General features: G+C 43.7%; 1 protein-coding gene across 2 annotated transcripts; it reads right to left on the bottom strand.

Moving 5' to 3' along the window:
* Positions 1–29,584: 29,584 nt before the first annotated feature.
* Positions 29,585–87,618, bottom strand: KCNK1 (potassium two pore domain channel subfamily K member 1). Of its 2 annotated transcripts, XR_004302514.1 has the most exons (4): positions 87,202–87,618; positions 45,716–46,111; positions 40,236–42,550; positions 29,585–29,711 (listed from the first exon to the last, which is right to left on the bottom strand). XR_004302514.1 is itself a non-coding variant. In XM_032430309.1 (3 exons), the coding sequence occupies exons 1-3, from the start codon at positions 87,554–87,556 to the stop codon at positions 42,291–42,293; spliced, it is 1,011 nt and encodes a 336-aa protein (XP_032286200.1). In that variant the 5' UTR covers positions 87,557–87,618; the 3' UTR covers positions 38,821–42,290. The 2 variants fall into 2 exon arrangements, 1 of the variants encoding a protein (XP_032286200.1); XM_032430309.1 differs by lacking the exon at positions 29,585–29,711 and having other exon boundaries at positions 38,821–42,550.
* Between the last annotated feature and the right edge of the window lie 56,561 nt (positions 87,619–144,179).

Below are 144,179 nucleotides of genomic sequence, written 5' to 3'. Positions count from 1 at the left end.
TTATTTTATTTTATCTATTTTTGATTCAGAGTGGCTGGTTCATAGTGGTGTTCAAAATAGGTGTTCAAAAATATTTGTCCCATGACTGTTGAATCTCAGATCTGTACCTCTGAAACAAATAATGCAATATATGTTAAGAAAGAAAAAAAGAAGAAGAAGAATGTAGCAGGAGGGGAAGAATGAAGGGGGGGAAATCGGAGTGGGAGAAGAACCATGAGAGACGATGGACTCTGAAAAACAAACTGAGGGTTCTAGAGGGGAGGGGGGTGGGAGGATGGGTTAGCCTGGTGATGGGTATTGAGGAGGGCACGTTCTGCATGGAGCACCGGGTGTTATGCACAAACAATGAATCATGGAACACTATATCTAAAACTAATGATGTAATGTATGGGGATTAACATAACAATAAAAAAAAATTAAAAAAAAAAAATTAAAAAAAAAAATATTTGTCCCATGAATGAACAGATGGGTGAACGAAAGCAATACTCACCATTATGTCAACACATATCTAACACATTCACCCATTGGGGGCTTCTGGTGAGAGATGGAGAGATCTGGGGTCGGAGACGTCGGATCAGGATGGTCAGGTGCTCACTATGACACAGAGCCCATCTTTTTCCTTGGGAATGTATGTTGCTGTCCCCTTGGGGGACTTCTCCCTGGCAACACTTGGGCTAAGCTGCTGTGTATTTTCAGTCTGGCCCTGTTCCTGCTCAATTAGCACATGTCTTGTTAAAATAAAATGAGATAGATGGATGGTTCTGGAATACATGGAATAGTGGGATCAGCTTTTCAGTTGCAAGCAGCAAGAGGAAGGCATGTGGAGGAGAGATGTTCTCTTTGACAGATACTCAAAGTAATTCTGAGCAGGTGTAGGTGGAGAGGTGTCAATCAACCAAAATGTGTGTGATAAGCACACCCTTTTCCCAGGTGATTCTGAAGAGTTTTGCCCAAGCACAGGATTCGAAGAATATGGTGCATTTGTGTTAAAAATAGTTATAGGTTAAACCTTTCAACAACTAACAATAGCAGAAGTAATAGTTATCAATCTTCTGCAGAAAACGAACACAAGTGGATAATGGAAGCTTTACGAGATTAGTCAGGGATAGGAGTTGGGTTGGGGAGGGTCCATTCCTCGAATCGCTCAAGGGTACCTGCAGAAACTGTGTACAGGGATTAAATGAAGTATTATAAAAATGTCTCCATATCTGAGAGTCAGTGAGTGATATTCCAGATATAAAGCACATAAATAAAATTCTAATACCTGTGCAGACTCACAGAGCTTTTCCTCCCATCTCTACTATCATATCACTACCCATTTATGTCGAGGCCATTCCTGAGCAGAGCTGCAGCTGTACTGTCAGGGTGGTAACCTACTTTAAAATTCTTTAGAATCGGGGCGCCTGGGTGGCTCAGTCGTTAAGCGTCTGCCTTCGGCTCAGGTCATGATCCCGGGGCCCTGGGATCGAGCCCAGCATTGGGCTCCCTGCTCCACTGGAAGCCTGCTTCTCCCTCTCCCTCTCCCCCTCCTTGTGTTCCCTCTCTCGCTGTGTCTCTCTCTGTCAAATAAATAAATAAAATCTTTAAAAAAATAAAAAATAAAATAAAATTCTTTAGAATCAACATGTGATATGTATGCAAACTAGCTTTCCTCTGGACCTGAAGATTTAGCTTAGTTAGCATGCAAACCACCCTAACCATGATTAACAGTCATTCATTCATTCAAATATCAAATGTGGACTGAGTGCATAAAATCACTTAGACACTATTCTATGGACTGGGGATAGACCAATGCACAAAACAAGTTAAAACACCTGCCTTGAGAAAGCCCAATCTGGTCACAATGGATGGTGACTCTAGGTGCTAACTTGGGTACTTCCAATATGGCTACAGAAATCATATTCAAGGGTGCGTGGGTGGCTCAGTTGGTTAAACATCCAACTCTTGATTTCAGTTCAGGTCATGATCTCAGAGTCGTGAGATCTAGACCCTGTCAGGCTTCGCACAGAACATGGAGCCTGCTTAAGATTTTCTCTCTCCCTCTCCCTCTGCCCATTCCCCGCACTAATGCGCATGCTCTCTCTCTCAAAAAAAAAAAAAAAATCCTATTCAGGGATTTGATAATTTGAAGAAAGGATTTCAGAAATAATTTCTCTATTGATATATAGGTGGTGCTGAAAACATTTGGGGGTCTAAAAAGTTTCTCCAGGTCCTGCCTATACATGAAGAACAAGTCTAAACAGGTGGCAGGCCCTCCAGCCTGCTGTGTTCAGAGCAGGGATGGAAGTCTGAATTGCAGTTGGTCGGTGCTCCCCACTTCTCAAAGCATGCTTGCACCTGATCTGAGCATAAAGCTGGCTAATCCTACCTTCAGAGTATTGTTGCCTCTCCCTCAGAGAGAACAATTTATGCAAGATGCCTACAGAGTGCCTGGAAACCGAGTAGGGCTTCGCTGAACTTACAGGAAAGGTTGTCTGATGTTTCTGTGACTGCTTGCTAAAAAATGTTGGTACCTTTGGCATACTTTGGTTGAATATTTGCTGTCATTATAACCTACTGCCTGAAAACAACATTACCGGGGAAGGTATGTTTAAATACTACCTTTCTCCCATCGCTGGAGGATCCCCATCTTTACCAGAGGGCCCAGCTAACCCTTGACTGGCCAAATGAATTGGAGCCATTCCCCACAGCACCATGCTTTCTTCCTCTGCAGATCTTTGGTCTTCAACATGGTTCTGCCTGTGACCTCAAGCCCTTCCTCTGGTGGGCACCGCGGGATTAGTTAGATTGGCTGATGGCTATCCACTCTATGCAACCCCCACACTTTCACAGTTTGAGCAGCTGAGGCTGAGCTAAAACTGACTGGGCACCTGGGTTTTTCTTTTTTTGTATTTCTCTCAAAATATACAACCCAGGACCGTCTACTCTCTTAGGTCATCCTAAAACTATGCTCAGTGCTGTTTAGGGAAAGCCCACTTCTCCTCTGGCATGTCCTCTACACCCACACGACCACTACACTCCCAGCCCTTCCATCTGCCACACCAAGCAATCTGTGACACCAGCTGGGAGTCTCGCACTCTAACTCCATTCTGACGCCGTGTACCTGGGGATGGCGTCAGGTCCCACAGTGAAGGCTCAGTCTCCCAAGACTGCCCTCTGCCTTCCTTCCTCAGACACCGATTGCAAGTCTAGGTTGTCACCTGTGCTTCTGAACAATCAGCTGTCAATCTGAAGTTCCCACCACCCCCTTCTCAGGTTCCATTGATTTGCTAGAGCAGCTCACGTAACTCCAGAAAACCATTTACTTCAAGTTTACCAGTTTATTACAAAAGGATGTGATAAAGGCTGGAGATGAACGTCCAGATGGAAGAGATGCAGAAGGCAAGGTATGCGGGGAGCGGTGCAGGACACACCATTCTCCCCATATCCCCAAGGAGTCGCCTACCAGGAAGCTCTCCAAACTCCATACTCTTGGGATTTTGATGGAGGCTTCCTCAGATAGGCATCACAGATCATCAACTCCATTTCCAGCCCCTCTCCCCTCTCTGGAGGATGGAGGGTGTGGGAGTTGAAAATTCCAAGCTTCTCATCATAGCTTGGTCTTTCTGGTGACCAGCCCTATCCCAGAGCCCACCCAGAGTCGCCTCATTAGAACAAAGACACTGCTGTCACCCATGAAATCCCGATTTAGGAACTCTGTCAGGAACCTGGGTCAAAGACCAAAGATAAGAACAAAAGATGCTCCTGGTGCTCTTATCTCTTATGAAATTACAAGGGTCTTAGGAGCTCTATGCCAGGAACCGGAGGCAGAGACCAATATATATATTTTCTATTATTTTATAAGTGCCATGCTCTCACTTTATGGGAAATGGCTCTCTTTAACCCAACCATTTCCCACAAAACTGCCTAATTTCCTATTAGTAATTTTTACAGAGTGTTTTTTGTTGTTGTTGTTGTTGTTGTTTTGCATAGAATATCTTACTAAATGTTATAATAAATCATCATGAATGATGACAACTCATCATCAGTGACCATCTCATGGAGTCACCTGGTGGGGGTGTGAGTGCACAGCGGTGGATCCCCTGGATCGCAGTAGGGATTCACAGCTTCCTGGGAAAGAGACAGCACTCCGAGACCGGAGCCTAATTGGTGGGAACATGCACATCTTGACATAATCCTAGAGGGGTGGGTTGTGGTTCCGGAGATGGGAATCTTAATGACCCAGTGCTAAACAGGCTCACAAGACACATTTATTAATGTTGTGAATCCACAACATTTACAGCATTTCCTCACGTAGTCTATACAATGTAAATGCCATCGAAGGTTTACTGGCTGGTGTTCCTATCTCCTCTGCATTCTTTAGAATTGTTTTTGGGGCGCCTGGGTGGCTCAGTCAGTTAAGCGTCTGCCTTCGGCTCGGGTCGTGATCCTGGCGTCCTGGGATCAAGCCCCACGTTGGGCTCCCTGCTCAGCGGGGACTCTGCTTCTCCCTCTCTCTCCGCCCCTCCCCCTGCTCCTGCTCTCTCTCTCTCAAATAAATAAATAAAATCTTAAAAAAAAAAAAAAACTCTTTAGAATTGTTTTAGTATGAATCTCATTAGGCCTAGAGTGTGACCCGTATCCATATAGGTACTCACAGTGAGTGGGGGGGGCGGGGGGGCTTTGATGGGGGGAAGGGCAGGCAGTGGAAGAAGCCCTTGCTTTCAAGTGATGCCAACAGTTCTATCCTGAATCTTCCCAGAGAGGGTGAGCCTGTGTTAACAAGAAAGAATGGATGGGTCAGAAGGAGCTGGTTCGCAATGGAAGCTCATAAAAGGAGAACCTCAGAGTTGGCAGCGTTCATCATCAACATTTCATGCTGTTTGTAAGGAGATTCCCCTTCCTACAAAGAGCCCTGCTGTGAAGATGGACATAGTAGGCAGCCAGGGCCTGATGACACTGAATATTCATATCGTATAACTGACATCCTTGCTTTTATTCTTTTCTCTCCAGGTCATCTGCTTGATTCAGCTTCTATTGACCCGGAAACAAAGTTTGATATTCTTTAGGATGCTAGTGCTCTCTCCTGGCTGGAAATGAAGGATACTAAGGTCCTGGGAGAGCATGGAACCACAAAATAGAATGATTGAGCCCCATCTTTAGTCACTGCATCGAAAACCACCCAGCCCACCCACATTGGACTGTCACATCAGTAAAAATTAAATTCTGCTGTTGCAAACCTCTGGCATTTGGGGTCTCCTGGTTTGTAGAGAAACTTGAATTATCCGAGCCGATACAGGAAACTGACAAACCCCTTTTCTTCATAAGCTCAGAAACTTCCTACTCTTTTCCCATACCTGATAATTGGGGTGGGAAGGTTGGGGGACCAGGATTAAAGAAAGGATTCTATTATATTATTTCAAATGACACCGTTGCAGGATAACTCAAACATTATGTAGGTGACTGTGGATCTCCTCAGCACGCTGTGTGATCACCCAGCATATAGAAAATATAAGGCTCTCTTAAAATTGGTCTATTACAGTTGAAAGCACATTGACATACGAGCCAAAAAATATTTACGTCAAACAATTTCAGCCTACGTAATATCCTTTACAAATCAAGGGTAATTTCTAAGATAGCATAGTTATAGGATTCATAGATTGTATTTTGCTGCTAGCATATGAATTACTTCCTAAGCAGGTGATAGAATTTCTATTTGACACAGTCTACCACATGAAAATAACAAAATAACCTCTACAGAGGAATTTAGAAATGGGACCTAATTAACTATGATACAACCAATGCAATAAAATAATGAATGCAAGCATAATTTTGATATTTTGAAGAAAAGGCAATTGATAGCCAAAATGGTTAATAATGCTCCTTAAAGAAACGCTCCTTAAAAATAAGCATCCAAGTGCTTGAGCAAAACAGAGTAACGATGTTATTGAAAAGAATATACTATTGCTGGGGACAAATATGGAAAGTGAAGAACATAAGAATAGAATGACTGACAATCAGCCTGTTTTCCTTTCTTTCCTTGACTATGTTACAGGAACGGGGATCTGGGATGATGGAGTCTAATTTAGGAAGTGGGGAGGATGGTGGCCAAGGTCAAGTGTTCTGGAGGCAGACCGCCCTGGTTTCCATTAGTTACTAATTAGATAGTCTTGAGTAGCTTCATTCTCTCCTTACTAAGCTTCATTTTCCTCATCCATAAAATGAGAACCATCAGAGTATCTATCTCACAGGTCTGGTGTGAATATTGAATAAGATAAAATTTTAAAAGAAATTCCACAGCAAATTAGCAAAGAGTAAGCACTCCCTTACCTTAGCTATGTGTAAACTCAGAAAGAAATCAATGTAAATACAAATCCTAGAGACTTGTAGTGCCCTGGGATCCACTGCAATGAGTCAATGCTAGAATAATCTGAACACTGAAGATGAAGATTGTAGCGCTTAAGACTTCTGAACATTTCAAAGCACTTTCCCCACTTTGTCTTTTTCTTCAGTTTCACTGTGTTAACTCCCTTTATTATGAATGAGAAAACAAAGTCATAGGAAAGTTAAGTGACCCCACAGATCTCAAGTCTTCTTAATAGCACAGGATTAGAAACCAGCTCTGCCAGTTCCCATTATACTTAGCAACACTAACAGGAAGTATAATTCTGTGTGGTTAGTCACACAGAGATTGTGTCATTGCAGAAATTTAGTAAAGCACCCATATTACACACTCCAGGAATAAGGCAAAGCTTACATACACATGATTTGGGGAGCTGGTGCTTTGGAGAGAATGTGGGCACAGAGCCTCAGAGTCTAGAGTTTTTACTGGGATTTCATTACGTAGGCAAGATTGATGAAATCGTTGGTCATGTGATTGAGCTCAATCTCCTGGAGGACTTTCAACTTCTAATCACCTGCTTCATCTCTCCGGTGACCGAACTGCATCGTGATCTTATTTGGGGCCCATCTCCATCTCCAGTCAGGTCATGAGCATAACAAGGATACTCCTAGGACTCAGAAACTTCTAGAGTTTTTGAAGCTGTGTCGGCAACCAGGGACAAAGACCAGACACATCTGTTGTCACAGCACACTGGGTTTCTTTGACCAACTAATGATTGCTCCTCCACATACTTCCCTCTCCAGGGCCAACACCTCAAGTACCCTGAAGGAAATTAATTACTGATTAAGTCAAAGGAATGATTGCCCCTGATAAGCCTTTTTAAAAAACCTTTTGACGTTCATCACTTGTACAAGTCTGTAGTGACTTCAGAGGGGCAATGTCATTTCAGAGGCCCATCCGAACCCTTGAGAAGAGCTCTCAGTAAGAAATCTCTCTCCTCAGGCTGGACAGTTGGTCTCCTTGGAGACAGCTCTCCATGGGCAGCCCTGCCAGGTAGTCCCAAAGCACAGACCCACCATGGTAGACAGATTTCATTTCCTTCATTACTCTAGCCTGTATTTTCCAAATTTTCAGTAATGGACATAAATGATTTTATAAACAGGAAATAAACCAATAAATAAAAGAGTAGTAGCCCACACTAGGGTATGTGTATCCATATAATGATACTATGTAGCAATTATGAAGAAAGCAAAGAAGTCCAAAATATTGTTTCAGGTAAAAACACCAAGCCCATATACTAATAATTATTAGCTTTAAAATATGTATTTATCCTTACACACACATATGTAAATCTACATCTATATCTACATTTATCTATTTATATATACACACAAATGAAATCTATCCTTACAGATATACACACAAATATATATCTAACCTTTACATATATGTATACATATTTCTTTCTTACATATTTTATATATATATATGTATTAATATAAAGGTTAACAATGGTACTTTTGGCAGGTGATCTTGGGAGAGCTGGGAGCATGGAGAAAGATTTGGGCTTTTCACAGTACACCTCTCCATAGGTTTAGTTTTTAATATATATGCAAATATGCCTTTTCATAAAGTTTTCTGTGGATCAATGGCAGACAGTAGGCAAAATTATAAGGAGGACAGAATTAACTTGCTTAGTTTGAGGACTTCAAAGCGGCTTAGTAAAATCGTATTTTGCAATAAAAAGTAAGAGAGTAAGAAAAAGGAAGAACTCAGGGAAGGGCAGGAAGAAGGGAGAGGAATGGAGCGAGGGATGGAAGGAGGAGTAGTGGGCATTCCTTGACCAAGTGTGTAAAGTGCTCTGTGTATAACCTGACACTTAGCACTAGCATCTGCCTTCTAAAGACTTTATTTATTTTTATGAGAGAAAGAGAGAGAGAGCTCAAGCAGGGAGAGCAGCAGAGGGAGAGGGAGAAGCAGACTCCCCGCCCAGCAGGGAGCCCGATGCGGGGCTCGATCCCAGGACCCTGGCATCACGACCTGAGCCGAAGGCAGATGCTTCACCGACTGAGCCACCCAGGAGCCCAGCCCCAGCCCTGGCAAAGCCAGTCTACCTCCCTGGACATTATGCAGGTGTGTAATGATCATTTTTTGCAACAAGTATTCTTGTAGTCAGGGAATTAACACCACAAGTTGTATAGTCAGGGAGACCCAGAAGTTATTAATCATTTTATAACACTTTCTCCTGTTTTTCTCTCTTCTAAAATCTTTAAATCTATTAGCATAGTAACATGGATTGAATCACAGCGCAACAGAGAAATCTGGGATCACAGAATGAAAGGTGGTTTAATATCGCCTCCTGAGCAGAGAATTTTGTCTTGATTACAAGCTGGTGATTTAAGGTTAGTTTTAAAGTTAGAGGATTACCGTTACAGAGCTTTAGAACAGATAAAAGCTCTTCTTCAATATTAGATGTTTTAAAGTATTATACCCAACTGCCATATAGAATACTGACCTTTGTACCCATCATCAATAAAGTGAAAATCTTTAGAGGTCCCCCAAAACAACTCTTTCCCTCCAAGAAAATCAGAGGACAATTTCATTTGATAGTAACAATTCAGAGAAGATATCAGACTATTTCTTTAAAACCTACATCAGATGAAATTTTTTTACCATGTTTGTTAATCTGAGTTTAAGACGTTTTGGGGGGAGAAAGATTAACATTTGTTGCAACTGTTAAAAAAAATCTATTTTTTCCAAGAACTGAACAAAAGACACTTGAAAGAAGACAAAATGAATACACATAAAGAAATAAAGTAACTATAAGCCTCATTAATTGACAAATCTAAGGAAGTATAAGGAAGTTACATAGCGAGTGAATAACAGTTTGTTGGATATTTTTTTAACCTACAAGATGACAGACAGAATACAGACGGTGAATAATAAAGTGCTAAAGCAAACTAGGAACTGGAAACCCAGGGATCCAGGGCTGAATGAAGAATAAAAGGCTACGTTCCAGGCTCTGATACAAAGTTACTAGTTGACTCTGCTCCACATGTTTATGGTATGTCATTCATAGGAAGAGCTCTTTCTTATTCTTACTGGGTCCTGAGCTCCGTAGTCATTGCTGGGGCTATGGAAATGAAAGCATTGTGTGCTCTTCAAGGAACTCAAGAGTGAAATGAGACAGATAACTAAGCAATTTCACTTTCAATATGGGGCTGCTCTGGTCAGTGTTCAGCAGCAGACGACAGAATCCACTAGTGCTACCTTAAGCAGGAAGAGATCTATTTGGGGGCATTCACAGTTTACACAAACTCACCAGCAGAAGAGTAGAATCTAGTGGAGCTTCTATGAAGACTGTCCCCTGCCACATTAGGAAGCTGTAGAACGAGGAAGCCTTTTGAGGAATTGAGAGCTCCCTAAACACACAACCTCCACCTGCCCCGACCAAATGCATGTTCTGCATCTTGCCGTCCCACCCACATACGTTCTGGAGCTGGGGCTCACTGCTCTCCATGAAGGCTTAGTCAAACATTTGAGGTCTGAAACAGGATATAACAAGAGAGAGAAAACATGCTCTACTAGGTCTTGGGGAGATTGTAGACATTCAGGCATATGTGTCTTGATATTCTTCTCTCCAGGCTTTGGTCAGTAGTGTGTGTGTGGGGGGGGTGGGGCTAAGGGTGAGAGTTTTAGAATGGGACTATATGAATGATCAGTTCAGTCTAAATTTTAAAATAAAGTTAAAATTTTTTATTACTACTTGGTGGGTAAGGCTCAGTAGGAAGACCAAATTTTTATAGAGAGTTTACATATCTAAATTGCAACCTTGGTGTAATTATGACCTCATACAGATGTCAGAATATCTCCTCCCAGTGCCTGGCTCAGCATGAATGTTCAAGAAGGCATTTTAAGGTTCCTCCCACATGTATGGGCCATCAAAAACAGTTCATTTTAGAAATGAGTGAGTCCTTATTCCCTGGGCCCACGTGCAGAGAATGAGATAATTTTTTTTTTTTTTTGACTTAGTGAATGCATTAGTCCAGGTGCTGGGAGAAGTCAATGCCAAGATGGGATTAAACATTAAGGACTTTATTAGGGCTGCACCCATGAGAGGAAATGGGGAGGGAGCCCTAAAAGTCTGGGAAGGCTGTGTGACCATAGTGTGAATCCAACAGAGTGAAGCAGAGAGGAAGGGAAGGTTGGGGGGCATGCCCAGTGCCATCTAAGGAAGCTTCAGTGGGCTACTGTGGGTCCTCAAGCCAAATCAGATGTCTGGGATGTCTTGGGTCCCGGGAATGGGCTGCTCTATTTACTGGCCAAATTGGCGGCTTTAGGGCAAATGCAGTTGTAGATTTCCTGGCAAAAGCACCTGGAAGCTTTGATTGGTTAAACTCCCAGTGGTTGGAGATCTGTGAAATGCATTCTCATGACCCATAGTATATATAATCCCTCTGCCTCAACGGGTAGCACCAACAACTTCTATAGCATGGCTTTGCCAGGTATGACTATCTTATAAATATATTGTTCTGAAGGTTAATAAAGGAGACACATTTCTTAGGAAGATTGGTACTATTTAAATACACACCCTAATCCTGCAGTTTTAACTGCTCTATCTGAGCCCAGCTCCTAGAGTGCCTCGAATTTACCTTCTGTTGAGTAGTTTGACATTCTGATGCCAGTCCTTTTTCTAAGTCCAAGGCTGACTTCCTCAATTTATTTAATAAGCATCTCACATACTGTCTTACCCCTGATTAAGTACTTTTCATGCTTCTCACGTAAGCATGAAAAGCACACAATTTCTCTCATATCCATAAGTATTTTTCTATGAGGAGAGAGGGTAGGAGAAGCAGGAATAACTCTCTGAAATGAATCACCGGGACACCTCAAATTCCTCGTCTCTAAAATGGGGGACACAAAATCTGCTTTATCATATTATGGGAAGGATTCGTTTTGTATTAGTCAGGAGATACCAGAAACCACTCCAGGTATTTTCATGGAAAGGGGTTTAATACAGGGAACAAGGTACATACAGAATTGCTAGAAAGACCCTCCAGACAAAGAACTGCTAAGACTGCCCCTGGTAGTCCTCACTGGTAGCTTCAGGATGGTGCCACCTTGGCTGTAATCTGGGGACAGATCAGAAAGCCTGTGCCAGAGCTGTTGGCTCCAAGTGACACAGGACTCCCATGGTCGCAGTGGCATGACTGGGTTCCTTCTGCTGAACTGTGCTCCAAATTCATGTCTTGTACAGGAAATTATTAATGTTCATAAGGGAAGTATAATTTTTTGAGGCTTCATTTATTTTTTTTAAAGATTTTATTTATTTATTTGAGAGAGAGACAGCAGAGAGCACAGGGTGCGGGGGGGGCAGAGGGAAAGGGAGAAGCAGACTCACTGCTGAGCAGGGAGCCCAAAGCAGGACTCGATCCCAAGGCCCTGGGATCATGACCTGAGTTGAATGCGGACGCTTAACTAACTGAGCCACCCAGGTGCCCCTTGAGACTTCATTTAAATGTGTTTGCTTTTTCAGATCGTAGGTTCTAGGAAATTTCTAGATCCCAAATGAACTTTGAGATGCCGATGTTATAATATCAAGGCACATCCATTTTAGAGTTTTCAACTTCAGTGAATTATGTTTGAAGTGTTAATTCTGAAGTATTATAAAACTGGGAAAACTGGGAAGCACCAAACCACCCCCCCAATCAAAACACATTTGGGCTTTTTTTTTTTTTTTTGCAAAATGTTAGTTTTTTTTTAATTTTAATTATGGAATGTGGGAATATAAGTATATATTCTCAATTTGCTTGCATTTCATCAGGAAACTGTCAAGGACTCACAGGAGTAATAAAAATGGTTGCTTAAATAAAGAGAAGAGGGTGGAGGGAATACAGGGAGGACAGGAAAAAGAATCAGGGTGTGATTTCTAAATGAATACCTTTTCATATTGTTTTGTTTCTCAACCATGTGAATATATTACCTTTACAGAAAAAATACAATAAAATGTAATTTTTTGCAAATTTGTTAAGTGAGAAATTTTATCTCATTTTATCTTGCATTCTTGATTACTGTAGACACTGAATTCCTTAAAGTGTTCATTTGTTGTATTTTCACTCTTTGTACTTAGCTGTTCGAGTTTCTCATATTTAGAGATGTTTTTTCTTACCAAATTTTATAATCTTTTAATATATAAAGAACATTTAAAATTTTTAGTCCCACATTTTTAGTCTGTTTATCCTATTATTTTATTCATTATACATTAATTTATAGAACTTAATCATTTTTATTTTGTCAAATCTATCAATCTTATTTTGTTGAATTTTTTTAAAATTGCCTTAAGCCTATCCAGAAATCAGATGCTTACTTACATATTTTTTTCTAGATGTCTTTTTTAAAATTTTATTTTATTATGTTGTTAATCACCATACATTACATCATTAGTTTTTGACGTAGTGTTCCATGATTCATTGTTTGTGCATAACACCCAGTGCTCCATGCAGAACGTGCCCTCTTTAATACCCATCACCAGGCTAACCCATTCTCCCACCGCCCTCCCCTCTAGAACCCTCAGTTCGTTTTTCAGAGTCCATCATCTCTCATGGTTCGTCTCCCCCTCCGATTTCCCCCCCTTCATTCTTCCCCTCCTGCTATCTTCTTCTTCTTTTTTTTTTTTTTTAACATATAATGTATTATTTGTTTCAGAGGTACAGGTCTGTGATTCAACAGTCTTACACAATTCACAGTGCTCACCATAGCACATACCCTCCCCAATATCTCTCACCCAGCCACCCCATCCCTCCCACCCACCACCACTCCAGGAACCCTGTTTGTTTCCTGAGATTAAGAATTCCTCATATCAGTGAGGTCATATAATACATGTCTTTCTCTGATTGACTTATTTAGCTTAGCATAATACCCTCTAGTTCCATCCACGTTGTTGCAAATGGCAAGATTTCGTTTTTTTGGTTTTTTTGGTGGCTGCATAATATTCCATTGTATATATATACCACATCTTCTTTATCCATTCATCTGTTGATGGACATCTTGGCTCTTTCCATAGTTTGGTTACTGTGGACATTACTGCTATAAACATTGGGGAAAATCTAAATTTATTATTAAAACTAAAATTAAATTGGAATTGGAAATGTAAAATTTTGAAAATTGTAAAGAAAGAATTAGAATAAGGAAAGTTTCCCTACTTGGCAACTTGGTTGAAACCATTCTTATATTTTTTATTTAAAATTATATTACATTTCCTTATCAAACATTTTTTCTGTACTTATGGAATCAGTTTCAGGGAAGAATTTTCCATTGGAGCCAGGTTGGAGCAAGAATGCCATTGTTAAAGAAAACCGCTGTTTCCAAAAATAATATTGTTACATTGATACATCATTATTGGAAAACTTCCAGTGATTTGTTTCCAAGCAGCAGAAAGTAATTTCTTTAGGACTGAGAGAAGCAGTCACCTCATGTTGTATTTAATGTGAAAATCCCTGAAAGGATTTTTTTTCCCTTCTCTGGACGGCGGGGAAATAATTTTCAGGAACTCAGTGCTCAGAAGGGAGATTGGATTTGTTATGCAAGTGAAGCCTCCCACAACAGAGGCATGTGGAAAGGTTTCCTGTGTGTCCAGGAGGAAAAAAGATCGTTGGGCATCTTTTTTGGCACTTTGGGCGCCTGCTGGGCTCCCAGTCTGCCTGAACGTAGCCACAGATTCTGCCCCTGGCAGAGGTCTCTGCATCCGGCATGAGAGCCCCACGGGGAGGACAGGCCTGCCCTTGATGTGGCCACACGAGGTGTCCGTGGTCGTGCGGGGAGTGGGCAGTGGCACGGAGGGTCCTGGGAGAAAATCAGTGCAGTTGAGGCCAGGGAGATGGAGCCCTCAAAGCCTCCTGTGCCAGAGCAGGGAAGGGGGGTGGGCGGGAGGGGGGGCTGCAGATTTCATCAGACAGGCACTGCCCAGGCCCTGGGGTTTTCTAAGCTGAAGAGCAACACCTTAAAATGTGTATTTAGAAAGGTCAGCTGGTGGTCAGTGTGGAGAGGGTTGGGAGTGAGAGACTGGGCGCAGATGGAAGTCCAGTTAGGGACGCTCTGCCCCGTCTGAGGCTCGGGGGCCAAAGCAACTGGCGACTCACCGGCAGTTCCAAGGACAACGTGGGGTGTCCTCACCTGGGGTGAAGACGGGACCACTGCCAGAGGGGCATCTGGCCTGCAGGTGGATGTGGGGTTCCCCACTCAACAGGATGCCAGGTGGGCACAGCTGTGAGGGCGTGAGATCCGCTGTCTGGAGGGCAGGTGTGCCAGCCTCTGTGACCGGTCCCCTGACATCAGCTCTGCTCTCCCGGGGCAGGATGGCTGGGTGCTCCCTGCCTTGTCTCTGTCTGTCCTCGCCAGCTCTCTGCCCATCATCCTCTCCCCCCGCTCCGGCAGGGGCAAGACCGCCCCCCCCCCCCACCTTACAGTCCACCAACTTCTTTACTCCCCTGACCTCGGAGCCTATCTTAAAATGGAAAGCAAACAAGGAGGTGAAGTGGGCTGATTCATTTGCTCAGGGTTAGTACTTCCCTTTTCCCAATGACACAGGATGTCTAGTGTTGGTGCAGGTGACCTTGACCCACCGCAGCAGAGTGGTTGCCCCAAGGGCAGGGCACTCAGCAGGACATGCAATGAGCCGTGGGGACGTGCAGGGGCCTCGGTGACACAGCCAGGCCAGCAGAGCAGGCTGCTGTGGGCCTGGTTCTCACAGGTAGGCTCCCTTAATCATTAAACAAACAGCACTTTCCCAGGTAGCACCGTGCGCCCAGGTCCAGCCCCCACCCTCCGCCCTGGCTCTCTGCCTTGCAGACACAAGGGAGTGGTGAGTTCTGCAGGGAAGTGACTCATTCAGATATGACTTGATCTAAACCGGCCATGTATGATGTATTAAAGCGCCCCCAAGTCTTACACCGGCCAGAGCCCACTCCTGGGGGCCTGTCTTCGGGAACCCCTTTTCCCTGGGAGCAATGCCATGGGAGTGATTTATAACCATCTGCTCACTGGCCCCTGGGGGTCTGGGAGCACCGTGACAATGGAGTCTGGAAGAGGAGATTTTTCTATTTGATGTCCCCGAAAGATCTATCAGGGGCCACAGCAGTGCTGGCTCCTTCTGTGGGAATTCAGAGCCACCACAATCAGTGGAAGACTCAGCATGGGATGCATGCAGGTGGAGCCAAGGGCAAAGGGGCAAAGTGACATGGGAGCCAGTAGCCCTCCTAGCGCTGGGGAACTCTGAGCTCCTTCCATCAGCAGCACTGGGATTCAGCTGTAAGGAATGGGTCCGTCATTCAATTTCACAGAAAAAGCACAGCCTCAGGAGCCAGGACCCAGAGTAGCTGTCACATCCATCACTGCTAACCCTCAGGGGAAGCTGTGGGTCAAGGTGACCGCTTTAGTTTTCCATTCTGGGGCTCAGTTTGGTTTGACAGCAGGCTTAAATGTCAGAACAAAACAGGAGAGTGGGGGATTGAATCAGAATAGCTCATGGGGTGGGAGAAAATGTCTATCACCTAAAAACAAAATAATCCCAGACCTGAGCTGTCTCCCTCGACCCAGATAGAGCAGGGCTGGCATGCGGTTATCAGGAAATCCTCTGAGAGCTGGGAAGCCTGAAGCAGGAGGCTCCGGGGGTGAGAATCAGCACTTCTCAGCTCCAGGCCCCACTGGGTCAGGGACAAATGGACCAAATGGACGGCAGGCAAGCCTCCGAGCATCACCAGCATGCCAGACTCTCTGTCTTCCCAGGTTGCTCACCAGGCTGGGCACCATTCTCTTGTCCTTACCTGTCCTAAAGACTCTCAGTATTTTAGTTTGCAATGTGGCATATGTTCACATTTCATAGGACTCAAGAGTGACTCAGGGAAAAACAGGCCGTCCAGGGATGCAATGAAGCCAGCACACCAGAGGTGCATGAGGTGGGTGGCTCTGTGCGCGGAGCAGCCACGGCAGCCAGCCTGGGCGGCCTGGAATGTTCCAAGCTGTCCACAAGGCTCGCCGCAGACAGGCGGGAGCAGAAGGCTGAGGGCCAACTGCATACTAAACTGTAAGCGCACCGAGGAATGACAGGAATGCAATCTTGCCTCCACGGAGCACACACTGTAAGGAATTTGGAACCTGATTTTTCTTTTGAGGGAGACTTTCTTATGCATTCTTTTTTTTTAATTTGGTTTATTTTTTTTGAGAGAGAGAGAGAGAGAGCACGCACGAGCAAGGGGAGGGGCAGAGGGAGAGGGAGAAGCAGACTCCCCACTGATCAGGGAGCACCCTAAGATCATGACTTGAGCCGAAGGCAGACACTTAACCTACTGAGCCACCCAGGCGCCCCTCTTAGGCATCTTGAAGTAAGAACACTTGAACCATCTTATCTTCAACTTTTTGGTGCATAAGAAGCAAAGGAACAGTGGCAGCTTGCTGGTTTATAAAGAAGCCTAATTTCCACTTGTCTTGGCTTCCCTCCCTCCAGTAGAGATAGCAAGGATTATTGCTCTCCTTTCTGGTCTTCTGCCTGCAGCCCCAGTCCACTCACTGAATGGTGGTCCCACTTTCCAGTTTCCAGACATGACTTTGTATTGTACCAGGTGCCTGCAATGTCAGGAATTCTGGATGTGTTTGGCTGGGGTCAGCAGGTGAGGGGTGCCGGGGACACAAGTCCTGCCAACTGAATCTCAATCCTCGAGCACCCACTTGATTCTCTATCAGTCAGCCTCCAAGAAACAGAACTTTCTTAATTTGTACACTGTGGATATCTTTCTTACATCTGATTTATAAAACCAGCCAGCCTCAAGCTCACAGAATGCAAGGTTAGAGGAGGAGATTTCTTCTCACCCACTGCTACCCAGACCTCAGAATTAAGACTCCCTGACCCTTCATCCCAACAATGGATTTAAGGATAGAGCTTTCTCAAATAGTACATTTTTTGCCAAATGTCTTTCCCTATAGGAATTCTATTTGTGATATTATCCACTACACCAAAAATCCTGCTACTTTTTAGATGGTGGAGATTTTAAACAGCAGTTGCTTGTGGTGGAGGGATGGGAGGCAATGGGGAAGGGGTAGGAGTTGCTCATCTCAGATACTGAGATAGTGGGAAGGGGCCACATACTCTCAAGGAGACGCCCTTGCTTTGGGATTCCTTCAAGAAATATTCATTGATCACCCACTGGATCTGGGGAAGAAATGGAGAATAAGCCATAACCCCTGCTTTGTGCAGCTTACATGCTATAGAAAAGACAGACAACAAACACGTAAACAACTAGATGTGTTTTTAAATCGCAAAAAAGCAATGAAACGAAAGAAAATGAACAGTAAGATGAGATGGGAGTGGGAGGAGACCTTCAGGGAAGATGGTGCCAGAGCGCCTGGGCTAGAGCTGGGAGGCCAGGACCAAGCCAATCACACAAAGATCTGGGCAATGAAGAGGGCACTGCTGGTTTTGGTTTTGTCTTTATTTTTTTCCCACTGGATTGAAGACACCACTAAGAAAGTAAAAAAGCAATGTAATTATCATTGCAAATCACCATTGATTGCAAAACACATTTTGATTCCAGAGATATTAAAATGTGTTAAAATTTATGACTTCGCATCAATGTAATACACCAAAGCAAAAGCTTGGAAGTGAAAAAAAAGCTTGGCTGGTTTGAGCACTTGAAAATAATCTGATAGGTTTGTAGCTAGTGAATTGAAAGAGAAAAAAGGTATGAGGTTTCGGGAGGTAAAAGAACAAATCTTGGGTTTTTGTCTTAAAGCATAAAGGTATGATGCTGATGCCCTCTGCTGAGGTAGGAGAGACTTTGAACTTGCCAAGATGTACATTTTAGACTGATCTTATATATTTTAAGTGGCAATTAAGACACGGCGGGTTAAAAGGAGATTTAATACTCATTCAAAACTCAAGGCTTATAAAAAGCCTTTTGTTCCATGTCTATCGGGAAACCAGGGGTCCAAGAAATTGTTAGCTGAAGAAATTGAATAAGGTTAACGTTGCTTTTTTTTATACATATTTTTATGTCATCTGCATACCATGTCCCCTTAGTCAGTAAACTGGTAAAGTGCCAGAAAATGCTTCTACATTACTTTCCTTCTAATAGGAGGTAAGATGGAATTGGCGTGTCATCTAGAAAACCGAGTTCCTTCAAGATTTACAGTCCAGTTTCTCGGACAAACTATTTAAAGCGGTAAATTTTTCATGGAGGCCATTGGCCAGCACAATTATTGCGTCTATAGGGCTGTTTATAGCAAATGCCACAGCATCTCTTCTATCATTTTCATGCTCTGACCTTCCCAAAAGGCAGTTAGCGACTGGAACTATTCCCTACAGTTATATAGATGAGAAAACTGATGTCTGGCTCCTGACGACGACATGTGCAGGTACTGGAAGGGCTGGAAACTGAACCAGAGCTTTCTGATTGCTGCCCTGTTCTTTGGCCCCAGATGCTGAAGTCCTTGGTTCTTGATCGCCTGTTGGCATCATCCCACCCCCAGGCTCGTTTTGTGTTTCTACAGTGAAATCCAGGATAGGTCCCTCCCTATGCTGTACTTTACTTTTCTTCTTCTTCTTCTTCTTCTTCTTTTTTTTTTAAATTTTATTTATTTGACAGAGAGAGACACAGCGAGAGAGGGAACACAAGCAGGGGGAGTGGGAGAGGGAGAAGCAGGCTTCCCGTGGAGCAGGGAGCCCGATGCGGGGCTCGATCCCAGGACCCTGGGACCATGACCTGAGCCGAAGGCAGCCGCTTAACGACTGAGCCACTCAGGCGCCCCCATCTATACTTTCTTAAAAAGATTTTGCTAATCTCGTTTGCTCCCACCACCACAAAATGACAAAATGCAACCATGCTCAAGGTCGTTGGCGCCCGAAGGTAATGAAGGTTGCTACTATGTCTTAGAAATTGATCAGCCTTGCTCTTTGAACATTGTTTGAACAGAGGTTAACTGATCCGGCTCTCTGCTTCCAAGTACTCAGACCCAGAATGTATTGTTTTCTCCCCAAGGAAGTGTTAACAGTGTTAATTTTCTGGGAAATTTCTGGGAAAATTTTCATCAGTTAATGAACATTCAGCCAATAGTTTTGGAGCTTGGATAATTATCAGACTTCCTTGGAGAGTTTTAAAATAATATCTGTTACTGCCTTTTTATTATATTGAAATTTCCGTATTTATTAAATTAGATCCTGCAGGGGTGGGAAGAAGGGGAGACATTTGATTTTTTTCTAAGCTCCCTAGTAATTCTGATGATTATGCATTTGGGAAATGCAGCCCTGAAGAGCCCTCCTAAAATGATTACAGCTGTTCTCCGGATTAAGCCCCTTGTCCCTCCTCCATCTCTCACCCCCTCAGAGATTTCTAGAGAGCACATTATCCCATCCTTCTCATAAATTGTACCCTCTTCCCCTCGTCTGGTTCCTTCATAAGCATTTACCAGGTTCTAGTCTTCCATCTTTAAAAACAACAACAAAAAATCTTTCAACCCTATACTTTTCTCCAGCTAAGCTCTTGTTTTAACCAGACAAGGTTTGCTTTTCCACCCCTTCTTTCCACTCCTCTACCTCTGACGTTCTGCTCACTGCCCCTCTGAGCTCCACAAAGTCACAGTCACTACCCTTTGCTGGTAACTGGATGCACGCTTCTCAGTTTGTATCTTCCCTGGCATCTTGGCATCCATGACTGTTGGCCTCTGTTTCCATTCTGGAACACTATTTGTTTGGCTTTCATGACACCACATCCCTCTGTTTTGTTTTGTTTTTATAGTTGTTGTTCTGGACACCGCTTCTCAGAGAATTGAACATTCCCCTTCCATATGACCCTTAGAATTGTGTTCCTTTCTTTTTTTTTTTTTTAAGATTTTGTTTATTTATTTTAGAGAGATGGGGGGAAGGGCAGAGGGAGAGGGAGAGAGAATCTCAAGCAGACTCCGTGCTGAGCGCAAAGCCCGATACAGGGCTTGATCTCACGACCCTGAGATTATAACATGAGCTGAAATCAAGACTCTGACACTTAATCCACTGAACCACCCAGGCGCCCCTAAAATTGTGTTTCTTAAAGGAAGATCTTCGGCCTACCTGGATCAGAATCATCGTAGGTGCTAATGAAAAATTTGGAATCCTAGACTTAATAAAGCAGAATCACTGGGGACATGGCCTAAGAATCTGAATTGTTAGCATACATTTTAGGTCAGAACTTCCCAACCAGCCTACCACGAATGAATTAAACAAGATACAGATGCCCCCAGTCCCCCTGTCCCCCCAGTTTTCTAGTGGCTGGTGACAAAGGCCACAGGCCCTGGGCTGGTTTTTCTCCTATATCAACAGCTTCATTCATCCCAGGTCTCTTACCAATAGGATCATTGCTGTGGATGCCAAGAGGTAGAAAGTTTGGGAAGCACCATCCTGGGCAATTTTTATGCACAGTCAAGTTTGAGGACCACTGCCTTAAATGTTGGTGTCCCTTGGGTTCTCCTGTCTGGACCAGCTCCTTTCCCTACTGCTCTACACACTAGTCCAGGACAATTCCATCCACTCCACAGCTCCAACTCCCACGGCCACAGATTTGCTGGATCTCCTGTCTGAGACCCATATGCTTAATTGTCTTTTGGCTGATAACTGGGAAATGTCCCTCAAAACCAGTCTGTGTTGGGCCCGGGATGAAAACCAAACCTCCACACGTCCTAAATCAATACATCTGGACTCTTCTACCTTTCCAGAGCCTAATAAATTGCTTTAATTGTAACAGTTGGGATGAAACTTATCTCCCCCATGAGATCGTGAAGTTATTTATGGCAGAAACTTCATTTCTGCAGTTTTAATCTGTCTTGGTACTGTCATATTACTCTTCACATAAAAGATACTCAATAAACAATAACTTCCACCGGAACCATTTCTGAGTTAGCATAAGGAATCAGACAGGAGTTGGTTTGAGTTAATCTCTCCCACTTAGGAGCTATGTGACTTCAGGTAAGTTATCCTATTGTTCTGATAATTGAGTTTTTTAACCAGAAAATAGAGACAAGAGCTTACAAAGAACCCAGCAAAGATGCCAAGCATATAGTAGGTGTCCAATAATGATTAATGTCCTCTCCTAACATTTACCTTATGAGGCAGACCTTAACCACCTATCACAGAAGGGAGAAGGAAGACTCAGTCAAAAGAACATTCTCAACACCATCTGGGAATCAGATAACATATGTAAATTATCTAAGTGGGGCCTGGCACATGGTAAGTATCCTCCTAAATGTAAGTTCAAGACATATTTGTTGCTAAAATAAAGTTATTTTAAAGTTGCTAAAATAAAGTCACTATCCTCATTTCCACATTTTCACGCATGAAGACACCATTAAGAGGCTTCTGCTCCCCATGTAGCTTGCCTGTCTTGGGCATATATTCAGGCCACTTTTGCCAGACACAAGAAATAAGGCTGGATTAGACATGGCTCCTAGTCGATGGCCTGACAAAATCACTTAATAGCAAAATATAAAAATCCATCTGGGAGAAAGAGAAAAATATGGTGTGAGATGTAGCCACACCACATCAGGGAAGGGATTAGGAGAAAACATTGACATTGAACAGCATTACTCAAGGGAGCAGTTTTGAAACAACAACAGAAGAATCTAGAGATGAAGGTCACATTGGTAGCTAGCGGGTGGTGGGGTGGAAAGGAGGAGGGAGGAAGAGAAAATTGGAAGCAGCAGGGACAGAGCGATAACTGGCATCGGTAGAGACCCAAAGGTGAAAGCGGGCACCGGAGCCCAGTTAGGGTTATTAGAACCCCAGCTGATTGCAGTCGGGAGAAATGGGCACTGAGTTAGCGCCAACGATGACAGCACATAAAAGGAAGCAAGTGGAACCTGAAGTGGCAATAAAATTGAAGTTAGGCAGGTGAACATGTAGTCTAAGACCCATTCATTCATTCATGCACACGCCATTTCAATAGGAATACGGTTAGTCCTTACTGTGCTGTAGGTCCTGTGCTAAGCGTGACATCCGGGACTGTGTTGATAAGATGTACAGTTGAAGGGTTTACGTGGCATGTTCTTTCCCCCTCCACAGCAGGTTTGTATTTCCCCTAAATACCTAAAAGGAATAAGGGATGCCTGGGTGGCTCAGTTGGATGAGCGTCTGCCTTTGGCTCAGGTCATGATCCCAGGGTGCTGGGATCGAGTCCTGCGTGGGGCGCCTTGCTCAGCTGGGAGCCAGGTTCTCCCTCTGCTTGCTGCTCTCCCTGCTTGTGCTCTTGCCCTCTCTCTCTCTCCAAATAAATAAATTAAATATTAAAAAAAAATACCTAAAAGGAATAAACAAAAGAAGAAATTAGGACTATGGTTCGTCTGGGATGCCAAATGCAAAGCAGCTTCAAGGGGAACACCAATACCTCCTAAGAGGATGGTTCTGTAGCAACAATAGGGCTTTCTATAGGTCCCGATCTGTCCTGCAGCTGAATCACAGACGAGTGTATCAGTGCTCGGAAGAAACGAGAGGAAGGTAGAAGGAGATCTGCATGAGATCGTTAGTGTTCAGTCAGCGCATGGTAAGTGAGAATGTGCAACCTGCTAGAAGGTTTTATTACTAACCCGCAACTTTGAAAGAGAATATAAAAATGCAGTATCGCTCTCAGAAGGTAGGACTTGCTTTGCAAGAGAACCTGTCTGTTAAGTGTTTAAGTGTTATATCTATGTGTATTTATGTATTGAGACAGGAACCATGAGGTCTCTGGATCGCACATCAGACTGTTGCTCACAGAGCGTCTTAGTGATACCAGTTCCCATGGCCTGACATGACGAAGGTCTGATGTTCCTGCATAAGCAGGGTTGTACCATAAGAGAGGAACCTTGAAACTAAGAAACTCTGAGCTTACGCGTAGGTGGCTGGAGCATCTGTTCTTAGTTTCCTGTTCCGGCAGGGTGGGTGAGGGTAGGTAGTCAGGGCGAGATTGAGAGACAAAGTGAGAGAGAGAGAGAGAGACCTTTGCTCTGGAATGTATACAAATACGCTCTGGGAAGGGAGGGGAATGTTCCTACTTTATTAGCCACTTGAATGTAAGCAAATGGCTCCAAAGGAGAGAAGACTTTAAATTCTCCAGAGCAATACACGATCTCTAACTTCTGAGGCATGTTTGTCGTTCAATAATCCTTTAATCCAAGTTGCCAGTAATTTTTGCTCAGAAGACTGACTGTGGATAAATATGAAAATGTTCATGGAGAGTTATTTCTCAACACTAAGGAACTGATGTCTTAATGCTTGAATAAATTGTACTGATTCTCTAGGATCACACCTATTTTCCAAATATTTCCATTTCTAATATGTCCATACAATCCTGCTTGCATACCCTTTATTTACTTTGCTCCCTCCCCACACCGTGGTTCTCTACCTGTTCTTCTTAGAGCCCTAGTGTTTCTGCAATGGGCCCCACGGAACTCGAGGGAAGCTGGGATGTATAGTAAAGGAAGGGCCTCTTTCTTTGAATCCCACCCCATTTCATTACCCAAACATCTGGTTCAACCAAGGGGAAGGAGCCAAGGGCCTCAGACGACCAGGTGCTTTCAGACCCTGAGACCAAGACCATGGGAAAGGTTTCTCGATTCAGAATACACAGGACACCAACCCGTCCTCAGCTCAACCTTACTCCAATGGGGCTGCCTTGACCAATCAGGTTGAACAAGAAGGAGTTCAGCTTAGAAGAAATTTATACCAACAAGAATTATCAGTCGCCTACAACCAGCAGGACCTTTGAGACCATCTTTGAGGAACCCCAGGAGCGCAACGGGACTTTGATTTTCATCAGCTCTGAGAAGCTTCGGCGGGCTGTAGAATTTTGCGACAGCAGCCTTCCTCGATCCCGGTGGCCATCTCGTGGGGTCCGGGCTGCAGCTGGCAGGACCCTTACCCCCAGCCTGGCCCCCAGCCCAGATGTAGGACCTCTGCTGCAGCAGTGGCTGAAGGAGCTGTATGCCTCACCCCTGGAAGAGGAGGAAGTGGATAGGGAGCGGCCCCATTGGACCCAGGAGCTCCATCTCTTTGTCCATCTGTCCTGAAGCATCTGAGGCAGTTATATATTTTACTTGTTCTATTATATGGTGCTTCCAGATGTTAAAAACAGTTTTTATATAGGGCGCCTGGGTGGCTCAGTCGGTTAGGCATCTGCCTTCGGCTCAGGTCATGATCCCAGGGTCCTGGGATCGAGCCCCACGTTGGGCTCCCTGCTCAGTGTGGAGTCTGTTTCTCCCTCTGCCTCTGCCCCTCCCCCTCGCTCGTGCTCCATCTCTCTCTTGCTCTCTCTGGCTCTCAAATAAAATCTTAAAAAAAAACCCCAAAAAACAAGAATAGGTTTATATAAAGAAAGGGACTCCTCTTAGCAGAGTCTTTTAGAGGGCAAAATTTTAATTTTGATGAAATCCAATGTATCAGTATTTCCTCTTATGGATCATGCTTCAGATGTCAAGTTTAAAAACTTTTTGCCTAGCTCTAGATTCTCTGAGTATTTTCTTCTTTTTTTTCTAAGTGTCTCATAGTTTTGTGTTTTATCCTTAAGTCCATGGTCCATTTTGAGTTAATCTTTGTATAACTGTATTCTTATGAAACTAACCTCAAGATAGTTTTTTTGGCCTCTGGATATTAATTACCCCATTTGTATTTGTCGAAAAGCTGTATTTCCTCAACTAAATTGTTTCTATACCTTTGTCAAAAGTTAGTTTGTCATATTAGTGTTGGTTTATTTCTGGGTTCTCTACTCTGTTTCATTGATTGATATGTCTAGCCTTCTATCAGTACCACCCAATTTGACTGGCTATGTAATAAATCTTAAAGAATCAGGTAGATTGAGTCTTCCCATTTTATTATTTTTCAAAACTGGTTTAGCTCTTTAAGTTCCTTTTCATTTCCATATAAATTTTATTTTATTTTTTTAAGATTTTGTTTGTTTTAGAAAGAGAGAGCATGTGCAGGTGAGCAGGGGGAGAGTGGCAGAGGGGAAGGGACAAGCAGACTCTGAGTTCAGCATGGAGCCTGATGTAGGACTCCATCCCACCACCCTGAGATCATGACCTGAGCTGAAACCAAAGTCGGATGCTTAACTGACTGAGCCACCCAGGCACCCCTCCATATAAATTTTAGAATAATTTTATCTATATCTACAAAATATTATTCTGGAGTGTGATAAAAATTTGGATTAAACTTGGGTATCAGTTTGAGGAAAGTTGACATCTTTACTATGTTGATCTTCCAATCCATGAACGTGATATATCTCTACATCTAGTTATATCATCTTTAATATCTTTCATTAGCTTTTGTGGTTTTCAAAATACAAGTTCTGTACATGTTTTGTTAGATTTACATCTACATATTTCACTTTTATTTTGAGTCGATTATAAATGGAATTGTATTGGGGCGCCTGGGTGGCTCAGTTGGTTGGGCAACTGCCTTCGACTCAGGTCATGATCCTGGAGTCCTGGGATCAAGTCCCGGATCGGGCTCCCTGCTCGGCGGGGAGTCTGCTTCTCCCTCTGACCCTCCCCCCTCTCATGTGTTCTCTCTCTCTCTCTCAAATAAATAAATAAAATCTTAAAAAATAAAAAAAAAATAAAAAAAATAAATGGAATTGTATTTTAAATTTTGTTGTTTATGTGTTCATTGCTGGTATATAGAAATACAATTGATGTTTATCTTGTACCCTGTGCCTTTGCTGAGCTCATTAGTTCTAGATTTTTTTTATTGTGATAAAATATGCATAACATAAAATTTACCATTTTAACCATATTTACATGTATAGTTCAGTGGCATTAAGTACATTCACCATTACCACTATCCATCTCCAGAACTTTTTCATCACGCCAAACTGAAACTCTGTAGCAGTTAAATAGTAACTCCCCATTCTCTACCTCTCCCCTAGATGTGGGCAACCTCTATCTATCTCTATAAATTCAATCATTCTAGGTACATCCTAGAATGGAAGTAGAATCACACACTATTTGTCCTTTTGCATCTGACGTATTTCACTTAACATGTCTTCAAGTTTCATCCATGTTGTAGCATGTGTGTATGTGCTGCTGAAGCAAGCTCCATGTTGTAGCATGTGCTAGAATTTCTCTCCTGTTTCCTTCTTTAACCAATCTGGATGTCTATATTATTTTATTATACAAAGACAAGTCCTCTATAATACCCATGGACATTTTCATTCTGCCCTCAGATTGATCTACATCATTGCCCAGTATTTTGAAGGCAAACAACCCATTGGTTTGGCAAACACACCAATTTTCTTTTCTTTTTTAAAAGATTTTATTTATTTATTTATTATTTTAGAGAGAAAGAGAGAGCACATGAGCAGGGGGAGGGGTAGAGGGAGAGGAAGAAAGAGAATCTCAAGCTTACTCTGGACTGAGTGCAGAGCCCAATGCAGGCTTGATCTCACGACCCTGAGATCATGACCTGAGCCGAAATCAAGAGTCGGACACTCAACTGACTGAGACATTCAGGTGCCCCTTAAGTTCAATTTTCTTAAAGTAGAAAAGATACTGTATAGATGCAGCTGCCATCTTACTGGAATGAAGAATTTCTTTCCATTCAAAGACAAAATAATATTTTATTGTATGTGTATACCACATTTTGTTTATCCATTCATCCATCAAAAGCCATTTGGATTGTTTCCACTTTTGGCTATTGTGAACAATGCTGCTATCTACATGGGTGTACAAGTATCTCTTGAGACCCTACTTTCAATTCTTTCAGTATAAACTCAGAAGTGGAATCACTGGATCATATGGTAATTCCATGCATAAATTTTGAGGAACTACCATACTGTACTTTACATCAGCTGTGCCATTTTACAGTTTACAAGGGCTGCAATTTCTCCACATCCTCACCAACTCTATTGTTTCCTGTGAGGTTTTGCCTTTTTCAATAATTGCATCCTAATAGGTGAGAAGTGGTATCTCATTGTGATTCTGCCTGCATCTTTCTAATGCTTAGTTATCATCTTTGCATATGCTTGTTGTTCATTTGTATATCTTCTTGAAGAAATGTCTAGTCAAGTCCTTTACCCATTTTTTTTAAATTGGGTTGTTTGCTTTTTGTTGTTGAGTTGTAGTTCTTTGTATATTCCGGATATGAATCCCTTATCAGATATGTCTTAAGCAAATATTTTCTCCATTCTCTGTGTTGCCTTTTCACTTTCTTGATAGTATCTTTTTATGCACAAAGTCTTTAATTTGAAGAAGTCCAATTTACCTATTTTTTCTTTTGTTGCCTGTGTTTTTGGTGTCGTATCCAAGAAATAATTGTCAAGTCCAATGTCATGAAGCTTTTCCTCTATGTTTTCTTCTAAGAGTTTTATAATCTTAGCTCTTACATGTATGTCTTTGATCCATTTTGAGTTAATTTTAGTATATGGTGTTAAGGTAAAGGTCCAACTTCCTTCTTTTGCTTGTGAGGTCTAGAAAGTATTTGTAGATTCCTTAAGATTTTCTATATAGAATGACATGTCATCTTCAAATAGAGATTTCTTCATTTTAGATACTTATATTTCTTCATTTTAGATACTTATTTGTTTTATTTCCTTTTCTTGCCTTGTTGCACTGGGCACCATTACAGTGTCCAGAATTATGATGAATAAAAATGGTGATAGCAAACATCCTGGTGTTGTTCCCTATCTTAGGAGGGAAGTATTGGGGTGCCTGGGTGGCTCAGTCGTTAAGCGTCTGCCTTCGGCTCAGGTCATGATCCCAGGGTCCTGGGATCGAGCCCCACGTCGGGCTCCCTGCTCCGCAGGAAGCCTGCTTCTCCCTCTCCCACTCCTCCTGCTTGTGTTCCCTCTCTCGCTGTATCTCTGTCAAATAAATAAATAAAATCTTTAAAAAAAAAAAAAAAAAAAAAAAGGAGGGAAGTATTTAGTTTTTCATTATTAAGCATACTGTTAGCTGAAGGTTTTTTTGTTTTTGTTTTTGTATATGCTTTTTATCTAGTAGAGGGAATGCTCCTCTTGGCTGAGACTTTCTATTTTTTCATGTGTTTCCAGTGTGTTCATAACTGTGTTTTATGATGGCTACTGTAACATCTTTGTCAGATAAGTCTAACATCTGTGTCATGTTGTCATTGGCATCTGCTGAATCTTTTTTCATTCAGTTTGAGATCTTCTGAGTTTTCGGTATGAGTGTTTTTCAATTAAAACCTGAACATTTTTGTATTATATAATATGACTCTCTCTTATTTAAACTTTCTGTTTTAATTGGCTTTCTCTGATACAGCTTAGACAGGGGAAGGGGAGGGGCACGGCCCCATTACTAACAGGAGAAGGTGCAAGTCCAGATTTGCCATTTGGCTTCACTGACACCTGACAGGAAGGGAGCTCAATGTTACTTCTGGATGGGGGTAGGAATTCTAGCTTTCTATGTGGTCTCCACTGACACCATTGTGCGGATGGTCTGTTACCATGGGTGGTGATTAAAGTCCGCTAAGCCTCCTCTGACACCATCCCAGTAGTAGAGGGAGGGGCATCTGTCAGGTAGAAGTCAGGCTCTACTGAGACTGTTGGAAGGGAGGGAGGTGGGTGGGGGAGAAGGCTCACTGCCTGGTTTGCAGTCCCCAGCCCCTCCTCTTGCATTACCTGGGGTGCCTCACTATAGCCCGGTAAGGACTGAAGTCTAGGTTTCCCAATCTGCCTTTGCTGGCATGGATGAGGTGGGACCACAGTTTTTTTTTCTCTGTGATATTTGCTTGCCGTGTCTTCCTGGCTCCACTGTTCAGAGTCTTCTTGTGTTTATTTTATATATAATGTCCAGGGTTGTAATTAGTGAGAAGAAGAGGGGAAAATACCTCTATTCTATCTTCCTGGATACAGAATTCTTTTTTTTTTTTTTGAGATTTTATTTATTTATTTGAGAGAGAGAGAGAAAGTGAACACTAGTGGAGCAGGGAGGGACAGAGGGAGAAGGGCAAATATACTCCCCATTGAGCAGGGAGCCCGATGCGGTGCTCCATCCCAGGACCCCGGGATCATGACCTGAGCCGAAGGCAGACGCTTAACGACTGAGCCACCCAGGCGCCCTTCCCCCCACTTTAGAATTCTTTTAGCTGGAGTCAGACACTGAGTTAAGGCAAGTGGGTGTGACAGCCCCAACTCTACATCTCTGAGCTGTGGAGTGACCAGGCCGTGTTTGGAGTCTCTCCATGTGTCAATAAAGTGAGTTCACAGCTCCCAGGGCCTTCAGGTTCCCAGGATAACGAGGAGGAGAGGTTATAGCCGCTCACCTTATCAAACACCCTTCAACAGATGCCACAGCCATTCCAAATCTTGGCCTAGAATGGAAATGATGTGGTTTGAAGAGCTGACAGAAACTTAAGCCTTCCTTTCTGCCACACTGGAGTTCTCTTCTGAAATAAAGAACAGTGACAATTCTTTGAATGCCTCACAGGAGCGTGTCTCAGCATTCTGGGGGGACAGGCAGAGGGTGGTGTTGAGGGGGAACACTCCTCTGCCATGACAGGTAATTGGAATCACACAGAAGCTGCTGTGGTTGGGAAACCAATACACTGCTTCGTTGCAGCCACGAATCTTTAGACCCTGATAACATACTTTGAGCTTCAAGTTACACCAAAAAAAAAAAAAAAAGATACCTGTATTTTGTTTTACTGAAGGAAGGCTTACATTTATTTATTTTTTAAGATGTATTTATTTATTATTTTGGGGGGAGGGGCAGAGGGAGAGGAAGAGAGAAACCCAAGCTGACTCTGCACTGAGAGTGGAGCCCATCCCGGGGCTTGATCCCTTGACCCTGAGATCAGGACCTGAGCCAAAACCAACAGTCAGTCGCTTAACAGACTGTGCCACCCAGGCGCCCGAAGGCTTACATTTCAATAGGTAAATTAACATACTTTTATTGCCTTCTCTCGGAAAGAAACTTACTGTAAAGAGAAGTATGAATGGTACAGAAGTCAGAGAGTTTTTCAGAAACTTGAATAATGCCTCCCTTGAAGAGAAAAAGTTTCTTTCATTCAGTTTCCAGGAAGTAGTTGCGTTGGAAGATCTAATGATCAGATCTAAGGATGTAAGGTAAATTCCCGTTTCTTCAGCCTGGAGATGGCCCGTCATCATCAACACTAAAGGAAAGAAGCCTTTAGGCAAAACATCACTTACTCTAAATGTGTCAGCTCAACCAAGACCACACAAACATCTACTGCTAAGGATAAAATTATCTTGTGTTTTTTGGAACATCTTTACCTCCACCAAGATAGTGACACTGACCTATCTCAAGGAAATGCCATGGGCATTAATTATTATGCAGTGTATGTGAAGTGCTTACCACCCATAAAGAGACTTAGATCTTAAGTCATTTTTCATACAATGAACGCAGTGTTCTACTATGTAACATGATCTGACTCGACTTTCAGTTGTGATTTGGGCAACAAACAAACAATTCTTGGCCTACATGTGCTTTTTCATCAGCCAGGGGCCAGTCTAGTTCTATATGGAGGAAGACCTTTGATGTCAATCAGAAAACTTGACTCAGTTTCCTGATGTCATTAATTGTGCTGCTCACAACACAAACTAGAAAGAGAACAGCCTCCTGCATCTGCCATGCTTGCCTGCTCCCAGCCTGCTCCCAGCTCTCATCTAAGCGAATCCGATCTCCCACACTTGGACAGGATCCTGTTGCTCACCAGCCTAGAACCCTTCAGTGACCTCTCGCTGCTCTTAGGCCACAGACACTGCTCCTTCCCTTCCCCATGGGTCTGCCCCTCCAGCCTTAGCTCCCAGCAGACACCCCCCGTTTACTTTCTCTGCTGGGGCCACACTCATCCCCCAGGATCATCTTTATAGTCCCTTTCATGGCTGGACCGTCCTCCCCTCCTTGTTCACCTGGTCATTCTCAACCCCTGACTAGGCCAAATCTCTCTCACAGCTCCCGGAGCACTCTGCACCTTTGTTCCAGATCACCCTACACAGTTGCCACTTCGCTGGGAAACTGCCTTGGACACCCTGAAGTCCACTTGTGAGCCATATGTTGGCGAGTGCTTGCAGGGGGCATGCTGCAGCAAGGATGGCCTTTGGAATTTTTCCGCAATGGGGCCAGAGGGCTGGGCCTTTGAACCTGGCATTGACTGTCATTGGATAGAGTCCAGGGAGGAGATGTCACCTTGGGCTAGGCAGCGTTTTTCAGCAGAAGACAACAACTGGGGATTCAGCAGTGAGCCATTAGCTGGCGACACTGCGGGCACGGGGTAGGGGAGGAAGCACCTCAGTCCCAGAAGAGGTCTTGGGTGGCCCATGACAGCATCCACTACAGCCATTGTGTGTTTGGTCAATGCCTCTCTGGGCCCCCATAGTGCAAGCTTCTTGAGGATAGCGTCTTTCGGTTGTTCAAGTGTTTAGTATAGTACTTGTCACAGTCCAGGATCTCAGTAAGTGTTTGTGAAAGAACAAATGAATCCAGTCTGTATGACCAACCTTCCAGGTTTGCCCAGGACTGTCCTGGTTTTGGCAATGAAAGCCCTACGTCTCAGGGAAACCATCAGTCCCAGGAAAACTGGGGCAACTGGTCACCCAACCCCTAATATTCCTAAGTATTTTCATTGATCCTGTACAGAGTTTACCATAGTTTCTTTTCTTTTTTTTTTTAATGACTTTGACAGAGAGAGACACAGCAAGAGAGGGAACACAAGCAGAGGGAGTGAGAGAGGGAGAAGCAGGCTTCCCGCCGAGCAGGGAGCCCGATGCAGGGCTCGATCCCAGGACCCTGGGATCATGCCCTGAGCCGAAGGCAGCCGCTTAACGACTGAGCCACCCAGGCGCCCCCAGAGTTTACCATAGTTTCTGGCTCACTTTACCGACAGTCTGTTTGGCAGGGGCTGGCTGGAATTCTGTCACTACCCTGCTTGCTCTTAAATGAGGAGACAGACCTTGACTTTGCTTCAGGTTTTCTGCTCATAAGACTTAGGTCCTACCACTCCTTTTCGATATCAAGCCTCTGGTTTCTGACCTACTTCTGTACAGCATTGGCCATTCCTGTAACCCAGCAGGTCCGTCCAGATTCCTAATCTCAGGACACGCTGGTCTAGCTCATCCTGTTGTCACTTGGACATCTCTCATTCTCTTTCCGCTCTCTCTCCATTCATTTGAAAACTCAGGGATGGCATGATAGGTTGTCTCACGTTAGGTGCTGCTTCACAAAGGAACGACTGTGTCCTTTCAAAACTGTAGGCTCAGTGGGAATCACAGGCTGGCCTGGATCAGGGAAAGAATGATCCAGGCCAAGGCCACGGAGAAGTTGGTGTGGTCCATGTTGCCCTTTTGAGTCTGATCCACACGGAGAAGTGAAGGGACCAAAAAAAAAAAAAAAAAAAAAAAAAAAAAGCTTGGGAATTTTCTCAGAAAAAATTGCAAAGAACAGCATTGGGCTCTCTACTGTTTGGTCCCCCGTTAGAATATCTGATCTCTGTAATCATTTCCAATGCAGGCTCCTAGGATAAAATCTGAAATGCAGAGGTCTTGGGTTTCTCAGCAACTAGGATATTTGGCTCCATTGGTCCACTTCACTTTCACACGAAAGATCAAAACAATGAAAATAAGAATATCCCCTTCTCACTTCAGTGCTGGGCCTCTGACCTAAATGTCACAGCCTTTCAATAACCCTCTTATCTTTGCACTTCACCAAAGAAATAACTTATTTTTCAACCAATTCCCACTCCTTATGAATGTATCTAATGGGAATTTAATTAATTCTGACTGCTGATGCTCCTGATGAAGGTGGAGAGCAGTGGTACTTGTGCCATTCTAAGGGGGGTAAATTAAAGTGCTGAAGAGATAGATGAGCAGCCAGTCCGGCATCACACAACACGCAGACCTAGGATTTTGAGAGCGGCAATAAGAAGTGTCCTGACGTGCTGACATATCTACAGATGAAAATACCCTTTGTTTCAGGGATATTCATCTACAGACATCCACTAAGAGAAAGAAAATCAGAAACATTGCACAACTGACTAACTGTAAGGCATGTTCACCAGAATGCATATTTGTACTATTATTTTATGAAGATACAGTTGGGAAATGGTGTGTAAATTTAATGGATTAACTAAGCATCAGTGTGCAGGGAGGTTCATGCAAAACTACTTTAGTGGAGATGATTTCGTCTTTCTTTGATGATTCAGAAGGCATTAAAATCTTCTGCACAGTCCCGGGGTAACTGTTGTAAGCATTGATCATCATTGTAGAGTAAGAGCCAGTTAAAAAAAAATTCCTAGTTGCTAGCTTGTTTGTTATTACCTGGACATAGGAGGTCATAAACTGCCACATTTAAATAGGCACAAGAAAATGTTTCAGAATTATGTGGGAAACTCTCTCCCTCGTGGTAACTGATTTGAAAATGATCTTCACCGCAATCTGGTCTCATGCCCCCACTGAGGAGTCAGTGCTCATTGCCGGACCTGGGTTGGTGGGGGGCAACCTCTAAATCTGGGTTTTCCCAGGAGGTCACAGGACTAACATTTAGTCTGTGGAGTCTCTTGGACTAGAAATGATTTTGGAATTGGATACATTTGACAAATAACCTTCACCAGTTACATGGGGTGGAATAAAAACAAAATGTGTAGTATGACGTATTACTATAAAGCAGCTGTAGATGCAATCGGTTCTGTAATTAGCCATCGTTTTACCAAACTGGCTTCCTAAAATTAAGACTCTAGCCACATAAGAATAAAATAGATTGGCGTTCGATGTCACGTGTGTGTAAAACTTGAATTCTATGCAGGATACAAAAATATATTTAGATTATGGCTAAATATTTCAGAAGGTACAGGTAGGCATATGTCTTTTGTTTCTGATTATTTATGTATACTGTTTAAAATGTTTGGGGTGCCTGGGTGGCTCAGTCGGTTAAGCATCTGCCTTCGGCTCAGGTCATGATCTCGGGGTCCTGGGATCGAGCCCCGCATCGGCCTCCCTGCTCAGCAGGGAGTCTGCTTCTCCCTCTCCCTCTGCCCTGCCCCCCCGCTCATTCTCCTTCTCTCTCTCAGATAAATAAATAAAATCTTTAAAAAATAAAATAAAATGTTTATCAGACCCACCATGTAATAGGCATTAAGGCCAGCCCCCCGCAACTCCGGGTATCTATGCCGAGAGCCTCTCCTCGTCTCTTTATCCCACTTCTGCTTTCATAAAGCCAACATGTCCACCTTGTAGGTAAATCCAATGTCCTTTTCTTTAGCCCATTTGGAATTTTCTAGCAGTTGACTCTTGACCATTTTCTGTGTCTCGATACCTTCCCTCCAAATGTCAGGCGCCGTACTGGGTTTTTTGCACACATCATCTCATGGAATCTGTGTGAAGGTCTGCATTACACCAAACCCAACATTATCCCCAACCAAACTCATCCTCCCTCTTCAACCTGTACTTTTATTCTTATTATTCATTTGTTCGTTTGCTAAATTGGTATGAGATAAGCGCTTTTTATCAACCGCCTGTCATTTGGAGACCTCCATTGTAATAACCAATCATTGTCAAGGCTAAACAACTCCCTTCTTTTCACTTTTTTTTTTTTTTAAGATTTTTTTTATTTATTTGACAGAGAGAGAGACAGCGAGAGAGGGAACACAAGAAGGGGGAGTGGGAGAGGGAGAAGCAGGCTTTCCGCCAAGCAGGGAGCCCGATGGGGGGCTTGATCCCAGGACCCCGGGATCATGACCAGAGCTGAAGGCAGTCGCTTAACCAACTGAGCCACCCAGGCGCCCCTCCTTTTCACCTTCTAAGCCATTCTGTAACATCATGCCTCTGAGCTTCGTATCAGTTTTGGGTTTGAAAGCTCCCAGTTTGCGAACTGTTGTTATATGCACAATACACTCTTACTAAATACGATTTTACTTATCTAGTTTTCAATTTTCCCTATTTCTGGATTTTTGCCACCATCTACCCCAACTCCCAGGGACGACTTCCTCTGAATTCATGATCATTTTCCACCTGCAAGACACCACGTAGCACTGGAATTTCATGGCCCTGTATTGCTAATTGGTGTTTATTCTCCACTTAAAAAGCAGGTGAATTCCTTGAGAAGCTGCACCATGTATCACTTCTACAGCACTAGGTATCACCTTGGATATCTTTCCAAGAAGTGGGATTGTTGGCCCAAAGTGAGTATAACCTTGTCTTTTAGGAAAATGCCTAAAATTGTTTTTGTTTAAAGATTTATTTATTTTAGAGAGAGAGAGTGCACGTGAGTGGGGGGGAGGGGCAGAGGGAGAGGAAGAGAGACTCTTCATGCAGACTCCCCCCGCTGAGCATGGAGCCCCATGCAGTGCTCGATCTCCGGACCCTGAGATCATGACCTGAGCTGAAACCAAGAGTCAGACACTTAACTGACTGAGCCACCCAGGTGGCTCTAAAATTGGTTTTAATGGTAGCAGCTAACAGTCATGAAAGTGTTTGCTAAGTGCCAGGTGCTTGCTCCTTGCTTTGGATTCATCATCTTCCGCCCCAGGAAACACCCTCTTGTAAACCTTGAGCCGTAACACCTGCAGACAGCCCTTAGGTTCCTCTGTTTCCACAAGAACCAGGTCTTTTTAGAACCAGACTAGGAGAGAGCCCCCCCTTCACAGTCTCTTCACATGGACTGGGGGCCCCACGGGTGAACTGGGGGTGGGGGGGGCTTGGGGATGTTGAGCCACCTACAAACTGGTAGGGAGAGTCCAAAACTTAAGTGTGCAAATGATGTCAAATGATCTTGAATTTTTCACACACTCAGAGATCCCATCTATTTACCTATAAGGGTAATGATTCACTGTTATATTTAGTTATTTATAGTTTTGTCAATATACTATTTTTCAGTCACTGCTTATCATAAATTAAAAAAAAGAAACAAATCTAAGCTCTCAGATGATTTTGGTAACTTACATTGGATTTTTTTGTTATAAAAACAGTGTATAACTAAAAAAAACAAAACAAAACAAAACAGTGTATAACTTATTCAGCCAACTCTACATTCTTTCTCTACCCCCAGGATGGCATCTTTCTTTCTCCTTAGCTCACAGGCAAAACTGATGGGAGATGACACTTACATGTCCCTCTTGCCAGCAAGTCTGACACTCTGAGTGGGATATCCTGACATGGATTCTCACGTTACATACGCAGAGAAATAAACACACATGATTTTACCATTTTACAACCTGGGTAAAAAGCTATTTACGATCACTTGACCTGATACTCTGCCTAACATGCATAAAATGCCTCTTTTCTTTCTGCCTTCGATATAGCCATGAAAACTTGAGATTCACCCATCAGCCAGAAAGAAACCATTTCAAATATAGGTTACTTGATCTTTTTCTTTCCTTTTTTTTTTTTTAAAGATTTTATTTATTTGAGAGAGAGCAGGGGGGAGGGAGGAGGGGCAGTGGGAGAGGGAGAAGCAGGCTCCCAGCTGAGCAGGGGGCCCCCACTCTGGGCTCCATCCCCACTGAGCCACCCAAGTGCCCCTATTTGGTTCTTTTCTTAAAGTCCCTCCACAATGATCTGAAATATGTTCTCGGTGGCACAGCCAGGTTTCTGCAGACTGATGTATGGGGCTTGTCCTTCCCTGACAGTGCCCCTTCCTAGGAACACATCACCAACAGGGACATGTGGAGTCAGCACCTGGCATGGCCCCGGGCTCTGCTGCTCTCTGCCCCAAGATAGGGGTGCCTGGGGCAGCCTGATCTCTTTCTCAGCTCCCAAAATTCAGAGGGAGCTGCCCAGGAAAAATTATTAAAAAAAAAAAAGAGACATTCTACTATTTTACTTCGTTAGACTTCTAACCACTAGTTCAAGTGCCATAAATTATGCAGTGACCTTTAAAATCTGGCTCGGTCACTGCCCAATGGGTGGCAACAAGCTTAGTCCCAATGTTAAGGTCACATTGTTCGAAACTGCAATCACCACGTGGTGTACCAACTTGGTAACAAGGGCAAAGAGGAAGGCTTTCATTATTCAAGTGAGCCCATAAAAAAGGGCACTCTTCCCACATTAATGCAGCAATTTAAAGCAATAATGTTTACACAAAGCAAGAACAAAGTAATGCAAGAGTTTCAGGTAAATTATGCTGATGTCTCTGAGCACCTACGGACTCATTGGTAGGTTAAATATCTCACTGTCAATGGGCTCTGGGTTTCCCATTGCTTAGAAATGGAAATGAATCCCTGAGTTATATGCATGATCATATATATCATGCATATGGTCACAATTTATATATAAATAATGGAAGAGGATGAAAACAACCCCTCAAAACTCAACTTCTCCAACTAAAAATAAATATATGTCTAATTTACTTACAGACGATTTTAGCAGCCACTCAAATGAGAGCAAGGCTATACACTCAGGAACTTGCTACCTCATGTTGTAAAATGAGATATTGAGCCTAAGTGAATTTTTCGGACAATGGAACTTATATTTAAAAAGCAAGCCTCTGAATGGGACGCCTGGCTGGCTCAGTTGGTGGAGCATGTGACTACTCAACTCGGGGCTGTGAGTTCAAGCCCCCACATTGACTGTAGAGATTATTTAAAAATAAAATCTTTAAAAATACTCCCTAATTTTAATCATTTTGAATGGAAATACATCTTCATTTACTCGGTCTCCTTAAACAGTATATTAAGTGTTGTTTAACACTGTTATGAAAATCACAGTATTGAAATAACATTTTTTAAAAAGTGCTGGAGGCGTCTGGGTGGCTCAGTCAGTTAAGCATCTGCGTTCGGCTCAGGTCATGATCCCGGGGTCCTGGGATCGAGTCCCGCATTGGGCTCCCTGCTCAGCGGGGAGCCTGCTTGTCCCTCTCTCTCTGTGCCTCCCCCCACTCATGTGCTCAAGGTCTCTCTCATAAATAAAATCTTAAAGAAACAAAAAAATGTGTGTTGTCCTGGGGGCGGTTTGTCCCCACTGGGAGGGCTGTAGAAGGCAGTTCTTTTCTTCTGAGTCCGAGTCTGCTTTTCATGTTAGGCTCCCCTCAGTGCACTTGCTAGCAGTTAGCATGTGGTTCTCAAAGCGGGTGGCACAGGGCACTCGGACCCACAATCCACACACAGGCGGCTGGGCAAAGTTTTACCAATGTGGAAAACCCATTTTCCCAATTAAGTATTCATACTTTTACAATCGTGCTGGCCTGAGTGTGCCCTGCCGTTTTCACTCAGAATGGAAAAACTTGCCGTAAGAGAGTTGTTGTCATGTTTCTGGAGTGTTTGATCATTTTTTTAAGTATACAAAAGGGTGGTCAGGCAGCAAACTGTCCCCAGACTCTGAATGGCACCAGAGGCCGAGGTGGGTGGTGCAGGAACCGTGGACGCTTTTAGGGGAACGGAGATACGGTGCTGACTTGAGTCTGCCCAAATGATTACACAGAGGGTACTGCCAATTTGCACCAAGACTTAATATTCTGCCACCTAAAAATTATGAGGAGTGCGCTAACTCAAAATTTGAGAACTATTGGGTAGCACCGCTCCCCTTTATTGTCGGTGGGTTGGAAACCAGAGCAGTCATTTTATTAGAACCATGTGCAAATTTAAGTGAGGGAAGCAAGGAAGGGGCTTACTTCTTATTAAATGTGTTTCACTGCCAGGCTGCAAAAATACTTAAAAATGTCTTTACTTACTTCTGGGCTCCTTACTGTGGTTTTGAAAGTTGAGTTTGCCTGACAGCACCTATTAGATAAGTGAGATGTTTGGAAAATTGTCTTCAGCAAACCATCTCCTGTTTTGCCTTCACACAAAAGGCTTGGATGTACCAAATTTTCATCAAGTAGAACTCTCGGAAAATAATACACCACTACGGGGAAAACTTTAAATGTATTAAAGAGACAGACTGAAAATTGTACTGGGCAGATACATGGTAAGTTCTGTATGATTTCAGGTTCAGCATTGTAAGGCAGTTTTGTTTCTAAATTTGCTGAGGAATCATCTGGTTGAGCGTGTACACATTTCGGAAACTCTATCCCAGGACTGCCTTCCTGAATGGAGGCTATCAGTATTTATCGTAGCTCTCCTGGGCATGGAGGCTTTGACCACGAATCACAAAATGCGTGTATCATATGCCACACAGTCAGGAAGTTCTGCTTACTGCATTCTGAGTAAGAGACAGAGAATCTTACGGTCTCCTTCCAGTGCATGCTTGTGCCAACTTAAAATGAACTCTTAATTCAAGCGAATACCCGCTCCTTTTAGGGAGATGTACTACTGATAACTTTAAAGGATTAAAGAGGCTTTGCACTGAATATTTCAGTTATTTCGCCAGATTTGTAAATATCTCCCTGTTCATCTTCCGAAAAACACAGAAGGCTGGTTTGTAGAGCGTGGGCATGACTGTTTTTCAGGTAAGAAAAGCAACCCCCCGTCTTACTAATCAAATCATTCCCATTTTTGCCTTAAGTCACACCATATATATCTGTTCAGAAAACATCCCCTTTTCCCACCCTCTCATCTTCCTCTTCGACTTTTGAACAAAGCGCTTTTTAAATCTCTTGGGGGCGTGATCACTGCAGAGACTACTCTCATGAATGGAGCCATCTGGGCCCAACTTCATCTGTTCTATTTCCTGTTTTAGCTTCTTTTGCAGACTGCTCCTAGCCCTTGCTCTACAGTGCCTTGGACTGCTGGGAGGTCAAGAACTCTTCCTCCACCAACACTCTGTTCTCTGCTCACACTGAGTGTATCTGCTGCTCCAAAATCAACATACCTGCTGGACACACGTGACTTTAAATTCACACACCGGAGTCCTTTCCTTGAAAGACAAGGGTTTCTGCTGCTTCTCTATCCTGAGGGCATTCCGTAGGATTCTTAAGAACTCAATCTAGGACACTGTTGCCCACGAGTTGGATCTTAGGGCTTATACTCGACTCATCACTCCGAACAGTATTCACCCCCACCTCCAACTTCACCCTCGCTCACCTTCAACTAGAAGGTTCCTAGGTCATCTCCTTGCTGCCCTCGGCTTGTCCTGCCCCAGCAGGTCCTGCTTCTGTTCTCTGACAGTTGGCTCCTCCTTCAGGACCACAGGACAGCATCTGCCCATCGGCCGAGGACAAAGAACAAGCGCAGGGAAGATACTCTGCCTTACGTTTTGCATCCCACAGGGTGCGGGAGGCAAAACTTGCTCCCGTTTTTGAAGGGCATTAAGGGTTAGGGCCTTCTCTGTAGATTCGTAAAATTATGCTTTGAAAATTAACTGGACACTTGCACGACGTGATGACATCCTGATTCAGAATTTTCCCTTTCTGCTCTTTCTCCTTCTCGGTGTTTTGCACTCCTCTCAGAGGAGCCACCCACTGGTGGCACATCCGTCCTCTTTGCCCGCACGGGATATAGACACTCTCCCTGCGTAAAACCCACCGTTTCCGTGGTTTTTATCCTGCAACGCCCCTGGCACCGTCCCAAGGGCGTGGTCACTGCGAACTTTCCAGACCCAATCGTGTCCTTGATGCACGTCCCTATCTGCTAGAGTCTCTATTCCATTCTTTAACCGGTCACCAACCCCTGCCTACAGTCAGCGGGGGACGCACAGAGAAATGTGCTCGCAAGGCAATGTCACCCAGATCCAGAGGAACAGAACACGTCTGGAATCCAACACTGGGAAGGGGGGGGGTCTACTGATGGCATCATAGGAGCTCTGGAGTGGCTTGGAGGCTCCGGAGCTGAGGGACTTCCTTCTGATGGTTTTGTTGCTCTGAGGCCAGATGGGGTCTCCTCCAATAAAGAAGGGCCCTGCTTACAGAGGGCCAGCAGCCAGCAGGACAGAGCTGGGAGCGGTGTGCTCAGGGCGGCACGTCACGGAGATGTTTCTGAGCGAGCTCCCCAAGGCTCAGTGATCATGCAGGGTCTTTTTCATTTTCTCTTCTAAAACTCCCCAAATCGTGTCCTGTGTATACCATTTAAGTGCGGTTTCTATAAAGGAGTACATATACAGTGTCTACGTGGAGGAAGGCTTTCCTTGACATATAAAAGCATAGGATTGCAACCAGCTATGACTTTTATTGATTTCAGCTTGTAAATTTAAAAACTCTCCGATTAATTTGACAGAATCTGTTCATTCGGGGTTTCTCGGTTCACGTCCTGGGCTTTGCAGACCAGGTGACTACAAATCACAGTGCACTTGCAAAACAAAATAACTTCTTTTACAAATTGTATTCTCCATTAGCTGTTCCCTTCCAGAGCAAGGCTTACAAACATTTGCGACACCGGATATCATACTCTTACAAAAGGTAGAAACATTTACTGTAGCAGAATACCATAGTAACTCACTCTTAAGTGTATTATTTCCCTTATTTTATTGTAGCAACTCTTCGATTCTTTAGTACAAAGAGAAATCAAAAGGAAAAATATCTACAATCTTGGGTTAAGAAGGATGCTAAGATCTGGTGACTAAACCGTATGTACAAGATATAAACATATTTATACTTGTATGTACACAGTTAACGGTTGCCTATTCATTATAAATAGTAGGTTTAAGTTAGATTCTACAAAAATAATGATTTGGGATGGGCACATGCAAACAGGTACACATAAACTTATTTATAAAACACATCTCTATGCCTCTCTCTTTTACTTTTTTTGGCCCTTAAATATAATGTTGCTATTTAGCCATCAGCTAAAATGATTTAAATGCAAATCCCAAAGTCCCCAATCAAAAGTATAAAATCTGCTTCTACCCCCAGCAGCACCCTTCTTCAAGTATTCCTTACCTCTTTGTAAAGTCTAGGTAATTTTGTCACATGTGAATTATAGGTACATATCTCATTTCTTCAGATATCAGTCCTCCAGAGTAAAAGCTTGCTTTGTTCCATTATTTTGTGGGTCTTTTTGTGGTGTTTTTTTTGTAAATATTTCAAACAGTAGATATTTGTTAAAAGATCATCTTGGCTTCTACATTCTCATACAAATAAACAAGACAAAGGCTCTTTCTCCCTGCCCTGACCCTGGTGCTCTGGGGACAAGGCGGCAAAGCCCTCAGTTGCCCGCGGAGCCATCGGGGTGGGCCGAGGACTGCGGGCCCACAAAAGGCTCGTTCTGCTTCCGATCCTCCTTCGGGCCGGCGGCCTGGTCGGCGATGGATGAGAAGGACAGCTGGTCGTGCTCTATGATGTGGACGCGATCCTCATCCTTGTCCTTCTTTACGTAGAACATTTTTCTGAATTTTTTCAGCTCGTGGAGCTCACAGAAGGTTTCCAGAACTACCAACATGGCAATGAGGCCAAGTAGGAGGTAACCTGAGTGAGAAGAAAGACAGTGTCTCAATGGGATTTGAGTCATGGATGATTCCAGTGGAGACACAAGAGTGTGCTGATGAACCAATTCCCTGCCACTTTCCGAATTTCTAGGAACGTTCGGAGGTCCGTGGCTCCAAGAGGGACTACCCAGAGAAAAATGAAGAATGACTTAACTTTCTACAACCTTGGGATTATTCCAAATCAGGGTGTAATTTCTGAGAAAACAAGAAAAAGCTGGGGCTGACGTGGCATTATAAAGAGAAATACCATCCTGCATTCACCGTTCCCCAAGAGTGACCTTTAGGGAGAGGGCTATCCACCTCTGCTTCATAATCAGCTGCTCTCAAAAAGCCAGTGACATGTCGGGGTGCCTGGGTGGCTCAGTCGGTGAAGTGTCTGCCTTCGGCTCGGGTCATAATTCTGGGGTCCTGGGATCGAGCCCTGCATTGGGCTCCCTGCTCAGCGGGGAGTCTGCTTCTCCCTCTTCCTCTGCTCTCCCAGCTCATGCTCACTCTCTCACACCCTCTCTCTATCTCGAATAAGTAAATAAAATCTTAAAAAAAAAAAAAAGCCAGTGACACGTCCTAAGAGTTTTCGATTGTCATGAGCGCTCAGAACAGAGCTTGACACCTTCTTAAGGACTCAATACTTTTATCAGTTTTTCCACTAAACAGTAAGAAGTATAACAGTAGAAATTACAGTTTAAGCTAGATAAAAATCCCTCTAAGAATGGATGCTGACGTGAAACCGATCTTTGTGTGGCGATTCGCACTTGCCCGGGATCCAACTGCACACTAAGCTGTCCATGATGGGACAGTCATTTTGGGGGCACGTGGACCATTCACTGATTAATTCTACCAGCTTCTTACTCCGAAATATAAGATAACGGGTGGATTCAGGTCACATGCTATTCCTTGAATTCAGTGATGAGACAGTAGTGGTGATTTTAAGTCAGTTCCAACACATTTAAAATCAGTTTCCGGGAAATAAAAGATTCATCATGGAAAGGAACAGGGTAGTGAAAATGAAAACTAAAAATAAGAAAAATCCCAATTTCATGGCCCAGTGGCAAAATGCTTGCAGAGGATTTTCAGAAAATAAGTGAACCAGCTAGAATGAGCAGCATAATAGGAACAAGGAGGCTGATTATCTCAAGAATGCAGAGAGACACGGTTCTAGCATCTTTAGAATTTGGCTATTAAGTTTTGATGATAACACGGTATATTTTAGAAATAGCAATAACGGGTGCTTGGGTGGCTCAGGCAGTTAAGCGTCTGACTCTTGATTTCGGCTCAGGTCATGATCTCAGGGTCCTGAGATTGAGCCCCATATCAGCTCCATGCTCAGTGGGGGTCTGCTTGGGATTCTCTCTCTCCCTCTCCCACCCTGGCTTGTGCACGGGCGCGTGCGCTAAGACAGATAAATAAATCTTAAAGAAATAGCAACGACATTGTTGGACTAGTTGACAATTCCCTTTCTTTTCCTTTATCCAGTGTTTAGTCAAGCCCTTGAACGCTGACAAAAATACCCATGGGGTTTCAGGCAAAAGCTGTGGGATTTTAACCTATTCATAATCGAATACACTTTTGGAATACTCATTTGCTCCGTTCAGCACATACGCTCTGGAGGCCACCTAAAAAAAGCTGGTTCACACTGTAACAAGTGTTAAGATGATCTGCAAGGATTTAGCATTATATGAAAAATTGAGGGAGTTCAACAGTTGGGCAGAATTTATGAGACGACAGTGAACACAAGAGACAAGTAGAACTAGAAAACACAATCGCAGAAACATCCAACTTCTTGAAGTCCTAAAAAAAACTAAATTAAAATAAGGAGGTAATAGTTTACCTAATACATGAAAAAAAAAGTTGAGATAATGTTGATCGGAGCTACCAAATCTGCAACAAAAACACCCCTCAGGCTACTGGCCCACACCATCCCGTGAGGGCTGAAACCATTAATGCTCAGATCATTGCGGTGAGAGTGTAAGCCCGGAACGCCGTTTGGAAAGCGCAGGCTCAGTATGTTCTGTGCGTCACAAGGCATATTCACTTTGGGCCAGCAATCCCACTTCTTGGAAAGATATCCAAGTAGAAAAAGTATAAACATATACAAATACAACTACAGTGTTGTTTATAACGTCCCCAAATTGGAAGCAATCGAAACAGTCAACAACAGAGGCCTGGTTAGATTATGGTAGAGCCAGTGCTGAAATCTTCTGTGGACATTACAGAGAATTATGGTAACTGGAGGAAATAGGAGCTCGTGCTTGTAACTATTTGGTAAACATTTCTGGAACTTGTATGGTAGCCAGGCACTGTTTGAAGCACTGGGGTTTATGACTGAGGCCTCTGTCCTGGGTGAGCCCCTGGTTTAATGGAAATGTTAAAATATACATAATTCAACTAAGCATGCTGTCAGGTTAAAACTATAAGACAGGTCCAGGACACAGCATCTGACTGCCTGAGTATCTACTATGCTCTCCCAGGAAACGTGACATGAGCTGAATCTTGAAAAATTCTTGAGACGGCAGAAATGAAAACTGTGTATGTATTATGATGCAAAAACTAAGAGTTTCTTGAAAACAGATTTCTACGTTCTCCATATCCATATCCAATTCAAAAAAAATTGTTTAAAAATTATAAACCACAGGCCATCTGAATTTGAACGCCTACTTTCCACACACAAAATTCCGAAAATCGTTCACATATATTCTAACTTCTCTGAAAAAGAACCAGATGGACAAATGAGATAAGCAACTCTTTTAAGATTTTCCTGGCAAATTAAAGAACACGACTGATAGTAACAGGCTACATCCTAGCCCTAGTTTTCTGGAACTTAAAATAGTTAATAAAAACAGCAAAAATTTTTTTAATTAAAAGGTGGTAATCCAGTATATTCTATGTGGTGCATTTTTACACTGTAATTTATAATGCCTATTACGTTATTAGTAAGAAATTGATCATTAGTTGTTAGTAAGAAATTGATCAGCAGTTTTAAGGTACCTGGAAAAATTAAGTCTCAGCAGTGAGATTTTTGCATAAAGAGCTTGAAAATTTATCAATCAGGGTTTTTATGAATGACACTATTCATTGGTAGGCAAAGTGGGGCATGGAACAGCAAGAGAGGCCAAAGGGGGTGGGGTCCGGGAGCCCCGATACTCACACGTGATCCCAATCTTATAGAGCTCTCTGAATTTTTGATTGTAGCCTTCTCCAGGAACGTAATCCCCTAGGCCGATGGTGCTCAGGGAAATGAAACAAAAATAAAAGGACTCGAGGAAGTTCCAGTCATCCTCCAGGATGGAGAACACGGCTGCCGGGATGAAGAAGAAGCAGGAGACGGTGACAAAGCCGAGGAGAACGGCGTGGACGATGGCCACCACCTGCTTGGAGAAGCCCCAGCGCACATGGAAGTAGAGGACAGGCCTGCGGGTGACGTGGATGGTGACACGCTGGACCACCGCCGTCAGGAACAGGAGGGTGAATGGAATGCCGATGACCGAGTAGATGATGCAGAAGGCCTTTCCTCCGTCTGACAGGGGCACGGTGTGGCCATAACCTGCACGGAGGAGGAGGTAAACTGAGGTGAGGAGGAAGAGGGGGGCAGAGTATACACCTGTAAACACATGGCTGCCTGCTGCCCGCCCCTGCCCCTGCCCCCCTCAACCTAGGCAAAGAGTCAGACCTCGGGTCTGATACTTTAAAGGCTCGATCACAATATTTCCTGCAACAAAATTCCACAGAGGATGTTACTGCCCTTGATGAAATCGGACCAGATCTTTCCCACACATCAGAGACTGGTTTTGAATTCACCGTCAGGCTGAAATAGAAACTCTGTGTGCGAAGGGGCTGGTGCTGCTCGCTGAGACCAGCCGGGCAAACGAATCAGAGGACACCAGGCTGACGCCCCCTCGCCCTCACTCCCCGCAGGGATCCTCGTTAGTACCAAACACCAGTCTACACTTGCGTCCAAAACAAACCATTCATGGAATGTTCTGACAGGGGTGGCCGAACTGTGGGCAGGCGAAGGAGACTCGAGGAAGATACAGACATGGCAAAAGAAGAAAAATGAAGATTAAGGCACACCAAGCCGCAGGATTGAGATTCCTTTTATTTGCTCAGCTACCTGGCTAAATGGCATATTCAGAAACCATAACTTCTTTCCCCCTTGTCATTTCCCAAGGCTCCAAGATGCGGTAAGTTCCCCCCAAGCAAACATTAAAAAAACACATTAGGCCCCAGTGGTCCAAACATATGTCTGTCTGACTTTCTACTAGATTTGAGTCACTCCCAAATTAAGCCATTCAACAGAGTCTTCATCCAACAAGTACCAGCAAGAGGGAAGCCAGGCGGCTGAGGCTCTGCGTATGGTTTTTAAAGTTTCACGAGCACTTCATCCTAAAAGGCCTAACATGCCCCAACAAGTCAGTTCAGGAAAAAGCCAACAAAATGCATGTGTGTGTGTGTGAAACTGGATCCTGAAGAAGCCTCACATACACGATTATGATTGAAACATGATTTCAAAACCTGATTTCTACAACATAGCCTCCTCCTTAAAAAGAAACAACCCTGAAAACCCTTCTGCTTAGGATCCCCAGATTCTCGGCTTTATGACAGTTCGTGGGATAGGGCCCAGGGATGGGTGGTCAGTAAAAGCTTCCCCGGGGGTTCCCATGCAGTGTCCACACAACAGTCGGGGGAGGCCCTTGGGTGATGAATGAGCTACAGGGAGTCCCAGAAATCTGCCAAGATTGTTTGCAGCGCGTACGTCCCCATGTGCCTTTTTCTGGGACGAGATTCTGGAATCTTAGATTCTCAAAAGGGTGAAGAACGGTTGTTCCGAGCAGCTGTTCCTGGCATGCCGTGCCGGCTTCTGGGCACGGCTGCGAGGGAAGTGGGCAAGTCGGAGCATCCAGAGAACAGGAAGGAGGCGGACGGCAGGGCCAATGATGCTCTCGCCACATAAGGAAGCAGGAGAAATTCGGCTCTTGACCCGCGAGGCCCGAGTAAAGCAGCCATGTCGCCGGAGCCAGGGGAGAGGCGAGGCATCAGGAGGGATGTTCTTGTGGTCAGAGATCTCTGGAAAGGACATTTCACCTGACCGTGACAAAGCCACTGGAAAGCGATCGTGAATCTGGTGTCAAAGTACTAGGAGACCACAGAGCTCAAGCAGGGACACCAGGGAGGCCTTCCACCATGGCAGGAATTTTGGAGAGGAGTTGAACCAGCCGGACTCGAAAAAGCCTGTAAGTCCATGACTATTATGCTTTGTGGTAGTATTTTTATAAACTATCTTTTCTAAATGCAGAACACACCGATTTCCTGTGGCCCACCTCTTCTGTGCCATCTGCTCCAATAAATTACATGATTTCGGTTCTAGCAGGAAAAAAAAAGTAAACAAATGTCTACTTTTAAAATATTATAGGATGTAATTTCTACTCTCAAATGACAACAGCTCTTTCCATGAGGGTGTTAACTGACGCTTCACTGACTAAAACGTTATCTCCGAGCAATGGCGATAATTGTGACAAGACTCTAAGCCTCCCCCCTGCAGTAATGCATTTTTATGCCAGTAATACGTTCCCACTAAGAGATTTAGAATCACCAACGTGTAGATCACTCACCGGAAGCCTGTTTCTTCTCCTGAGGTTACACAGATAATTTTGGTTAATGGAAAATAAAGTGTTAAATTTACATTCCATTGGTACTGTCTACACTTCCGGTGCGGGCCATACTGGGAAAACTAGCCTCTACGCAGGGTGCACAGCAATTCTTTTGCAATAGACAGCCCTGAATGCATCAGATGGAAAACTTCAGTGCTACTGAATTTTAATGAAGTGGTGAATAATTTACTCAAGTTCAGTCAATTGAACCCCCAGATGAATCACGAAGCAAAGCTCTTATTTTAAAATCTTCTATTAAAATCCATTACAAACCATGAAGAATAGAGCAAAATATTAACAAACCTTACCTATTTGGTGTTCTTTACATTTTTCTAAGGCTAGTCATATAATTCCGGGACACTGTAAGAGTACATGCATCATGGGGGGGAGGGGTCGTACTAAGGATAGTGTCCTAGGAACTATGGCTTCCCAGCTGGCTACTCTAACTACAACAGCTAGCTAACCTCCAATCTGGGGCTATGCCATGCTGGATCGGGGCCTTCCGGTTTTTCTGGTATTTAAGTCCTCCTGAACAAAGTCCAAGACAGAGAACCTTTGTGGGCTCCTATTCAGATCATTACAGCAAGTCACCGACTGGCAACTTCTTCCCACGTATCAGATGTTTTTGAGAGAGGTGCAGTTTATTGCTACACTTCTTGTTGTGATCCTGCACATATAATACATATTGTCATTTATTTACATTATTTAGTATGATCTAGTACAACATATAAGTTAGCTTGATACCTGATTAAAAACCATCTACAAAAGAATCTCAACCTCTGAAGTCAACGCCAGTAGAGATACTGAAATAAATTACAATGTTTCCTCTCCTATAAAACAGACTTTAATTTGCAATCCTGGGCTTTCACTTACTTGTTATCCCTCTCCCGCTGGGCTGTGAGCCCCTGATGGGGAGGAAATCATGTCCTCCTCTACGATGAGGCTCTCCAGGCTCCCCAACCACGGTGCCATCCAATCCACAGGAGCAAGGATGCTGGGGTTGTGACTTCAAGTCTAGGAGGGCCACAAATTCACTGTGGCAATTAATAGGCTTCTGGTCACGCTGACTTTGCTACTTTCATCGTTCTCTTATGCTTGCAATAAATTTTTGTTCCATGGTTTCAGTACGTGGTTAGCTTCTGGACGCCCACACACAACAGGTCTTCACAGTTCCTTGTTTTACTGCAGTACTTTTCAAAGACTCACACGTGGGTAAATTGGTTCATCCCTTCCATCCCGGTCATCGACAGGACAGGGAACGTCTGGCTTCTCTTACTTTGCTTACAATGGAAGTTGTTTACGAGGGAGAGAAGACTCAAGGGGAGTCTGAAGAGACTGAATAGGAATATTGGGAAAAACGGAAAGAGGCTTCCATTCCGTGTGTGTGAGGAAGGAGGCACGGAGGGCGAGAGGTGACAGCAGGAAGAAGTCACAGGACATGCAAATGCCTATGCTTTCCTAGGCATCACCGCTTTCTGTCCTATTCATTTAGTACTTTTCAAACACTTCTTGTTGCTTCTGCTCCATCATGGACGGTTTCTCGTTAACATCCGGGGGGGTGGGGGTGGCAATGGCCTTCCTAGTTAGGACACTGCTAGGATTCTTTACCTTAGTGTGGCCATTCTGAGTGATGTGCCCCATTAATACCCTGCAGTTAAAAACTAGAGGATCCTAGCAAATGGCCTGAATGTCATAGACGGGAGCACCTTGCACAACGGCAGTATTGAGAAAGAACAACCAGAGAGGGTGACTTGGGCAAGGGGCACCTGCCGCGCATCCGTCAGTCTGAGGACGCCGAGAGGTTCTGGAAAGGATGTAGGTGAGCTCAAAATACCCAATAAAAGCAGCCACTGCTTGCTGCTTGCCGTGTGTGTGCTGGAGTATATGCAGAACTGTGAATTTCATGACAAGATTCAAATCCAAGAGTTACTATTTCTATTTTATAAAGGAGAACTTTGAGTTTCTGAGAGTTTAGACAATTTGTTCAGCCAGAAAAATAATGAGAGCCCCGTATCTTTCCACTGTGCCACCTGGATCAGTTACGTGGTGCAAAGGCCAACGATGCTTCTCAAGTCAACTCAAGTCCTGACCTTCTTTCTCAAGGGCATGTAGCCAAGAGGCAGTGTTGGCCATCACTGTAGGAGGGCACCATGTCCTTCTGGTGGCTCCACGGAGCTGCCCAGGACATGAGACTCAGGAGAGGACAGGAGCGGGGGAAACAGTGATCAAGGTGGACAAAGGACGGCACGGCTGTCACACAGTGATGGCAGGGGAATGCAGAGCCTGCGTATTGCTGCAGGTTTCGGGGGGCAGGTCTGCACAAAACCTACCAAGGGCCAGAGAACGTGAGCACAAGCCGGGTGAGCCCCATGTCCTGGAATTCCGGTTTAGAAACGACACGGAGGAACCACCATGGTGAATGGCAGGGTCATCAAGGGAGAAAAAGATAGAACAGTGTCCTCCAGTTATGAGAGAAAAACATGAAATCATAACAAATCGGAGGTGACCCCAGAAAGTGGAGTCTCTGAGGCAGTAACTAAGATCAGAGGTATCAGCACAACAGAAGGTCCAATAAAATTCTTACCTTCCTGTTCAACTGTTAAACTCACATGTTGATAATTCCCTTTGCAATCCCTGTTTGCGAACAAACATATCATTGCAGAGACACCAGTCAAATAAGGCAGGACTGGTTATATTCCAAAGAATGTAGAATATACATATAGAGAGAATTTATCATGTAAATATCAGGCAAAAGTAAAAATGATCAATTACCCAATGTCTAAATACATTTCACGGTGAAACTTTCAAAGAACACCAGCGCAGGAGAAATCTCCTTCCTTGGCCACCCATCCCTTGGTTCGATCCCAGTTCTCCCCTGGGGACATTACTGCTAGGAATTTGTAGCCAAAAGGTCCTAAAACTTTTCTGAGGATTCAAATATATACATAAATGCTTCCAGAAAAACACGGTTTTATTTTGGTTTTGTCACAAACAGTATACCACACGTATTGCTGCTCTCCAATTGCTAAGTTTTCTTTGAAGAGTATGTTCTGGAGATGGCTCCATGTCGAACCGTGAAGACCGACCTGTTCTTTAAATGCACATTCTCCACTATGCTAGCACCCTAGCCTATCTAACCATCCCCCTCAACTGGTGGACGCTTAGGGTGTTTCCAATTCTTCACTATTGGTAATATCAGGTCAAAGGCAGGTTAGGTGTCTGGGTCCCTGGTGAGAGTGTAACATGGCGGATCTCGTGATCCCCGTGATCCCCCTGTGTGCTACACGAATGTCCAGCTCAGAAGAAAGCTCATTAGCAGAAACCTGAAAGTAAATTCTCGAATGCACTCAAAATCTACCAGCTCCCAGAAGAGGCCATCCTAGGTGGTGTCTGCACAACAGTGCTCACTTTCTGGCACAAGTGTGCAGTACGCAGACTTGCAGGGAGAACTGGCCCTCTGCCCTGACGGTTCTCCTACCCCTCCCTTCCACCTGGGTGCATTTTTATGTGGGTACGGTTTTTGTTTCTTGCCCTGGCAACACCACTGTAGTTTTCCTCTCGGCCTTCCAGAGTCGACATAGACTCTTTCACATATAAACAACTCCTTTTGTTCTGATGATTCTGACTCAACAGGCAGTTTTTCATTGTATTCTACCTGTTACTGGCTGTCCCAAAGTACCCAACCAAAAATATTTCATTTTTCTCATATTAAACTTTAGGTAAAGAGTTTGGCCAACTTAGGAACTCCTAATATGGATGCTTTCTTTCCGAAGCATTACCAATTTCCTGCAACTCTAATACGTGTACTTATTCATTCTACGCCCCAAATAAATACTGCTTCTCCATCTTTTAAAATTTATTTTCATTTATTTTTAAAGATTCATTTATTTGAGAGAGAGAGGGAGAGGGAGAGAGCATGAGTGGGAGGAGGAGATGGAGAGGGAGAGAGAAACCCATGCAGACTCTGCACTGAGCGCAGAGCCCAATGCGGGGCTCGATCTCACCACCCTGAGATCATGACCTGAGCCGAAACTAAGAGTCGGATGCTTAACCGACTGTGGCACCCAGACGCCCCTCTCCATCTTTTTTTAAAGACATATATCCCTGCAATGTCTTCTTTCACACCAGCCTCTGAATAATTCTTGCAAGCCAAGATCCCCTATGAAGCCCTGCTTCACAAAACTGAAATTCGGAGAGAAGAGAGTGCACTGAATAACTTTTTCAAACTATCCATCCTCCTTTCTGCCATTCCTGATGAGCAGGCGAGCACCAGGCTGACAGTCCGGCTTCCGACACACCTTGTCTTCCCGAGAGAGCCTAACTCTATCAAGGTGCTAACAGGGCCAATCACATCGTTTGGTTTTAATCTGGTAACGTTCTCAGGAAGATACTCTAGGTTGCAGTAGTAGAGCCCAGGAAATAGTTGGCCAAGGGCATTTTTTGCTAATTGTCATAATTACACCAGTTCCCTATGGACAAAAAGCAGGTGATCATCCCCACCTGCCCAAACTCCAGCTTAACTGTACCATCTGCTGAGCACTGCGATTTAAGGTCTTTGTTACGTTCCTAGAGGAAGGAAAAGGGAGCTCATGACCCACTACCCAATATGAGGCTATAACCAAATCATGTCATATTTTTAGTACAGCTTTCCCAGAATTCCAAGCAGTCACATTTCTTGTGGTTTCTACAGGAAGGAACAGGCAAGGCAGGGTACACTGGCTGGAGAAATCCCCGGATATTTCCAAAGAAAGGAATCCTCTGAGACAGAACAGACCTAGGACAATGACCGCAGGGCTTGGCTACGCCACGCCGGGGCTTCCAGAAACTCCCCAGCCCTGGTGACCCAGTGGCCCCTGACCAGGGCCAGGCTACGGGCGCAGAACACTGCCTCATCCCGATCTCCTGCTGGACCTGAGACTGCGGTTTTCTGATCCACCTCCCCACCCCCTGTAGTGGGGTCAGCACACCTGCTGGGGCGCACGCTCCCACTTGCCTGTCTGCCACACACGGACCCAGCCTTCCACCGCTGGGACACTTGCAGAAAGAGCTAAAACGGACTCAAAGTCTGATCGGTGCGGAAAATGGCACAGCCGAAGATGCACACATTAGAGTCTTGTCTGTGTTTTTCATTATTTAATTTTATTTCCCCTCTCCCTCATTCCTGACCATTTCTTAGGAATTTTGGCAGCAGGATAACAAAGTGAAGCGAAGAAAGCAATAGAACAATGGGTCTAGTTTTTCCTAAAGCCCCAATATTTTAGATGAGGTTTCCTGATCTATTAACTAAAGCGGTATTTCCTCTAGCTGCCACTTCGCTCAGGTTTGCCTTCAGGTTTGACATAACTATCCTGCAGCCATGACTACCATGGGGTTTAAAAGTGATTATATTGGAAAGGCTTCCCAGTGATGCACTTTTAGAACAGCCTTTTAAAATTCATGCTGTCGGCATTTCTCCCCGGGCATGGATGCTGTGCAGACAACTCAGGATTTCAATTTATTTTCCCCTGGGAACAGTTGCCCTGTGGAAGACAGGCTCAAAAGGTAATAGAAAAAATGCTGGATGACAAGGAGAAGACAAACCATTTACTTGATGCTGAATTTCCAACCCCCACCCCTGTGCATCATCAATGTAGATCTTGCCTGGCCCAAAGCTTAACTCCAGACTAGAAGAAGCCAAAGTGGTCCTAAACTCTCAGATGGTGGAAAGGGGTGGGGGACACCTAGACATTTGCTCAATCAAACCACATTTCCACACCTCCCTTTATAGGGTCTCAAAATGGTAATGTCCCAAGGGTTCTAGGGACTCTGGGAGGAAAACACAGGTGTCTTCCTGGCTTGATGGGAAAATCTCCACACCTTTTAGAGGGAGAGGTTCCTGAAATAAACATTTTTTTTTTCTTTTCCATCAGACCGTAAAGACTTCAAGGCTCTTGAACTCTGAGAACACAGGGAGGAAGGTGCAAACTAAAAAGGTCCTATGCAATACCACGCTTATAAACTAAGTGGAGCTTCGGGGAACAGACTGAGGAATCGGATTTCCTAAATTGAATCCTGGCTCTGCTTCTTACTCGCTGTGAGGCCCTGGGAAACTTTATGCCTTAATTTCCTCATCTGTCAAGTATGAGTAATACTTCCTACCCTCATGGAGGGGTTATGAGGATTACATAAAATAATCCATATAAAGCAATTACACAGATGCAGGTACGTACAAAGTCCAGTGAAGGTAAACTCCTCTTCTGATGCTGAAAGAAATAGCTAATGGAATCATCTCAATAATACGTATGCTCTTTTGGGTGGGTCACACTCTTTCTAGGCATGCTAGTTAGAAGTTGTCTGTACTCTCACCTCTGTTTTCTGCACACATTTTAATTCTCACATCCTTCAAGACATTTTCTTCCACACTGATGGATGAAGCAGTCCCTGATCATGATTGAAGACCTAACAACAGCACTTAGGGAACAATCAGATATAGGAACTTGTGGCCACTGTGCAATTTGGGGGGCTACTAATGACCCCCCAAGAGAAACATCCAAAGACTCCCTTTCAGGTTCTCATTCCCTCCATTGTCAACTGACCCAATGTGGTGGCCATTCACCACAGTCCCATTTTCATGGGGAGATACCAGTAGATTCCAATGACCAAAGGTAGGGAAAACTGGGTCCCCTCCCACAAAACTCCTCTACGGGGGTGGCACATTACAACAACAAGAGGCACAAAATAGTTACACACATGTTGTAAACTCGGGGCAATTCCCACTCTCTCTCCTTTAGGTCCCTGAACAAGTCTTAGTTGAAAGGTTTGCTGGAGTCAGATGCAACACTATCCTCGAAGCCGGATTCAACTACCTTCTGGTCAAATCAGGTGACAAAATCCTCAGGTCCTTCCTTAAGTGGCAGAGCACAGAACAGGACCAAGTCCTAGGCCTTAAATACCCATTTGCTGGGTGCACAAAGATCTTATACCCACTTCGTGCAAGAGCAGACGAACAACATCTCTACATCTCTAGTTAGTCTACATAACTTGACCACCCCCACTCTTACCTATGCAAAACACCCCCAGGACTCCTTATGCTAATTAATGGACTCTCTGGTCTAGCTGTTTAGGTACTTGCTGAGACAGGCTTAGGAAAGGAGATTTCTAGTTAGTCTTTCAAATGGTAACTTTCCCTCTACTATTCCTGATTAGAAACTTCGTCACTTCACCGGGTACCTCCCTGCCCCTAGAGTGCAGATTCATTGGTAAGAGCGCTAATCACATTCTCTAGGTGTTAAAATACAACACTTTCTTCCTTCTAAGTGTCTGACAACTGACAGACCTTTCCCTCTATGGAATCTTCCTGCTCTGGGCTCTGGGTTATGGCCGAAGCAGGGTAGGCTCCCCTTCAGAAACAACCATGAGTGGGTTCTTCGTGCTGGGAGGCTGGCAGCTGGTGCATTAGATTAAGAATATACACATTATGATTTGCAGCCTGAGGGGGCACAAGCCACCCATTTGGGGTTGGCAGGGAGCTCCCTCAGCATCCAAGCTCTTCCTTGGGGAGGTGAAAACCACAGGGCCATTTTGATGGAAGGTGCAGTTTCAATACACTCACACAAGAGGAAGTTAAGTCACAAGACTTATGGCCTACAGATGCCGGAAAAAGGCAGGGGGACTAAACCAGGGGAAGGGCAGTCCTTCATCCTAGGTCTTGAGGGAGCGAGGGATAGAAAGCAGGGTAGCAAACAGAGGTCCCTAACTTTTCATTTTTTTCATCGGCTCAACTCTAAGTGGTTTATTTATTTATTTAGAGAGGGAGAGGGAGAGAGAGAGAGAGAGCGCATGAACGGGGGGGAGGGGCAGAGGGAGAGGGAGGGAGAGACTCTCAAGCAGGCCCCATGCCCAGCGCTGAGCCTGACGTGCGGCTCCATCTCACAACCCTGACGTCATGACCTGAGCTGAAATCAAAGAGTTGGACGCTTAACCATCTGAGCCACCCAGGCTCCCCTCTAACTGGTTACTTTAAAAGGTGTCCCAGAAAAAGCAAAGTGGGAACATGGGGCAGGAATCCTAAGCTCAGGTCCTTATTTAAATGTCTAGACTCTGGGTGTGAGCAGGATTGTCATACCGTCAAATGCTCGGGCAGCGACTCAAAATAGCCATTTTCTCTGCACAGACTTACAAGGTAGAGGCCAACCTTTCTGCCTTGGCCCCAGAGTAAAGCAGGTGGGGAGCAGGGCCACTCGCACCCACCAAGGACACGGACCTTTGTTACTGTAAGCCACCGAGACTTGGGGGCCACGTCACCACAGTACCGCCTTGCAAAAACTGACTAAGATGCTAGGAAAAAATAAAGAGAAGGTGGGGGAGGCGTGTGGGACGGAGGAAACAGGATGGCAGAACTGAGCGTGGATAGCCTGTGGGCAGAGGGAGTACTCATTACACAATTCTCTAATTTTGTATCGATTTCATAATAACCTATAATAAAAAGTAAAAGAGTCGAGGCTTTGAAATGTGGATGTAAGAATAGCTTTTCTAGACAACCTCTGAGGAAGTTCTAGGCTTTCTTTGCTCCTTAAAATCCTGCTTTTCACAGTCAGTACTAAACGTCTAACAAGGGCGCCTGGGGGGCTCAGTCTTTTAAGCGTCTGCCTTCAGCTCAGGTCATGATCCCAGGGTCCTGGGATCAAGCCCCATGTCGGGCTCCTTGCTCAGCAGGAGGCCTCCTTCTCCTTCTACCTGCTGCTTTCTCTCCTGCTTACTCTTTCTCTCTCAAATAAATAAAATCTTAAAAATAAATAAATAAAAGTATAACAAGATGAACCAGAACCCAGAGGTACAGCACGGAGAAACACTCCGGTACAGCCAACTTTGATTTCTTAATTTAATGCCCTCCAAACCTGTAACAATCCCATAATCTCCTCAGCCAGAGGAGTTGAAATCAGCTTGTTCTCTGAGGGCACACACTCCTGGGCCATGGGCAAGCCACAAGTCCAGGGGCTGAATGGATAGAGTTGGGGGTTTTCTCACAGAGTTTCCAGGGGTTTAAAGCAAGTCAGCTGTCGGCTCCCGTATGTGAGACAGAATTCTTGCAGGAGCCCAGGTCCACCTGCCAGGCTGGAGGGGTGCAGCCCAGAGAGCACCTCCGGGTCTTACCAACCTGTCACTGATGTGCAGTGTTCCGGAAAATGCTATCTCCCGAAGACTGCAGGAACTGCAGTCAGCTACAACACCGCCCCCCCCACACATGGTGAGCCGGACTTCCATCATCCTAGGGGACTACCATAGTGCACGAGGATTCCTTGAGAACACTTGTGTTATCGGCCCTGAATGGGATCACAGAGGGCGAGCAGGGTAAGGAGTGCGGGGGGTTGCTGAGCAGGGCAGAAACTCTCCCATCCACCGGGGCACAGACACCCTTCTCCCAAGGGACCTCACGATGCTCATTTGGCTCTCCACCGGGCAGCTGTGTCTGTCATACGGTCATTTTAGCCCTAAATTTCAACAAATGTTGGCTGAGCCCCAACTGAGCCCAGGCAAGGGCTTTGACAAGACCCTTTACACTCGCCAACCAAGCCGCCGTGAGTCATTGAGCCAGCACAAACTTGCTCAAGAGAAAGGACGGGCAAAGCTCCACAATCAGACATACCCAGGGAAACACCAAGAGGGTATCACCTGGAGCAAAGTCCTATTTAAAGGAGAAAGATTTAAATGAAAGGAACAGAGGTGCTGACGACATACCGTTTATGAAACTGACACGTTAATAAGGGGATTCGGGTACCACATTCCAAAAGATTAAATATTTGGTTCAACAGAGTCATTTTGAACAAAAGTCTCAAACTCACAGATATGCCGGATTTTAGGCGGGCAAGGCAGAAGCAGTGAGCCTACAAGAGACCTCACGGGCTGCTTCATGTTTGGCGGGAAGATCTCCGCAGGCTCCGAACGCACGCCCTTCAACCAGCTCCATACGAGCTTTTATCCAAACCACTCTGTTGAGTCACGTCTGCCTTCTCAAGGGCACCTGTGATTTGCAAAATCCTAAAACGAATGCTATCCTCCTGGTTCGCCACTTCTAAGCACCACATGACCAAACTGTGTCCTCCTCCACCTTGAACCACTTTCTTCCTTGGCTTGAGTCACAGCGACTCCCCTTTATGGTCTCCCGGAGCATAGATCCAGTCTCCTCCCTTGGTCTCTCCTCCTCAGTGGGCCCACCACGCTAGAGCCCTCATAATCCATTCCACCAACACTCACCCCCTTTCCTGACTCTTCTTCCTCATGGCCCACAAAAAGAAAAACATGGTGCCAACCCCAAAACTATGACCACCTAAGAGCTGAATGGGATCAGCGGCTAGCCTACCTGTGACCTATTAGCAGCATCCTGCCTTTTAGGCAGCTCTGCCCTGGGCAATAGCATCCGGACCTGTGCCTTTCATTTATTTATTTATTTATTTTTTAAAAGATTTTATTTATTTGACAGAGAGAGACACAGCGAGAGAGGGGACACAAGCAGGGGGAGGGGGAGAGGGAGAACTGGACTCCCTGCTGAGCAAGGAGCCCGATGCGGGGCTCAATCCCAGGACCCTGGGATCATGACCTGAGCTGAAGGCAGACGCTTAACGACTGAGCCACCCAGACGCCCCGGACCTGTGCCTTTCAATCCCCGTGGTTTGTCAACCCAGGCTGAGCATTAACCTCGCCCGGGGATATCTTAAATACCTTAGAGATTTTCTTTCAACTGCTCTGGGATGAACTGTGGGTGGTGGTATTTTTTTTTTTTAAAGCTGCCCAAGAGTCACCAGTTAGGGCTAGGAACCACTGATCTATACACTAAGGACTCCCAAATGTACTTGCCTTCACCTTTTTCCTGAGTTCCAAATTCATGCCCAACACCCGATTCAAAATCCTATTTGGGATGTGATATAGGCACCTCCAAATTACTGGGTCCACAAAATATTTCTTGATTGCGTCACGTGAAGGACCACCTGACCCACCATCACCCCTGCGGTGAAAACTGCAGCCCAGACCTGCCCCTCCCCCTAGTTTTCCTCATTTCAGTACTAGTATCTGTTTAGTTCTTCAGGCCAAATACCAGCTAGATTTTTAAAAACTCCTCTTTCCCTTGTCCCCAGCATCGAATCTATCACAAATCCTACTGGTTCTACTTCCAAAATATGTTCTAAATCAGGGCACTTTTTTTTTTTAATCATTCCCACGCCTGTTAACCCAAGCCACATGATTTTTTTCCTGCATGACTGTAAGAGCCCCATGAACCCACTCCTCCTCCACCCTCTAACATATGCCGAGTCTAGGAGACACCTGTGTTAGTTTCCCATGGCTGTTCTAACCAATTAACACCAACATGGTGGCTTAAAACAACAGACGTGTGTGTGTGTGTCCGTTCTGGGGGCCAGAAGTCTGAAATCAAGGTATCAACAGAACTATACACCCTTCAAAGGCTCCAGGGGAGGGTCCTTCCTTGCCTCTTCCAGCTTCTGGTGGCTCCAGGCTTCAAGGAAGGTGGCTTCCTTGGCCTGTGGCTACATCACTCCGCTCTCTGGCCCCAACTCCACGCGACCTCCCCTCTGCACCTTCTTTTCTGTCTCCTTCAAGGACACTCGTCATTGCTTCTAGGGCCCATCTGGGTAATTCAGATGATCTCATCTCAAGATTCTTAATGAGGGATGCCTGGGTGGCTCAACTGGTTACGTGTCTGCCTTCGGCTCAGGTCATGACCCCAGGGTTCTGGGATCGAGTCCCACATCAGGGTCCCTGCTCAGCAGGGAGCCGCCTTCTCCCTCTGCCTGCTGGTCCCCCTGCTTGTGCTCTCTCTCTTTGACAAATAAATAAGCAAAAATCTTAAAAAAAAAAAAAAAAAAGATTCTTAATTATATCTGCAAGACCCTTTTCCAAATAAGGTCCCAGCTCAGGGGTTAGGATACAACCACAAATTTGGGGGGCTGCCATCAACCCAGTACAACACTGTATTTTTTTAATAATGAAAATTATATCACATCACTCATTAGATCAAAATGCTCCAATGACTTTTCATTCCAAGTAATAGAAAGAGAATGTGAACTTAAATTCCTTGCTATGTTTTCTAAGACTCTCTAGGATTTGGCTCCTAATTCTGTGACCAAATTTTCCCACTACTATCTCCCTCACATACTACCCTGTGGATACACCAGCCTTGTGTCTATCTTCAGAAAGTCCAAGCTCTGACCCCAGAGCCTTTGCCCGTGCTGTTCCAACAGGCTTCCAGGATTGGTACCCTCCTCCTCATTCTGGTGTCAGACTCAATCAATATCACTACCTCAAGAGAAGGCTTCCAGGTCACCCTCCCTAAAGTAGCTCCATCCCCTCCCAGTCACTGAAGCCCATTATCCTCTTGCAGTTTCCAAACATCTTCTTACTTAGTTATGTGCCGACTGCCTCCCCAACTTAAATGAAGACAGGGCCCTTGTTAGTCTTGTTTACTGTTGTATGCCGAAGCGCCTAGAAAAGGTACTTCGCCGGTAGAGTGCACTTACTACATGTTTGTTGACTGTGTGAATCAGGAGGGTATCTGTTTGAGGAGCATCATAAAACCCCCTGAGATGTGTAACAGTTTTATTGTAAAGAAACGTAAAATGCAATAGCTCTTTGGGGACTGTACCATCAGGGGTGATTTTGTCCCTCCACATTCTAAATATTCCACACTGAGCATGACTGGGGGGTGGGGTGGGGAGGGATGTGGGGTGACCTTGAACAATGCCCTGTCTGGAGATTATGCTAGAAGTGCCCATATATGGACCTGGCCACATCACACCCATGCAATGGGGGTGCTGGGTGGGACAATTTTAGCTACTCCTGCCTACCTGATCTAAGACCCAGCGGGGTGGGCAGCCCACACCCATTTAAGAAATCCAGGTCTCCATTCACCCCTCAATTGGTATCACTGTCTGAGGATAAGATCAGGAAAGCGAAGCCCACCAAGAGAGGAAGCACAGCGTTTAAAGGGAAAAGTGCTAAAAATAGGAGCTCGTCAGAGAAAATGGTGCAGGATGGAAGGAAAAGTAAAACTGAGACATGATTTCCAGTCAGCATGCAGTGAGTGGGCCATTCTCTCACCCCCCAAACTCCCAACCAGCCATTTAATTTCAACTAATACTTACATGCACCCCCCCGCCCCCCCACCCAAAGTCCCGGATCCATATATACTCCAAGCCCCCACCTCTCTCATCAAACCCAGCCCTCCATTCCCACCCACCTAGCCACAGACTACAGCTACCTCTAACCCAGCATCCAGACGGACTGGCCAGCTCCCGCACCTGCACTCCCCAGGTTAGAGAACAGTTCCCCTGCCCACCCACCAGCTGCCTGACAGTAATCCCCAACAATTTAGGCCTCCCCCCTAACATTCGAGTGGACACCAAGAGCCACTGACTTTGGAAGAATTTCCCCAATTTCTTCCTTTTTCTCTATCACCCCCGTGATGTCTTAGATGAGGCCTGTATTATCATCCATCCCCCCGTACGAAGAGCCCCTGCTGGCTTTTCTCCTACTCTGCCCATCCCCCCACACTGCCATCTCTCACTGCAAAAGGATAAAATTCAGATCCCTCAGGTGAATGCTTGATGCCCACGTGTCCAGCCCCCTGCTGGCACAGGGCTGGATCAAAGGGAACCCGGGGATGTTCTCGGGACACCCTCTGCCCCCTCACACTTGCACGGTTTTGCACACGCTGCTCCCTTACCTCTCTCTGACCTGCTCCCAAGCCCCTCAGGCGTCGGTCCCTGCATGGGCTCCCACAGCAGGTGACACCCAGGACCCAGAGGTCGGCAGGGCTGCACACCTTTCCTTGCCACCCCAGAAGCCAGGAGCTGACCGCCTGACATAGCTCCAGCTAGGGAGATAGGAGTGGGAGTCCGCTGGAGGGAAGCTGGCTCGGGGAAAGCTTTGTTTCTTCCTGTCTTTATTACAGACAGCATGCCTGGAGCTGGGTGCCCATCCTGTGACTCTCAGGGGCTGGCGTGAGGGTGAAAGCCCCCTGGGATGAAGGGACCAGCCAGGCTGAGCAGCTAGACCAACACCAGCTCCCAGGCCAGACTGGAACTTTGGTTGACCACAGCTGAAAGCAATCTTAATTGGTACAGTGACTTGTATTATAATGATCAGTTTACATGTTTCTTTAAGATATACTTGATCCCTGGGGCTCTTAGCTTATTTCTTTAACTCTGGAACCCAGCACAGAGCCTTGCAGGTGGCAAGCTCGCACAGCTACGAAAGGCTAGGAGCTTGCCCAGGAGGAAAGCAGTCCTAAAAGGCTGTTACCGGCAGACCCGAGACAGTCCTGACCTTTACTCTTTAACATTTTCCCAGAAAACCACCTCCTTTGGAACAATGTACAGGGGTACCTCCCCAAGAGATTAAAAATACATATGTAAAACGTAACCAGATTTCCATCATGGGGAAATTAGTTCACATGATCAGAACGTAATTTTTGAGGCCAATTCATTTTACCATTAACATCGAACTATAACTAATGACTTCCATGTCTGCTTTCTCTTTCAATGGAGATGAAATTAGCAAGATAATGAGTCTGCTGAATTCAAGCTAATCACCAGGTCAAAAAGCGAGGCTGGGCTTCCCAAGAGTCCCTGAGAGGGTTCAGCAACGAGAATGCCAATTACTCCTTTATTCCTTGCCTGGTCAGCCTGCGATAAACCAGCCTGAGTTAAGCCCACAGCCACACTGATACTGTGCAATTGCTATTCCTTGTAAGTGTTTCCACGCCTTTTCAAATCTACCAGTGGTGCAAAAAAAAAAGTTAAATTTTATCAAAGAACTAGTTTCCAATTTATTTAAATGTTACCAAAAATGTTTAATGCCTCATACAAGTATCATATGGCTTTTTCTCACTGTTGCTTCCCACACAGTTGGGGGATTACAGTCTTTCTGTTTGGAGAAGAGAATTCTCAACTCAGATCTCTCTTTGGATGCATTTGCAAAGTCCCCTTTGCAGATCCTCACTGGAAAAACAAGAATATTGAAGTAACAGCAGTGCTCCCCAACAAATGCTTAATTTGTAATCTCTCTTTTCCATTCATTCCCCAAAGCCCCAGGTCAGCGACGGCATAAAGCAAGAACTGAGGGTCATGATCGGGTGAGTTCCAACCTGGCCCATGTGTAGGAAGGAATCTGCATTTGGTACTGCTTTGCAGAAAGGAGTTTTCAGGATAAAATCCAGGAGTACAAAGTGAAAACCCAAACTGAAACCAAGCAAACATGCGAACAAACCACCATGTCAAATTCATGGGATGACTGATAGCCCGCGGTTTTAAAAAAAACTGGATCAGCTTAAAAAGCACTGATACCCGTCTCCAGATTCCCTCGGGAGGAGTATCAAGTATTCGACCCAAAAACACAAAGAATGTTCAATGCTTTGTCAGACGTTAGATTCTTCTAACTTTAAAGATTCTTGGCAGATAAGTGAGCAGGAAGTTTGGTGGTGGAAAGGAGGGTATCTCTTGTGGGAGAGGTTCCACTAGGTAACATAAAGTTGGAAGATCAATCCCTCTCCTATCTACACCCAAAAAGCAGGAATAGAGTTTGACTGTGTTGGTTGTGATCTTCAGGTCTCTAGGACACACCCATAATGTGCCAAAGGCTTTTAGATGCTTTAGATGCTGCAGGTTCTTCAACGAAACAGGTCCAGAGCCACGCTCCTCTCATCTTATGAAAAATAAAGATTTGGAAACAGAAAAAGAGCATCTTAAAAAATGCAAAAGAGTGTATTATTAGGGGTCAACTGAGTAGTGAAAAACGCTCCACATAAGAGAGAAAGAGGCAGGTTAGCCCCTTCTTTGATCTGGTCCAGATTCAGGGTCCCATGAATGCAAAACTCAAATCCTGTATATTCGCCTCTTCTCTTGGTGCATCAGGACCTGAGCCCAGTTGTGGAGCCAAAAGCCATGCGTAAATACAAACGTGGGTGCAAAAATGTGGGGAGAAGGCTTCTGAAGACTTTTGGTCAGAGCCAACTAATTATCATCGGGCTTATGGCTTACTTTCGCAAACAGTGAGTGGTATCATTGGTTTTGTGGGCCGTTACCCTGGGGTAGCAGGAAAAACCTATCTGCCACTTCTGTGGACACACACACTCCCCCTTTGAGCCAAACGTAGGAAGCACAAGCTGCTTGGAGGAATCATGTGAATTCCTCCCTTTCTAAAAATATTACTTTCTGGCATACAACGCTACCGAGCATGGCTCAACTTAGTCATCGAGCCCGTGGTTGCAGGGCTGGTATATGCATCACGTCCTGCGCTGCACCAGCTGGGTCCCCCCAGCCCCACACCTGTGCCACCCGGCAGCCCGGCTAGAAGGGCCGGTCAGGAGACCCTCCTTCGAGGAGGCTGAAGCTGCTGTACAAGAGAGTTTATTCTGCAGTGCTTTGGTCCCATCTAAGGAAAGGGAAACAGTCTCGTGTGTGCTAAACCGTCATTTCTAGGGCTGGTCACTTCTTTTCTTTCGTTTTTTGAAACTGATCATCTCACACACACACACACACACACACACACACACACACACCCCAGAGAGAGAAGAGAGTCACTTTTTCTTCTTTTCCTAACCCACAGCTTCGTGTGACATCAGGAAACAGCTCCTCTGTTTAGGGCAGGCACACTGTAGAGTCAGGGGGAGTGAAGGCACATGGGGTCCCCCCACTTGAAAGCACCTCAATCAGACTCTCCATGGGCTTTGTTTTACTACGTAAGACATGTAAGCCATCGGCGGTGGATATCCAAACCAGTACTATACTAACTTTTAAAAGCAATGCTCCCTTTGGATAAACAACACAAGGAAAAAGTAAACCCATCATGGGAGAGAGTCTGGCTTCTCCGGTTAGGGGAGGGCGGATAACCCTTTATGATTTTTGTTTTTCCTGAACATTCCGTCAAGCATTAATTTCTATTAATTTGCATGATAAATAAATCTAAAATATAATACTTAGTACTCACACTATATATCCCTCCCTTCCCCCAGAGCTGTCGAGAATCTCTGCTCTTAGGGGCCTTAAATGTTGAATCAGCCCAATAAATAGAACCATTTAAAATGTAAAATGAGTTTCTTGTGCCTCAAACGACTGAACTGAATTTACTTTGAATCCAGAGGCTCCCAAAAGGCCATGACCTTCTAAAAAAGCAGAATTCCTGGGGCGCCTGGGTGGCTCAGTCCTTAAGCGTCTGCCTTCGGCTCAAGTCATGATCCCAGGGTCCTGGGATCGAGCCCCGCATCGGGCTCCCTGCTCGGCAGGAAGCCTGCTTCTCCCTCTCCCACTCCCCCTGCTTGTGTTCCCTCTCTCGCTCTCTGTCAAACAAATAAATAAAATCTTTAAATAAATAAATAAATAAGCAGAATTCCTATGGCGTAGGTTTCATACAGATGAAAATCTCATCACTGGCCAGGCCCTGGGAAACATGCCACAGTCAGGAAGATCCCACTTGAAAGTGTGGTAACTCTGTGTTTAAGAAAAGAAGAACCCTTGCTCCGCAGGAAGCCTGCTTCTCCCTCACCCACTCCCTGTGCTTGTGTTCCCTCTCTCTCTGTGTCTCTCTCTGTCAAAAATAAATAATAAAAAAAGAAAGAAAGAAAGAAAGAAAAGAAAAGAAAAGAAGAACCCACCTGCCGCACCCGCCGCCAGATGGAAATTTTGATTTGAAAGAGCTCAGAGGCTAGCTTGGAAGAAATGATGGTGAAAACTGAGAGACTGGCAGAAAAACTGGGGAAGGAAATTGGTGAACTGTTCAAACTCCTTTTGTCTCCACTTCTCCTGACATTGTCCTCTCACTGAGAAAACAGAAGCCCACAGAAAAGAGCTCACACAAGAATGCACTGGCCCATCTCTGCAGCCCGTGACAATGACCCCCAGCCTTTCTCTTGGGTTTCTGAGGCCAGCTCTCCCCAAGAGCATGAGGTCCCAGACCCACTCACCCAGCCCAGGACACAGGCCAGCAAGTCTGCCCGCGCTCCACAAACGCTGTCCGCTCTCCTGTCCTGTATAAATAAGACCCTTGTATGACCCTTCTCCCATCCACCACTGCCCTCCCAGATACCACCCATTCTTCTGTTCCTTAGAAACCAGTATCAACCTCCTGCCTTCAGATCATCACTTCTTTCTCTCTTTTTTTTTTAATAGACTTTACTTTTTAGAGCAGTTTTAGTTTCTCAGCAAAACTGAGCAGAAGGTACAGAGAGTTCCCATATACTCCCTGCCCACACATACACAGCCTCCCCCGCTGGGAGCGCTCTCCGCCCGAGGAGTACATTTGTGACAGTGGATGAACCCACACATTATTCTCTCCCAGAGTGTCCGCCGTTTACACTGGGGTTCACTCTGGGTGCTGTATGGTCTATGGGTTTAGACAAATGTATAATGACACGTGTGCACTGCTGGAGTGTCACGAAGACTAGTTTCACTGCCCTAAAACTCCTCTGTGCTCTGATCATTCACACCCCCCCAACCCCTGGCAACTGCTGTTCTTACTGTTCCCATAAGTTTTGCTTTTTCCAGAATGTTACAGTTGGAATCATATACTATGCAGCCTTTCGAGCCTGCCTTCTTTCACTTAGCAACATGAAGGTTCCTCCAAGTCTTTCCATGGCTTTGTAGAGCATTTCTTTTTAGTGGTGAATAAATCCATCCATTCTGGATGGACCACAGCTTATGTACTCACCCACCTACCTAAGGACACTCTCATTTTCTTTTGAATCTAACTCAGGTTGGGCTTTTACCCCCACCAACCCAGGACCTTGCCATTGCTAAATCTTCATGGCGGTCTTAGCCTTCACCTGCTGACCCAACAGTGGCATTACACCACTCACGCACGCCTCCTTGCAACGTCTCCATTATTTTCTTTTTAAGATTTTATTTATTTATTTGTCAGAGAGAGAGAGACAGCACAAGCAGGGGGAGCGGTAGGCAGAGGGAGAAGCAGGCTTCCCACTGAGCAGGGAGCCTGACGCGGGGCTCGATCCCAGGACCCCGGGATCATGACCTGAGCCGAAGGCAGACGCTTAACCCACTCAGCCACCCAGGCGTCCCAACGTCTCCATTACTGACTGCTTGGCCTCCAGGCCATGGCGCTCACCTGGCTTTCCCATGACATCACCAATTGCCTCTCTGGCTTCTCAATCGATCTCTCCTCTTTCTGACCTGTGAGGCTGCATTGCCCAGACCCACACATCTGCTGCCCCCCCACCCTGCCCCTAGGCATCTAAACTTACCACGTCCCAGGTGAGCTCCGGGGTCTCCTTCGCCACCTCCCAACCTGCAATTCTGGGTTTGTCCTCTCTTCGGCACCTCCATCTTGCTGTGGCTCACGTCGAAAACCCTACGGTCATGCTCTCTCGTCTTGTTTCCTCACTTTCACCTATGTCTAATCCATTAGCAAATCCTATATTGACTCTACCATTGAAGGATGTCCGGAATCTGACCTATTCTCACCATCCCCCACTCTACGCTTATGGTCTAAGCCATGGAAATCTCTCTGAAGACCACGGTCTACCAACAGGTCTCCCTGATCTGTCCAGCCTCCTATACTCTGTTCCCCAAACAGAAGAACAGCAACCTTAGGAAAAAAGTCAGACTGTATTACACTTCTGCTTCAAATCCTCTGGCGGTGCTCAGTCTCTCACTCACAATGAGACCCAAAGTCCTCATTACGGTCCATATGGTCTTACATGATATGACCCCCCACATCACATCTCTCGAACTTCATCAGCTACTATACCCTGCTGTTCACCCAGCTCCAGTCACACTGGCCTCCGAGCTCCACGATAGGCATACTCCTGACTCAGGGCCTTTGCACATGCTGTCCCTGCTGCCCGGAATGGTCTTTCCTCAACTATCCATTTGGTTGGCTTACTCACTGACTTCAGGTCTTTATTCAAAAGCTGCCTAACTCAGAGAAGCCTACACAAGCCACCTTATGAAAATATCAATGATCCCCTCAAATTCAAACCTTACCTCACCCTTCCCTGTTTTATTTTTTTCCCTAGCATGTATTTTATTTACTTATATTGATAATACTGTCATTCTTCCCTTCTAGGAAGTATATTCCATGGTGGGAATTGTGGCCTACATTGTTCCTTAATGTTCTTCAGCGCCTAGAAATGTGCCTGGCACAAAATAGGTGCCAGAAAGGTTTATTTATTTTTTTTAAAAGATTTTATTTATTTATTTGACAGAGAGAGACACAGCGAGAGAGGGAACACAAGCAGAAGGAGTGGGAGAGGGAGAAGCAGGCTTCCTGCCGCTGAGCTGGGAGCCCAATATGGGGTTCGATCCCAGGACCCCGGGATCATGACCTGAGCCTAAGGCAGATGCTTAACGACTGAGCCACCCAGGCGCCCCCTAAAAGGTTTTTTTATGCAAGTATTAAAGAATGCATGAGTGAATGAGAGAGTAAATCAAATCAAATCCATAGCTTAATCTTTAACAAAAACCCCAGTTACTAGGTTTGGGGCCTCACTGACGTGTTATTAACCAGATCACATGGGAAGAAGTATCAAAATTTCAAATAAAATATACACAGCTGTGATGTTCTACTGGCTTAAACTCCCCATTTTATTTAACCACTTAGAAGTACGAAAAGCAACAAAAATGGGATGGTCTTGGAGCCAGGTTCCCTTTGGGCAAGGAGTATATTTGCGGCTTGAATGAACACTAAATGTGGCTTTTGTTTTGGTCAGATGTCATTAATTATTGCGTATGCCAGGCTGAACATACCCTCAGGGGTACGCAGGGCTACTCCCACCTATGCCGATATACATGTAATACATGTAAAACATTTCTGTGGAAAAGATATTTTTTGTTCCATTCAAAGGCTGATAACTGCTATTAACAATATTAAAACGGTTCCTGAAATAGAAAAAAAAAAAGGGTATTTACCTGTCAGCTTTTATTTATTTATTTAAAGATTTTTTTTTTTTATTTATTCATTTGACACAGAGAGATACAGAGAGAGAGAGAGAGAGAGAGAGCATGAGCAGAGGAGAGGCAGAGGGAGAGGGAGAGGGAGAAGCAGGCTCCCAGCCGAGCCAGGAACCAGATGTGGGGCTTGATCCCAGGACCCTGGGATCATGACCTGAGTCGAAGGCAGACGCTTAACCATCTGAGCCACCCAGGCACCCAAAAGATTTTACTTTTTAGAGCAGTTTTAGATTCACAGCAAAATTGAGCAGAAGGTACAGAGAGTTCCCATACACGTCCTGCCCCCACTCATCCACAGCCTCCACTGTGATGCATCTATTAAACTGATGGACCTACGATGACACATCATCATCACACAGAGCCCACAGTTTCTCTTAGGGCTCACTCTTGGTGCTGTACGATCTATGGGTTTGGACAAATGTACAATCACACGCATCCATCATTACAGTATCATACAGAGTAACTTCACTGTCCTAAAAATCCTCTGCGCTCCACCTACTGTTCCCTCCCCCCACCTCAAGATAATTCCACCTTAATGCACTGGCCTATACAAAGGACAGGTTAGACCAGAGGATTACCTACATGTACACCTTCTTCTTTTGGAGTTGGGCCAAGGGGCAGAAGCGTTGAGTAGCAATGAGGGTGAAAATATGTCAGTTTAACTTTGGAAGGAAACAATTGTTTCTTCCTAGTTAAAGGGTTCCATCTGGATGAAATGACCACTTCGTATTCAGATGCCTGAGCGGGACACACTGGCAAAGTGAAAACCGTAATCAGGCATCTGTGTACTCCCAGGAAATGATGATCTTGATGTTCCTTCAGCTTTTCATTAATTGATTTGAAGGAAGCGTAAGTACAGGTTCATCAGCCCCAGTAGAGGTTTCTGGTGATCCTTTTACCAGAGAGGAACCCGAGGCACCTCATAGAGTGTGAAGGTCACCATATGCCGGGCAGCCGTGGCCGTAACAATCCCATGAGCCCTGCTTCTACTGAATACCCTGCCACCAAACCTCCTCAACTCTCTCAAAATCTGTCCGACTCTCTCAAAAGTCCTCCCAGGACTGTCAGAGCATTTGGACTTGAGCCCGCATTCTGCCACTTCCTGTTTCTGGTTAAACAAGACACATTCTCTGGTCAATTTCACATCTGTAAAACCCAGTTGATGAAGGTCTGCTCTGCTATCCACACTCAGAAGTTTTAAACAATCAAAGAAAGTAACGTTAATGAGAGCAGCTTGAAAAATTTCAAAGCGGTATCGAAATGTAAATATTCTTATGGAGTGTATATTTCTTTCTGTCCCCTCCTTATATTATTGTCAGTGCCAAACATCTGTTGTCTTGCACCCAGAAGAGACTCTGTAAGTGTATAAATGGGACTACTGTTTTGCTATGGACAGATGAGTATTCTAACACGCCACCCCACCAGCCCCTCCTAAAAGCCACGATGGTTTTCCCTTGGCGCCCACCATTAACGATTCAATCACATGCCTCTTGTACCCCTCCTTTCTAATCATCTCCCCAAGCCTCAAAAACAAACCAAAAATCCCCCCAAAAAACAAAACATGGAATTTTAGACACTGGAAACGATCAAAACTCGTCTCGTTTTCAGACTGTCTCTAAACACTAGGTAAATTTACTATTTTACAGGGTATTATTCAAGATTTTGGACGAATTAGCTCCACAATTTATTCTTCTATAGAGAAAGATCAAATAGACTCCAAATTCTCTCTTACAAAACTGGCAGTTTAAGGAACGTATAAAGTCAAGTATTCTTAGATTCAAGAATATTTCTCGAATTCCTCAGAAAAACAAACACGAGGTTTAAATGGGCTAGCAACGTTTCCCAAGTATAATTATGCTAATCTGGCTTTATTAATGTACTGACCTACAGGGAAATGCCCTGGGGAAGAGCCCTAAAATATATACTCTAATGAAGTTTTCTTCTTAAAAATGTCAGGTTTTTTTTTTAACATGTTTTTACTGTTTCATACCTGCCAGAAGGATGCAAATGACAAGTCCATCTAATATAGGGTAGATTTCTAAGGGTCACAGAATGAACCAGTATTTGCTGTAATGCTCTCCAGCCCAGCTTCTCAAGGACCTCACTGCTACTGTCGTACAGTTCATGCATTCATCAGTACCATTTTCACTGAGATGACATATGGAATCAAGCCAAAGTTAACAACAGCTAACCCAGCCTCTGCAGGGACCCACAAGGAAGCTCTGCCGCAGAGCAGGTGGACACGAGATGCTGGGAAGCCAGCTTTCTTAACATTTCTGAGAAAAGAGAGTACAGTCTCCTGGCTCCCGTCTTTAGAGGAAAAGACTTTCAGAGATGAGACGCTGCCCCCCCCCCCCCCCCCCCCGGAACTAAGTTCTGAGAGCTGACTTGCAAGGGAACCTGATGAGGAAGAAATGCTGGAGGCAAACCAAGCAGAGACGCAGGCCAGGAAGTACACCCGGGGCGCCTTCTGGGAGAAGGGGCACAAACCCAGGGTAATCAGAAAAGAGTGGCCGTGACCTTGAGATTGACACATGGACAACAGAGGCCCCCAATTAAGTGAAGGACAAAGAAGCATGTCCAGTGGCTGGCCCACAGCATGTGGTCAGCTAATGGTAGTAATTACTGGAATCACGGACCAGACCCCTTGGGAAGTCCAAGCAGCAAGCAGGGGACAAACCACTGCCAGGAGAGCCAGCAGCAGCGTCTGCACTGACCTCAAAAAAAGGATAAAAATCCAGTACTGGTAGCATTATGAACAAATGCACCCTTGAAGCCTCTTGTCCATTAACTGGCCTTACCCTCTTACCTGGTCAAAATGACTAATCCAACATTCTCTGTGATATCATCAGGTAATTCGGTTGTTTGCATGTCAAAATGTTATTAGCTTCAAATCAGAGCTGATATGTTTACGGGGGAGAAAAGGAGAAAACAGGGCAACTCTGTCCATGTAAACGTGAATTTGTGCAGAACACACCGTGAAAGGAATCATTCCTTTGGGCAGCAGCGGGAGAACATTCCCGGAACTGAGTGGGCAGAGCACCAAGTAACCGATGCTAAGAAGCTCTTCAGCCAAATGTCATTTTCGCACTGAGCAGAACACAAAGCTGTGTTTTCCTTCTGGAACGAGCTAGCGGTACACACACAGGAGCAGAGAACCAGGGGGACTTCCTGTCACGGCGTCTTGGGCAGACGCTGCCGGGTTTGTGCTGCGGGAGGTCCCAGGTGCCTTTTAGGGCCAAGGGTTCTGTAGCGTCCAGAGCAGCCGTTCCTCCAGCCCCAACCAAAGGGGGCCAAACCAGAAGACAGTCTCCGTTGCTAAAGCTTCTAGAAAGCACAACTCTCTCTACCTCTCCATTTGATGGGAAATGGCGCACAACCTGCTGGGGAAAAGGTAGACCTTATGGGAATTTAATGAGAGCGAACATGGGAAAAAGCCCAACGTGTGAGAACATCAAGGATCCTTCTTTAGGAACACACAGCTAGATTCTAGCCCAGCCTCATCTCACAGATGAAGAAATGAGTGGGGGCTGGAAACACCTAAAAACAAATAAATGGTCTCACTGTGTACCCCAATACACGCCACCTCTTAAGACACACAGAGCAAACAGGTGAGGATGGGTGACTTGATCATACTCTTAGACAGAAGGGAGAAGGGCTTTCAAAACCACCCTGCATACAAGCCAGGAGAACATCAATTAAATTCAGGGTGAGCTCATGGACCTCTCAAGGTGTAGGCACAGTCAGACTTTATTTTTTATTTTATTTTTTGCTTCTGAGCTGGTAACTGTGGAGCTTGAAGTCCTATCATGAAGGAGAAACATAATGAGGCGGACCTAATCAAACTGTGTGCCTAGAGTCCTGGTTCTCAGCCTTTCCCCCCAACAGCTACCCAAACACTAGCTATCCAGTGAGGGGCTCACTCTCGTGGCCATACCCCGATGCTGTCAGAACCCCACCATTTGGTGGCAATGGGAAGCATGCTGATCGTCAATAACCATCACACCTATTAGAATTACTAGTTACCAACCAGATGTATAAATAAGACAGACTGTGGATGATGCCTGATTCTCGGGGCCAGGTGTCTTCCTTTTCAAGAAAGCATGTTAGAATTGAAGGGTGACATTACTATAGGAATAATCAACCTACTCTAAATATTTCAAGTAAATCTTTTGGAAATACCAAAGCTCACTTGCACAAGCAGCTACGTTATCAGTCTTCGATGGGGCTCTTTATGGCTCTGAGAGTGCATGTGACCCAGGAGCCTTGGAGTGGGGGGCGTGTCCGACCCCGAGATTTACCAGAACCGATGCTCAGAGCTTACATGGCAGGTTTTGAAGAGATTAAGAAACACGATCAACTTTGCTTTGCTTGTCAAACATGTCCACGTACTGGTCTATCTCTCAGGTCCTTTGGGCAATAAACCTTGGCTAAAAGAACTACCTGTGCACATGTGGCTTCAATATGGAACCTAGTTCTTGAGTCCACACCATTCAAATAAGTGACAAGGAAAAAAGGAAACTCTGCAGTTATGACCGTGTGTGCAATTTAAAAAAAAAAAAAAAACACATCTGATGAGAAAGAAAGTAAGATTATAAATTTAAGGATTTACGCTAGGGGCGCCTGGGTGGCTCAGTCGGTTAACTGTCCAACTCTTGATTTCAGCTTGGGTCATGATCTCAGGGTTGTGAGATCAATCCCCATGTTGGGCTCCATGGTGGGTGTGGAGCCTACTTAAGATTCTCTCTCCCTGTCCCTTGGCCCCTCCTCCAATTAAAAAATAAAAGAATTTACGCTAAGTGGTGCCCTTTCCTCAAAGCATTTATGAGTCTCATATAGTTCTTTCACCCCAGCTTCCCCATGAAGTCAGAACAGACCTGGAATACTGGACACCCTTAAGCAAAAAAATAAAAATACTGAGAGATTAAAGAGAAGCCAGACATCCTTATCCTGGGTCCCATGCACTAAGAAATTACCTTGAGCAATTACAAAATGCAAAGAACTATATTTACAATACCTGGGTTTCTCTTTACCACAACATTTTCACTAAGTTACAGCTTGGTCACCCGGGAAGTGGGCTACAGTGGGGATTTTAGTAGGTCAAAGAAGAATTTACTTAAAGCAGATTAACAGCAAGAACATGATGTAGGGAATGGCTATTCTACTAGAACTTTCTCAAACTATTTAGAAATGTAACAAACTGAAATCCTAATTACAAATCACGTTAATAATACAGCCTCGAGGGCTTATTCATCATCTCCTGGCTGAATCCGTGAGAATGTGGGGTGGAGGACCCAGCTCCCCACAGCTCCCCACAGCTCCCTGTGGTCCCCAGAGGCACACCTGCAAGTCTGGGGTCTGGCCGACCACGCATGTGTGAGGAGGTGAAAGAGCACAGAACTGGGGCTGGTTCCCTTCAATGTTCCCTGCTACATACACACCTGGAAAGCCCTTACAGTCTTATTTACAGCAACAGCTTGGCTTCTCACCCAGGCCTCAGGGTGAGGCTCGGCGTCTGCGCTGAGAAAGTCTTGCTATGCCAGCCCAGGATAATCTCCCTTATCCCACCCACGGTGCCCCAGGAGGTCCCATTTATGTCCGCTCAGGCGTTCTGTGGGAGGTCTTCCCATGGCTCTCCCCTCCCCATCCCTGCAACTCTGCCTTCACATCCCGGGGGCCCTCTGGGCAGTTCTTGCTCCTCTCCTTGCTCACTCTTCCACAAGCCAGGTGTCCTGTATGTGAGTGACGGCCAAAGCCTCAGAGCCATGCCGCCCAACTCCAGCTTTTCCTGTTTCCAGCCAGCTGCAGGCCAGATTGTCTGTCATGGTGCAGTTCGGGAAGTGACATGGCTCCCTATTGCCCGCGGAGTGAAGAGCAAACTCTGCTTCCCACGGTCGAAGCCCTCTGCCTCCCCCTCTGCCTCCTGGCTGCCACAGGCCGACACGTAGCTCTCGCCCGGTGAGGCTGGGATACTCACACTCTGCGGTCAGGCTAGACTCCTCTTCTGTCGTGCTGAGCATTATGTCCCTCTCCTTAACTGTCCTCTTTCATCCGCACCACCCGACTGAACTGTGCCCCCATGCTCCTTGTTTGCCCTGTGTCCCCTCCTCCCTGCATACTTCAGCCCACAGTGGTCACCCCTTCAAAATCCCATAGCTGTTGCCAGAGCCCCACTCAATTCAGCAGTTAGCTCTCCACGAGTCTGATATTTTAGTCTCCCTGCCCTGGACTGCAGACTTTTCAAGGTCAGGGCTTATCCCTTTATGTGTTTTGTTTTGTTTTGTTTTTTAATGTGTCACCACCTGTTGGGCACAGGGTAGGCAAGCCAACCTTCTAGAGACTAGAACCATAGAAGCTTAGAGCCCGAAGAGGATCCTTCTTAGCCCTTTCATCAAATCGAGATGAAACAACTGAACTCTGGAGACCTTATCACTGAATCTGTGTTGCTAACAACTTGCCGGAAGAGAACCCAGACCCCCCAAGCCACAGATCAATGTTTTTGCACCTCTTATGTCCACTACCCTTCACTTATGCCGTTGGGCCTTATTTCTTAAAGTTCCCTGAAAAACATTTCTATGTGACATTTTACTTAGTCTATGTAGGGTTGTTCAGTATATCAGAAAGTAAACATTTCCCAGGGAACATTACATAAAAGTAAAAAAAGAATTCACGATTCTCACTTTTCACTCCATCAGGCTGTACTTATCGAATATTAATTCAGTCTGATAGCAGGACAATTGTACTTGACAACTGCATTCCCTGGCTCCTGAGGGAAAATCCATCCCTGCCCCCCGTTATGAGGGGACACTGCTCTGCACCGTTCCTGTCCTCGGAAGGCTGTGGGGGGGGCCTGGGGCACGGAGGAGGGACAGCACGGGATGGCAGAAGCAGCTCCCCGGACACACACTGCTGCCCCACCAGCCCCAGGTAAAGGGACACAGCCTTGCCACGCAGGAGATGACTATCAACACACAGAACGCAGCTGAGTGACACGAAGGAGGGAAACTGGACGAGCAAGTTCAGGTGCAAATGTGTCTTTTCAGCCTCATTCCGATTACCTTCACAAATCATAGCTGTTCGGCCAGAGTTGCTGGAAGAACAAATGTAGATTTAGGTCACGTTTCAGAAACTACCAACCAACAGCACTCTGCCTTTTTTTTTTTTTTGGTAATTTTAGTTTTGTTCTTTCTTTCCACCTTTGTTGGTTCAATTTTTAAACCTAAGACGCATTGCAGGGTTGCAGAGGTGGGGGAGCGGACCATGGGCCCAGCCTAGCGGATGACAGATTGCTCGTCCACACAGCAGGACTCCTCCCTGCTGTGTGGGGGTGTGAACGCGCGTGGGCCTCATCCGCCCCCTCCAGCCCCTTCCTGCCCCCTCCCGCAGAGCGGTGCATCTGTGCAGGCTGCCCGTGGGTGGGGCTCATGTCCGGCCCTGGGGGGCAGGTAGGTCATGACGCGAGGTCTCCTCACCCAGCTCAGAACTCGGTGGGGCCCTGTGACGGGGAGGCAGAGGGAGGACAGCCTCCCCGGCGCCTAGAATTAACTTAATCCCCCTAACCACAGTCTAAATAATTGAACACCTTGGTAACCAGCGTTCAAACATTTAAAGAATTTTAGCTACAAGAGCGTTTTAACCTTTCAGTTCTGGTTTCAAATATTCAGCTTTCCCTCCTGTTGGTCACAGGCTCAGGGGACATGAAAAATATGGTATTTGGGACCAGAAAGGCACACACCTCCGATCATCAGTGAGTAGCTGGGAGCCATGTTATTCAAATGGGATCATTTCAAATGGTAATTTAGCAAACTTAAAACCAAGTAGGAGAAATGAAAATTACTCAGGTGGTTTGTAGAGTCACATGATCATTTCACCATCTGTTACAAACTGTAAATGTGTTTATTTGAAGCTGATTGACCTCCTAAAATGCTTAGATGGATCCCTCGTGGGTAAAAAAAAAAAATTATGTTTTTCTTATTTACTTCCTAAAAACAGAAAAGACCTACGTTGATTCCCTGGTAATTTATTTAATGTTAGCTGCTCCTAAAAAATGCACTGAAGATATTTATTTATTGTTATTCTTTGGACTATATATAATGCAAATTTTAAATTGAACTATTAGGTCAAATACTAAATACCCTGTTGTTAAATCAAACAAAAAAAATGAAGCAAATCCTTCTCCCCCACCCCCCAGTTTTCCATACAGACTTAGATAATATTAATTTAGAAAACAATATTCAGTTCAGATACTCTTTCTTAGCCTAGAAGTTGAAGTATTTTAAATTACTGTTAAATGTATTTATCAAATGGCAACTTGGCCCAGAGAATTCACCTACTCCATCTGGAACACCTTTTCCCTCTTCTCTACCTATGGACACACTATTTCTCTTTCAAGGCCAAGTTCAGATATCACCCCTCAAAAGCTTTCTTCAACTCTGCAGTCAGGTGAATGGCACACGGGATGCAACTTGACATCACAGCTGTTACAGGACAAGCCCGGCCCTCATGAGGCCACATCAGCATGAGTGCAGCCTCGTTTGGACCCCAAATACTCAGTAGTGACCTCAAGTCTGATGGGCCCACGACTGAGCTCCAGACCCTCCATCCAAAACCTGCTCCGAACCCTGGCCTTCTGTCTCCAGCTGGGACTCAGACCAAAAACCTTGGAGTCATTCTTGATTATTCTTTTCCCAGCACCTCATACCCAGTCCATCAGCAAGTCCTGTTGGTTCCACCATCCATTTGTATCCGAAATCTGACCACCTCTCACCACCTACTCCCACCGCCTGCTCTAAAAGCCACCCAACAGGCCTCATCTGGGGTATCGTTAAATGTTCCGCTTTGGGCCTTCGGCTTCCACCCTTGCCCTCCGACACCAGCCTGAGTGAACCTGGTAGAACAATGGCTCAGATCACGTTACCCTTTCGCTCAGGCTCTCCCAGGGCTTTCCACCTCATTCAGAGAAAAGCCCAAAGCTTTGCGGTGGCCAAGGACATGCCACCCCCTCTGCCCCCTTCCCTTGTCCTTGACCTCGTCACTCGCTGACTTACTCAGTGCCAGCCATGATGGCTTTCTAAGCCACACCTCCAACGCGGGGACTCTGTTCTAGAACAGTTCCCCAGAGAGCTGTAAGCTGGCACCCTTTAATTCAACCCCATTCTGACGCTATCTACTTGGAGACAGCATCAGATCCCACAGGTGAAGGGCTCAGTCCCACCAGACTGGCCCACTTGAGACACCTGTCAAGTCCGGGCGGTCAGCATATTTCTGATTTAGCAGCCGTAAATCCGAGTTCCCGCGATCCCTGCCTCGGGGTCAATTAATTTGCTAGAGCAGCTCACAGAGCTCAGGAAAACAGTCTGTTTGCTAGGTCACTGGCTTATCATAAAAGGATGTAACTCAGGAACAGCCAGAGGGAGAGAGGTACATAGGGCAAGGCTGGGAGGGTCCCAAGTGCAGGAGGTTCTGTCCCTGTGGAGCTTGGGCGCGTCCACCTCCTAGTGTGGATGTGTTCACCACCAAGGAGCTCCCCGAATCCCTTGCTTTTGGGATATTTATGGAGGCTTCCTCATGATGACAGGACAGAGGATTAACTGCATTTCCAGCCCCTCTTCCGAACTCTCTGGATGATGAAGGTGGGGCTGAAAATTCCAAGCTTCTAATCACGCCTTGGTCTGTCTGGTGACCAGCCCCCATCCCAGAGCACAGGCCGAGCTGCCTTAGAGAACAAAAGATTCTCCTGGCGCTCTCAACAGGAACTTTTTTTTTTTAATTTCATTTATTTGACAGAGAGAGGGACAGCGAGAGAGGGAACACAAGCAGGGGGAGTGGCAGAGGGAGAAGCAGGCTTCCTGCTGAGCAGAGAGCCCGATGTGGGGCTCGATCCCAGGACCCTGGGATCATGACCTGAGCTGAAGACAGACGCTTAACGACTGAGCCACCCAGGCGCCCTTCTCATTAGGAACTTACAAAGGTTTTAGGAGCTCTGTGCCAGGAACCACGGGGCAGAGACCAAGATATCTTCGATTATCTCCCACTTAGTCATCAATACCGTACGTCCTTCCTCCTACTAGACAGACATCCCGGAAGTCAAGATCCCTAAGTGCCTGGAGAAGTACCTGGTAAACCTAAGTGCTCAATAAATATTTGCTCAAGAATGCACGCCTCTCTCCTCTCTTTAGATCACTCAGGGCCTTCCACAGTGTACTGAGGATATACGAGGCACTCAGAACTGTCTTTACATAAATACCTGCAGAAATTATTGAAGCAACGTGGGCCTGTTTCCTTATCAAGACAATGAAATTAGATCTAAGGTCTCTTGAAAATGAGTAACATCTTTAGAAATTTCCTCCTTTTACAAAAGAGGAAATAGATTCGGACACGGGAAGAAAATGTCCCTTCCTTTGCCCTTATTAAAGACCTACTGAGTGCTAGGAATGCAACATGAGGCCAAGACAGTGCTCATTCTCAAGACCTCTCTTTCGGGGAGACAGACATGAACACAAATCATTTCCATCCAAGGTGGTAAGTGCTGTAACAGGAAGAATGGAATATTCCAATATAAGGTGGTATACAAGATGTCATGGGGACCCACAGGCAGAGGAGAAAGAGCAAGAACAAAGGGGGTGTGGGTGTGGGAAGACAGGGAGCAGAGCCCACCTCTGTGCAGCTCCTGGGCCTGTGGGTGCCCAGCTCAGCATGCCCCAGGGCGGCACTCTTCCCTGGGATACAGGCACCTCTCCACCCTCCCCTCCCCTCCCCTCCTCAGTGCATGCTTGGACCAGAGGTCTCCCTCAGACCGTGTTGCAGACTCAAACCAGAGCCTGAAAAAAATCTCAAGAGGCCTCCATAAAGCTGAATGGAGAGGGAGCTAAGGTGTCACCCTGAGTAAACAGCTTAACTTGGGTCCCCATGCCACCTAAGCATTAACAAGGGACATGCATTCTAATTAGGCCTCCAACCCTTCTTTCTTTCTTTCCTTTCTTTTTTTTTTTTAGTTGAACTACAGCTGACACACAACATTCACAACATTACATTACTAACAGGTGTACAACACAGCGATTCGACAAATCTATACTTTAATTCTTATTTCTAACCTGCAATCCACTGACCACACTCAGAGAAATAAAAAACGAGCATTTTTTTTACTGCATGTTTTTTTTTTTCTCTGCTCTGCACCCACCAACCATGCCCAACCATATTGACTTTACATTACCAGGGTCACTGAGTCCCTGGGGAGCTTTCTGCCTAAAGCTCATCACCAGGTACCAACAACTAAAGCTACACAGGCTTCAGAATGCAGGTTTTCATTTCACAAAGCAAGTCAACCCTAGCCAGAGTACCCAATGCAAACAGTTAGAATCTGATGGAGGAAGCAGGCAGACAGTAGCCGGTGAGGAAACACTGCCAATGTCAACCACAGCCCAATTAATCTCTTTGGTATAAGAATTGATTACGTTTCACAGATTAAAGAATGGAAACATGACTACAACTAGAAAATACGAGACTGCTGGTCTAACTCATGCCCAAGGACAGAATCACAGTCCTTTCAGCTGTACTTCCTCTATCTATGCCTCCAAATCCCCCTTCTCCCCATTCTTCATTTTGACCTCGGGTCAGGGGCATGGCCCTGCACCCACAGAGAGCGCCCACCAACTCTGAGGACAAGGAATCCGCCCAGAATGAATAAAGAAGTCAGAGCACAAACTGAGTCTGGGAGACAGAAGCATCACGGAAGCCTAGAGGATACCCCCAAAGTTGCCTGCTTTTTGATAAGGGGACAACCCTTTTCTCCCACCAGTAACAGACAAGGTGATCATGGCAAACTCAGCAGAGAAGTTAAACACTCCAGTATCCCATGGATTTGGCTACAGTTGGGATCGAATGATGTCTCTTGAGAATAAAATCTAGCACAGTGCAATTCTATGCCAAAGAGAGGGTAGGATATAGACAGTCTCTGTGCCCAAAACCGACTTGTAGGTAGTTGAACCACGTGAAATCGCCGTATGGGTCAAAGCAATCAAGCACCAGCAATTTCACATGCTCCAAGCTTAGAGTCCTCTTCTGCACTATGGACAGCAGATGCTCTCCCCACCAAGACTAGTCCAAGGAGCAGCGTCATAAAACAACTTGTCCTGAGAGGCACCAGATATCCCATTAGGTTACTGGGACCACAGAAAATTATATTCTTGACAAGATTTACAGTTTAAGTCATAAAAGCAAACGCATAATTTCTTTCGAGTTACTGTCATTTACAATGGCAACAGTAATGTTCCAAGGGTCATAAGATAGGCATAGATAACAGTAAATTTATAGTTTTGGGGGAAAAAAAACCTTCAAAATGCTAAAGAACTGATGTTTTATAGACAGGGATGGGCCTACACAGTAAGCACTAGGGCATACTCTCTCTGACCATCACTGGGTGGAAATGTATCTAGGATTTATTACACGTTTCTCTGCCTTCTTAAATAGAGGCATACTGAAGTATTATTCTTGATAATTCAGGGATCAATTATTCTGCTGTGTTCTAAAATAATGATGTCTTATTCATGCATATGAAGCTGTTGGTTGCAATGGCTAAGACATAAAAATTCTGTTTCTTGGGGCGGCTGGGTGGCTCACTCGGTTAAGCGTCTGCCTTCAGCTCAGGTCGTGATCCCGGGGTCCTGGGATCAAGCCCTATGTCAGGCTCCTTGCTCAGCAGGGATCTGCTTCTCCCTCTGCCAGTGCCCCTCCCCAGCACTCCTGCTCTCTCTCTCCCTCTCTGTCTCAAATAAAATCTAAAAAAATAAAAAAATAAAAAATAAAAAATTCTGTTTCTTGTGCTCCTATATGTTTTTGTTTGTTTGTTTTAGTGCAACAACAACAACAAAAAAACCCCACACAAAACAGTACTTCTGTGTTAGTTTACTAGGGATGTGACCTTTCCCTTAGGCTTGCCCATAGCTGGTGCCTTTCCTTCTTTAATCTGTTAGGGTGTTCAAAACCAGATAATTATATTTGTTAGAACTAGACAGAGAGGCTCAAAACCAAGACCAAAAGCTCTCCTGTGAATAAAGAGCGCAAACCTCAGCACATGGGATTTCAGATCTCTTTCAGCTGATAGTTTGCTTGTTTCTGGTGGAATTTCTTTCCTCCTTGGCATTTCTGTTCCAGATATAATACAACATTTGCCACCGACCTTAGATGAGGCAATTCTAATGTGAGGTGTGGCTTTGTCAGCATTTAAAAAAAAAAAAAAAAGAGGCAGTGTCATAAATTTGACCAGAAGATAGTGACATCCTATGATAAACAATCATTTGCTCCGGAAGTGTTTGGGATGGTAGCAACTAATTTAAATGCTGCATACCACTGGGGAAAAAAAACAAACACAAACACCACAAGGAAGTCTCAGATGCTAAACTGTCTTACAGAAAAAGTTTTCCAAACGGAAGTACAGAACTTAGCACCCCTGACTCCAAGTTCCTTCCAGGTCTCATCTGAAAAGTGGGGTTCGGCAAACTTTTTCTGCAAAAGGCCAAGCAGGAGAATGTTTAGGTTCTGTGGACACATGTGGTTTCTGTCACAGAGACTCAACTCTGCCATTCTAGCTGGGCAGCAGGCAGAAATGGCACAAAAACAAAGGGCTGTATACAGACATGAAGCTTTTATGGACACCGAAATCTGGTAAATTTCGTAAACCTCTCATGCATCCGGAAATATTACTTTTCTTTTGATTTCTTTCTCTTTTTTTAAAAGATTCTATTTATTTATTTGAGAGAGAGCGTGCATGAGCAGGGAGGAGGGGCAGTGGGAGAGGCAGACTCCCTGCTGAGCAAGGAGCCCGACGTGGGACTCAATCCCAGGACCCTGGGATCATGACCTGAGCTGAAGGCAGACCCTTAACCAACTGAGCCACCCAGGCATCCCTTTCTTTTGATTTCTTTTCAGACATCTGAAAATGCGAATCCCATTCTTAGCTAGGGCCGGACAGGAACAGGTGGTGGGTCAGGTTTGGCCCAAAAGCTATCATTTGCTCACTGCTATTAGCTTCCGAAAGCTCAATACGTACTTGTGAACAATAACCCGTTTCTCCTACTGAAAACAGTTTGAAAACTCAGGGTCAACCTGGCACCCCCATCTCCTTCTCCCACCTTCTCTTCCTGACAATAGCCAATGCTGTAGCAGCTCCCTGACTGAATCAAAGGCCACTGCAAAACAAGCCCAATTAAGTTCCTTTTCTGAGCACTTTATTTTTATTTATTTTTTAAGTAGGCTCCACACCTGGCATGGAGCCCAGTGCGGGGCACGCAGGGCTTGAACTCACAACCCTGAGATCAAGACCGGAGCTGAGATCAAGAATTGGACACTTAACCAGCTAAGCCACCCAGACGCCCCTCTGAGCACTTTAAATAAAGAGTTCTAAAACCTCTCTTCGTAAAAAGGGACAAGGCAGCATCCTGATAAAAGGCACCAAGCTGACAGCAACTGGACTGAGCTATCACCTGGATCCCTATTTACAACACAGCAAAAGGAAGTGGCGGCCTGAGAGTCTCCTGCACACAAAACTGTATTTGTACCAAACATCAGCATGATAGAACCCTGCTTAGGGGGATGAATAAAGAAGCAAACTTACAGTACACGGACATGACAAATTGTTCCTAGTTATTTCTTACTTCCCAAGCGTCACCTAGATGTTCCTTCATCCTTGGGGAAAAAAAAAAAAATCACAGTACTGATATGTGGAATTTGAGAAACAAGACAGAGGATCATAGGGGAAGGGAGGGAAAAATGAAACAAGACGAAACCAGAGAGGGAGACAAACCATAAGAGACTCTTAATCTCAAGAAACAAACTGAGGGTTGCTGGAGGGGAGGGGGGTGGGAGGGATGGGGTGGCTGGGTGATGGACATTGGGGAGGGTATGTGCTATGGTGAGTGCTGTGAATTGTGTAAGACTGATGAATCACAAACATGTAACTCTGAAACAAATAATACACTATATGTTAAAAAAATAAGTAAAAATCAGAGAATCAAAGTTATATGGGAAATACCTCAGTCTATAACGCCTCCTTTTGTTTTTTCTTTTTAAGATTTTATTTATTTATTTGACAGAGAGAGAGACAGCGAGAGAGGGAACACAAGAAGGGGGAGTGGGAGAGGGAGAAGCAGGCTTCCCGCTGAGCAGGGAGCCTGATGTGGGGCTCGATCCCAGGACCCTGGGATCATGACCTGAGCCGAAGGCAGACGCTTAACGACTGAGCCACCCAGGCGCCCTTCCTTTTGCTTTTATACAGCCCTTCCCTCTGGAAAGGTAAAAGGGTACCACACTTTCTCCTTCCATCCCCATACAGTTCCCTCGTAGGTGCTGCTGTATTTTTTTTTAATCCAAGAGAAGTAAAGAGATGTTTGGTTGTTTGAAATAATTCAGAGTCCTTGGCTGAGGAGACACTGAAGACAACATCCCTGCATCACCAGCCTAAGTCTTCTTCTAAAGAGACCCTGAAGACTTTACCAGTTCCTCACAGAAATGAGAGCTTGTACTCTCTGAGATGAGAACTTTCTGCCATAAGCCCATTCGTATTCCTGTGTTATAGTGATTTCTACCAAGAACAGCAACTTTGTGATGCCCACCGTTACGGCTCTGGACAAGCCAGCGCTGACTGTACTGATAGACTGGGGGGGGCAATTAGCTCAGTGATTGCCATCGACAGTGCTAGAAGAGTTAAACAAACAAAACCACAGCATGCCTTATATCTCCCTGAAAGAGAACCATGAACCACAATTCCACTTCAAGTTGTCTGGTATTTTTCCAGAAAACATTTTTCTAGTAATGAAGCAGACTGGCTTCATTCGACAAACTGTCTGACCCCCTGCCACCACACCAGTGTGTTGATACCACCTGGGACATCAAAATATGCCAGATCCTGGGTCAACACAAAAATGTAGATTATTCTGAAGCTTAATGGAACTCTATTTGAATGAATAAAGTCAATTCTACCAATGACAAGAATTCTAATGGAACTCTATTTGAATGAATAAAGTCAATTCTACCAATGATAAGAATTCATTGATCTGCTGACTTTACAAACCCGAGCGGCACATTTTTTATCTAGTGTATCCTTAAGTGCTCCTTGCACTGATTTCCTAAGTGAACTCTTGTTTTGCATTAAAACAGCCTTTCTTGGGAACTACAATGTAATCTGAATACCAATAATAGTACCACTTTTTTTTAAACAGGAACTGCAGTTTTCCTAATTTTAAAAAAGGGAGGAGAGGGAACCTGGGAAGTAACTCTATTCAAGATGTAAACTCCTATTTTTGAGATTTAATTGGCTTTAATTTAATATAACGAGATTAGGCATGAGCTGTGTCAGTCATGGAAAATCGCACCCAGTAAAAGCAAACACATTCTTTTCCTCATAACACTGTTCCCATCAGGTTCTGTCTTTAAAATACCATTACTTAGAAAACACTAAAAATGATAATTACTCTTCACAATGTTTACTCAACATCGTGACCCAGTTGGAGACCTTCTGTAGCCAGATGGAAACACTGCTCCAGAGAATGAATGATTTTCAATTTAGAACCAATGTACTGCAAAGGAAAAGCATGGTGACTTCTAAATGATCCGAGGATGGGAGCCCGATAAAGACAATGGAAGCAGCCCTTGTCAAAATAAAACTAAAGACTGGTGTTGGCGAAGTTGAAAAGATAGCAGGGCTTGTTTAGCGCTAAGTTTCACATAGTCTCTAGAATATCACCATGCAAGCTGGAATTGTTTACTGCAGTTTAGTAATGCACTCCAGACTTCTAAATCACTGTTTTACAGGATCTATATGTAAAGTGTACTATTACTCGGTACCACTTATTACCAAAACAATCAACTGGGTTTAGCCCAAGGGGATTACAAATAAACCCTGGGAGGTGCCGAGGAGGTGGAGTGAAGGAAGAATTGTTCCAACACAAAGTTGATTCACCTGCTCCGGAGGTGGACGTGGGGTGGGGGCGGGTCCAGTATTCGTAGCAGGGATCACAGGGGCCCCAGATTCCAGGACTACCCTGGTAACTAAGAAGTGTGTGACCTTGTTCAAGCCAATATGGACTGTTGAAAGATTTGATCTCCTGGATAAAAAAGGGGACTTCGCTGAAGGTTCTCTGAGATACTTTCCAGGGTTCAAATATCAATTTATAAATATCTCCAACCAAGTGTGTGTGCCTCACTCAGCCGCTGGGAAAATTCAGCCTTCATTCATCTAATCCGGCACAGCAAGGGCGCCCTGGGGCACGCGCCGGCCTCCGCCCTCACCCGGGGACGCTCCTCCATTCGTGAGCGTCCTGCGGGGTGAGTAGTGCGGGGGGAAGTGTCGCTGCGAAGTTTAAGGGTGGCCTCGCACACCTAAAGTTGAAAAAACTGCTGAATCAGGGTGCCCCCATTTTGCCAGATCCGAGGCGATCGGATGCTCCCTTCCCTCACCCTTCCTCCTAGTCTGAAAAGAAACCAGATCCGCCTGTCCGCTCAGAGGTCACCTGCGAAGAGCAGAGTGATGTCATTCGGCTACCCCTACAACCGCCCCCCAAAATAGCAAGGAGCCGAGAAATCTATGCATCACCAAAAGAGAGGGCACCCTCCGGAAGGTGACCCTACAGCGCAGCCTCGATCCTGCGGGATGGGATCAGGAGGAAGGTGAGCGCACTCGGAGCAGTGGATAGTTTCCAGCATCCCCTCGCCTCGCCGCCCGGCGGCCAAGATGCTCCAGATTCCTACCGGACAGTCAGGTTTAGGGTACCGCGAAAAACGCGACGCAGCCCTTGAAGCCCCTCTAGCCCCCCAGGCCGAAGGCTTTAGGGACGACCACTCCCCAGGAGTTACGGGCGGCAACACCCAAGGCGTGTTCTGTGACCACTGCGCCGGCTTCCGGCTCCGCGGGGTGTGAGCGCCGCTGGAGGGCCCCGGGAGGGGGGGCGGCCAGGGCGCCCGGGGCAGGGGGGAGGCGGGCTGGGGGGCCGGGGCACGGGGCCAGAGTGGCCGCGGCGGCGGGCGCGGCGGCGGGCCTCTACCTGTGGTGGAGAGCACGGTGCTGGCGAAGAAGAGCGCGGAGGTGAAGTCCCAGTTCCAGTTGCCCGAGGCGTTGCTGAGCACCGACACGCCGTAGTTGCTGGCCTCCAGCACGCGGCCCAGGAACTGCTCGAGCTGCTGCTCCGACAGGCACTCGTGCTCCTCCAGGAAGCGCCGCTTCAGCTTGCGCAGCTCCTGGCGTAGCAGGTCCTCGTAGGGCAGCTCCACCGACGAGAAGACCACGGCGCCGAAGACCAGGTAGAGCAGGTAGCCGAGCACCAGGAAGCCGAAGCACCAGGCCGAGCGGTGCCGCTCCACCAGGCGCACGCACGAGCTGCCGGCCAGGGACTGCAGCATCTTCCCCCGCCGCCGCCGCCGCCGCCACAGCCGAGGCCCACACCGCAGACCGGCCCGCGCGCGGCCCGCCGCCCCTCCGCCGCTCGGCCCCGCCGCCGCTCGGCCCCGCCCCGGCCCGCCCCGGGCCCGCCCCCTAGCCCCGCCCCGGGCCCGCCGCGTCCCACCGCTTCCCGCCGCCCACTCCTCCACGCGCGCCCTCCGCGCTGCCCGGCGGCGCCGTCTGCCTGGGATTGGCTCGCCTCGGAGAGGTTTTTCTTCCTTCTTTTCCTGTTTCCCGGCAATATAAAGGCCCTGATGATGTGGCGCTGACGTGGTTGCCGGCTCAGGTAACCCGAGAGTCGGCCGAGACCGCGTGGCAAACTTGGCTGGACCGCCCGGGCGGCCCGGGTGCCCCCGCCCATCGCGTGGTCCGGCGGAGTGGGCGCGGGTCGCTGGCGCCCAGACTCCCGGCCCCGCCGCCGCAGGCACCTCCTGCTCCCTCCCAGGTTCTGTAACCAAACCCGGGCGGACTGCGAGCGGGGTGTGACAGACTGTGTGGCAGTGCGCTGCCTGTCCAAGCCTCCGTTCCCACCTACACCAGTTTCCCACCTATTTTTTCTTAATCAGATCTTGTATGACAAAACAGCGAGCTCTAGAATTCTTTCCTTCGTCTGCATTATTGGCCCGAGGCTCGAGCAATCTGGTGCCAAGATGATGGTGAAAATACCAAAACCTCAGGGTTGGAAGGCACCTTGGGTCATAGAAGTCTCCTCCCACCGCCCACTCCCCAAAGAATCTGAGAGTAAAGGAGAGTTTGGGAAAAGTCACATTTCTGACCTCTCGCTATTTAAGACATGAAGAAGGAAGCAAGGTCCCAGTGTGCCAACTAACAAGAAATGGAGCTTTCCCAAGTGTTCTTTTTAAGGTGACAGGGTCAGTGAGCCACCTTACTGGGGCTGAGAGTAAACACTGGTGCACCCTTTTGGAAAGGCAATTTGGCAATACATTTCCAGAGCCTTGAAGCATTTCTGTACTCTGATTCCATGATGTGTCCTAGGAACAAATAATCAGGCAAAGATTTATAGACAAGGCTATTCATAAATAACAAATGGATATTATATATATGCAATACATATGTGTGTATATATTATGAAATGAGTAAGAATTAGTAACAAAATGTTTCAAGTAGGGGAATGGTTAAATAAATTATGGTATCTCTACAGCATGGATATCATATAGCTATAAAAGATGTATTTGAAGACTATTGAAGCCTACGCAATCTTATGTATTGAAGATACACAGTCTTATTTTTAGAATCTCAAATACATCAACTGGCTCCAACAGTTGTCTTTGAGTGATAGTGGAGTACATAGGTGACTTTTATTTCTTGTACATATTTATACTTTTCAAATTTTTTGCAGAAATGTTTTTTTTTCCATGCAGTCAATCGATTAGGCAGATAGAGTTCTATTTTACAATACAAAATACAAATATTTTATATCTTTGAGATTCTCCCAGCTGAACCTGACCTAAGTCATGAGATAAAATAACACGGTTGCTGTTTGCAGCCATTAAGTTCTGAGGTAGCTGTTTGTGTACTGACGGATACCCGGAACAGCATGCATCTCGTTTATGCTGAACTTGACAAATGATCATTAGAAGGTTTCTTCAGATGACTTTGTCATTGTCTCCTGTATGTCACTTCTCTGACGTAGACTCTGCCCCAGGTCCATATTACAGCTGGGCCAAGGATCCCAAATACTTTTAAATCATATGTTACAATCAGACTACTGATAGAAATTGGAAATGCTATGTGAGTGGTCTGGTAGGGATCGGACCTAGGTCTTGCCCTGCAGGGTGAGATCTGTCTAGCGGAGCCTGGAGGTGGAGGTGGGCTGAGTAGCTCAAGTATTTCTATGGTTTTGGCTCCCAGAGTGGACCTGAATCTTGAGGATTGAGGTTGGCTGTCTCCCTTCCTCTTCTTGGCCCAATGCTCTGGACATGTTGTTCACCTGTCATCGGGGAAATTAACAATCTCAGCGATGTCAGGACTAGGATTTCTGTCGACTGGCTACTTCCCTCCTGTGACCAGGCCAACTGGAACTGACATCTCTGACACCCTACCCCCACCTAAGCATGGCAGAGGTCATTCCACGCATTTCCCAGAAAAAAAATAGGAAAATGGAAGAAAATTCAGGGGAAAGGGTGAAGATTCACAAGAGGGGAGCGAGGGTTGGGATGGGAGGGAGTGCGGTGGGCGCAAGACGAGGTGGGACTGCTTTCTGCATTGGTGTTCACGTTAATTGACATAATTTGGAGACAAGTGACCAAGCTTTGTGAGAAATAAACCTTGCGTTTGGCACAGAGCCTTGCAAGTTAATCAGACATAGAGATAATGATGTAAATGATCACTATTGTGCTGTATGATAATTAGGCATAAATGGCAAGCAGTTTCTGTGAATAGGTTTAATTCTCTCAACAGGTTGAGATGATGAGAACAATTTGTAGAGATGGTAGCTCTATAGGAAAGTCTTCCACTTTCAAAAAGTGAAATTCACAAACACAGTGTGAGGGAAACCCAGCCCATCAGCAGCAAGTACAAAATATTAGGGTTTGTAATTACTTTTCTGGGTTTATACCCCAAAGAATTGAAAGCTGGAACTTGAAGAGGCATTTGTGCACCCATGTTTACAGCATTATTCACAATAGTCAAGGTGAGGAAGCACCCAAGTGTCCTTCAACAGATGAATGGATTAGCAAAATGTAGTATAAACTTACAATGGAGTGTTTTTCAGCCTTAAAAAAGAATGAAATCCTGGGCACCTGGGTGGCTCAGTTGGTGAAGCGACTGCCTTCAGCTCAGGTCATGATCCTGGAGTCCTGGGATCGAGTCCCGCATCGGGCTCCCCGCTCGGTGGGAAGTCTGCTTCTCCCTCTGACCCTCCTCCCTCTCATGCTCTCTCTGTCTCATTCTTTCTCTCTCAAATAAATAAATAAAATCTTTTTTTAAAAAAAATAATGAAATTCTGATGCACGCTAGAATATATATGAACATGTGGGCATTTTGTTAAGTGAAATAAGTCAATCACAAAAGGATAAAAACTGTATGATTCCACTTACATGAGATACCTAGAGTAGTCAAATTCACAGAGACAGAAAGTAGAATGAATTGTGTTTGCCAGGGGCTGGGAAGAAAGGGGAATGCAGAGTTAGTGTTTAATAAGGACGGAGTTTCAGTTTTGCAAGTTAAAAAAAAAAATACTGGGGATGGATGGTCATGATGGTGGTTGCACAATAATATGAATGTGCTTAATGCCACTGAACTGCACCCTGAAAAATGACGAAGATAGTAAATTTCATGTTATGTGTCTTTTACCATAATTAAAAAAAATAGTTAGCATTTGGGTTGATAGTAGGGAGGCAGTTCTTTAAGAATGGGCTGAAGCTATCTCACCAGCCAGCGAGCTTCAGCCTGTATCCCTGATGTGGGTCTTTGAAGTACGCATCCTTCACTTCCAGAGAGTGTTGGACAATCTGGGGCGTGGGGTTGCTTAGTACAAGGAACCTCAGTGACCTGGCCCATACCCCCATGAGATATATGTGTCTGGTGATGGGTCTGGAAACTCAGCTTGGAGAAATGGCAGGAGTATTCCAAGCATCTGCCCCGAGGAAAGAAAATTTGGGATGATCTGATAGCTACAGGCAAAGAAAAAAAATGTGAATTTATTTTGTGTGTCTTCAAAGGGCAAAGCCAGGACTAACGGGTGGAAGATACAGGGTATAGGACTTAGAAATCAGTGTAAGCGAGAACATTTGAATTATGACTTGACTACCAGTGGAATGAGCTGCCTCTAGAAACAGTGAACTCCAGCCATGAGTGTTCAAGTGGAAGGCAAACAGTCATAAATTAGAAAGATATAATGGAGAGCACTTAGCCTATTAAAGTTCTTTCCAAGTCTGAGATTTTACAGGAGCAGCATTTACAAGGTCAAGTGTATGGGGAGGACAGGTGTGAAGCCAAAGTTACCCTGAGGTGCCTCTGACAATTGCAGATGCCTAACCAGGAATCCCAACATGCTCCAGCCTTTGAGCGGCTAACTCCTGGTGGTACCATGACCACATATCAGGGGACCCTGACAGAGCAGACAGCCAGCTTCTCTGTCATCTTTGGCAAAGGGTGTTGCCATGTCCTTTTACTGCGGTGGGAGGTGTCCACCCTGTGAGAAATGTAGATCAGCTGCAGCCTGTAGGTAGGGTCTGGTGGTCGAGCAGCAAGCACCAGATGACTCCCCTTCAGGTCCTCCTGCCCATGCATGCCTGGGACACACTGTCCACCCTGGCCTGAGCGATGCTCGTAATTTCCCTGCTCTCATCTCTGTCTCTTAACCATGCTGCCGATCGCACTTTACCTGTGAATGTCAAAACAGAATGGATCCCTGCTCACCTCTTACTCGACACCCCCTCCATGGGTGCAAGAAATTAGGAGGGAAGGGGAAAGCAGATGGGGGCTCTCCTGGAAGCAAAAGATCAAATAGAAGGGGGGGGATCTGAAGCTCAGAAAAAAAATTGTTTAGTTAAAAGAAGAGCCATTTTAGAGAGTATTGTAATGATGTCCCCTGCTGTACCCTACCATGCACATTGGGAGGGTGCTTCCCACCCCCAGCAGCACTTACCTCCCCCGTGGTCCTCCCATGGTCCCCCCCACTTTCCCCCCACCATCCCCTGTCTCTGAGGTCCTGCTGACCTGAGCTGTGGTCACTTCACTGTTCACCCAGATCTTTAGCATTGTCCAAAACCAGGTCATGTGTCTCAGCAGCATGGAATGGGCTCCCCCAGGCTTGGTTATTCCATGATCTCAGACTATTACAGTGGGGGAAGTTATGGCCCTAATACTAGAGAAGAGAGAGAAAGAAGAGTTGGGCAATATCTTTTTTGCCTCCTGGAGTGATCTAGCCTGGGTGCAATCCAGCCTGGGTGCTGGTTATCATCAGTGCCCCCCCTCCGTGTGACAGCACCTGGCCCACAAGTTCTTTGATGGCTCGGCACAATGTACTTCATAAACTGTTGTGTGTGCACGTGGGGTACCCAGTGTCTTCCAGGAAGCTCTCCAGCAGAGAGTGGCTTCGTGCCAAAAGTCATTGGTTTACCTTTTCCAAAACCTACCTACTCAGAAAGAAAATCTTCAGATCTGGGCACACTGGGATTCCCCCACCGAATCCCCGTGAACTCTAGGGCCAAGATTCCAAATGAAGTCTAAACGCTCACTCCATACACTTCTGAGTTTGCTATATTAGTCCCTCCCTTCTGTCCTGGAATAGTTTAATTCCTTCCATAGCACATGCCACTTCCACCTAAAATTTCCTGTATTGCAAGACTCCACTCAGATCTGCCATTTAAGCCACCTTTTTAAACTATCTATTTTAATTTAATAGGGGCACCAGGGTGGCACAGTCGGTTAAGCGTCAGACTCTTGGTTTCGGCTCAGGTTATGATCTCAGGGCTGTGAGATCAAGCCCCGCATCGGGCTCTGCACTCAGCGCAGAGTCTGCTTGGGATTCTCTCTCCCATCTCTCTCTGCCCCACCCTCTGTTCTCTCTCTCTCTCTCAAATAAATAAATACATCTTTAAAAAAAAAACCCTATCTAAACACATAAAATCCCCCTCCCCTCTCAATCTCTCTCCCCGCCTGAATTCATGCTACACACATGATCTGTTCGAGTCTCCAGGTCCCTAACATACCCCTTCCAGGATCCACTTATGTATGGATTTTCTTCTATACAATGCAGTACTATAAATATATTTTCTCTTCCTTATGATTTTCTTAATAACATTTCTTTTCTCTAGCTTACTTTATTATAAGAATACAGCATATAATACACAGGACATATAAAATATGTATTAACCGACTATGTTATTGGTAAGACTTCTAGTCAGTAGTTGGCTATTAGTGGTTAAGTTTTGGGAGAGTCGAAGTTATTTGTGGATTTGCAACTGCACGGGGGATTGGTACCCCTAACCCCAGCACTGTTCAAGTGTCAACTGTAGATGCTTTGTCTCTCTATGAGAGTGTATACTCTTAGGAAGAATCCCTGTGTCTCTTAGTTCTTTGTATCCTTGATAGCACTCGGTACAATTTTTTTTACATGATGTATGTACCATAAATCCTTTTGATTGTTTAATTAATAAATAATCACAATGATTACACTTTCCCAAGGCAGGAAAAATTTGTTCAGTGAGAAATATTTTTAGAACCACGGTCAACTGCCCTGTGCTTATGCAATAAGTATTTGGCATTGTTTTCAATGTGAGGAAGCTGGTTCTTAGCACAAGGACCTGCCTGAGAAGCCCTAGACAGGGAAGTGATTTATTTTGGGGGTAATTTTGTTCTATCGGTTTCTAGGATTTTCCATATATAAAGAAGACTTTTCAGGTTCTTTTTTATTCAATGGAAGGCAAAGGTTGTCTATTAGACTTTAATTTTGAATGTTTGCCCTTCACATCACCTTTGAAATAAAACACAACACACTCTTACAGATTCTAGAAGGAGCAGGACTATGGCCATGACCATACCCCTAACATGACTGATTGGACTAGGATAGAGCTTGAACCAAAGCTGGTCAACCAATGATTGTCTGTGACCAACCAGATTCATGCAATTATTTGAAAACCCAGTGGAGATTCTCAGGCAGTGGTGGGCACTGTGGCTGAAAAGGATCAGGTGTAAGAGAAGAAAACTGCCTGTGTGAAAAATAAGAAAGGAAAAGACAAGAGCAAGCTTCAGTGAAATGAGAGAGGCAGAGGGAGATTGTGTATCTTGAGCAGTAGGGAGTGAGCAAGCAAAAATAGCCAGGTAAGGGGCGCCTGGGTGGCTCAGTCATTAAGCGCCTGCCTTCAGCTCAGGTCATGGTCCCAGGGTCCTGGGATCGAGCCCCGCATTGGGTTCCCTGCTCAGCGGGAAGCCTGCTTCTCCCTCTTCCACTCCCCCTGCTTGTGTTCCCTCTCTCGCTGTGTCTCTCTCTGTCAGATAAATAAAATCTTTAAAAAAAAAAATAGCCAGGTAAGACAATGCCCCCCAAAATGCTCGACTGTGCAAAAGGACAAGAAAGAACAGAGTTGGAGGAACATACAGAATGTTATCTATTATTTTATGATGAGAGAGATTTTAACAGAAAGACACTGGAAACAATCAAGAAAGGGACTGGGAAGTGGATCAGGAAGAAAACTAGGGGAGAATGGTGACCTGTAAGACAAAGTAGGAGAGAGATTAACCAGGAAAACACTCAAGAGTGTTGGATGCTGCCTGGGGACACACAAGGGGAAGGGTGAGATGTGACCATCAAGGAGCTGTTGGAAACCCTTTCCAGTGTAGTTCTAGAGGGCCTGGGAGCTACTACAGTTAAGAAGAGTGAGGTGGAGGGGCACCTGAATGGCTCAGATGGTTGAGCGTCTGCCTTCGGCTCAGGTCATGATCCCAGGGTCCTGGGACTAGCAACACATCGGGCTCCTGGCTCGGCAGGGAGCCTGTTTCTCCCTCTCCCTCTGCCTCTCCCCCTCCCATGCTCTCTCTCTCTCTGTATCTCTGTGTCTCAAATGAATAACTCAAATCTTTAAAAAAAAAAAAAAAAAAAAGAAGAGTGAGGTAGTGAGGTGGAGAAGTGAACACCATAAGCCCAGAACATTAGCTCCAGCTAGTCTGTGGGAGGAAAGGGAGCCACTGGAAGGGGATGTAGGATGGGGGTGGGGGTGGTTGTTGTGTGGACATGTTGTGTGCTTAAGACGGGAGAGACTGGGAGAGACTTGAGCATGATTGTGTATTGCGGGAAGGAGCCAATGGAGAAGTGGGGTTTAAAGCAAGAGACGAAAGAAGAAACATGTTATGAAGAATAGTTCCAGAGGAAGTAGGCAGGACTGAAATCCATAGCATAGAAGTAGACAAAGAGAAAGCAAATATTTGGACTGTTCATTCATTTATTTATTGCTTTATTTAACAAATAGAGATTGAATACCTGCCATGTAACAAGACTTGTGCTAGGCTCAGAGAATGTAACAGTGAGCAACATGATTATGTTTCTTGTCTTAAACATATTCAAATGAGAGAGTCAAACATTAACTAAATATGAAGAACAAGGTGCAGAGAACTATAAGGCGGGTAACGGGGAGGTCTGTCTGAATATGAGAATCAGGGTGCCTGGGTGGCTCAGTTGGTTAAGCAACTGCCTTCAGCTCAGGTCATGATCCTGGAGTCCCTGGATCGAGTCCCGCATCGGGCTCCCTGCTCGGCAGGGAGTCTGCTTCTCCCTCTGACCCTAACCCCTCTGATGTGCTCTCTCTCATTCTCTCTCTCTCAAATAAATAAATAAAATCTTTAAAAAAAATGAATATGATAATCAGAAAGGCTTCCCTGAATCCATGCTACTTGAGATGAGCTGAAAGATGATTGGAATTAACTAAAACAAAGAGGTGGGACCAAGGGAGAATCTGGAACTAATGGGAAAAGAGGCTATGAAGCTGGTGGGGCCAGAACAAACAGGACCTTGCAGGGCAGATTAGGAATATGGGTCTTTTTCTTGGAATCTAGGGAAGGGTTTCCAGCATAAGAATTTACATTTCAAAATGGCCACTTTGCAGTGTGAAGGATCGGCTTGAGTGGAGCAGGAGTGGATGCCACAGAACCACTGGATTGGGAAGAAGTGTTCCAGAAAGCGAATGATGACAGCTTACCTCCATGGGTAAATGCAGTAAGGGCAGGGGTCACTGTTCTGTAGCCTTAGCACCTGGAACAGGATCTGGCACAAAGTGAGAGCTTGTGGGAATGAAAATGAATGAATGAATGAATGTGGGCAGAAGGGCATAGACTTGAGGGGTCTCCAGGATTTGGGGCTGGACTGAGTGCGTGGGTGGGTGTAGGTGGTAAGAAAGGTATCAGGTTTCTGGCTTGTGGGCAGAAATGGTGGTGGTGCCATTAACTGAAGTTGGGAGGAGAATAAGGTTTGCAAGAGAAGCTCATGATCTCAGTTTAGGACAGTGGAGTCTGAGTTACTCTTCAGATATGCAAGGGAACATGTCCACTAGGCAGTCATATATACAAGCTTAGAGTTTGGTGAATTCTGGTGGAGATGGAAGTCAAAATGGTGGGTTATCCAATGTAACATTCATCTATGGAACATTTCTAGATGATGACAGTTTTGGCTTTACAATGGAAGCAAGTGACTGAATTTTAGTAAAGGTATAAGATTATTGACGTAAAGAAGGTCAAGAACATATAGATGTTGGTTGCTGGATGGGACACCCACGTGGATGTCTTTTTCTTCATGGGCTTAAAAAAAAAGAATAAGAACAAAGAGGAGTGATAATAACTCATCGCCTGTCTCTACCTACAGTGAGAATCAAGTTGACACTATGGAAAAGTAAGACATGGCTGCAATGAGTTTTCACAGGTGAGCTGTGTTAAAAGCCCTAAGTATTTAGAAGATGAAAGACACGTTGTGAACTGTGTTGGGTTATCCAAAGTGTCTTCTTGAGGGAAGTCATTCTTGAGCTAGGACTTCAAATACCAGGTGGTAGATACAGATCTGTATTTAAAAAAAAATAAAGAGGGGCTCCTGGGTGGCTCAAATGGTTAGGCGTCTGCCTTCGGCTCAGGTCATGATCCCAGAGTCCTGGGATCGAGTCCCGCATCAGGCTCCCTGCTCCGCGGGAAGACTGCTTCTCCCTCTCCCACTCCCCCCTGCTTGCGTTCCCTCTCTCGCTGTGCTTCTCTCTGTCAAATAAATAAAATTAAAAATAAAATAAGTTAAAAAAAAAAGAAAATGAAAATATTTGAGACAAGAATTAGCAAGCCACATATTGACCTGAAAACAAACATTTAATTGAAGGCAGACTATAAGTAAATAAACAAAGTAGAAATAAAAAGTATATAGATCTGCCACTGCTTTTTTTTTTAATGATCAAACATGTGGTTTCATTTTCCACAGAACAGACAATTTTTGTCTAGTCTTTTCAGTATAAAGCGGTATCAGCATCTATTTAATTTGGGAAAGGAGGACATAAATGGAATCATCAGGATGTCAAAGTAATAGGAAGAGAGTTTGCGACACGTGTGTGTTTACCGCAGGCCCAGCAGATAAATCATCGTATCAAGAGCTAACATCAGAGCCAGGCGGTGCCCGGACCAGCCCCTTGCCCAAAGCTCACCTCCCAGTCAGCCTCGTTGGATTTTGGTGAAACCATATCCCATAACTGGCTCTCTTTTGACACCCGAATCCACTAAGACACCCGAATAAAAAGGCTTTGTGTTTCTTCCTCGTGGTATCTGAGCTGTTCCTACAGAATTCGAAATTAGTAGGACTGCTGTGGTACGTTTTCGTCACTGCAAGAATTCAGAGTTTTGCTCTAGTATTTTGTATGCTCGCCCTGTACTTGCTTTTAAGCAAAGCTGCTGTCTCAGTGGCCACCCCCTGCTGACCAGTCACCACCTGCAGGGATGCATCAGGACCCTGAGGACAGCCCCTGAGAGTTTTGGCCCCCCCGGGACTATCCCATCAAACACTTATCTAGGAACTGCTGTAAAGGGACTTTGCAGATGGCATTAAAGTTACTAATCAGGTGGCCTGAAAACAAGGAACTCAACCTGGATTATCCAGCGGGGCCCTGTGTAATCATGGGAGCCCTGAAAATCAGAAAAGGAAGGTCAAAGAGTCTGTCAGAGAGACAGGTGACAAGGCAAAGGAGAGGTCAGGGAGATTTGAAGCATGGGAGGGATTCATCGGCCAGGAACCATGGATGCTTCTAGAAGCTGAGAGCAACTCTCACCCGACAGCCAGTCTGCAAATGGGTACCTCAGTCAACCAGGAACCAGGTTCTGCCTACGTTCTTCCCGAGCGCCTCCAGCAAGGGGCACAGCCCTGGTGACAACCTCAGTGGGGCCCAGTGAGACTAGGCAGAGGAGGCTGACCCAGGCCCTGAGGATCTGTGTAAGGTTTATGAAGTTGTGTGACCCCGTGAGTCCGTTTCCTGAGATGGAAACAGGACAGCCGTAATGTGACCTCACGGGGTTGGAAAGCGAACGTGTGAGGGGACGGTATTGGTCTGCAAGCCTTACGTAAGATAACGTGAAAGTATTTCGTAAACCAAGAGCTAGGATAGAGGTGCTGGTTATCACTAAGGACAGAGTTGTTACCCCACTCCTCCGTCATTTCAGTATTCAGGAGAGAAGTCCTTTATTTCTTACCTTCCCCACCTCTGCAAACCTTTTTCATACTTCTCAGGGAATGTAGATCTGAATGGTAAGCAGATGTACTCAGCTTGCCACCTACATAAATCCCCAGGAAATAAAAAGTGTAATTTCTTTTAGACTTACTGAGAACTTGTAAGCTTTAAGTATATGCTACATTCTATCAAGTCAGAAGGGGACCTAGACCTACTGGCTGAGATCTCATCCCTAGATCATTGCCCAGCAAGAAAATAGCAGGATTAAAATAAATGAATAGTAATAATAATGATGCCTATTACTTATTTAGAGATAGGCATTGGACTAAATGATCTCTCTCTTTTTTTTTTTAAGATTTATTTATTTATTTGAGAGAGAGAGAGCACAAACGAGCATGGGACATGGGGCAGAGAAAGAGAGTCTCAAGCAGACTCCACACTGAGTGTGGAGCCCAGTGCAGGGCTCAATCTCACCCCCCTGAGATCATGACTTGAGTGGAGTTGGAGGCTTTATGTGGAATCTAAATGATTTCTATTTTATTTCTTTCAGTTCCAACAAGTCCGTAAGTAGGAGCAGTCATCCCCGTAAGGTTGATGAAATGGAGGTTTAAGGAAATTAAGTAACTTGCCTGAGGCCAAAAGGCTCCTAGTGACAGAACTGAGAATAAGAAAAGTTTGCTGAACACAGTGGCCTCCCTTTTTCTGTCATTTCATCTCATCCTTGTATCTATAATTGCAGAAATCTGCAAAAAATGCCTCTACTTGCAAAATGTAAGAGATTCAAGTCTTTGCCAGAAACTTTATGATATAAAATATTTATATTTCTATAAATTGGTAAGTTTATAGGTTTTTATTTCTTGCTACTTCTAATTCATATGTATAACACAACCTAATTATATATGTAATAGCCTATTATATACATATAATATGTCATGCATACCTATACACAACATATATACACACACACATAGCCTTGTTTTAAAATTATGTGTACAGCCACACACATCGATTTTTTTCCTTACTGTTTCATTCATATTTCCTATTTGATTCTTTTCCAATATTTTTTTCTTTCTTCTCTCTTTCCCACCTGATCTTTCTCTTTTCTTCTTCTTCTTCTTTTTTTTTTTTTTAAGTAGGCTCCACACCCTGCATGGAGCCCAACACAGGTCCTGAACCCACGCCCCCCAAGACTAAGACCCACGCTGAGATCCAGAGTTGGATGCTCAACTGACTGAGCCACCCAGGCACCCCTCTCTTTTTTTTTTTTTTTAAAGATTTTTTATTTATTTATTTGACAGAGAGAAACACAGAGAGAGAGGGAACACAAGCAGGGGGAGTGGAGAGGGAGAAGCAGGCTTCCTGCAGAGCAGGGAGCCCGATGCGGGGCTCGATCCCAGGACCCCGGGATCATGACCTGAGCCGAAGGCAGACGCTTAACGACTGAGCCACCCAGGCGCCCCGGCACCCCTCTCTTTTATTCATTATTATTTTATTATTCTTTTTTTTTTATTTAAGTATGGTTGACACACAATGTCACATTAGTTTCAGGTGTACAACATAGTGATTCCACAACTCTATACTATACCATGTATATATATATATAACTCCATACTTATGGTATGCTCACCATAAGTGTAGCTACCATCTGTCAAGATACAATGCTGTTACACTACCGTTCACTATATTCCTTCTGTTGTATCTTTCATCCTGGTGACTTATTCATTCCATAACTGGAAGCCTGTATCTCCCACTCCCCTTCACCCATTTTGCCCATTGGCCCTCCCTCCCTCCCCTTGGGCAACCATCAGCTTGTTCTCTGTATTTATGGGTTTGTTTGTGCTTTTTGTTTATTTATTTGTTTGTTTTGTTTTTTAGATTCCACATATTAGTAAAATGGTATGGTATTTGTCTTTTTCTGTCTGTCAACATAATACCGTCTAAGTCCATCCATGTTGTTGCAAATGGCAAGATCTCATCCTTTTTATGGCTGACTAATATTTCATTGTGTATACATACCACCTCTTTATCCATTCATCTATCAGTGGACACTTGGGCTGCTTCCATATCTTGTCTGTTGTAAATAATGCTGCTATAACCATAAGGGTACATGTATCCCTTTGAATTCATGTTCTTGTCTGACTCTTGATTTAGGTTCAGGTCATGATCTCAACATTGTGAGATCGAGCCCCACATCGGGCTCTGCACTCAGCACGGAGTCTGCTTGGGATTCTCTCCCTTTCCCTCTCCCTCCCCCTTTGCCCCACTCACAATCTCTCTCTCTCTCTCTAAAATAAATAAATAAAATCTTTCAATTAGGTTCTTCTGTTCTTTGGGTAAATACCCAGTACTGTGGTTGCTGGATCATAAAGTAGTACTATTTTTAATATTTTGAGGAACCTTCATATTTTTTTTTCCACAGTGGCTGCAACAGTTTGCATTCCCACCAATAATGCATGAATGTTCCTTTTTCTGCACATCCTCATCAACATTTGTTGTTTCTTGAGTTGTTCATTTTAGACATTCTGACAGGTGTGATGTGATATCTCATTGTAGTTTTGATTTGCATTTCCCTGATGATGAGTGATGTTGAGCATCTTTTCATGTGTCTGTTGGCCATCTGGATGTCTTCTTTGGTGAAGCATCTCTTCATGGCTTCTGCCCAATTTTTAATTGGTTTATTTGGTTTTTGAGTGTTGAATTTTATAAGTTCTTTATATATTTTGGATGTTAGCTTTTTATCAGATATGTCATTTGCAAATACCTTCTCCCATTCAATAGGTTGCCTTTTAGTTTTGTTGATTATTTCCTTTTCTGTGCAGAAGCTTTTTATTTTGCTGTAGTCCCAACAGTTTATTTTTGCTTTCGTTTCTCCTGCTTCAGGAGACATCTAGAAAGAAGCTGTTATGGCTGATGTCAAAAAAGTTACCTGTGTTCTCTTCTACAGTTTGTATGGTTTCACGTCTCATATTTAGGTGTTTCACCCATTTTGAATTTATTTTTGTGTATGGTGTAAAAAAGTAGTCCAGTTTCATTCTTCTGCACGTTGTGGTCCAGTTTTCCCAGTACTATTTGTTGAAGAGACTGTCTTTTTCCCATTGGATATTCTTTCCTGCTTTGTTGAAGATTAATTGACCATATAATTGTGGGTTTATTTCTGGGGTTTCTGTTCTGTTCTGTTGATCTGTGTGTCTATTTTTGTGCCAGTACCATACAGTTTTGATGACTACAGCTTTATAATGTAACTTGAAGTCCAGAATTGTGCCTCTAGCTTTGCTTTTCTTTTCAACTCTGCTTTGGCTGTTAGGGGTCTTTTGTGGTTCCATACAAATTTTAGGATTGTTTGTTCTATTTCTGTGAAAAATGCTGTTGGTATTTTGATAGGGATTGCATTCAGTGTGTAGATTGCTTTGGGTAGTATAGACATTTTAACGGTATTTGTTCTTCCAATCCATGAACATGGAATGTCCTTCCATTTCTTTGTTCATTTTTCATTTCTTTTATCAGTGTTTTATAGTTTTCAGAGTATAGGTCTTTCACCTCTTTGGTTAAGTTTATTCCTGGTATCTTATTATTTTGGGTGCAATTATAAATGGGATTGTTTTCTTAATTTCCCTTTCTGCTGCTTCATTATTGGTGTATACAAATGCAATAGATTTCTGTACATTGATTTTGTATCCTGTGATTTTACTGAATTCTTTTATCAGTTCTAGCATTTTTTTGGTGGAGTCTTTCGGGTTTTCTATATATAGTATGTCATCTGCAAATAGTGAATGTTTTACTTCTTCCTTATGGATTTGGATTCCTTTTTGTTGTTGTTGTTGTTGTTGTTGTCTGATTGGTGTGGCTAGGACTTCCAGTACTGTGTTGAATAAAAGTGGTGAGAGGGGACATCCTTGTCTTGTTCCTGATGTTAGAGGAAAACATCTCAGTTTTACCCCATTAAGCATGATACTAGCTGTAGGTTTTTCATAGATGGCCTTTATTACGTTGATATATGCTCCCTCTAAAGCTATTTTGTTGAGGGTTTTTATCATGAATGAATGTTGTCCTTTGTGAAATCCTTTTTCTGTGTCTATTGAAATGATCATGTGGTTCTTATTCTTTCTCTTCTTGATGTGATGTTATCAGATTGATTGATAATATGAATACTGAGCCACACTTGTAACCCAGGAATGAATCTCACTTGATCATGGTGAATGATATTTTTAATGTTTTGTTGAATTCGGTTTGCTAGTATTTTGTTAAGAATTTTTGCATCTATGTTCATCAGGGATATTGGCCTGTAGTTCTCTTTTTTAGTGGTGTCTTTATCTGGTTTTGGTATCAGGGTAAGGCTGGCCTCAGAATTAATTTGCAAATTTTCCTTCCTTTTCTATATTTTGGAATAGTTTGAGAAGAGTAAGCATTAACTCTTCTTTAAATGTTTGGTAGAACTCACCTGTGAAGTCAACTGATCCTCCATTTTTGTTTGTTGGGAGTTTTTTGATAACCAAATTAATTTCTTTGCTGGTTATCTGTCTGTTCAAATTTTCTATTTCTTCCTGTTTCAATTTTGGTGTTTATATGTTTCTAGGAATTTATCCATCTCTTCTAGGTTGTCCAACTTGTCAGCATTTAGTTTTTCATACTTTTATCTTATGATGGTTTGTATTTCTGTGGTGTTGTTATTTCTCCTTTCTCGTTTGTGATTTTGTTTGAGTCCTTTCTCTTTCTTTCTTGCTAAGTCTGGCTAGAGGCTTCTCAACTGCATTGATCTCAAAGAACCAGTTCCTGGCTTCATTGATTTGTATTATTGTTTTTGTAGTTTCTATATCATTTATTTCTGCTCTAATCTTTATTATTTCCTTCCTTCTGCTGGTTTCAGGTTTTATTTGTTGTTTTTTTTCTAGCTCCTTTAGGGGTAGAGTTAGGTTATTTATTTGAGATTTTTCTTACTTCTTGGGATCGGCCTGTATAGCTATAAACTTCCCTCTTAGAACTGCTTTTGCTGCACCCCAGAAGTTTTAGACCATTGTGTTTTCATTTTCATTTGTTTCCATGTAATTTTTTATTTCTTCTTTGATCTCCTGGTTGGCCCATCCATTGTTTAGTAGCATGTTATTTAACCTCCATGTGTTTGTGGTCTTTCCAGATTTTTTCTTGTGGTTGAATTCTAGTTGTATAGCGTTGTGGTCAGAAAAGCTGCATGGTATGACTTCGATCTTCTTGAATTTGTTGAGGCTGGTTTTGTGGGCTAATGTGTGATCTATTCTGAAGAATGTTCCATGTGAACTTGAAAAGAATGTGTATTCTGCTATTTTAGGATGGAATATTATGATTATATTTGTTCAATCCATCTGGTCCCGGGTGTCATTCAAAGCATTGTTTCCTTGTTGGTTTTCTGTTTAGATGATCTATTCATTGATGTAAGTGGGGTGTTATCATCCCCTACAATTACTGTATTATTATTGATTAATTCCTTTATGTTTGTTATTAACTGTTTAATGTATTTGGGTGCTCCTATGCCAGGTGCATAAATACTTACAATTGTTAGAACTTCTTGTTGGATTATCCCCTTTATTATTACATAGTGTCCTTCTTTGTCTCTTATTACAGTCTTTGTTTTAAAGATTGATTTATTTATTTGAGCAAAAGAGAGAACAAGTACAGCAAGGAGGGGCAGAGGGAGAGAGAGAGAATCTTTAAGCAGACTCTGTGCTGAGTGTGGAGCCCAACATGGGGCTCGATCCCACAACCCTGAGATCCTGACCTGAGCTGAAATCAAGTGTTGGACGCTTAACCGACTGTGTCACCCAGATGTCCCACAGTCTGTTTTAAAGTATATTTTGTGGAGGGGGGGGAAGATGGCGGAGGAGTAGGGGACCCTATTTCAACTGGTCCCCGGAATTGAGCTGGATATCTACCAGACCACTCTGAGCACCCACGAAACCAGCCTGAGATATAAGAAAATCTGGATCTCTACAATCAGAATATCGCAGGCAGTTGGTTTCGAGGTACGAAGCAGGGAGCCGTGATTCCACGGGCAGATATCGGAGGATAAACAGCAGCGGGAGGGAGCCTGGCCTTGGGGATCCTACACCACCGGTGAGTGACAACCTCGCGCGCTGGGGACGGGCACAAACTTGCAGACTGGTAGCAGCGGGGAAAGGACTTTAGGGCAGCCCCCGGGATGGAAACCCGGAGCGGCGGGGTCGCCCCTGTGGTTTTAGAAGCACAAAGGGCAGAGAGGAGCTCCGACCTGGAGGCAGGACTGGGAGCGCTGGGAAGGGGCACACAACCCAGGACGCTGCAGTTTATAGCAGCACGGACAGAAACGGAGACAGTGTGGCCTGGAGAGCTCACTGAAGAACAGAGCGGTCTCTCTGCTCTGAGGCAGAGGGTTGGAAACGGTCTCTTCTGCTCTGACTCGCGGAAGAGACACGGAAAGCCGCCAGGGAAAGCTGCCAGAGAACAAAAGCCCCAAAAACTGACTCCCGCTGAGCCCATCCCCCGCCACAGGGGTGCAGGGCAACTCCGCCCAAACAGGGTTGCCTGAGTAACAGCGCGGCAGGCCCCTCCTGCAGAAGACAGGCTGGGAAAACAAGAGGCCAGCAATCCTAAGGTCCCAAGAAAACAGGTGCATCTTGCTTGGGTTCCGGTCAATAATTTGGACTCTATACATTCCCTCAAACACCCATCAACAGAATGACTAGGAGGAGGAGCCCCCAAAATAGAAAAGACTCAGAGATTATGATTTATGCTACAGATTTACAAATGGATGCAGATATAACCAAGATGTCGGAGAGGGAATTCAGGCTAGCAATTGTGAAGACAATGGCTAGAATGGAGAATTCAGTTAATGGCAACATAGAGTCTCTAAGGGCAGAAATAAAAGGTGAATTGGCAGAACTTAAAAATGCTGTCAATGAGATCCAATCCAATCTAGATAATCTAACAGCTAGGGTAACTGAGGCAGAAGAGTGAATAAGCGACCTGGAAGACAATATAATAGATAAAAAGGGAAAAGAGGAGGCCAGGGAAAAACAACTCAGAATCCATGAAAATAGAATCAGAGAAATAAGTGACACCATGAGGCGTTCCAATGTCAGAATAATTGGAATCCCGGAGGGAGTGGAGAGAGAGAGAGGACTAGAAGATGTATTTGAGCAAATCATAGCTGAGAACTTCCCTAATCTGGGGAATGAAACAAACATTCGAGTCCTAGAGGCAGAGAGGACCCCTCCCAAGATCAAGGAGAACAGGCCAACACCCCGGCATGTAATAGTAAAACTTGCAAATCTTAGAACCAAGGAAACCATCTTAAGGGCAGTTAGGGGGAAGAGATTCCTCACGTACAGAGGGAGGAACATCAGAATAACGTCAGACCTATCCACAGAGACCTGGCAAGCCAGGAAGGCCTGGCAAGACATATTCAGGGTACTAAATGAGAAGAACATGCAGCCAAGAATACTTTATCTGGCAAGGCTTTCATTTAGAATGGATGGAGAGATGGAGAGCTTCCATGACCGGCAGAAACTGAAAGAATATGTGACCACTAAGCCGGCCCTGCAAGAAATATTAAGGGGGGTTCAATAAAAGGAGAAAGACCCCAAGAGTGATATACAACAGAAATTTACAGGGACAATCTATAAAAACAACGTCTTCACAGGCAACATGATGACAATTAATTCATATCTTTCAATAATCACTCTCAACATGAATGGCCTAAACACTCCCATAAAACAGCACAGAGTTGCAGATTGGATAAAAAGACAGGACCCATCCATATGCTGTCTACAAGAGACTCATTCTGAACCTAAAGATACATCCAGACTGAAAGTGAAGGGATGGAGATCCATCTTCCATGCCAGCGGACCTCAAAAGAAAGCTGGGGTAGCAATTCTTATATCAGACAAATTAGATTTTAAACTAAAATCTGTAATTAGAGACACAGAAGGACACTATATCATTCTTAAAGGGTCTATCCAACAAGAAGATCTAACAACTGTAAATATCTATGCCCCCAACATGGGAGCAGCCATCTACATAAGCCAACTGTTAACCAAAATAAAGAGTCATATTGATAACAATACATTAATTGTAGGAGACCTCAATACTCCACTCTCAGCAATAGACAGATCATCTAAGCAGGAAATCAACAAGGAAACAAGAGCTTTGAATGATACATTGGACCAGATGGACCTCATAGATATTTACAGAACCTTCCACCCTAAAACAACAGAATACTCATTCTTCTTGAGCGCACATGGAACTTTCTCCAGAATAGACCACATACTGGGTCACAAATCAGGTCTCAACCGATACCAAACGATTGAGATTATTCCCTGCATATTCTCAGACCACAGTGCTCTAAAACTGGAACTCAATCACAAGAAAAAATTTGGCAGAAATTCAAACACTTGGAAGCTAAAGACCACTCTGCTCAAGAATGTTTGGGTCAACCAGGAAATCAAAGAAGAACTTAAACAATTCATGGAAATCAATGAGAACAAAAACACATCGGTCCAAAACCTATGGGATACTGCAAAGGCGGTCCTAGGGGGAAATACATAGCCATCCAAGCCTCACTCAAAAAAATAGAAAAATCCTGAATTCACCAACTAACTCTACACCTTAAAGAACTAGAGAAAAAGCAACAAACGACGCCTAGGCCATGCATTAGAAGAGAAATAATTAAAATTAGAGCAGAAATCAATGAATTAGAAACCAGAAACACAGCAGATCAGATCAAAGAAACTAGAAGTTGGTTCTTTGAAAGAATTAATAAGATCAATAAACCACTGGCCAGACTTATCCAAAAGAAGAGAGAAAGGACCCAAATTAATAAAATTATGAATGAAAGGAGAGAGATCACGACTAACACCAAGGAAATAGAAACAATTATTAGAAATTGTTATCAACAACTATATGCCAATAAACTGAGCAATCTGGATGAAATGGAGGCCTTCCTGGAAACCTATAAGCTGCCAAGACTGAAACAGGAAGAAACTGACAACCTGAATAGGCCAATAACCAGTAACGAGATTGAAGCAGTGATCAAAAACCTCCCAAAAAACAAGAGTCCAGGGCCTGATGGATTCCCTGGGGAATTCTACCAAACATTCAAAGAAGAAATAATACCTATTCTACTGAAGCTGTTTCAAAAAATAGAAACAGAAGGAAAACTTCCAAACTCATTCTATGAGGCCAGCATTACCTTAATCCCCAAACCAGGCAAAGACCCCATCAAAAAGGAGAATTTCAGACCGATATCCCTGATGAATATGGATTCCAAAATCCTTAATGAAATCCTAGCTAATAGGATCCAACAATACATTAAAAGGATCATCCACCACGACCAAGTGGGATTTATCCCCGGGATGCAAGGGTGGTTCAACATTCGCAAATCAATCAGTGTGATAGAACACATTAATAAGAGGAGGGAGAAGAACGATATGGTCCTCTCAATTGATGCAGAAAGAGCATTTGACAAAATACAACATCCTCCTGATTAAAACTCTCCAGAGTATAGGGATAGAGGGAACATTCCTCAAGCTCATAAAATCCATCTATGAAAAACCCACAGCGAATATCATCCTCAATGGGGAGAAGCTGAGAGCCTTTCCCTTAAGATCAGGAACACGTCAAGGATGCCCACTCTCGCCACTGTTGTTCAACATAGTACTAGAAGTCCTAGCAACAGCAATCAGACAACAAAAAGAAATAAAAGGTATTCAAATTGGCAAAGAAGAAGTCAAACTCTCCTTTTCGCAGACGACATGATACTTTATGTGGAAAACCCAAAAGACTCCACCCCCAAATTACTAGAACTCATCCAGCAATTCAGTAATGTGGCAGGATACAAAATCAATGCACAGAAATCAGTTGCTTTCTTATACACTAACAACGCAACTGTAGAAAGAGAAATTAGAGAAACAATTCCATTTACAATAGCACCAAAAACCATAAGATACCTCGGAATAAACCTAACCAAAGAGGTAAAGGATCTATACTCTAGGAACTACAAAACACTCATGAAAGAAATTGAAGAAGACGCAAAAACATGGAAAAATATTCCATGCTCATGGATCGGAAGAATAAACATTGTTAAAATGTCTATGCTACCCAGAGCAATCTATACCTTCAGTACCATCCCGATCAAAATTCCAATGACATTTTTCAAAGTGCTGGAACAAACAATCCTAAAATTTGTATGGAATCAGAAAAGACCCCGAATCGCCAAGGAAATGTTGAAAAAGAAAAACAAAGCTGGGGGCATCACGTTGCCCAATTTCAGGCTATATTACAAAGCTGTGATCACCAAGACAGCATGGTACTGCCACAAAAACAGACATATAGACCAATGGAACAGAATAGAGAACCCAGATATGGACCCTCAAATCTATGGTCAAATAATCTTTGACAAAGCAGGAAAAAACATGCAATGGAAAAAAGACAGTCTCTTCAATAAATCGTGCTGGGAAAATTGGACAGCCACATGCAGAAGAATGAAACCGACTATTCTCTAACACCATTCACAAAGATAAACTCAAAGGGGATGAAAGACCTCAGTGTGAGACAGGAATCTATCAAAATCCTAGAGGAGAACATAAGCAGTAACCTCTTTGACATCGGCCACAGCAACTTCTTTCAAGACACATCTCCAAAAGCTAGTGAAACAAAAGCAAAAATGAACTTTTGGGACTTCACCAAGATAAAAAGCTTCTGCACAGTAAAGGAAATAGTCAACAAAACAAAGAGGCAACCCACAGAATTGGGAGAAGATATTTGCAAATGACACTACAGATAAAGGGTTGGTATCCAAGATCTATAAAGAACTTCTCAAACTCAACACCCAAAAAACAAATAATCAAGTCAAAAAGTGGGCAGGAGATATGAAAAGACACTTCTCTGAAGAAGACATACAAATGGCTAACAGACACATGAAAAAATGTTCATCATCATTAGCCATCAGGGAAATCCAAATCAAAACCACATTGAGATACCACCTTATACCAGTTAGAATGGCAGAAATGGACAGGGAAAGAAACAACAAATGTTGGAGAGGTTGTGGAGAAAGGGGAACCCTCTTACACTGTTGGTGGGAATGCAAGTTGGTACAGCCACTTTGGAAAACAGTGTGGAGGTTCCTCAAAAATTTAAAAATAGAGCTACCCTATGACCCAGCAATTGCACTCCTGGGTATTTACCCCAAAGACACAGATGTAGTGAAAAGAAGGGCCATATGCACCCCAATGTTCATAGCAGCAATGTCCGCAGTATCCAAACTGTGGAAAGAGCCGAGATGCCCTTCAACTGATGAATGGATAAAGAAGATGTGGTCCATATATACAATGGAATATTACTCAGCCATCAGAAAAGATGAGTACCCAACTTTTACATCAACATGGATGGGACTGGAGGAGATTATGCTAAGTGAAATAAGTCAAGCAGAGAAAGTCAATTATCATATGGTTTCACTTATTTGTGGAACATAAGGAATAACATGGAGGACATTAGGAGAAGGAAGGGAAAAATGGGGGGGGAATTGGAGGGAGAGGTGAACCATGAGAGACTATGGACTCTGAGAAACAAACAGGGTTTTAGAGGGGAGGGGGGAGGGGGGACTGGTTAGCCCGGTGATGGGTGTTAAGGAGGGCACGTACTGCATGGAGCACTGGGTGTTATACGAAAACAATGGATCACCACATCAAAAACCAATGATGTATTGTATGGTGACTAACATAACATAATAAAAATAAATAAATAAATAAAGTATATTTTGTCCGATATAAGTATTCCTACTCCAATCTTTCTTTTGACATCCATGTACATGATAGATGTTTCTCCATTCCCTCACTTTCAACCTGCAGGTGTCTTTATGTATTTATTTATTTTTAAAGATTTCATTTATTCATTTGAGAGAGAAAGAGTGAGAGAAACAGCATGAGCGGGGAGAGGGACAGAGGGAGAGGGAGAAGCAGACACACTGCTGAGCAGGGAGCCCAACTTGAGGCTTGATCCCAGGACCCCGAGATCAGGACCTGAGCTGAAGGCAGACACTTGACTGACTGAGCCACCCAGGCACTCCTGCAGGTGTCTTTACGTCTAAAATGGGTCTCTTGTCGGCAGTATATAGATGGGTCTTGTTTTTTTATCCATTCTGCCACCCTACATCTTTTGATTAGAGCATTTAGTCCATTTATGTTAAAAGTAATTACTGATAGATAAATATTTATTGCCATTTTATTACTTGTCTTGTGGTTGTTTCTGAAGATTTTCTCTGGTCCTTTCTTGTCTTTCTTTCTTACATGTTTTGCTGATTTTCTTTAGGGATATATTTGAATTTCTTTCTCTTTATTCTTTGCATATTTATTAGTTGTTTTTGATACATGGTTACCATAGGTTTGTATATAACCTTTTCTGCATAAAGCGGTCTATATTAAGTTGATGGTCACTTAAGTTTGAACCCATTCTTTGCTCCTCTCCTCTTCACATTTTAGGTATATGTTATTATATTTTATTTACTTTCCTTGTGAATTCCTTGACTCATTTTTTGAAATTTAAAAAAATTTTTAAAAGATTTTATTTATTTATTTGAGAGAGAGAGAGGGAGAGAGAGCATAAGTAGTGGGCTGGGGCAGAGGGAGAGGAAGAAGCAGACTGCCCTCTGAGCAGGAAGCCCACCTTGGGGCTGGATCCCAGGACCCCACCCTGAGATCATGACCTGAGCTGAAGGCAGATGCTTAATAGACTGAGCCACCTACGTGACCCTCTTTCACTGATTTTTTTACAGAAAAATTCATTTTTACTGCTTTTTTGTTTCCTACCTTTATACTGTCACTTTTGGTCTCTCCTTTCCACTCAAAGTGTCCCTTTTAATATTTCTTGCAGGGCTGGTTTTGTGGTTGTCATGAACTCCTTTGTTTGCCTGGGAAACTCTTTATCTCTCCTTCTATTCTGAACAATAGCCTGGCTGGATAGAGTATTTTTTTTTTTTTTTAAAGATTTTATTTATTTGACAGAGAGAGAGACAGTGAGAGCAGGAACACAATCAGGGGGTGTGGGAGAGGGAGAAGCAGGCTTCTGGTGAGCAGGGAGCCCAATGTGGGGCTCGATCCCAGGACCCTGGGATCATGACCTGAGCTGAAAGCAGATGCTTAACGACTGAGCCACCCAGGCGCCCCTGGATAGAGTACTCTTGGCTGCAGATTTTTCCCATTTAGCACTTTGAATATATCCTGCCACTTTCTTCTGGCTTGTGAAGTTTCTGTTGAAAAATCTCCTGCTAGATTTATGGGCTTTTCCTTGTAAGTTAATGACATCTTTTATCTTGCTTCCTTTAAATTTTTCTCTTTACTCACTATATTCTGCAAATTTAATCACAATGTGTCTTGGTGTTAGTCTGTTTTTGTTGATTCTATTGGGGGTTTTCTGTGCCTCTTGGACCTGGTCTTTGTTTCCTTCCCCAGATTAGGGAAGTTTTTAATTATTATTTCTCCAAGTAAGTTTTCTGCCCCTCTTTCTCTCTCTTTTTCTTCTGAGATCCCTATAATATGAATATTATTATGTGTGATGGGGTCACTGAGTTCCCTAAAGCTATTCTCATTTTGCATAATTTTTTTCTCTTTTGTTCAGTTTGATTACTTTCCATTACTCTGTCTTCTAGGTCACTAATTCATTCCTCCACTTCTTCCTTCATTCCATCATGTGTATTTCTCATTTCATTTCATTTATTGTGCCCTTTATCTCTGCTATGTTATTCCTTATTTCTGTGCTAAGGGTCTCACTCATGTCTTCCACTTTTTTTCTCAAGTACAGTGAGTATCTTTATGATAATTGCTTTCGATTCTCTATTAGGCCTGTTACTTCTATCTGTTTCACTTAGATCTCTGGCTGTGGCCTTGTCCTGTTCTTTCATTTGGGATAAATTCCTCTGTCTCCTCATGTTTTTTGCCTCTCTGTATCTGTTTTTCTGTGTTAAGAAAGTCAACTGTGTCTTCTGCTCTTGAAAGTAGTGATTTTAATGAAGAGGAGGTCCTGGATTGCCCTGTAGGGCAGTGTCCCCTGTTCCCCAGAACCTAGCTCTTTGGGAGACTATCCTGTGTGCGTTGCTCATGCTCTGCTACTGTGTCTGAGTCACTTTTCCTTTCAGCGCAGCCATCTGCACCGACTCTCTGCCTGTTGCGGGCTGTGGTTGCTCTGTGCGGTATTAGTGGGACCCAGGCAGGGCAGCTGTGGGGGAGGGGAGCACGGCTGCTGGGGAACTTGGGAGCAAGGTGGTGATTCTAGCAAAATTTGCACTGAGCCACTAGTCCTGCGTTGGATCCCCTGAAGTGCCGTGGTGGCCGGGTCTTGCTTGGGGGCTGGGTGTGGTGCAGCGGTGGATGTGAGCAGTGTGCAATGGCAGCTATGCACAGGTCGGCTGGGTAGGACACCTGTGCAGCTTTAACAAAATTTGCTGTGAGCCCAGGGCCAAGGCCAGCAGGCTTGGAGTGGGCAAGACTTCTGGAGAACTCGTGGGCAGGGCGCATTGCTAGCAGGCTAGGTAGCAACTGTCTGAGCAGTGCTGCCTCCTGCAGGTGGCTCTGTTTATGCTAGGGCAGGGGAGGAAAACGGCACTGCCCCGCCAGCTCCCTCATTTCTGGAGAAGTCCCCCAACATGCTCTGAAATGAGTATGAACAGATATGTCTCCTGTTTGCCCCTGGCATTGTGCAAATTGTCCTTTATATGTTGCCTTTCCATGCAGGCTGCTGTCTCTTTAAGAGTGGGACCCAGCGATCACTTATCCTCCCAGCCCACCCAGTGCTGAGTCAGCTGACTTTTAAAGCTCCAGGCCCCAAATCCCACTGGTTATACAAACTCATGGAAGCCAGCCCCCCTAGTTTTTAAAGCCAAATGTTATGGGGATTTGTCTTCCCCATGTGAGCTCCCTGGTGCAAGGGCCTGTTTCTCTGCCTTCTCCGTGTGCACAGCTCCCTCCCCATTGTGGGTAGCCTCCCTCCACCTTTCTGACCTTCTTCACCTTTCAGCTGCAGCTTTTCTTTGTATTGAGTTGTGGCATTTTTTCTTCCAGTCTTCTGATTGCTCTCAGGTTTGTTGACTTGGATGTGGATGATATCTCGTTGAAAACGTGGGACGGGCTGAGCTCAGGGTCCTCCTACTCCACCATCTTCCCAAGCTCCTCTCTTGGAGTCTGTAATTTAGCTAATGGTATTGTACCAATGTTAATTTCTAAATTTTTAATAATTGTACCATGGTTATACAAGCTATTACCATAAGGGTAAGCAGAATGAGGAACATAGAGGAACTCTCTGTGCTATTTTGCACTTTTTCTGTAAACCTAAAATTATTCCAAAATGAAAAGTTAAAAGAGAAAGAGACTAGCAATATCAAGTGTTGGCAAAGATGTAGAGTCCCTGGGAGTCTCATTGCACTGTTGCTGGGAATATGAAATGTTGCAAACCAGTCTGGGAAACATTTTGATACTTCCTCATAAAGTTAATCATGCAAATTATCCTGTGACCCAACAGTTCTATTTCTAAGTATATATTCCAAAAATATGAAAACTCTAGTCATTGACTAGAGTTGAAAACACTGTGTTGTATAATTGAAATTTGCTAAAAGAGGAGATCTTTGGTATTTCCACCAAAACCAAAAATAAAACAAAAACAAAAACAGAAACAAAGAAACTAAATATGTCAGATGTTGAATGTGTTCATTAACTTGATGGGTGGAAGGCTTTTATAATGTATACAGTTATCAAATCATCACTCTGTATACTTTAAATCTTACAGTTAGGGGCGCCTGGGTGGCTCAGTTGGTTAAACATCTGCCTTCAGCTCAGGTCATGATTCCAGGATCCTGGGACTGAGTTTATCCTGGGATCGAGCCCCACATTGGGCTCCCTGCTCAGCAGGGAGTCTGCTTCTCCTTCTCCCTCTGACCCTCCGCCCCCCACCGCTCGTGCTCTCTCTCTCTCTCTTTTTCTCTCTCAAATGAATAAATTTTTAAAAAGTCTTTAAGTCTTACAATTTTATTTGTCAATTATATCTCAACAAAACTAAAATAAATAAATAAATAAATGAGGAAGAGCTCTTAAAAACAAAGAAGGAAAATGTCACCAAAAAGCTTGTTTTCAAACATTTATGGTAGCTTTATTTATAATACAATTTGTTTAAATTATATGAATTCATAAATGGAGTTGTCCCCAGTAATGAAGGAATGAACTCCTGATACACACAACAGCATGCATGAATCTAAAGACAATAAGTTGTGTGACGAAGTCAGGCACGAAATAACATGTACTATATAGTTTTGTAAATACGAAGTTCTAGCAGGTGAAAGTAATCTGCGGTGGTAGCCATCAGATTGGTGGCTGCCTGTGGTGGGAGAGAGATTGACTGCAAAGGGTCAAGAAGAACTTTCTGGGGAGAGGGAAATATTTGTATGTTGCCTGGAATGGTGGTTACACAGGTGTATATGCTTGGAAAAGTTATCATCTGTATGCTTAAATATATGAATGTTACTATATGTAAATTATACCACGGTAATGATTTTTAAAAGTGAAGGGCGCCTGGGTGGCTCAGATGGTTAAGCGTCTGCCTTTGGCTCGGGTCATGATCCCAGGATCCTGGGATCGAGTCCTGCATCGGGCTCCCTGCTAGGAGGGGAGCCTGCTTCTCCCTCTGCCTCTGCCTCTCTGTCTCTCTGACTCTCATGAATAAATAAATAAAACATTTAAAAAAAAAAGTGAAATGAAAAAGATGTATTAAATATCTACTCCGTTTCAAAAATAAGGCAATATTCTGGGTATTTAAAAATGTTGAGTCCCTGTCCTCAACAAACACACAGGTTGTAGGGTAAACGATGACAACACACTTGTGTGAGGAATGAGAGCTTGGACTTCTGTCAGATCATCTAGGTTCAAATATCATTTCCCTCACCTGTTATTAATGCAAACTTTGTAGAATTCTATGAACTTTCTAAGCCTTGGTTTCTTCTTTCTCTGTACAAATGAGAATAATAAATGTACCAAGCACTTGGAGTTGGGAAGATAAATAAGACATTGCATGTAAAGGGCTTTGCACGCACATCATGGGACACAGAATAAGGGCTCTATAAATCCTTCCACTTGTAAAATTCCACAGGGGCAGGCACTGTGTCTATTGTGCTCATGTGGAAGCTGTAGAATCTTTTATGGTGCCTGTCATGGGGTAGATGTGAAATAAATATTTGTGAGATGACTAAATGGAGGAACCAGGAGGCAGCCAAGGGTAGGGAAGGGAGAAATGGGGCTGGGGTGAGGGAGGATTGATCAGGGGGTGTGCTGGCTTGCTTTGTCTTCCCTTCAGGGGCATCTTTCATCCCCTGGCCAAGCTCTTTTTTTTTTTTTTTTTTAAGATTTTATTTCTTTATTTGCCAGAGACAGAGAGAGAGAGTGGAAGCACAGGGAGCTGCAGGCAGAGGGAGAGGAAGAAGCAGTCTTCCCGCTGAGCAAGGAGCCCGATGCGGGAGTAGGTGGGTGAAGTGGCTTTGGTAAAGGTCATGGAGGGTAAATGAGAAACTCTGCACGGGAGAGGAGCAGTGGAAATTACAGATAGAGGAGAAGAAGCCCAGAACAAACTACAGATGAGAGCACAAAAGAGGTTGGATATAGAAAGGAGCCTACATTTCACAAGGTGACCAAAAAGATGGAGAAATGCTGCAGAGCAGAATTAATTGGTCTCAAGGTTTCAAAACATACTGTGATCCAAAGCAGGTGCAGGTGCATCTGAAGCTCAAGAGTGTATCGCCCTGGCTTGCAGTCAACCTGGCCACCAGTCAATGCCTTCTGCTTCTCCTCAGCTCCCCACTGCTCTCTGGATGCAAGAGCATGGTCACCTTCAACTTGAGAAATATTGTCATGGTAAACCAAACACCAGCCTTCCTCCCTTCTTTGTTACTGATGCTTGAATGTAGGTGGCATGCTAGGTGTTTTCATTCTAGAATGGCTATTCACTTAATTTCAGAGCACTGTTTTCTTTTATTTATTTATTTATTTTAAAATATTTTATTTGAGAGAGAGAAGCTGAGCAGGGGGAGGGGCAGAGGGAGAAGCCAACTCCTGGCTAAGCAAGAAACCCAACACGGGGCTTGATCCCAGGATCCTGAGATCATGACCTGAGCCGAAGGCAGACGCTTAACTGACTAAGCCATCCAGGCACCCCATCAGAGCACTTATTTTCTTTTAAATATCTTTTACTTTTTTTTCATATTACACTTTTTTCCCACTTTTACTGGGTACTTTAAAGTTTGTAGATCATTTCCATATAAATCATTCATTAGAGTAACTTTCTTACAGTAACTGTGGAAGCAGGTAAACCATTACCATCCAGTTTTTCCAGATGTGTAAATTAAGAATTTGTGAACTACTTTTTATTTTTTTTTATTTTTTTATTTTTTTTAAAGGTTTTATTTATTTATTTGGGAGAGAGAGAATGAGATAGAGTATGAGAGGGGGGAGGATCAGAGGGAGAAACAGACTCCCCGCTGAGCAGGGAGCCCGATGCGGGACTCGATCCCAGGACTCCAGGATCATGACCTGAGCCGAAGGCAGTTGCTTAGCCAACTGAGCCACGCAGGTGCCCCTTGTGAACTACTTTTTAAAGGACATCTTAGTTCAAGGTTTTTCAGTATTTTCAAGCGGTCTGTCCTTTGAAGGCAAAGTCACGGAGTATACTTATAAGGCTGTTCTGAAACATGCCTACAAAATAATTATAATGTATTTGGTGATATATTTAAAAATGAAACCTAAGGGCTTGGTAATAATAGCTTCTTGTCACTATTACTTTGTCATCTTTCAAGGACTTCTAAATCACCGAGACATATATTTGTTCCTTGCTGAAAACCACATAAGTGCAGATGCAAGTGACAGATAATCAATAATGAAAATGATTCATAGTGGTAGCTGCATTTGAAACAATGAGCATATTTAGTGTCTAAGACAATAGTAGAGTAGTTGTTCAAAAATAAGTTGATAGACCTAAGTCAGTGGCCTTAAGATTTTTATAATTCTAAAAGACTGCCTTTTTTTTCTTAAAGATTTTATTTATGTGAAAGAGAGAATGAGAGAGAAAACGAGCAGTGGGGAGGGGCAGAGGTAGAGGGAGAAGCAGACTCCCTGCTGAATAGGGAGCCCAATGCAGGACTCGATCCCAGGACCATGGGATCATGACCTGAGCCGAAGGCAGACGCTTAACCAACTGAGCCACCCAGGTGCCCAAGACTGCCTTTTCAATCCAGATTTTTAAATGGCAAAAACCTCCCTGAATGAGCAACTCTTAGAATAGATGTAGCACTTAAGTATTTGGAGATCAGGGAAGGGGAGGCTTTTGTAGTGGTTTTCAATTATCAAAACAAACTTGGCCAGAATGGTAAGAAGTAAAAATGCCCAAAGTGTCCCTTTAAGTGCAAAGATAAAGATTAAGGATTTGGCATATAAATCATTAAAAACTTTGTAATGACCCCCCTTTTTACTTGGGCTTTCTAGTAAGTATTTAAAAATACTTTAAAAGTACTTTAATTTTTTTTTTTTAACATATAGTGTATTATTTGTTTCAGAGGTACAGATCTGTAAAAAAAAAAGAAGATAGCAGGAGGGGAAGAATGAAGGGGGGGAAATCGGAGAGGGAGATAAACCATGAGAGACGATGGACTCTGAGAAACAAACTGAAGTTTCTAGAGGGGAGGAGGGGTGGGGGGATGGGTTAGCCTGGTGATGGGTATTAAAGAGGGCACGTTCTGCATGGAGCACTGGGTGTTATACGCAAACAATGAATCATGGAACACTACATCAAAAACTAATGATGTAATGTATGGTGATTAACATAACATAATAAAAAAAAAAGAAAAAAAAGTACTTTAAAAAATTCAGTTGAGGGGTGCCTGGGTGGCACAGTTGGTTAAGCATCTGACTCTTGGTTTCAGCTCAGGTCATGATCTCAGGGTCATGAGACTGAGCCCTGCATCCGGCTCTTCGCTCTGCTTGAGATTTTCTCCCCTTGAGCCCCTCCCCCCCATGCTCTCTCTCTCAAATAAATAAGTAAATCTTTAAAAAAAATTCAGTTCAATCATATGAAATTGCTGTTTGTTAGTAAAATGATGGTCGAATACAAGCAATTTCATATGACTCAAAGTAATATTTATCTAAAATATAAGATGGTTAGAATCTCCCCTGTGAATGACACACACTTCTCTGTGGGAGTCTTAAAAAATAAAAGCTTCTGTTCACCTTCTTGGTCAGTATCCTCTTTTTTCCTCCAAACAGGTAACTCGTAAGGCCCAACTACTCCCCACGAACCTACACTTCTGCTCTTGATCCTTGGGGCTGACACTCCTATCCCCCCCCAGAACATGCTCTTTGAGTTATTTCTAGAGGAAAGAGACTGGATCTAAGGCCCCCAGAGTTCCTCCCCAAGAAATTCTTAATCCAGCTATCATTAATTAATACATTATTGCTCTTTATGAACTAAGCACCAGTAGTTTAAGTGGTAAATAAACATTAGAAGTTATGTCCTCTCTTTTCATTGCTTTTTCTAGAGTTAAAAGTGAATAAGAAGAAAATATCCTTTTTTTCTCCCCCAGTTCTATATTATACCCGGTTTGGGGAATTAGTCATAGCATTTCAAATTATATAAAAATATGTCCCATGGTCAGCTAGACCATATCATGAAAAGTGATTACACATATATATATGCACAAGGAGACTAAGGGAATATTGCCATGGAAACTTTGATGCTGAGTTTTTAAGGGTAAATTTCTCATTTGTGAAATTACACTTGCAAAATGTTTTGTACAGGAAGTTGGTCTCCATCAGAAGCAAGGAATTACCTTCCCGTTTTACTAATCAACTGCATTGAACTTTATTCTAAACTGTGGGTGAGATTTGCCTTTTTTTAAAATGCCAGCTCTATCAAACTGGGCATTTTCCAATCAAATCATCATTGAAAATACTTAAAACGCATGTTGGTAAGTGTATTGGTTTCACTCACAAGAGATTTTTCCAGGAAAATAAGTTTTAGCAGTGGATTCCAGAAAACATTTTGCTTTAGTTGGGTGTAACAAGTTCAGTGCAGTATTTTTTAATCGCTAAATAAAGAGATAATGGCAATCATCCTCACATCTACATTTCTCTACAAAGTTAACAGAGATAATTTATATAAAGACATGAATATTTGGCCAGTCATCATCACCTCAGGGCGTGTTTATAGTCTTTGTAGTGGTTGTTACATTTATCTATTCTCCTTCACCTCAAAATAATGAGCATTCAAGATTTCTAGCAGGTTTTAGCATTAACGATGGATTGGGGATTTTCTCTAGAAGAGGTTCACTGGTGAGGTAGGGGAATAAGGTCAGGAGGTCTGAAGCAAAAATCTAATACAGACATTCAACTGGGCCATGCTTTCAAACCAACCAGTTGGCAGAGATTACATTTGTCATGAGAAACTTAAGTAGAAGTACTTAAGTAGAAACTTAAGTAGAAGAGTGATATCATTTTTCCACATGCATTAGAAATATTAACAAATAACAGAAATATGGTTAATGGAACTTATAGTCCTTTTATACAAGATTATATATTTTATTTATTTATTTATTTATTTATTTATTTATTTATTATCTATAAAGGGTTAATAAGTCTTTCTATATAACTTGTGTAAGATATACCCATACACTTACATATATATGTGTACATGTGTGTCCTTTAGTTACACTGACAGAGAGCAGATGGCTTTTCCTAAATATGTTGTTCCAACCCGAAACCTACTTCGCTGAAGTGCATCGGACCTAAATGTAATTTTAATTTATTCTGCTTTAATAATTATACCACTATTATCTATAAATTCCTGCCTGAACTTGTCAAGTGGACAGAAATTTTAAAACAAAATGTCATTTAGGAATTGGGTTTGGACAACCCATGAACATTATATTAAGAAATTCTGCTATGGAAATCCAATAGAAATATAAAGCATGAATAAGCATGAAATGATAATTAGATCACTACCAAACTGAGTTGGATTTAGACCAGGCACTTTATTGAACTTAGTCCAATTTTTCTTACTGTCCTCTTGCTGTCTGTTTCAACTCAATTGAATATTCTTTGAATTCTACATAAATTTACATTAAAAAGATAGTCATAACTAAGAAGCATAGTAGTATCTGTTCAATTTCCACTTTCAGCCTAGATTCTGTCCCCTTTCCCTGTAGTTCCTTGTATAACAAGCATCTGAAACACAAGGCACATTTACAGCATACACAAAAACAAACTCAAAATGGACCAAAGACCTGAATGTGAGACCTGAAACCATAAAAGTTCTAGAAGAAAACATAGGCAGTAATCTCTTAGACCTTGGCATTAGTGAAATTTTTTCTAGATTTGGCTCCTCAGGCAAGGGAAATAAAAGCGGAAATAAAATATTCAGACTATACCAAAATGAAAAGCTTCTGCACAGCCAAGATATGGAAGCAACCTAAGTGTTCATTGATAGATGAATGGATAAAGAATGGAATATTACTCAGCCATAAAAAAGGATGAGATCTTGCCATGTGTGACAACATGGATGGACCTAGAGGGTATTATGCTAATCAAAAATAAATCAGACAGAAAAAAGCAAATATCATATGACTTCACTTATATGTGGAATCTAAAAAACAAAACCAATGAATAAATAAACAAACAAAAAGCACAAACAGACCCATTAATACAGACAACAAACTGATGGTTGCCAGAAGGGAGGGAGGGTGGGAGGATGGGCAAAATGGGTGAAGGGGAGTGGGAAATACAGGTTTCCAGTTATGGAATGAATAAGTCACTGGGATGAAAGGTACAATATAGGGAATGATCAATGATATTGTAATAGTGTTGTATGGTGAGACATGGTAGTCACACTTAATGGTGAGCACAGCATTAAGTATAGAGATGTTGAATCACTATGTTATACACCTGAAACTAATGTAATATTGTGTGTCAACTATACTTTAAAACACACACACACACACACATACACACACAGAAAGGCACAGAACACATTAAGTATAAAAACAATATTTCAAGGGCACCTGGGTGGCTCAGTTGGTTAAGTGTCTGTCTTCAGTTCAGATCATGATCCCAGGGTCCTGGGATCGGGTCCCGCGACAGGCTCCCTCTCCCTCTGCTACTCCCCTGCTCATGCTCTTTCCCTCTCCGTCTCAAATAAAAAAAATAAAATCTTAAAAAAAACTCACACAATATTTCGACTAGTTCAAAGAACTGACAGAGAACTGATAAAGATTGACTTATATAGTTATTAGCTTTATGACAAAGGAGCCAAAGTAATAAATGGGAAAGGAAAATGTTTTTATTAAATGATACTGGAATATCTGGATGTCCATATTAAAAAAAATGAACCTCAACTCAACTCTTACCATACACAAAAATTGATTTGAGATAGACCTTATGTCTAAATATAAAAGCTAAAATCATAAAGCTTAAAAAGGAAAACAGAAGAATCTCTTAATTACTTGGGGGAAATGTTTAATTTTATGTTTAATTTTACTTGAATAGGCTACAGTACCCAGATTATTTGGTCAAGTAGTAGTCTAAATGTTTCTGTGAATATATTTTTTTAGATATAATTATCATTTAAAGTAGTAGACTGTGAGGGGGCACCTGGGTGGTTGGTTAAGCAGCCAATTCTTGGTTTTGGCTCAGGTCACGATCTCATGGGTCATAGAATTGAGCCCCACATTGGGCTCCACACTCAGCTTGAAGTCAGCTTGAAGATTCTCCCCCTCTGCCCCTCCTCCCACTTGTGTGCCCTCTCTTTCTCTCTAAAATAAATCTTTAAAAAAGATAAATCAATAGACAATGAGTAAAGCAGATTATTCTTCATAATGTGGTGGGCCTCGTCCAATCAGCTGAAGCCTTAAGAGATGGAAGACTGAGAACCCTGGACAAAGAGGGAATCTACCAGCAGATGGCCTTCAGACTCAAAGTGCAACATAAACTCTTTCCTTGGTCTCCAGCCTGTCAGTCTGCCTTACAGACTTCGGAGTTGCCAGCCTCCACAATTCTGTGAGTCAATTCTTTGAAATAAATCTCTCTTTTCTGTACTCCAGCACAAGAAAAAGTGGAGGGAGTGAGAAATGTGCACGGGCAATGTTTTAAGGTCCAGACCTGAAAGCGGCACTCTTCACTTCTACTCTCTTGCCATTGGAGAACTCATAGTGATAAATGCACTCCCAGGGGCATAGGCGATGGAGATTTCCACAAGCCCAGCTATCAATCTACTATGGAGAAAGGAAAGACTGTATTTTGGTAGATACCTAGAAGTCCCCACTACCCAGGGACACTAAGCTAAAAGTCTTAAATTTTTCATATTTTAAAAATAAGTTGTTTTTATTAAATATTGCATAAGTAAGAAATTGTTTATTATATGTATAAGGTATAAAGTGAAACAGTAGAATGGAAACTGATACATTCAGCACCCAAACTTAGCAAATAGAACCATTACCACTTTTTTGGAAGTCCCTTCCCAACCCCCTCCCACTGCTCATACTGTGATTCAAGTCCCTCCCACATGCAAAATACATTCATGGTCTCCCAAGATTCCCTAGGGTCTTATCCTGTTAATAGCATTTGCTCAAAGTCCACAAAATCATTCAAATTATCTAATTCAGGGTGGATGAGATTCCTGGGTGCAATCCATTTGTGGGCTTGTGGGAACTAAAGAGCAAGTTATCTGACCCCAATACACTGAAAATATAATTGTGGGACCAGTGTAGGATAACAAGTATAGACATTCCAGCCCAAACAGTGAGAGAATGGAAGGTAAAATGGAGGGCCTACACCGTATGAGCTCTGAAATAGAGAAGGGCAAAAGGCGAACTGTTCTTGATTTAGGTCTCCAGGCCTAGGAATGATCCTTTGCGGCACTTGGCTTGACCGGCTAGCGGCCCCACCCTCTGGGCTCTTGGCTCCTCCCTCTGGCCTCATGGCTCCACCCTCTGGTCTCCTGGTTCCACCCTCTAGGCTCTTGGTTCCACCCTCTGGCCTCGTGGCTCCCTCATTTGTGTTCTTGGCTCCTCACTGTGGGTTCATGGCTCCACCCTCTGAGTCATCCTTCCTTATTCATGAAATGTAGTAGCTGTTTATAATTGAATAATATTATCAGCCTATTTCCTACCAGTTGGATTTTGGGGGTCCAACGTCCTCCCTTTCATTATATTCTCTCTGTCCCTTTTTGTACCAAAAAATCACAAATTTTTGCACAGTATTTATGCTGAAACAACTTTTCTCAAGAACTTTGCAGACTGCTTTCATTTCACGGGGATTTACTCCATTAGCCAAAATCCACACCCACAAATCTTGTTGAGATAAGCCCCTCTCTGTCTTTAGCTTCTGCTCAGATGGCTGAGAGCCCTGCAGGCTTCCAGAGGACATCTGCTTTGTTTGAGAGGCTCTCTGAGGCACACCCTTGATCTCTTTGAAAGGGCCTTTTGTGCCCTCTCTTGACCTTCCTGTGGTTTAGCAGAAGTTGTGCTGTCAGTCCCACACTCACCCTGTTTCTCCGTGACATGATTTTTGACAGCCGCTGCAGCATCTGGCGCCATCTGAAGAGGCTGAGAATTTTTTTAAATCTCTCAGTCTTCCTTCCTTTTTTGTGAAATAGTTCTTTCCTCAATTTATCTCTCTCCTTTTACATTTTATCACAAGTGGTGGGAATGAACCTGATGTGGGCTCAGCTTCTGCAAGTCTGGAGGCCAGCCCTGAGCCTGCCCAGCAGAGGTGGTATTCTCCGCTTGTCTCAGTGGGAATTCAGAATGAAGGAACACTTTCCAACTCCCTTATATGGTCAGTGTAACTCTGACACAAAACCAGATGAGGACATTACAATAAAGAAAAATCTTTATGCCAATATTCCTCAGGAACACAGATGCAAAATGATAGCAAATCAGATCCAGCTTTGCATAAAAAGAATAATTTCTTATGACCGAGATGGGTTTATTCTATGAATTTATAAATCAATCAGTGTTTTGACCGTATTAATAAGATAAAGAAAAAATGCACATGCTCGTTTCAATAAACGCAGAAAGATATTTCATAAAATCCAACACTGTCTTATGATGAAAACTCAGAACAATTAGGAATAGCAGGAAATAGCCAGAAAGGTGTTCCAGGGAGCTTATCCACAAAATACCCATTACTGGGGTGCCTGGGTGGCTCAGTCAGTTAAGCTTCTGCCTTCAGCTCAGGTCATGATCTCAGGGTCCTAAGATCGAGCCCCCTTGGGGCGCCTGGGTGGCTCAGTTGGTTAAGCAACTGCCTTCGGCTCAGGTCATGATCCTGGAGTCAGTTGGATCGCTTGTCCATCCTGGAGTCCCTGGATCGAGTCCCGCATCGGGCTCCCTGCTCGGCGGGGAGTCTGCTTCTCACTCTGACCCTCCCCCCTCTCATGTACTCGCTCTCTCTCATTCTCTCTCTCTCAAATAAATAAATAAAATCTTTAAAAAAAAAAAAAAAAGATCGAGCCCCCTTATCAGTCTCCCTGCTCAGCGGGGAGCCTGCTTCTCCCTCTCCCTTGCCCCTCCCCCTGCTTGTGCTTTCTCTCTCTCTCTCTCTGTCAAATAGATAAATAAGATCTTTTAAAAAAATACCCATCACTAACAACATAAGTAATAGCAAGCACTGAATGCTTTCCCCCTGAGTTGAGACGTGGGTGTCCACCATTAATCACTCCTATTTAACATTGTGCTAGAGTTCCTAGTTAGTGCATTAAGAAAAAAAATGTATGTTAAATTGTAAACGAAATAAACTTTAAAACGATCATTATTCATAAATAATGTCATTATGTATACAGATTATACAAAAGAGTCCATGGTTCACATTAAGTAGTAAATGATTTTAGGAAGGTCATTATATACAAGGTTAATATGCAAAATCAACTGAATTTCTACTTACTAGAAACATTTGAAGTCCGAAATTATAAAAACATTTCCAGTAGTATCAAAAACCACTAAATGCTGGGGTGCCTGGGTCACTTAGTTGATTAAGCATCTGCCTTCAGATCAGGGTCCTGGGATCCAGCCCCACGTCGGGCTCTCTGCTCAACGGGGAGCCTGTTTCTCCCTCTCCCCGTCCCCACTCATGCTCTCTCTTGCTAGCTCCCTCTCTCTCTCATAAATAAATAAAATCTTAAAAAAAACCCAACCACTCAATGCCTAGCAATAAATATAATGAAACATGTTATGATAGGCAGAATAATGCCCCCCTAATGATGTCCGTGTCCTAATCCCTGGAACCTTACATGGCCAAAGGGACTTAGTAGAAGTGATGAAGGACTTTGAGATGCAGAGGGTATCCTGGATTATCCAGGTGAGCTCAATATAATCACATGGGTCCTTAAAATGAGAGAAGGTTTCCTGGGCTATGGTTAGAGAAAGAGACGTGAGGGTCAGCAGGATCAGAGAGATGCTACATTGCTGGCTTTGAAGATGGAGGAAGGAATTCCATGAGCCAACACATTCAGGAAGCCTCTGGATTCCAGAAAAGGCACCGGAATGAATTGTCTCTGAGAACCTCCAGAAAGAACATGGCTCTGCTGATACCTTGATTTTAACTCTGTAAGACCCATTTTGGACTTCTGACACTGGGAATGCAAGATAATTTGTGTTGTTATAAGCAAATAAGCTGTTATGTCTGTGATAATTTGTTAGAACAGCAATAGGAAGCAGATGCAATATAATGGTACCATTATTGGGGCGCTGCTGTAACAAACGCCTAAAAAATGGAAGGGGCCTGGGTATGGGGCAGTGGGTAGAGCCTGGAAAAATTGAGGAACATGGCAGAAAAAGCCTAGACTGCGTTGAACAGACTGCTGGTAGAAACATGGATATAAATGACTCGCTGGCGAGAATACAGAGAGAAGTAAGGAGCATCGCAGAGAAATCCTAGAATGTTACAGAGTATGTAAATCATCATAAATAGGCTGCTGGTAGACATACGGATGTTAATGGTGCTGCTGCTGAGAGCAGAAAGAAATGAAGAACATGTTTTTGGAAACGGGAAGAAAAGAGAACCCAGACAGCGGTAAAATGCTAAGCTGAATTGTGACCTAAAGTTATGTGGAAGGAGAACTTGTAAGTGATGAGCTTGGATATTAACAGAGCAGCTTTCCAAGGAAAGTATGGAAGGTGCAGCCTGCTCTCTTCTTCTCACAGGAAAACGTGAGAGGAAAGAGATCAACTGAGGGAAGAACTATGAAGCAAAATTAAATCAGTGCCTGACTATAGGAGTGCTGACAACACTGAGTCCATTCTGCCTTCAGCTCAGGTCATGATCTCAGGGTCCTAAGATCGAGCCCCCTTATCAGTCTCCCTGCTCAGCGCACGCAGTGACCTTCCTTGGGGCTCCGTGTTCCAGGCCCCTTGTTCATGCGCACGCAGTGACCTTCCTTGGGGCTCCGTGTTCCAGGCCCCTTGGAGGTTAATGTGTGCCCTGACCGGAATGCAGGAAGGCTTGCTCTGAGCCTCCCTAACCTGACACACAGGTGGTTAGATAACTAGTAGAGCTGACTGGGGCCCAGGTGGTACCACTTTGACCTCACCACAATGCCCCTCGCTCTGTAAAACCTGTGGATGAAGGTCCAGATGGGGGCAGAAGAAGAGCTGCCTAATGCCTGGATCGCTTGTCCATCTGATCTCACCCCCCACCCCCATCACTAAGTCACCCTGAATAAAACTCTGTAAATGGTACAGAGGGGCTTGTGTTGTTTTCCTGTCTCAAAGTACCTTCTCAGTCTGGAGGATACTTTATAGTCCTTCCTCCGCCTTCTAACACCTGATGATTTGGGAAATTCACAGTTATTCCAGACTGCAAAAAAAATGCCAGAATTTGGAGATTTGGAGGAAAGTGTGCTCCGGAGTGGAAGCCAAGAGTAGCTGGACAGCATTTTGCTAGTGCCTGGGAGGAACAAAAGGTCTCAGTAATCAGCCACATGGAGAATTCTTTGAAGGGATTGGGTATGTGACTCATGGATCTCCTTAGCCCTCTCAGCAGAAGCCAAAAATAGAGGGGGGATCATCTAGAAAAGACCGGTGGATGAGCCTCTTGTCTAATGGAATTGTTCTCTATGACCCATGCAGGAGACCCACAGGTTCTGGAAAATTTTATGTCACCAGAAACACTGATACCTTGGACCAAAAGGGACACAAAAGTAAAATGAAAGAAGGCTATCAGACTCTTAAAATTCTACAGACAGGAAACAGGCTGGTAAAACTACTCAGCTTCTAATACATGCTACCTTTGTTTAAAAAAAAAAAAAGGACTCAGAGGGCAGGGCTGAAAGCCCAGACAGTAAAACCTGAGCCCAGAGGGCAGAGCTGTGAACCACAAAGGATTATTTCCAGGACTTAAACCTAATGTTGTTTTCCCAGCTGGAGTTTGAAATTGCTTGGGACTGAGGATTCCTTTTTTTTCCCCCTCCCTCCCCTCCCCCTTCCCCTCCCCACACCCCCACCTTTTAACAGGAATGTCAGTTATTAGTATCCATGCCTATGCCATCTTGCATTTGGGGAAAACAAAACATTTTCTAGTTTCACAGATCTAAAAATGGAGAGGAAGTTGGCCCAGGATGGATCACAGCCAGAGTCTCACCCATATCTGATTTAGATAATGTAGATGAGATTTTGGACTTTGGAGTTCATACTTTAACAGGCTGCCACGTTGGGGGTCGTTGGGATGGGGTGAACATATTTGGCATGTGGGACAGGTGTGCATCTTTAAGGATCAGAGGTGCACTGTAGTAGTCTGAGGTCTCTTAATGATGACCTCCTCAGATGACCATCGCTCTGACCAAGACCTTGACTAAACCCTCATGAGAGACCTTGAACCAGAACCACCTCACCAAGCTGCTCCCAAACATCTGACCCTCAGAAACCATTGTGAGATTATTCATATTTGGTATTTTAAGTTGCCTAGTTTTAGGGCAATTTGCTCTGCACCAACAGGTAGCTGATATCATTATTTAATAATTTTATTTAAAAAAGTAAAGCAAGAACAACCCTAATGCCCATCAGTTGGTGAACGAGTAAACGGATGTGGAATCCTATGCAGTCATACACAGCGATGAGAGAGTGTGTATGCTGCACTATAGATCAATGTTGAAAATGTGCTGAATGAAAGAAGCCAGACGAGGGGTGCCTGGGTAGCTCAGCCGGTTGAGCGTCTGCCTTCGGCTCAGTTCTTGATCCCAGGGTCCTGCGTTCAAGTCCCGCATTGGGCTCCCTGCTTAGTGGGAGCCTCCTTCTCCCTCTCCCTCTGTCCACCACCCCCCACACCCCGCTCGTGCTCGCGCTCCCTCTCACTCTCTATCTCAAATAAATAAATAAAATCTTAAAAGAAAGCAAGAAAGAAGGAAGCCAGATTTAAAAGACTCCCTACTATATGGCTCCATTTACATGAAATGTCTGGAACAGGCAAATCCATGGAGAAAGAAAGTAGATTAGTGGTTGCCAGGGGCTGGAGGATGGGGAAAAGGAGTGGCTGCTAATAGGTACAGGATTTCTTTTTGGGGTGATGAAAATGTTCTGGAAAGATGGGGTGCTGGTGGCTGTAATAACTCTGTGAATATACTTTTTAGGACCACTGGATTGCGCACTTTTTTTAAAGTGTGAATTTCACGGTATGTGAATTATACATCAATTTAAGGAGAAAGGGGGAAAAAGGAAGGCAAGGAGAGTCTTCCGATAGACGTAAGAGTTAGAATTGTTAGCGGTGAGGATTTTCGTTTGTTCGCTTTTTTCCATAAGAGACAGAGGAAGCAGCAATGCAGGATGGCAGTGAGTGTGAGGGGGGAAAGAGGGAGTGTTAAGAAACTGTGTTTCCCAAATAATGCAATATATGTTAAGAAAGAAAAAAAAAAAAAAGAAGAAGAATGTAGCAGGAGGGGAAGAATGAAGGGGGGGAAATCGGAGGGGTAGATGAACCATGAGAGACGATGGACTCTGAAAAACAAACTGAGGGTTCTGGAGGGGAGGGGGGTGGGAGGATGGGTTGGCCTGGTGATGGGTATTGAGGAAGGCACGTTCTGCATGGAGCACTGGGTGTTATGCACAAACAATGAATCATGGAACACTATATCTAAAACTAATGATGTAATGTATGGGGATTAACATAACAATAAAAAAATTAAAAAAAAAAGAAACCGTGTTTCCTTCATGACATTTAATCAAAAAAGGTAAGAGACTCAAGCAGGTTGAAAATACTTGTTTGATGTGTGGACTACCACCTTCTGAGACTGAAGCAGAACAGCCATGTTTTTATAAATATTGCAGAAGTTGAATAAATGGTCTCTGCAATCAGGGTATCTAACACTTTGTGGGAGGAAGATTAACGAACAAGTAATACAATATGACATCTAGTTGAGCGCAACCCTGCAGGATGCAAACTATAAATCTGTAGAAACTTCGAGAGAAAGACCAAAGAAGACGATTGGAATCAGTTTGCCTCCGTTCCTTGTTACTGTAATGAGTTTTGTGTATTTATAAGAATCCAAGGGACACACAGAGATCTCAGTTGCAGTAATGGCTGACCCACCAACCCCACTAAATTCCAGTTGAGTTGCCAACTGTTAAAATAAAACCAAAGTCTGAGTTTAATTTTTCAAAAAGGAATATATGTTCATAAGGTGTACAAAATTTCAGAAAATACATTACCCCTCCCTTATATTTGGATATAAAGTCCTTGAAGTCTGATTTTTGTACTCTCTAGTTCCTAGCAGCGCTTTTAATGTAGTAAGTCCTTGATACACTGGTTATTTGGTTATTGAATCCTGAAACCCAGGTCTGTCTCGGCTTTACTATCAACCCTCTCCAGGTATTTAGCGCTCCAATGAGCTCTTTCACCAAATTGCTTAAAATTGTGTTTCTCTGCTTTGAAAACTGTTATGTTCTGTGAATACTACAAGTTATATTTACCTGCATTTACTTAGAATATTCAAGATATAAATACTCTGGAGGTCCTGGAGAAATAGGATCCTTCAGAGAACATAATTCTGATTAGATCTTGGAAGGTTTTCTACCACGTTGCTCCTAAATATTTATATTCTGGAGTGCCCCCACACTTCCTTCATGGTCAGGGGGAGACCCAGGGTCAAAGCAAAACAAACAAACAAACAAACAAAAACCAAAAAACGTGCAAAGGCAACTCATTATGGGAAATTTTAAATGAATGTAAACCAAATTTCCTACTATCCGTTGTGATTTCAAACCTTTCTTATTTCTTTTTCTTTTTTTTTTGATGTTTGAAATTCAGATAACTTTTATTTAAATTGAAAAAAATCTTAAAACTGTATTTAAGAGTCAAAACCCTTTTGTTACGAATATCACAAGCATTTTTGGGTAAGGCGGAAATATTCCTAGATTAACAAGACCAGATTTGACTTTGGACTTTATTCTTTAAACAAATTGTAAAGAATGAAGGAAAAAATAGGTTATTTACAGAAGATATCTACATATGTATTCAGAGGTACAAATTTGGTGACAGACTCAAGTACGTGTTGGCAAGCAATGTCAGTAAGGAGGAGGAAGCTGTTACCATAGAGATGAATGAGCCACTTCAGCTAACTTTTGCACTCACTTTTACAACAGCCACTCAGCTCTCTCCTACAGTAACACTGAGTATGTGTGCAGATGTACCCCTTGTTGTAGAGTATAAAATTGCTGACATGGGACATTTAAAGTACTACTTGGCTCCCAAGATCGAGGATGAAGAAGGATCTTAGGTATTCTTAAAATCCAGGAAAAACCTTTCTTATTTCTATTATGTTTCTTCATTATATTTACATTCTGGAACTCAGTGTTGAATACTGGGGCCAGAACCTGGGGGATGTCCAGTGGACAAGCCTTCCTGAGAGGCAAAATAGCATAGTGGTTCAGAGCCAGGATACCAGAACGAGACTCCAGTTCTACTTACCAACTTCTTGGCCTTAATTGCTCAGTGCCTTATTTTTCTTATCTGTAAGATGGGGGCAATAATGGTAAAACTATCTCTTAGGGTTGTTTTGGGGATTAACTGACACCACATAGAGCACTTAGGGAAGGATTTGCACACAGTAGGAGTTATAGAAGTATTAGCTATTATTTATTACCATTTCTGGAAGCTGCAACACCTAACGGAACAACCTGGGACTCTCTGCTCCAAGGAACTGAAGTATTTATCTGTAGCTCTACGTCCCTGGGCGAGGCAGAGAAGCTGCAAGAAGGTTTGGCGGTGTATTTATATCCTGTGGCTTACACTTGATTCCTGGTTGTTTTGAAACAGCAGAACAGCAAATGTTAATCAAGGTACCCTATTCAAGGAAAGCACTAAACTGAGTGATGTGACCTATAAATTTCTTCATCTCTTCTTCTTTTATTCCCTCTTCCCCTTTACCTCCATGCCCTCTTTCCCCCTTCCCCTCACCGTTTTCTTTCATCCTCCTCCATTTCTTTGATTATAATCTCTTAAATCCGGGCTAAATGGCTTTCTATAGTGAAGCTGGGAAACTGGGAGCCCCTCAAAAAGGTAATATTGAAAGCACATTTAGTCTGATGTTATAACCAGGAAATTAAACTTTGAAGTTGTTATTCTGCCTTGAAATTATTTTCCTGATTCTTAACTGGGGAAAATGAGCGGACTGCTTTAAACCTGGCCACATTTGGCTACAGAGGAAATTGCTTTTCTTTCCGAGGTTTGCAAATCTGGATGCACTTATATTAAAGTTCGTCATCCCATCCAGATTTCCTACAGGCTGCAATTCAAACAGAACACATACTGGGTTGGCTCTCTTTTATAACCAAATTCTCCTCCTCAAATACTGTCATCCCAACTTGCTCTCATTTTAGGGTTTTTGAAATCCACCTAATGATTGGAGGTGCCAGAGGAGACTTTTTCTTTGTATGTCAATATTATAGTTTGTATTATTTTCTGGACTTCAGTATCTTCCTTCCTTCCTTCCTTCCTTCCTTCCTTCCTTCCTTCCTTCCTTCCTTCCTTCCTTCCTTCTTTCTTTCTTCCTTTTCTTTGAGAGAGAGAGAGTATGAACGGGGGATAGGGAAGGGGCAGAGGGAGAGGGAGAGAGAATCCCAAGCAGGCTCCATGCCCAGTGCAGAGCCTGACTCGGGGCTTGATCCTGCCACCCTAAGATCATGACCTGAGCCGAAATCAAGAGTCTGATGCTTAACTGACTGAGTCACCCAGGCGCCCTTGGACCTCAGTATATTTCTGTGTACTTGTAACTATAGATGGAGACTAGCATTAGCGATGAAAAGGACAGTGTAAGACTCATTATAAGGACATGAAGTTTCAATTTTGAATGTTATTTCTTGGTTTTGAAATGGCACTGGCGTTTGAGTGGCGACCTGTCATTGTCATATTCCCATCTCTTCTCCCACAAATGGAACACAGAAGCAGTTATAGTGCAACTAGAAGAAAAATAAATAACTGGAAGGGAGTGATTGGTTGTAATCACCGTGGTAACCCAGAGCCTGCAAAAGGGGAAAAGAGAGTCATACCACCACAGTGCCTCTATGCATCAAACAGGCTTTAGTGACCTAACTCTGGGGACAGTAACAGGACAACCTGGGTTCATTCCATTCACTCAACTCAGTACTTTTTTGAGAGCTCCCTGGGGTGAGAGCAAAGCTCAGAAGTGAGGTAATGAGTTAGAAAAGAGAAAAAGAGAAAGGCTCCGTGCCCCTAGGGACTTTCCTCCTAGTTCACTTAATGATGGATTTATTAATTTCTTTGCAGTTTTCTGTTTCAATGAATGAGCCCAACTTGATTCTGTAAACCCAGCTCTATTCTGCCGGACACTAAGGGAACAGAAGTAACACGGTCTCTACCTGTGGCAGGAAATGAAAACAGTTTGACACATTGTATCATTAAATCCTAAAGGTTTTTTGTTCTTTCTATTTTTGTTTTCAGTGTTCTCAGGTCCATCCCGCCTCAAGGGAAGTGCTCATTCCTCTTTATATTTCCAATGCCTGACACATGGTAAAAATTCAGTAAAGTATATTGAAGAAATGAACTCATTTCTCCAAAAACCCAAGGCTACCTCTGAGCAAACATCTCATTTTTCAGGCACAAGGCCAGTACTATGCAAAATTGAAAATGTTCTCTGGCTTTTTAAGTAACTACTCTTAATAAGAAATTAGAATCAGTATTGTCAAATATTGGCAAATCTTGACTGTGATCATCGTTTATTATCCGAAATAGCTCATTTTCTTAGGAACAGTTATTAAGTCTGGAAGTCATAGAAACCAGAAGAAATAGAATTACAACTCCAATTTAATCTCATAATTGTCCTTCTATGATAGCTTAATAATATGTTAATCAGTTTTGCCTTGGTCAAATACTGCCAGGTTCGAGAAAGTAGTGTGCTTCTGAACATGGGTAAATCTATAAAAAAGCGATTTTTTGCTTCCAGGTCCTGTACAGAAATCATATCGATTTTTTTAAAGATTTTATTTATTTATTTGAGAGAGGGAGAGAGCGAGCAAAAGAGCACAAGCAGGGGGCGTGACAGAGGGAGAGGGAGAAGCAAGCTCCCTGCTGAGCTGGGAGACCAAAGCAGGGCTCGATCCCAGGACCCTGGGATCATGACCTGAGTCGAAGGCAGATGTTTAACCTACTGAGCCACTCAGGTGCCCTATATCGATTTTTTAAATGCATAAATGTTACCTTTAATACAGTTACCAATTTATCCCATGAATTTAATGGAGTGCTATTAATGAAACATGCAATACCTAAATTAAGTCTCTAGCCAGGTAAATATCTAGCAGGGTGTGTTGTTGGTTCTGTTTTATTTTTTTCTTTTCGAAGGCATGGACCACATCTCAGAAGACAAGCAAAGCTTTATAGGAGTTGCAAACCCACCTGTCTACCTGCTTATGCCTGAGCACATTCTGCCAGAAGCCAGGGGGCAAGGCATGGGGACATGACAAAGGGTGAAGGAGTTGGAGCTGATGATTGATCCCTAGGGACTGAGACACCCAGGACCTCAGGAAATAAGGTTCACCTCTCAACATATCTGTCTGGCCAGTAAACTCACTCCGAAGGGAGAAAGACAAAAGTACACCCAGGGGAATACTGATATCAGGTCACAGAGTCAGGGGTGGATATGAATCCTCCTGTCAAGTTCTTATTTTATATTCCCAGCAGACCAGTTCCCTTCCTTCTGCTTCCTTTGAAAGGTATACATGTACTCCTCTCAAATATAGACGCGATATTGGGGGCTAGTATTATATTAACTGTGCAGAAATGAAACACAGTTCCATAATCCCTTAGGTAAAGCCCTCGAGGCTATAAGTCAGCTTATTATTTGGGGGGTTTTATATTATATAATACCCCAACAGGGCCCAAGGCAGAACCCAGAAATCAAATACATTGACATGTCTTCTGTAAAATGCATGAATATTTGCACTAAATGGGATGAAGATTAAAGTAGCCTCATACTATTTCAGGTTCGAATTTGTTGCCAAATGAGTTGTGAAAAAATGTTAAGTCTTCAGATCATTTTTGACTTTGGAATTGCAAGTGAAGTATTATAAAGCCCTCAGCAACTCCCTACCTGCCATGTGACTCTCGTTCTGCACCCACCTCACTCCATCCCACCACTGCTTGGGTACATGGTCCACAACATTCTAGAACACAGTGTTTGGTCTTATTCCTGCTTTGCCTGGGGAATTTACCAGAATGATAAAGAGGCCACAGTATCCTTTGCCAGATCCAGGAAATCCTATTTGAGATTTAGTTTTTCTGGGTCAGCAGTTTGGGGGAGGTACTATTTCCCTCCGGTACAAGTAATTGGTATGATTTCCTCAAGCATCCCAGTGAGCTCAATCAATACCAAAAGGTCTGTGATGAGGTGGTGTTTATTCAGCCAAGGGATAGGGTGGAGGGACGAATATATGCCAAGGTCCAGGGGTAAAAGCAGAGTGGTTTTGAGGAATTGCAAGTAGTTCTATGGGGCTGGAGGAAAGGATGGGTGTAGGGACAGGGCTGGACCAGGGACAGATGTAAGGACAGGAGTAGACTAGGGATGAATGTGAGCACAGGGCAGGACCATCAGGGGACATAAGGTCAGGGCAGTAAAAAAGGTGGGCAATGTAAAGAAAGAACATGGCTTTGGCTGTCAAGTAATATAAACCTTTATCCCGGAGAGCCCTGGGCAGCCACTGACAGTTTTTAAGTACAAGAACATGCCGAGATTTGTGTTATTTTGAAAATCCTCTGCTGTATCATTGAGGATGTGCCAAGAGATATATCACAAGAAGGGACTTTATTATTATTGTCCTTGTTTGGACTTTAGCAAGGGACAGGACACTTGGGGGGGGGGGGTATAAAAGAGATGATTAATTATCCCCTAACATGGGTCATCCCTTTCTTCCGTAGCAATAGAATCCGTGGACAGCTGGAGAATGACTACATTTACAGTCTCCCATACACCCAGGTGTTGTGGTGTAAAAAAGTCTTTAGAACTGGATTTTAAAATAAACTTTTCATTAGTCCATTCAATAGACAAGTTCAATTTAAGAATTAGCCTAAGAATTGCCTTGTGATTGGTGGGAAAAGAAGTTACCTGTACTCCACAGGTATGAGGATAGACTTCCTTATATTTAGCAGTGAAGGGAAAAGTGACCCAGCTTCAAAGAGACTGTTTGGAAGAGGTTTTAATAATTTTCCTATACTAGTCAGCATTTGTGGAATAAAACATTAAGGATTTATCATTTTGTTGAAACCTTTTCTAACTACTGACTTGCACCACTGTTTAATTACACAGGATCAGGTGACTAAACTCTGGCCAAAAGGGTGTAAGGGGCAACAGTGTGTAGGGAAGGGGCTTGTCTTTCCCTTTCTTCACTGCTTGCTGGAAGGTGGATGGTGAACACCAAGAGAAGTTTGCGGTCCCACCCCTGTGCGGATACAATGTCATTTCTAGGATACTTGTTTCTTTTTTTTTAAAAAAGATTGTATTTATTTATTTGAGAGAGACAGAGCACTAGAGGGAGGAGGGGTAGAGGAAGAGGCTGGGAACAAGCAGACTCCCCGCTGACCAGGGACCCCCATATAGGACTCGATCATAGGACCCCTGGGATCATGACCTGAGCTGAAGTTGGATGCTCAACCCACTAGATTACCCAGGCACCCCTCTAGGATACCTATTTCTAGACTTCTTTTATGTAAGAGAAAAGTAAACTTCATCTTGTTCAAGCCACAATTATTTTGTACTATCCTGTGTAGTTGAATATAATCCTAACCAGTATAGGAGTTACTGATGATTTGAGTTTTTGCCATCCTCTTTGTTTCAAATGTTATTGGTTTGGAAAATTTTAAAAAGACAGGGTATTTTTTGCAGAAACATAGGCCAAATATGCCCTCACTATTTGAGGAAAAAACCCCCATATTGTCATTGCTTCAGATTGAAGTAAGATTAAATGTCCCTAGAATGTAGTATAAATTCCACAATGTTTCCTTCATGGCTATACCTTTGATATTTAAAAGGAATTTAAGTAATTCATTCAGTAAGACAAATGATCACTCGTGATTTGCCATCTGTGGAAACCAAATTTGTATTGAGTCTGATTAAAGAGAATTACATTTCTATCTGAATGAACTTTTAAATGGTGTAATTCATCCTGATGTGTCTTTTATATTTCTGTGAGATAAAAAAAAAAAAGAAAGAAAACTGCCAAAGAAAATGGCATCTGTTGAACAACTTTGAATAATTAAAAAAAAAAAAAAACATTCTTTGTTCCTTGGCATTAGAAAATCTCAAAAAATAATTTTCAGCAGGTTAGGAACATGAATAAAAACGAACTCTCAAGTATATGGTCAGATGAACTTAAAGGTGCCCAGACCACTCCATGAGGAAAGGACAGTCTCTTCCACAAATGGCGTTGGGAAAATTGGAAATCCACACGCAAAAGAATAAAGTTGGATCCTTACACCATATACAAAAATTAACTCAAACTAGATTAGAGACCTAAGCACTAGAGGTGAACTAAAGAAGGCCTAGAAGAAAACAGAGGGGGATATCTTTTTTTTTTATTATGTTATGTTAATCACCATACATTACAAGAGGAGGATATTTTCATGCCATTTGATTTGACCTAGATTTCTTGGATATGACACCAAAAACACAGGCAACAGAAGCAAAAATAGGCAAATTATATCAAATTTAAAAACTTCTGTTTTTGTATCAAATTTAAAAATCTGTGATTATATCAAATTTAAAAACTTCTGTCCCTTAAAGGACACAATTAACAGAGTGAAAAAGCAGTCTCTGGAATGGGAGAAAAATATTTGCAAATCATGAATCTAACAAGGAGTTAACATCCACAATGTATAAAGAGCTATAATCCAACAATAGCAAAGAACAAGGACCCAATTTTAAAAATGGGCTAAGGATCTTAATACAGGTTTCTCCAAAGATGATATGCCAACGGCCAACAAACCTATGCAAAGATGCTTGACACCATTTATCTTTAAAGAGATGCAAATAGAAGCCACTGTGAGGTATCACCTTACACTCATACAAATACTTGATGATTCCACTTCTATGAGGTATCTGAAGTAGTCAGGTTCATAGAAACCAGAAGTAGAGTGGTGGTTGCTGGGGGTTGGGGAGGGGGGGATGGGAAGCTGTTATTTCATGGGTACAGAGTTTTAGTTTTGCTAAATGAAAACGTTTTGGAGATCTGTTGTTGTACACTGCGAATATACTTAACACTACTGAACTGTACGCCTAGAAATGGTTAACATGGTAAATTGGTAAACAGAGTGTGGTTTTTTTTTTTACCATAAATAAAAATAGCAATAAAAAACAGCCCCAAACAGAAAAAATTACAAAGAAAAAATTTCAGACATATTTTGCCATGATATAAGACCGTTTGGCACTAGGTTATTTATCCTGAAATTGAATTCACAGGTAAGGTGATTGGTCTTCAGTGGGTAGAAGTCATTCCAGGTTTCTGTGCTGACATACCTCCTGGTGTCCCTTTGAGTTCAAGTAGTTCCATCTCTGTTCCTCATCTTCTCGCCCTGGTTGAACTGCCACATTTAGCTCTGGTGGTTTCGTAGAAAAGAGCTACTGACGACCTTCAAAGCAAAACAATTCTCTGCAAAAAAGAAAGTATCGCAAAATGTTAAGATTGTATTGATTTGTAAAATGCCCCAAATGGTGTGTCAGATTTGAAGCCGGCTTTAAAAAATTCAGTCCTCACGGGTGACATAGAACATAGGCTGCTCATTTTGACCACTTGAGCAAGCAAGTCAACACCTGTTGAGTTCCACTAAAGAATTCTGATTTCTTAGAAATAAGTAATAGGAATGACTGCTTTGTCCAAATCTTACCATCTTCAAAATTCGATCACTCTTTTTTCCCAAACTTTCCCTGGCCACTTTGGTTCCAGGGTTTTTGTTTGTTTCTAAATGCCTCCAAAATTCACAGGGCTTGCATACTCAATGGAGTTCATAAATGATCGGTGTAATTGGTTGAATGCCGCATCATTACATGTTAGTTGTTCTTGGTTGAAAGCTCTTTGAGAGCGAGAACAGCATTTTATATCTCTTCTATGACTCTGGTGCCAACACAGTGTTCAGGACATTGTCATGGGACCATGCTGATGTTTCTGCATTAACAAGGAAGAATTACCCCTCTTCCAAAAATGTCTTGGTTTACTCATAAGCTCTATGGTATGAGGGAGATATTAGCCTGGTTTTATAGAGCGGGGATAGGCATCTGGGGAATGTTCCTTCCAAAGACATTAGTCAGGTCTCCTAGTTCTCACCGCCACCAGGCACTCATGCCTTTGTGCTTACCTAGTGCTTCCGTGTGGGACTTTTCCAAGGTTCTAGATCTGCCACCAGCAGAAGTCCTGTTGACTTCCAGACGCTCCCTCCAACAGGCTGAGGTTTCATCTTTGCTAACTGACTGCTAACTCAGTTGTCCATCACTGCTAACCACTTGTCCATCACTTTCCCATCTTCTAAAAGTGGGTTAGTACATTGACCCTTTTCCCTTATCTATGTATGCCTTTGGTTTATTCACTCAGTCATTCATGTTTTAAAAACTCCTTTGCTGTCAACTTAGCAGGAGTTGGGGAGGGATAGGAGACAAATACATGTTTTCTATCCATCACATTTAACTGACCACCTCCTTGGGCCTTTATGAAGAAAGTAAAATTTAGCCCGGAGAGCCTTTTCTATCCAGGAAAAGGTGGTGTGGCCATGGAGTCTCCTTGGCAGGGGATGAGATTTTTAACGGATTCTTTTGCCCTGATAAAGATTTTGCACTGAATTCAGAAAGTGATGCAGAGCTTCTGTAGAAATTTAAGAAGTATGGAGGCTTATGCCTTGGACACTTTTAATATGGCTTGGTTTCTTTTGTCCCTGAATTCACATTGGCTTTCTAGTTTCGGCCTAGGGCAGTCCGACAGAACTGTCTGAGGTGATGGAAGTGTTCTTTATCTATGCTGCCCAATACGGTGGTCCTTAGCCACATGTGGCTACTGAGCCCTTGAGATGTGACTGATTAATGAAATGAAGCAACTGAACTTTTAATTTTATGTTACTTTAATAAGTTAATTTTAAATAGCCACATGTGATTAGCATCTCCTGAATTGGAAAAGCACAGGTCTTGCTTTTAGAATATGATTTTGTCATTCTCTAATTCTTTCACTTGTGTTTGCCTTGTCACTCCAAACAGATTTTATGAACCTAAAGATAGTGACCTGCTCAGATGATAATCTTAGCTCATAGTTCAATAATGGATAGCACAGAGCTGGCCTATAAATGGAATTACTGATTGATTTGATTATGATGCATGAGAAAGAACTCTGAGCTGGGAGTCCTGAGATCTGGTACTGATTCTACCACTAACAAACTAGACAACTTTGGGAAAAGTTATTAATTCACTGATTCATAATCATGACTGAGTCCCAAGTAATTTGTTATCAATTGTGGTAGTCAGGGTTCTCCAGAGAAACAGAATATATATAATTGATGTAGATATATATGTTATATGTATGTATATGATTTATATTGAATTATATTAATTATATATAAGTGCATATTATATAAATATATAGTTGTATATGATATATATTAGTATACATTAATTATATATATTTAGAGAGAAAGACTTATTTTAGGGAATTGGCTCATGTGAGTTGGCTCACATGATTGTGTGGACTGGCAAATTCAAAATCTTCAGGGCAGGTTGGCATCTACTCAGGGCAGAGTAGATGTTGCAACTCAAGTTCAAAAGGAGTCTGATGGCAGAATTCCCTATTCTTTGAAGGACCTCAGTCTGTTTCTCTTAAGTCCTCCAACTGATTGGATGAGGCTTACCCATATTATGGTGAAGTGTCTACTGAAAGTCTACTGATTTAAATGTTAATCTCATCTGAAAAAAAAAATACCTTCATGGCAACATCTAACCCAAAATATCTAGATACTTTGGCCCAGCCAAGCCAATTCAGTACCACCCCCAGTAATATTTGAGTTGTCAAAGTTTGCAAGTATATTGCTCTTATTGGTAAATGAGAGGAGCTGTTCATCCCTCTCTCAGCTTTGCATTTCTGATACAATTGAATGAGAAAGAAAAGGAATACAATTGAATGGGATGGTGGCTTGTTTGGAGCCCCCTTGGGAATGTACACTGGGAAAAGGTTGGATCTAGTATTGAAAAGGTCAAAGAAGGAATTTGCACCTCATATTGCCCTCTTTGGAGAACTTCCATACTTGTGGGCCTCAGCTCCTTTCTGAGGAATTTCCTACGCGTTGGTAAACATTCAGCATACCAAATGCCCTACTGCCCTGAAAAAGTGGATTTGGCACATCTGGTAACTTCCTGAGTCAATCAGACCTTTCCAGGGTGGGTGAGGAGGAGGTCAAATGTTCTATAGAAAGAACATAACCAGGGGTGCCTGGGTGGCTCAAGTTGGTTAAGCGTCTGACTCTCGGTTTCCGCTGAGATCATGATCTCAGGGTGGTGAGACAGAGCCCCACGTTGGGCTCCGCACTCAGTGTGGAGCCTGCTTGAGAGTCTCTCTCTCTGCCCCTCCCCCACTCTAAATAAATAAATTAATTAAAAAATCTTAAAAACTAAAATAAAATAAAAAAGAAAGAACATAACTGTTAATGGGGCCACCAGATACTGAATGATACCTAGAAAGACAGTGGGAGACAAAGAGCAGTAGAAAAGATGATAAGTAGAAATCATCAGGGAAAGAGAGGGATAGTAGGGGGAGCATGACTAAAAATAGAGTGGCTGAGTCATGGGGATATCAAGTATTAAAGTTCTGAGTGGAGGCTGGTGGTCATCGAAGACACTTCCAGATAAGCTGGTCACCAAATTGCCTTCTAAATGACCTAAGTATATCTGGTGTCCACTGTGTTTCTTACTTGCCACTGTCCTTCCCTTGAGCTGACCCATGGATGGCTACCTTGAAATAACCTAAGTACCTCACCTTTCCCTAGCATCCTAAAAAAAATCCTGATAGAGAAATGAACGCTGACTTCATCAGTCTCTCTGGGCTCACTTATCCCAGCTGCAGCATTCTGGGATGGAGCCAGATCATCTTTAAATTCTATATAGCTGTGATTTTTATTTGGACACCAGGTAGTATTGAGACAAGGTGGATAGTTCACACAGCAATGCCCCAAGAATATGAAAGAAGAGAGGTCACCACAGTCTGGAGTTGTCAGTCCCAGCTCTGTGGAGAGATCACTGGCATAAAAGTGTTACCAAGACGTCTACCTGAGCCTGCATTTTATAGAAGCTTGGAGTGAACAGCGGATGTCAGCTAGCTGAATCCTTTTGTGTTGTTGTTACTGTATAAACAACCCTTTCAAAAAATGTGGGTTTTTTTTTTAAATTATAAATATGTATTTATTGGAAGGAAACTTGAGGGGGGAAAATAATAGGACAATCACTCCCATTACTTAGAGATAGCACTTGCCAATAGATTCAAGTATTTTTCTCCTTCTCAAGTTCTTTTCAACCAACCTCGCATCATGAATGTTTTCCTGTCATTAAATGTTTTATGAAAATCAAATTTTCAGGGTGCCTGGGTGGCTCAGTCGGTTAAGCGACTGCCTCCGGCTCAGGTCATGGTCCTACGGTCCTGGGATTGAGCCCTGCATCAGGCTCCTTGCTCAGCTCAGAAAATTAAATTTTCATAGCTACACAGTATTATATCATATGGATATATTGAAAGAGTACTAATTCTGTTATTGAAATTTCACTTATTTTTCAGTACATTCATACATGAATCTTTATGTACATCTCTGATACTGTTTTTGGATGAGCCACTGAAAACAGATTCTGGACATTTATAAGGCTTGACACCCACAGCTAAACTGTCCCCTAGAACAGTTGTGCTAATGTATGTCCCTACCAGGACTATAAAGGCACCTTATTTGCTTACGCTCAGGTCACTATTAAGTATTATCTATTTTTCCCCCAATTTTTGTCAAATATGAACTCTCATTGTAATTTGTATTTCTTTCTTATTTTTATTTATTTTTACTTTTTAAAAAGATTTTATTTATTTATTTGACAGAGAGGGAGAGCACAAGCAGGGGGAGCAGCAGAGAGAGAAGCATGTTCCCTGAGGAGCAAGGAGCCCGATGCGGGACTCGATCCCAGCACCCTGGGATCATGACCTGAGCTGAAGGCAGACGCTCAACCACCTTGCTCCTGAGCCACCCAGGTGTCCTATAATTTCTATTTCTTTGGTAATTAGTGACATGAATCCATCTTTATATATTGAAAGGCCATTTAAATTTCTCCTTTCATGAATCTGCAAATCATCTGCCTATTTTTCTATTGGTATGCTTATCTTTTTCTGGTTGATTTTAAGAGCTCTCTCTATATGGATGTTATCATTGCTCTATGTAAAGGTAAAAAACAAAACACAAAAGACAACACTGAATTTTCCCTGTTGTTAAAAAGGAAAAAGACTTCCCCCACTTCTTTTTTCAGAGCATTTCCTTGGAAATAACTTCTTTCCTCTATTCCTTTGATGTCTATGTAAATCTTTTTAGAGGCTAAATAAGCCTCTTGCCAGCCTTAGGACTCAGGAATGTTTCTCTTAAGGGCTTGGAGCCCTCTTTTTGCAATGCAAATATCAAGGAAGAGCATGCCTCTAACTTCCGTCGCCTGGGGACGTTAACCTGGCCTCTGGGCTCTAAACCTCCTGCTTGTCATAGGAATACAAGGGGAAGTTTCCTTTCCCTTCAGATAAAGGCACAGAGGGCTACCCCAATTACCAGGTGAATATTTAACAAATGATATTGTCAGGCCGTCCTCCGAGAAAACCACAAATCCTGAGAACCTGGGAGTGATGGGTTTCACCTGCTAGGTTATATACAAGGTGGCATTCCTTTCTGTC

This window comes from Phoca vitulina, unplaced genomic scaffold (genome assembly GCF_004348235.1).
Source record: "Phoca vitulina isolate PV1807 unplaced genomic scaffold, GSC_HSeal_1.0 scaffold43, whole genome shotgun sequence".
NCBI lineage: Eukaryota > Metazoa > Chordata > Mammalia > Carnivora > Phocidae > Phoca > Phoca vitulina.
The sequence above is the reverse complement of the archived record's forward strand: the minus strand, read 5'-3'. Positions and strand labels throughout refer to the sequence as shown.

Bases quoted from the DNA above. Each gene is read 5' to 3' on its own strand.
- KCNK1 (XM_032430309.1), bottom strand. From the start codon at position 87,556: ATGCTGCAGTCCCTGGCCGGCAGCTCGTGCGTGCGCCTGGTGGAGCGG. The intron at 46,112-87,201 runs GTAGAGGCCCGC...TCCTCCGTGCAG, and splicing joins CACCGTGCTCTCCACCACAG to GTTATGGCCACACCGTGCCC. The intron at 42,551-45,715 runs GTGAGTATCGGG...CTTCTCACTCAG, and splicing joins CTATAAGATTGGGATCACGT to GTTACCTCCTACTTGGCCTC.